This window comes from Solanum dulcamara, chromosome 12 (assembly GCF_947179165.1).
Source record: "Solanum dulcamara chromosome 12, daSolDulc1.2, whole genome shotgun sequence".
In the NCBI taxonomy this organism is placed as follows: domain Eukaryota; kingdom Viridiplantae; phylum Streptophyta; class Magnoliopsida; order Solanales; family Solanaceae; genus Solanum; species Solanum dulcamara.
Genome location: NC_077248.1, coordinates 43,251,565 through 43,395,743, shown reverse-complemented (window position 1 = coordinate 43,395,743; position 144,179 = coordinate 43,251,565).

Below are 144,179 nucleotides of genomic sequence, written 5' to 3'. Positions count from 1 at the left end.
CGTCTTTTTCCCTTCCTCGCGGGTTTGTAATTTCGTCTCACTTTAAGAGCCTATGTAATCCGTACTATGTAAGCTTGATATATCCTTAAGCAACTTAATTGTATAAGACTCTTAACTTAGTGGCTTACGTAGGTAAATTGAGTCCTACGACTCGTTTCTTAACCTCCAACTCTTTCCGGATTCTTATGACTCTATCTCCAACCTCCCTTCTCGCGAGGTATCACAATCTTCTTTCCTTAGAGTTGTTTGATAGTGTCGTAGCTTATCCGTCTCACATGATAGTGTCTAAGGAAATTAAGAAGACGTTCCGAGCTCAAGAGTGCGGGGAGCATGATTCTCAAGACTGATCTTGGAATGACTTTTGATAAGCTTGTATTGTCATACATTAGAGATACACTATTGTTCTTCAATTCAAAATAAAATAAAAAAAGATTATGATGTCAAAATCTTGCGCCCTTATTTTTTCAACTCCTGACATGACCAATCTTATCATGTCCTATGTCAGTAGCTCTGCCATCTCCATCTTGATCAATGGAGAAAAATCTAGCTCATTCCACCCATGTAGAAGCATTAGTCAAGGGGACCTATATCCCCATACCTTTTCATCCTGTGCATGCAGAGGTTGTCTAGGAAGATTGAATTAGAGGTAGATAATAAGTCTTGAACTCTTGTCAAGATCACTATAATAGGACCCCAAACTCTTCCACATTTTTCTTGCTGACAACTTTACTCTCTTTGCTAAAGCTAATGGCCCTAATTGTAACTTCATCTTAACCACCCTTAGAGAGTTCTTCTCTAAGCCTAGCCAAAGAATCAACAATGGGAATTCCAAAGTCATCTTCTCCTCTGACTGTTCCAATAATTGTCATGACCCAATCCCGCAGGCCGCGACTCGTGCCTTAGTTGAACACCCATATGTACCCTTAGCCCAAATTACCATATTAGCAGAATAAACAAATATAGAAATTAATTAAGGTCACTAGATAGCGCATGAAAATAGATGCAGCTCACGAAAGCCGATAAGGCCATCACGAAACACAAAAGCCCAAAACATATACAGAACCCATAAATACATATCTACAGACCTTTACAGAATCATAGCATAATCATATGAAGGGAAAGGGCCCCGTCGTACCCCTGACCAACGTATACATATAGGCTACGGAAAGGTTAGTACCAAAATATGGGCTCCGGACAAAGGAGCACCGTCAAACAGCAGAGTGGATGTCCTAAGAAAGCAAATCGGCAACTCAAATGTCTGTACCTGCGGGCATGTAATGCAGCTCCCGAGAAAAGGTGGTCAGTATGGATAATGTAAAGCATGGACTGTAATAAATAAATTCATAACCAGAACAGAATGTGCAGAAAATGAGTTAAATATCTAGAATGTCAAAATACTTATCACAAACACAGATAATGCATGCAGAAAAATATATGTCATATTTGGCCCCATTAGGGAACTCGGTGAATAAAAAGTGGTCTCCCTCTCATCACTGGCTCCACAGCACAACATACTCTAGAGTAGGGAACATTTCCATAACAGATCATATCATATCAGATGGCCATATCATATCACATCATCAGATATCAGTATATGTGTACATGACACAACATACACTACAACCCATATACATGTCATACCTATCTCCTCACGTTGGAGCACGATGAATAATGTAGAGAAGTACGCTTGATAATATATCATGGTCCGGGCTCAGTGGAAGAAGCATTGAGGCATCCACAAGTGGAGTAGTGAGAAACTAAATACAATTTAAAACATTGTCAAAGACTTAATGAAGTAATAAAGATGAATTGTCATTTGAAAATTAGGACGATAGTCACATCAATCACCCCTCAAATATCACTATTGATCATATCAAAAGAGCCTTAGAAATCGTAGGCATGAATCAAGACGATACAAATAACTTATAAAAGCCAAGGACATTAACTATCGAAGAATCTCTAAGAACAGAAATCATGAATCACCCTCGAGACTTATGAATGAAATTACCCCCAAAACTCATATTAATCCTTACTTAATTCTAAGACATTCCAAAAGAAATAAGGGATGCTTTACATACCTATGCCAAAATTATGCCAAGAGAAAGAAGGTAGCTTCACATACCTTTTATGGATTACTCTTAACCACGTTTGCCTCGTCATCTTTTGAACCTATTTAACATGAAATCAATACTAAGTTTAATAACCTTTCACTTTCCAATTTCCAACTCTACAATCAAGTATCCATAGAAATCGTTTCCTTATCCATTTCCATCGACTAGTTTATTACTAGTTCCGAAGTTACCGAAAATCGGGTAGTATCTCTCCTATAACTTGCCCTATCTAAAATTATAACTACATCCTTAATTACCATAGACAACCAACAAAAACAACCAGAAGTATATATACAACTAAAATCACTTCAACATTACACAATATAAACTCCAACCAACTCGCTCAAAACTACGATACCCAAATAGAGTTTTTAACCTTTGTTTCATAAAACCTTTAATTATACAAAATGGAAGGTCATGTGGATGAAACTAAAGCACCCACACCCTTATTAGAAACTTTCTATCCCTGAAACATACAATCAAACAAGCTGCAACCACAGCACCACAATCACAATACACTACTCGACTTCGATTTAACTCTAACGACTTCAATTTAGTTTGTTTTTAACGTCAAGCATCCATTTGCAATATTTCCAATTCTAGAATCATTTAATATATGTAATATAACTCATAAAAACATCATAAACTCTAATTTATATGGGAAAGCCTTACCTTGTCCGAAACTCACCAAAACTCACCTCGAAAGTGTTACACCCCACACTCTTGAGCTCGGAATGTCTCTTAAGCTTCTTAGAAGTTACTATGTGAGCTGGATAGTCTAAAACGCTATTAAAAAACTCCAAGGAAGGGAGAATGAGACACCCCATGAGAGGAAAGGTTGGAAATAGAGCGTGAGAATCCGAAAAGAGTTGGAGGCCAGGAAATGAGTCGTAGGACTCGGTCTACCTATGTAAGCTACTAATTTAGAAGTTTTATACACTTGAGATACTTAAGGATATACCAAATATACATAGAAAGGATTACACGGGTTCTTAAAATAAGACGAGATTATGAATCCACGGGGAAGAGGAGAAGACGACATGTGGCAGTAAGAGGAGGTGCTATGTGGCAGCCTAGGAAGGTACCACATGGCAGCAGGTGATCTACCTGCTTGGGGTCAAGTAGGTGACCCACCTACTTGGGGGTGGGCCCCACCAAGGATATGTGGTAGCCCCTAATTGGTTGCCTAGCTATATTGGTCCAATAAGGGTTGGACACATGTCACCCTTAGGGGATGACATGTGTCACCTCCTAAGCCCACCTATATATTCTTAATATGTGACTAAGGAGTTCATTCCTTATTCAAAATTTCATCCAAGATCTGAACAAAAGGAAAAAAGGGAAACCTAAGCCTAAGAGAGAGTACTATGGAGGCAACAAGAAAACTAAGGTAAGTCTCCAATTTTTCTCCGTGAATTAATTATCTAAGGTGTTCCTCAGATATGTGGAGGTGTATATATGTGTATTAGGATGAATAATAAGTCGTTACTTCAGCCTTACACTTGGAAACGTGAGAGAAAGTTGAAAGAACAAAGAGAGAAAATGTTAAGAGCTAGTTAACAAACCCGTTTTTGAATGGGACTGTTGTTAGTAATATTAGTATAAATTCTTGTGTACAGCTTCATTTTGAGTGATTCAATATGTTTTGGAAAGATATTTCATAGGTATATAACTTTCAATTAGCCTTTAAAATCCATTTTTGCTTTTATTTACTCGAAAAAGGGTGATGAAGTATAGAGGAGGTACTGCCCAGATTTTGGTTTTGGACATCTTACACGGACTGTTGTTTGTATTTTGGGCATATCTTTTTGTACAAAATTGATGTAGGGGTGATTCAAAATTGTATGCGACCCTAAGACACATGTATATAAATTTCATGAGTAAAGAAAGCCTTTTTCCCTCAATTACCCCTTCGAAATGAAGCGACAATACAAGACAGTAAGCTGTCCAGAATTCACATTTTGATAGTTTTGAGTGAGTTGTTTGGGATTTGTATTGTGTAATGTTGGTGTGAATTGCTTGTATATATGTTGTAGGTTGTTTTTGTTGGTTGGCTGTAGTATTTAGGGATCTAATTGGAAATTTGGATAGGGCACGTTATAGGGGAGGTGCTGCCCAATTTTCATTAACGCCTTAACTAATTAAAGAACTAATCGAGGAAACGAACAAGGAAATAGATTCCATGAATACTAAGGTGCAACTGAAGGTGCTGGAAAGTCAAGAGTGGTTGATATTCGTATTACTTCCATGTTGAATAGGTTCAAAGGACGACGAGGCAAATGTGATAAAGAGTGACTCGTACGAGGTATGTAAAGCTTTCTCTTGGCATATTTTGGTATAAGTACATACAACTATCTTTCTTTCCTTTTGGCAAGTCTTAGACTTAAGTGAATTGTATGTGGAATGTGGGGATAATTCTATTCCCAGAACTCCAGGTACGCCTCATAATCCCTAACTATAGTTAGCTGTTGACACCCCTACAAGAATTGAGCATTGCCTGTTAAGACTGCTACGTGCTAAGGAGTAGTGTATGGGAAACTATCTTTCCTTTCTCTTGATATGTACTTGGTATGAAAATGAGATTATGATGCTATAGTTGTTCACCGAGCCTCAAGATGGGCCGGGTATGAGATATATATATAATGACCACCTAAAGGAAAGTACAGACTATATAGAGTTTACTCTCTTTCTTTTCTAGCATGTCTTAGTTGTAAGTTAAATATGATGTGAGCTCCGGAGTAACTCCATTCTTAACATCTCCTATTTACCTTTAAATATCGAACTCTGATAGTAGTTGAACTATTTTCCTGGAAACTTCTATATGTTAAAGAGGTACCAAATGTACAGGCTACAAGTCTTAAAGACTATACGAGACTAAGTGTTTTTGATTCCATAAATGATTTGGCCCTATGTTAATACATGTCTAGAGTCCCTGAGATTACTTTTGAGGCAGCCCATAATGGCATTTAGAGGACACTCGAGATGACTACACTGTTACTCGGGTCCTCAAACAAAAGCTTAACTTTCTTATTTTGTCGAGTCGTTGATAATGATTTAAATTGCATATAGTTACTCACTACTCTACTCGTGTATACTGTAACCCTTATTTTACCGAGTCCCGGGCTGGGTACATTATTATGCATAATTCACTGCATTATCCATCGAGCCCCTCACTAGAGGGCCGGGTACGTATGTATATGTATGATGATGTGTTGTAATAAGGTGGTGATGGAACTAGTGCCATAATGGTTTTACAGAGGTGATTCATCGGACCCCCAAAAGGGCCAGCTATATGATATGATTCGAACATGCATGCTTTTTTAATTCATAAAGTACAGGTATAGGTTTTTGACTTGATAACTTATTCCCCTACTTCTCTATTTTGGATATACCTCCAGTTGTATTATGTTACGTTTTACATACTCAGTACATATGTCGTACTGATCCCCTTTCTTTAGGGGGCTGTATTTCATGCCCGTAGGTACATGTACAAGTTTTGGGAGTCCTTCAGCTTAGGATTCAACTCAGCTCAGCTGGAGGAGGCTCCATTGTATCAGAGCCTAGTTTTTGATACTGACCATTGATGTATAAAATTGTTTTATCTATTCAGGGGTATGGTGGGGGCCCTGTCTCGCCATATATTATCATTAATATTTTTAGAGGTCTGCAGACATGTATATATGGGTTGTGTATGTCAGTTTGATTCAGCTGGGTCTACATGATATATGATATATGTTATTATGTTATGGCAGCCTTGTTGGCTTGCATGCCCTTTCATGTTATGATACATGGGGGTTCTCATGTACGTATCATGTTGTTGTAGTCCGGTTTGAATACACTTGATTTATATGCATTGTATGTTTATAATTTGATATGAACACAATTGATAGATATGTATATAGGGGGTCCAGGTCGGACCCCAGTCGCAGCCTACGGGGTTGGATTGTGACAGAATGCTCTTCTAGCGCCGCTGAAACTTCGTGGCTGTTTGCTATCCTTTTGGGGATGCTTGAAACCTTAAATTTACATTAATAATACCTTCATATCCTCGTGGTATACCTTATATAATTAATTCATGAAACGTAATCGAAGAACTTATATTTTTCTCCTCCCAAAATCGTGGCTCTCTCCCTCTCTAGCTAGAGTTTCTCTTCTCCTTTTTTTCTAGAATTTTTCTTGGGATAAGAATGACTAAAGGATAAAGATGAAACTAATGAGTCATAAAACATATATATATAGGCCACCTTAGGGGGTGACATGTTTCATCCCCTAAGTGGTGACACGTGTCAAGCCCTTAGTTGTCCAATGCATCACCTCCTCCACTTAGGGACTACCACGTGGCATATGGGGGCCCACCCCCTTGCTTCAGCTACTGCCACATGGCACTTCCAGCTACTGCCATGTGGCACTCCCTCTTGCTGCCACATATCACTTTTTTTCCTCCTCATGGGTTCGTAATCTCGTCTTACTTTACAAAGTTATGTAATCCTTGCTACGTAAGCTTAGTATGAACTCAAGTAGCTTAAGAATGTAAGATTTTTAAGTTGGTAGCTTACGTATGAAATCCGGATTCTTATAACCATATTTCCAATCTTCCCTACTATGGGGTGTCACATTCTCCCTTCTTTAGAGTTGTTTGGTAGCGTTATAGATTATCTATCTCACATGGTTACTTCTAAGAAGCTTAAGAACCTTTCAAGGTACAAAAGTACAATTCTTTGTTCAAATCTTCTCAACATTAAAGCTAGTTCCACTTTTGGGTAATACATTGGATTCCCATTGTTCCATAAAAGATCCGTCAATAGTGATTTTTAGTTCATCATTGACAACATGAATAGCAATTTTGCTGGATGGAAAGCTAATATGCTTAATATGACTGGACGAACTGTCCTGGCCAAAGCGTCACTTAAAAGTATTCCCTCCCACATCATGCAGTACATCAAAGTTCCTAGCAAGGTGAACAACATTATTAATCAAATTCAAAGGACCTTCATCTAGGATACAAATAATGAGAAAAGGTAGATTCACTTGTTGAACTGGATGTTGTTACTAGACCTAAGAGAAGTGAGGGCTTGGGCATCCAAAAGAGTGAAATGAAAAATAGATCCCTCCATACGAGTCTGGCTTGGAGGCTTTACCATAACAAAAATACCCTTTGGGGCAAAGTTTATTATCAAGTAACACAAACAAGATCTTAATCGGAGAAAGAGCCCTGCCTCTAGAATTTAGAGATGTGTCGTAGATGGATGGAGAGACAGTAGCATGGGCAAAATATGGATTGTTTTTAAGGGAAACAAGGTGGACTTATTTAAAGAAAAATGTCTCCCAAACCAGGACACCATTAGAAGTATGATACATGGCCCTCTAAAAGAGGAGAAGGACACCGTAAAAATCAATAACTCATAGAGAAATACCCATGGGGTACTAGAGAAGACAATCTTGTTTAGGACCAAACCAGTAATGGATAGTTTAAAACTGGGAGTGCCTATAATCTCATTCAGGAATCCCTTCCATATGAAAGTTATCTTGACAATGATAAAAGTTTTGACTAGATCTGGAAATTCATTACCCCTAACAAAATCAAAACTCTCATTTGGCTCATGTATCATGAAAGACTCCAAAACTGCTTAGTATCTTCATAGGATAGGAATTGGTGTAAAACAAGGTTGCAATATGTGTAACCACATCTCTGAAGACATTAACCATATTTTCTTTAGACATACAATTGCTAAAACATTCTGAAGAACTGTGACTACAAAAAACCATGCAAAAAACATTACCATCGATCAACGCATCACCATGGAGAATTGGAATCAACTCTAGAAGAATAAAAAAGGAAAAACTTTTAATGCAATCTTACCCTGGGATGTGATGCTTCATTTTTTCCTCTGAAACATATGGCATCAACAAAATGATAATCTCTTCAATGGAGAAAAAGATATATCACCTTCAATAGCATGTTAGCAAATCCACTGAATACAACTTGATCATTAGAAACCATATCACTACGACCAAATATTCCACTATCATCCCCGTTAAGTGGATGTCATTACCCGAGAAGGAACCCTAGTTATGGCCGGCACTCAAAGATCATTGATGACCCTAAGTGAATCACTTGGTCCGATAACTCAGCGAAAGACATAAAATAACTCAAAGAAGACACTCAAGTGGGATAACAAATCAATACTCACTGAAGGAATAGTTTTAAATAAACAATATTAAAAGTCAACTAAATCTCATAATAAATAGTTTTTACAAAAACAGACTCAAAAAGGACATTAACTCCAATCTACTCAGTCTATATCTATGAAGCCTCTATCAACTACCAAGCAGGTGCCGAGACAATCCCACGACTACCTCAAAAAAGAACTACTCATAAGCAATGAATGAAATAAATATGATTCCTCTAAAATCAAGGAGGTTTCACTAGTATTAGAAAGGAAATAGATCTTCAACGGAGTGTCTATTGATAATCTCTACCACTTGTATCTACATCTTAACACAACGCTAGTCAAATGGCGTTAGTACATAGAATGCACGAGTATGTAAAATAACTGAAAGGAAATACGATCATCCATACTCAACATCATACAACTCAACTCAAAGGACTCAACATTGAAATCAACTAAACTCAATAAGCATGCAGTTTAAAAATAAACAGTTCTTTGAAACTAGACTCTATAATATACAATCTCAACTAAATCAAACTAGTCAATTTTAGGGAGTTTCTCTAACTGACAGGCATGACTTATGAGCTAGTAATGACACAACGCTTTGCACTTTCATTACCATAGCCTTCCAATACCTTACTGAAGTAAGGAACGATCAACCTCATTAGATCCATAATCAATCAAAATCCTCCTTTTGGGACTAGATAGACATAACCTCTATCCTACGTTGCCTATGTAGTCTATGGGATTTGATTTGTTGTTTACTCTTACCCAAATCGGTGCTCAATACTACTCCCAAAAGACTCAATGTACTCATATGCTCAACCAGATTAATTTAATAAAATCATTTCATCTAGACTTATTGAACTCTCATCAAACTCAATCTCATCTCAATCATCAAATCTTTCATTTAAAACATGCTTTTAAACTCATTCATACCTTCTCAAAACTCTATCTTAAATAATTATTTATACTCATATTCAAAATAATACAAGTTTAAGAACTACTCAGACTCAACCCATATTCGATTATATATTTCAAAAGAACATGTCTTAATTCTCAACTCTTTCATGCTCAAAATGGTAGTTACGAGGCTCCTCAAAACTCAACTCATTCTCATTCAAAAATGGTCACAAATCATGTTTTAAAAACTCTATCAATGCATAAAAAAAATAAAATCTCAATTAGGGTTCATGTGAATGAATGCGTGAATGTATACCTCAAATACTCAACTCAAAGGCATCATTAATACATATGAATTTATATATAAAAACACAATAGAAATTATAGATAAATCAAGAACTCAATTCATAGAATCTCATAACTCACTCAACTCGACTCAATGAAGATGTAGAGCACGTGGATGAAATCAATACACATTTTGAGTAGCCTTACATACCTATAAATACAAAAACAATCAAACTCAAAGAATAGAGGTTGAACACTTAAACCATAGCCCTTTTTCTCCTTTCCAATCCTTGCGCTCAATTGTTGTAAGTATTTAGTGAGAGGAAATACCCCTAGGGTACTGATAAGGGACATATTTTTATCCCAAAACATCATGGGTTAAGTTGGGGAAAGGTGGAAATGCCCCTCATTCAAATAGCTAACGGGCGAAAAATCCACACCTGGTTTACGCGATGCAGACCTATTCCTCAGATGTGAGTTTTTTGAAATATTTCTTCTCCATTACGCAGTGACATCGTTTACTATACAGTCTCAAAATTTTACTCGGACTAAAATAGAGGTCCAAGTCCGCGATGCGAACTTGCTCCCCAGACTCATTTTTACAAAAGTTTCTCTTGTTTCTATGGAAAGTCTAAGTTTGAATGGTATACGGTGTTACAATATCACCCCTTGGGATCATTCATCCTCTAATAATGGCCAAGTAAAGAATTTACATCAAGCATGGATATAATGCTAGAATTTCAAACATCAAGCTCAAGGTTAACTCACTCAATTCATCAAATTCAAGAAGGTACTAACTCATAGCTAAGAATAGGAATAGGAATGGTACCTTCAACATTAATACTAGGAGGAATGAATAGATTCAGGGTACTTAGCCTCCAAATATTCCTCAGCTTCTCATGTAGCCTTTTCGATAAACTGATTCCTTTAAAAGACCTTAATGGATGCAACCTCTTTGGTCCTCAACTTACCAACTTGACAATCAAGAATTTAAACCGGAATCTCCTCATAAGTTAAACTCTCTTTCACCCCAATTCTCTTAGTAGGAGCAACAAGCAAAGGATCTCCCAAATACTTCTTAAGCATAGAAATATGAAACACCGGATAAATAGTTGCTAACTTTGATAGTAGCTCCAACTCATAGGCTACATTACCCAATCTCTTCACAATATGATAAGGACCAATGTAGAGGGGACTCAACTTTCTTTTCTTGCAAAACCTCATAACACCTCAAACTTTCCTTTCTTGCAAAACCTCAAACTCTATATCTCTCCTCCTCACATCAGTATGAGACTTCTGTCAACTTTGCATAATCTTTAGCCTTTCTTGAATCACATTCACCTTCTTCATAGCTTGGTGAAATAAATTTAGCCCTATCAATTTAGCTTCACTAATTTTGAACCATCCAATCGGCAATCTACATCTCTTCCCACAAAGAGCCTTATATGGAGCTATTTGGATACTAGAATGATAAGTTTTTATTATAAGAAAACTCAATAATAGGAAAATAGTTATCCCAATTACCCTTGAAATCAATAACATAGGCTCTCAACATATCCTCAAGAGTCTGGATCATACGCTTTAAATGACCATTCATCTGCGGGTGGAAAATTGTACTAAGATTCACCTTAAAACCCAAACCTTTCTGGAATAACTTCCAAAACTGCATAGTGAATTGAGTACCTCTATCAGAGATGATGGACTAGGGAACTCTGTTCAATCTGACTATTTATAGAATATACAATCTTGCATAATCCTCTACTGAGTCTGTAGTCTTAACAGGCAGGAAGTGGGTGATTTGGTCATCCTATCCACAATTACCCAAATTGAATCATATTGTCTGCAAGATTGAGGTAAACCCTTACTGAAGTCCATATTGAGCATCTCCCACTTCCATTCTGGAATCTCAATGTTCCAAGCCACAGCACAAGGCCTTTGATGCTCAACTTTGACTTGTTGGCAGTTGGAGCACTTGGACAAAATCTCTACTATATGTATCTTCATTCTATTTTACCAATATACTTCTCTTATGTTGTGGTATATTTTCATCGAGCGGGATGATTGAATATATGGAGCTATCTGCCTCTACCATGATCCTTTCTTGAATGCCACCAATATTTGGAACACACAATCTTTCTTGATATATTAACACTCCATCTACCCCTTTGGAAAAAGCCATGAATTTGTGCTTATGAACATCGTCCTTCAACTAAAGTAGAATGGGATTTTGGTCTTCTTTGTCTATCATGACCCAACCCCGTAGGCCATGACTGGTTCCCGAATTGGACACTCATATACAGATCTATTATCTAAAATCAATCAACACTCACATGATATGAAATTTATACCGATGGAGGCATCATCTCAAAACTATCATATATATAGATATACCAAAACCACCTGTCTCCTAGGAAGTCACAATTGTCAAGATAAGATACATAATACGTAAGTCGACAAGGATATTACTACATGTAGGAACATCCTACTATATATATACATAAATGTAAGCCGATAAGGCTGCCACAACACACCATATTCTAAAATAAACATTTACATCTACAAGCTAACAAAGCTGCCACTACGAAAGAGAATGTTCCAAAACATAAGTCATACTAGTACAACCGGACAACATCTATATACAACCCACACATGTGTCTATAGACCTCTAAGAGTATTAACAAATAGAATATGATGGGACAAGGCCTCGCCATACTCCTGAGTAAATAAATATATACATTATAGGGATTGATACCAAAAGTCTAGGCTCTGGGAAAATGGAGCACTTTAAAACTGCTGAGTGGAAATCCTAAACTGATGGATCCCCAAAGAGAGTATATATACCTGTAAACATGAAATATAGCCCCCCCTCCTCGAAGAGAAGGGGTCAGTACGACATATGTACTGAGTATATAAGCATAAAATACAATAAGAAAGATCATAAGTAAAGTAGAGGTTTCAGGAGACAAGCATGATACTCAAGAAGTCACTGTACTTGTGCCTTATGAAGTAAAACATGCATAATCATATCATATATCATATCCGGCCCACTATGGACTCGGTGAATCTATCAAATACATGTATACTATATTCGGCCCATTATGGGGCTCAGCGCCATCATCACATTATCATGTCATCATATAATATCATCATGTACATATATACCGTACCCGACCCTCTATGAGGGACTTGGTGAATAATACAGTAAAACTGTGCATGAATACATACCCAACTCGGGACTCGGTGAAAAATATAATAATAGTATGTACGAGAAGAGTAGTGAGTAACCATATACATTTAAATTATCATTTGAGACTTAATGGAATAATCAAAATGAACCATTGTTTAAAAATCAAGACGGTAGTCATTTCAAGTAACCTTCGATTGCCATTATAAATTATATCGGAGTATGAATTGTACGAAAATATGACTATACCAACTAAGATGGATGGATTCATACATATGAGTCAAGACATAACGATATAAATTATGGAAATTAAGAACATTATCCACCTTAGTATATGTAAGAATAAGAGCTTCATTGGAATTTTATACATTCGTCGTCCATTTGTTTAATAAGATCATGCCAAAAGAAAGAAAGGTTAGCTTTACATACCTTTAGCATTTACTTACACTCACTATATATATGCTTCCCAATATTGTTTCAACCTATATTAAAATATTAAGCACTACAATTAAGCTATGAAAAGGCATAAAATGTACTTTATCGTAGTAGGTTATTTCTAAAAAAATTGGACAGAACCTCTCCTATACCGCTCACTTTCCCCACTTCCAAATCAACCATACAATCACCAAGCAACATCAATAATTACATATTCAAATGCCATGTCAGGACAAGCCAAGACGATATTCGAAAATACTCCAAACAACCCACATAACATTTAACTTCTATTGATTATCAACATGATGGCTACAATGCTATCAAATTATTTCTAATAGGTTGCAGCCAACACACCTTATTGAGATGATTTATAATAGCACAACAATTAACCATACAGTGCATAATCATATCTACACTTAATCCTTCAATTTATCACAAGCATCCCACACTATAAGCAACCTTTATATCAATTACAACTCCAACTTGACATGTCGAATGCTTTCATTTTTGTTTTGTAATAAGCCACAATAAAAACCATCATATTAATCGATATTAATCCACCACTTTTAGTTTAGAATGGCCCCAATACATCCCAAACAGAGATTTAACATTAACATATACAATCTCTTCACTTTTAACACATAATCCATGACAATAATAACAGCAACGACAATCAACCCAATCTAATTCAAGCAACTCCAAATCTGTCCATTTCAATACCAACACTAATCATGGAGTTTTCTTACTTCCAATTCAATTTAATACAAGTTAATCTCTTCATTATCACATTATTTATAAGTAAGGAAGCCCACATTCATAATATTCAACAACAATTCAAATCCACATACAACTACTACATCTTCATGTTATCTTTAATGATCCACAGTCTTAACATTTTATCGAAACATTGCTACAACAACCCAACCAACATATAATTTTGACTATCATTAATCTTCCAAGCTCAACAAGAATGACAACAACATACCAAAATAACCCCTAATTAACCACATAAAGATGCTTAAAACTCTTATAAACACCTACAATACACCAAGCAAACCACCTCCAATATTTATACGTAAAATCTTTTCATCTATTTTAATGGCATATAGCAGCAGCCCCATGGAAACAACATCACTCATTTAAATGTAAGAAACCTATACTAATGTTACACCAAGTTCTACAACAGCCCACAAACAATTACAACTTCAACTTTGACCTTTTATTTCCTTCATCCTCCTCACATAATCCATGATAACAACAACCAAATACTAAATAAAATCAATTCATCATTTTTACACCAAACATCCCCCTACGTCTCCCACCATGCCTCAACATCAACACCCATGATTTCATACATTCATCACTCATTTATCAACTCACACAAGTTTAAATCACCTTCAAGATGAGAAAAATGAGGAAAAAGAGATGAAATCTTACCTTAGATTATAGTGACACAACTTGCTTAGAACTTGAGGGTTGGTTCATCAATGTTTTTTCTGCCCTAAAGACTCCCTCCTTAATTCCATAATCTTGAAGAATTACCACACTTAACCCCTTAATTTCTCCCTCAAACCCTCTCTTGGCTGAGAGTTTCCCTCTCTATATTCCTCACTTCTCTCTCTAAATTGATTTGGTCAAAATGGAAATGAAAATGTATTTTCAGCTAGGCATTAAGGCATAGACTTTATATGCTCTATATACTTCCCTATAGCCTCCCACGTGCCCCCTCTATATATATCATCTATCTATCTTATTAATTAACTAGAATCTATCCATCCTTTATTAACTAACTAGCTTAGGTGGGGACCACACAAGTACCTAGGTTAATTAGTTTAATCAATCACTAATTTTACTTAGTCATCTAATCCCAATTAAATGAATTCCTAGTCTCTAAAATATATTCTAATTAGAATTGGGAATTAAAGACTTCTACTTCGTGTACGAAAATAAACCCATCTTTAACTTGAGTCGATTCTCTTGCGATAACATAACGTATGAAAATAAGGACTATAATATTTTCTCCCCTTTAGAATATTCATCCTCGAATGTCAAACTGGTCCCATAAAGTTCTATTATAATTTTGGGGAAGTTTCCTTTATTGTCATAACATATAGTTTCCTTTGACAATCAATATAATCAAGTGAAGAGTTTAAATTACCTGTAGGTGTAGGGAAAAAGTAAGAGTACTTGTTCTACATCTCCTCTTCGGCTTTCCAGGTCATCTCTTCTAGATTATTATTTCGCCATAATACTTTGACGGAAGCCACATCCTTAGTTTGCAACCTTCTAATTTATCAATCCAGGATGGCGCTAGGTTGGTCCTCATAGGATAACTCTTCTGTTACCTAGATATCATCTACGGTAAATATTTTAGATAGGTCACCTATACATTTATAAAGTATTGACACGTGAAAAATTGGATGCACTGCTTCCAAATCAGAAGGTAGGTCCAACTCATAGGCAACCTTGCCTATTCTACGAATAATCTGATCAGGGCCAATGTATCTTCGGTCTATGCTTCCCTTTCTTATCAAATCTCATTATCCTCTTCATGGGTGAAACCTTCAAAAACACCCAATTACTAACCTGAAACTCTAAGGGTCGACGTTATTTATCTACATATGATTTCTGTCGACTCTAGGCTGCTAATAGTCATTCCTGAATGAGCTTCACCTTATCCATAGCTTGCTGAATCATATCTGGCCTATTAGTTTAGTCTCACTAATGTCAAACCAACGAATAGGTGACCTACACTTTCTGCCATACAAAGACTCATACGGGGCCATTTGGATACTAGAATGATAGCTATTATTATAAGCAAACTCAATACATGGAAAATGATCATCTTAACTACCTTTGAAGTGAATAATACACTTTTGTAACATATCTTGTAGCATCAGAATAGTACGTTCAGCCTGTCCATCAGTCTGAGGGTGAAATATTGTATTAAGATTTACTTATGTTCCCAATCCCTTCTGGAATGATCTCCAGAAGCTAGCTGTAAATTGAGCCCCTCTGTCTGAGATAATAGATGTGGGAATCCCATAAAGTCTTACTATCTCTTTAATATATAGCCTCGCATAGTCCTTAGCTGAATATATGATTTTAACTTAAAGAAAACTAGCTGATTTTGTCAATCTATCTACAATAACCCATATAGAATCATACTTCCTTAGAATGTGAGGTAATCCTATAATAAAATCTATATTAATTACTTCTCATTTCCACGTTAGGATTTCCATCTCCTGTAACAGTCCATCAGGCTTCTGATGCTCAATTTTAACCTTTGGCAATTTGGGCACTAGGCTACGAACTATGCTATGTCCTTTTTCATACCATTCTGCCAGTATAAATATCTAAGGTCATGATACATATTTGTTGACCCTAGATGAACAGAATATCAGGCATAGTGTGCCTCTCCCATAACCTATTATCATATCCCATCAATCTCAGATACACATAATCTTCCCTTATATCTTAGCACTTCATCAGGTGTGACCTCGAATGGGGTCTTTTCCTTATGAAGGGATTCATCCCTGTACTGTGCCAGAATAGGATCTTCATACTGGCATTTTTTTAACTCTTCCATGATAGAAGATTCAGCAACTCCTCGAATAGAAACTCTACCATTACTAAAATCAGCCAAATGGACTCCAAGGTTAGATAATTGGCAAATATCACGTACTATATTTTCCCATTCTAGTTGTAAATCTATTAAGCTACCCATGTATTTATGGCTGAGTGCATCTGCTATAACATTTGCTTTCCTTGGGTGGTATAGAGTATCAACATCATAATCTTTCAACAACTCTAGCTACCTTCTCTACCACAAATTCAGATCCTTCTACTTAAATATATATTGGAGACTTTTGTGATCCGTATAGATATCAACATGTATCCCATATAAAAAATGCCTCCATAGTTTCAAAGCATGAATTACTGTTGCTAACTCTAGATCATAAGTTAGATAATTTCTTTTATGCTTTCTTAGCTGTCTGGAGACATAGGCCATGCTACATCAATACACAACCTGGCCAAACACCGGAAGAATCACAAGAAATAATATAGTCGTCTGGTCCTTTAAGAAGAGTTAGAACTGGGGCTGTAGTCAATTTGTCATTCAGCAACTGGAAGCTTCGTTCGCAAGCATCGATCAATTGGAACTTACCTACCTTCTGAGTTAACTTTGTTAAAGGCATTGAGTTCAAAGCAAACTTCTCTATAAATTTCTTATAATATCCTGCTAGCCCTAGAAAACTACACACCTTTGTGGGTGTCGTATGTCTAGGCAAAATCTTTATGGCCTTAATCTTTTATGCATCTAGTTGAATACCATCAGCTCCAATAATATTCCCTAAGAATGCTACTGAAGTCAAACAAAATTCACATTTAGAGAACTTAGCATACAACTTTTGGTGCTAGAGCACCCTTAGTATCGTCCTCAAATGATCAGCATGCTCCCCTTCCGATCATTAGTAGACCAGAATATCATCAATAAATACAATCACAAACAGGTCTAGGAATGACTTGAACACTCAGTTCATAAGATCCATAAACACTGCTCTCAAAAGACATCACCCTAAACTCATAATACCCATATCGGGTCCTGAACATAGTCTTTGGAACATCTGCCTCTTTTACCCCTACCTGGTGATAGCCCGACTACAAGTCTATCTTCGAAAAATACGTAGCACCCTGCAATTGGTCAAATAAATCATCTATGTTGGGGAGGGTATATCTATTCTTTATTGTCACCTTATTCAACTGCCTATAGTCAATACACATTTGTAGTGACCCATCTTTTTTTCTCACAAACAATACCTGTGCTCCCCAAGGTGATGTTCTGGGCCTAATGAAGCTTTTTCCTAATAAGTCTCGCAATTTCTCCTTCAACTCTGCAGGTGCCATTCTATAAGGGGGAATATAGATAGGCTGAGTATCTGGCAATACACCTATAGTGAAATCTATCTCCCGCTTAGAAGGAAGACCTGGAAGTTCATCTGAAATACATTTGGAAATTCTTTAACTATAGGAACTGAATGAAGAGTCGGTACATCTGATTCTAAGTTATGTACATGAACCAGATGATAAATATAACCCTTTATAACCATCTTCCTTGCCTTGAGGTATGAAATAAACTTACCCCTCGGTGATGCTATATTGCCCATCCATTCTGTGATTATCTCTCCTGGAAATTGAAATCGAACTACTTTTCCTCTATAATCAACATTAGCATAACAAGAAGCTAACCAATCCATGCCCACAATAACATCAAATTCTGTTATATCTAACTCTATCAAATTGGCCTTGGTAGAATAATCTTTATATACTTTCTTGGCTATAACAAAATCTCCTACTAGTGTAGCTACCTCGAATAGTTCTATTAATTCAGGTTTTATTGTGATTCTATTAGGAACAAAGGGAGATATATATGATAAGGTGGAGCCCGGATCTATCAATACATATACATCCTGAGAGAAGATCGATAGTATACCTGTAACCACATTTGGTGACGCCTCTTGGTGCTTTCTACTAGACAATGCATATATGCGATTCTAAGTACCTCTAGCACTGGAAGCTCTGCTGTGGCTCTTCCATGGCCTGTTGATGTCTGAATACCCTTCCTCATAGGGCGCATAGCTACAAAAGATGATGAACCAGCAACTGACCCAGTAGGATGAGCTGTACCACTTAGATTACCCCTGAATAGACAATCCTTTATGATATGGCCCTAACAACCACAAGAAAAACAATCACCAGTAGCGATACGACACTCCCAGAATGGGGCCTACCATACTGAGAACACCAAGGCAAAGGTGGCCTCAACTGAACCAAACCCCTAGGCATCTGTGAACCTGAAGCCCTAGAGATTTGATCAGCTCCTAAATACCCTGTGCTATCAAATCTCTTACCTGTGAATAGTGAGGGTGCACTCCGAGCTAGCTGGGAAGGATATCTACAATACCGTTGAGACTTCCCACCTCAAAACTCACCAGAATAACAAGACGATCAAGCTCTCTTATGCTGGCCTCAGTCATGATCTCTATCAGGCTGACACCCTCTATGCTGATCCTTTACCCTGTGCATATGCCTGTACTTGAGCAATATCCATATGTGAATGAGAATCCATTGCCATATAGTTATAAATCAAATAATGATTTAGTCCCATCATATAACGGTGCACTCTATCAGCTATATCCGCTATAATAGTAGGTGCATGTCTCGCCAACAAATTAAAATCAAGACTATAATCTGTAACACTCCTACTATTCTGCCTCAAGTGTAAGAATCTATCTACTCTAGCTTTTCTTATCTATGGAGGTAGAAAGTGGCCAAGAAAGGCCTCTACAAACTCATCCCACACCGCTGGAGGAGCACCCTCTCCCCTAAACAACTCTTAGGACTCATACCAATTAATAGCTATATCACACAGTTGATATGAAGATAACTCAACAAACTCAGTCTCAGAAGCCTTAATTATCCTCAATGTATGTTGCACCTGTCGGATAAACTCTTGCGGATCCTCCATGGGCTTTAACCTGTAGAACTCTGGGATTACAAGTTAACAAGTCACGAACCCTTAAATTATCATGCCTATCTGCATAGTCAACCCCTAATCCATGCCTGCGATCCTGCCCTACTGCTATTTTGGTTAGTAATTGAACTGCATCTCTTATAGCCCTATCTCTACCTCTAACTGAGGAGTTGGAGCCTCTGGAACTGGAGGTGAAGCCGCCCCCTGATCGATAGTTTCATCTACTACTGCTCCAAGCTCTTCTGGTAGTGGCGGTGTAGTAGAGCTTATCGACTGTAACATAACATCAGGCCTAGACTAGCATGAGCCCTAGTAACTATCGGGGTCTGGCTAGTCTCTCCTGCTACTAACTTGCCCTTCTAGGCCGCTGTCGCTTTCCTTGGAGGCATCACTGTAAACATTATAATCATAATAGGGAGAAACTATCCAAATAATACAGATCTATCATAGATTTAAAGTAAAAAGAAAAGATAACATCCTAAATGTCCTATAGCCTCATGTTTATAGATGTGGTGTACAACACACAAATAAACAAGACTCTACTAGAAATGGTTTGTAGATACTCTGAGGATGAACTGCTCTGATATGACTTTTGTCACGACCCAACCCCGTAGGCCATGACTGGTGCCTGAATTGGACACTCGTATACACATCTGTTATCTAAAATAAATCAACACTCACATGACATGAAATTTATATGGATGGAGCATTGTCTGAAAACTTTCAGATATATAGATATACCAAAATCACCTGTCTCCTAGGGAGTCACAATTGTCATGATAAGATACATAATACGTAAGCCGATAAGGCTATCACTATATGTAGGAATGTCCCACTATATATAGACATAAATACAAGCCGATAAGCCTTCCACAATACACCATATTCTAAAATAAATATTTACATCCACAAGACGATAAGGCTTCCACTACAAATGGGAACGTTCCCAAACATAAGTCATATTAGTACAATCGGACAATATCTATTTACAACCCACACATGTGTCTACAGACCTCTAGAAGTATTAACAAATAGCATATGATGGTATAGGGCCCTGCTATACCCCTGAATAAACAAATGTATAAATTATAGGGATTGGTACCAAAGGTCTAGGCTTTGGGACAATGGAGCACTTCAAAACCACTGAGTAGAAATTCTAAGCTGACGGATCCCCAAAACGAGTATTTGTACCTGTGGGCATGAAACACAGCCCCCCCCCCCAAAAAAAAAAGGGGGTCAGTATGACATATGTACTGAGTATATAAGCATAAAATACAATAAGAAAGATCATAACTAAAGTAGAGGCTTCAGGAGACAAGCATGATACTCAATACGTTACTGTACCTGTGCCTTATAAAGTAAAACATGCATAATCATATCATATATCATATCTGGCTCACTATGGACTTGGTGAATCTTTCATATACATGTATATCATATTCATCCCTTCATGGGGCTCAGTGCCATCATCACATCATCATGTCATCATATCATATCATCATGTACATATATATCGTACCCAGCCTTCTAGTGAGGGACTAGGTGAATAAGATAGTAAAGCTGTGCAGAAATACATACCCGGCCCGGGCCTGGGTGAAAGATATAATAATAGTATGCATGAACAGAGTAGTGAGTAACCATATACATTTAAATCATCATTTGAGACTTAATGGAATAATCAAAATGAACCATTGTTTGAAAATCAAGACGGTAGTCATTTTAAGTTACCTTCAATTTCTATTATAATTTATGCCAAATATGAATTATACTGGAGTATGAATTGTACTAAAATATGACTCATACAAACTAGGATGGCTGGAATCATACATATGAGTCCAAACATAATGATATAAATTTTGGAAATTAAGAAAATTAGCCACCCTAGTATATCTAAGAATAAGAGCTTTATCAGAATTTTATACATTCGTCATCCATTTATTTCATAAGATCATGCCAAAAGAAAGAAAGGTTAGCTTTACATACCTTTAGCATTTACTTGCACCCACTACGTATATGCTGTCCAATATTGTCTCAACCTATTGTTATACCCCATACTTTTGTACCTTGAAAAGTTCTTAAGTTAGAAGTCACCATGTAAGCTGGATAATCTATAACGCTACCAAACAACTCTAAGGAAGGAAAAATGTGACACCCCATAGTATGAAAGATTGGAAATATGGTTATAATAATTCAGAAGAAATTGGAGGCCAAGTAATGAGTCGTAGGACTCGACTTACGTACATAAGCTACCAACTTGAAAATCTTACATTCTTAAGCTACTTGAGTTCATACCAAGCTTACGTATCAAGGATTACATAAGTTCGTAAAGTAAGATGAGATTATGAACCCACAAAGAGAGGGAAAAAAAGGTGACACGTGGTAGGAAGAGGGAGTGCTGCATGGCAGCAGCTGGAAGTGCCACATGGAAGCAGCTGAAGCAAGAGAGTGGGCCCCACATGACATGTGGCATCCCCTAAGTGGAGGAGGTGATGCATTGGCCCACTAAGGGATTGACACATATCACTACTTAGGGGATGACACTTGTCACCCCCCTAAGGTGGCATATATGTATATATGTTTTATAACATTTCAACTCATCCTTATCCCATAAGTTACATCTTCATCTAAAAATTCAAGGAAAGAAGAAAGAAGAAACTCTAGCTAGAGAGAAAGAGAGAGCCTCGTATTGGGGAGAAATAAAAAGCCCAAAAGGATAGCAAACATCCCTGAAGTTTCATCCACTCTAGAAGAGCTTCTGAGGTGAGTTTTGGCGAGTTTCGAACAAGGTTCAAAAGTCGATGAGGCGAAAGTGGTTAAGAGGAATCCATAAAAGGTATGTGAAGCTACCTTCTTTCTTTTGGCATGTCTTAGAATTAAGTAAGGATTAATATGATCTTTGGTGGTAATTCCATTCATAGGTATCGAGGGTGATTCATGATTCCTGTTCTTAGAGATTCCCCTATAGTTAATGTCCTTGACTTTTATAAGATATTTTGTATCGTCTTGATGCATGCCTATGATTTCTAAGCCTCTTTTGATATGATCAATAGTGATATTTGAGGGATGATTGATATGAATATCATCCGGATTTTCGAATGACAATTTGTCTTTACTACTTTATTGAGTCTTTAACTATGTTTTAAATTGCATTTAGTTTCTCACTTCTCCACTCGTGGATGCCTCAATGTTTCTTCCGCTGAGCTCGAGACAGGATATGTTATCAAGTGTACTTCTCTGCATTATTCGTCGTGCCCCGATATGAGGGGGAAGGTATTATATGTACATGGGTTGTGGTGTATGTTGTGTCATGTACACATATGCTGATATCTGATGATATGGTATGATATGGCCATTTGATATGATATGATCTGTTATGGAGATCTTCCCTACTCTAGAGTATGTTGTATTGTGGATCCAGTGATGGGAGGGCGACCACGTTTTGTTCACCGAGTCCCCTAATAGGGCCGGAAATGACATATGTTTTTCTGCATGTATTATCGGTGTTTGTGATAAGTATTTTGACATTCTAGATATTTCGCTCACTTTCTGTACATTCTGTACTGGTTATGATTTTATTTATTGCAGTCCATGCTTTACATATTTAGTACATTTTTCGTACTAACCCTTTTTCCTCGGGAGCTGCATTACATGCTCACAGGTATAGACATTTGAGTTGTCGATTAGCTTTCTTAGGATATCCACTTTGCTGTTTGACAATGCTCCTTTGTTCGAAGCCCACATTTTGGTACTGACCTTTATATAGCCTATATGAATATGGTGGTTAGGGGTACGACAAGGCCCTGTCCCATCATATGATTATGCTATCATTCTGTAGAGGTCTATAGATATGTATTTGTGGGTTCTGTATATATTTTAGGCTTTTGTGTTCTGTGACGGTCTTATCAACTTTCATGAGCTGCATTTATTTTCGTGCGCTATCTAGTGACCTTAGTTAATTTCTATATTTGTTTATTCTGCTAATATGCTAATTTAGGCTAAGGGTAAATATGGGTGTCCAACTCGGGCATGAGTCACGCCCTATGGAATTAGGTTATGACAAAAGTGGTATCAGAGCGATCCTTCTACATACCGTGTCTAGTAAAGTCTTGTTTATTAGTGTGTTGCACGCCACATCTATAAATAGGAGGCTACAAGACATTTAAGATGTTACCTTTCTTTCATATCTAAGTCGTGCAATAGATCCGAATCATAGGAAAACTCCTTATATTAACCTTGGATATTAACAGAAGGATGACAGCAACGGAAGGAAGTGACTGATGATATTGGAAGTCACAAGGCATGCACGTAAGCAAAGGCATGAAAGATATCTGTTGGATAAGGTATTGAAGTAGAACTGAAATGTAAAGTACTAAATTGAAAGGAAGAGTGGACAAGAAAGTGTAATAGGGGAATTTGCAGTAAACGTACATGGTAAGTCCATTTTTATACTGTTGATTATGGGCTCCCTATATGGCTACGATATGATGTAATATGATACATATATATGTAACTTTATACATGTTGGACCTGTGAGGCACTATTGGTATTTTCTGCGTGCAGGTTTGAGATAGTAAGAAATACAGAGGAAACTCTACCAAAATTTTCCTAGAAATAAAAAAAAGAATGAGATACAGGGCTGTAGTATGTCTTGAAAGGTTGTGCCCACAATAATGATGATATTTGGCTAAACCACGAGTATAGCTGACCTTGAGAAATAAGTTAATTATTGAATTAATGGCAATAGAAACTAGAATGTAGATATTGATATGGTAAACCGAAGTTGGAAATAATTGTGACCCTAGGGAGATGATTTAGAGAAGACTAGTAGTTCTGGATAGAATGATATATTAAGGCACCAACGAAATTGATACACATGAATAAACTGTGACGAACTTTAATTAAAAGGAGTAACAGTATGATTAATAAAAGAGTGCAAGGGAAACAAAATTGTGACAGATATAAAGTATTAATAGGATAGCTTGGGAGATATTAAGGATATGACTAACTAAGAAGGGTAAGTAACCCATAGTAAGAATCGTGAAAAAGGTTAAGAAGTGTTATACTATAGGATGAAATACGAATAGGATATGATGTGAATATAATGAGGATCATTATGAAAATAAGTAAAGCCTAGTGAGAAAGTGGCTAGTGATAGGACATTGTCCGTGTAATAAGAATATAAGGCTAAGTGTGAAAAGGAAAAGTGGGTTATGGAACAAATAAGAAAGACTTATCAAGTTTTGTAGGGAAAGCTACAAATAAAGATTATGTGATAACGGAAATGATAGCGAGCACAAGGAAAGAAAGAGTAACTGAAAGGAGTAAGCAAGAAGAAAGTGAGATGACAGTTTAACAATAGGTCATGACCTGTGTAGCCGAAGATATGAATGCTAAAAATGATAGAACTACAAAAGACCAAGCTGTAGAAGGATGAGCAATGAGATAGAATGGGTGTTAAGGAATGATTGGTATGATATGAATAAAGATGGATGGACAGAATACGTTTTGGAAATGATAAAAAGGATTATGTGGAAGTAATGCATTCCAAATAATAGAGAGGTAGTATAAGGTCCCTCTTGTGTGGAATAAGAGATAGACATAGATGGGATAAATGATAAGAGAAATCTACGGAAGCACCCAACATAGATATGATTGAATGAATATAGATACGAAACGAAAGGGGAACGTACAATAAGAACTTAGAAGTGCAATATGACTACATGGTTATAAGGTAAGTCCCTGATTGAGGCGAACTTGGTATGTTGTTGAGAAATTTAAAAGTCGGTGTTGGGTACACAGTAAGGGCAAGAGGTATACGGTATAAAGGGGTGGTACGTGCACATAACGTTGCCCCGACAATAGTAGAATCCTTAAGAGACAAAGACGGTAAACTTAAGGAATAAATGGTGCAATATACATTCATCCCAAGAAATAAAGGATATAGGTTGTGATAAAGCTACTCCTGTAAGAGAACCTTGGTCAATTATCGTCGGAATACAAGTATTGCCTAATTGAAATTGGAACGACTAAAAATGCTAATTAACTTTTGATAAAGATAAGTGGAGTATGGCCTTGGATGAGTTGTTCCATGGGTCACATTACACAAGTACAAATTAATAGATGAGATATAGTACTATGTATGGAAAGGTTCTCATCGCTTCGTGACTTAGTCAAGGTTTCGTACGTATAGAATCAAGTTATAAAGGATGAAGAAAGAGATGGACATGATACGGTACCAAGTAGATTGGGAAAATATATTGGATGAGTTTTGAAATTGGACAAAGGTATAAGTACCCCCCCTTAAGGGGGGAAGCGGGTGAGAAGAATGCAAGGGCAATATGGAAATAATAGTTACTAAAATATATAGGACATGGATGTTTAAAATTCAAGAAGATCCCATGCTGAAGCAAGTTAGAAGGGCTGAAAGACAACAATAATGGGATAGAAGTATGTATGGTATTTAAGGTAGTGTCAAGAAGATTTTGGCAAAACCCTGCACGACATAACATTAGAAGATGGGTGTGTATAAAAAAATGGTATGACTAGGGAAGGGTATCGAATAACTCAAGAAATCATGTGAAGGATAACGATACCATGTGGGGTCAAAAGCCAAGATGTTGGCTATAGCGTTGGTCGCAAATAATGCTACAATAGATAAATAACCAAGGAAATAGGACATCAAGCCTCCTATGATTGGAAGTGAGAAGAGCAAGGAGTGAATAAAAGAAAAGAAAGAAGTATGATAAGATGGGACAAGTGAGTTTCAATGTGAATGTGATAGGTGAAGCAGAATGAACTCGAAGACGAAAAGACTACGTCTACCTCATACAAGTTATACCGGCAGGGTTATGCAACCTATGAATATGTATGTGTTACGTATAAGGCCAAGTGAGTAAGTATGTGGTAAAAGAAATAAGGGTTCAATAAGGACAATACAGTTATAATATTTATGATATGTTATAGAGAGGTAGAGAAGAGATATCCATACTTGTTCCCTATATCCGAAGGTAGTCTAAACTCTTAAAAGGATTGGAAGACAACAATTATAGAGAACTCCCAAAAATCCTCATAAAACCCTATAAGACAAGTTAACATTTGAGAACGAATGTTCTAAAGGGGGAAAGAATGTTATACCCCATACATTTGTACCTTGAAAGGTTCTTAAACTTCTTAGAAGTTACCATGTGAGCCTGATAATCTATAACGTTACCAAACAACTCTAAGGAAAGGAGAATGTGACACCCCATAGTAGGGAAGATTGGAAATATAGTTATAAGAATTCAGAAGAAGTTGGATGTCAAGTAATGAGTCGTAGGACTAGACTTACGTACGTAAGCTACCAACTTGAAAATCTTACATTCTTAAGCTACTTGAGTTCATACCAAGCTTATGTAGCAAGGATTACATAAATTTGTAAAGTAAGATGAGATTACGAACCCATAAAGAAGAAAAGAAGGTGACACATGGCAGCAAAAGGGAGTGCCACATGGTAGTAGTTGAAGCAAGGGGGTGGGGCCCACATGCCACATGGCATCCCCTAATTGGAGGAGGTGATACATTGGCCCACTAAGGGCTTGACACGTATCACCACTTAGGGGATAACACATGTCAGCCCCCCTAAGGTGTCATATATATATATATATATATGTTTTATGACTTTTCAGCTCATCCTTATCCCATAAGTTACATCTTCATCTAAAAATTCAAGGAAAAAAGAGAGAAGAAACTCTAGCTAGAGAGAAAGATAGAGCCTCAGATTGGGGAGAAAGAAAAAGCCCCAAAAGGATAGCAAATAGCCATAAAGATTCAGCCGCGCTAGAAGAGCTTCTGAGGTGAGCTTTGGCGAGTTTTGGACAAGGTTCAAAAGGCGACGAGACGAACGTGGTTAAGAGTAATCTATAAAAGGTATGTGAAGCTACCTTCTTTCTTTTGGCATGTCTTAGAATTAAGTAAGAATTAATATGATCTTTGGTGGTAATTCCATTCATAAGTATCGAGGGTGATTCATGATTCCTGTTCTTAGAGATTCCCCAGTAGTTAATTCCCTTGACTTTTATAAGTTATTTTGTATCATCTTGATGCATGCCTATGATTTCTAAGCCTCTTTTGATATGATCAATAGTGATATTTTAGGTATGATTGATATGACTATCGTCCAGATTTTCAAATGACAATTCATCTTTACTACTTTATTGAGTCTTTGACTATGTTTTAAATTGCATTTAGTTTCTCACTACTCCATTCATGGATGCCTCAATGCTTCTTCCACTAAGCCCAAGCCAGGATATATTATCAAGCGTACTTCTCTACATTGTTCGTCGTGCCCCAATGTGAAATGGGAGGTATTACATGTACATGGGTTGTGGTGTATGTTGTGTCATGTACACATATGCTGATATCTGATGATATGGTATGATATGGCCATCTGATATGATATGATCTGTTATGGAGATCTTCCCTACTCTAGAGTATGTTGTATTGTGGATCCAGTGATGGGAGGGCGACCACGTTTTGTTCACCGAGTCCCCTAATGGGGCCTACTATGACATATGTTTTTTTGCATGCATTATCTGTGTTTGTGATAAGTAGTTTGATATTCTAGATACTTCGCTCATTTTCTGTACATTTTGTTCTAGTTATGATTTTATTTATTACATTCCATGCTTTACATATTCAGTATATTTTTCATACCGACCCTCTTTCCTCGGGGGATGCATTATATGCCCACAGGTACAAATGTTTGAGTTGCTGATCCGCTTGCTTAGGACATCCACTCTGCTGTTTGACAGTGCTCCTTTGTCCGGAGCCCATATTTTGGTACTAACCTTTCTGTAGCCTATTTATATACGTTGGTCACGGACAATGGGGCCCTATCCCATCATATTATTATGTTATCATTCTGTAGAGGTTTGTAGATATGTATTTGTGGGTTCTAAATATGTTTTGGGCTTTTGTGTTCCGTGACGGCCTTATCGGCTTTCGTGAGCTGCATCTGTTTTCGTACGCTATCTAGTGACCTTAATTAATTTCTATATATGTTTATTCTGCTAATTTGCTAATTTGGGCTAAGGGTATGTATGGGTATCCAACTCGGGCATGAGTCGCGAGCTACAGGATTAGATCGTGACACCTATATTAAAATGTTAAGCACTACGGTTAAGCTATGGAAAGGTATAAAACGTATTTTATCATTAGTAGTTTATTTCTAAAAAAAGGACAACACCTCCCCTATACCGCTCACTTTCCCCACTTCCAAATTAGCCAAACAATCACCAAACAACATCAATAATCACACATTCAAATGCCATGTCAAGACAAGCCAAGACGATATTCGGAAATACTCCAAACAACCCATATAATATTTAACTTCCGTTGATTATCAACATGACGGCTACGATGCTTTCAAAATACTTCTAATAGATTGCAGCCACCACACCTTATCGAGATGATTTATAATAGCCAAACAATTAACCATACAATGCATAATCATAACTACACTTAATCCTTCAATTTAGCACAAGCAGCCCCACACTATAAGCAGCCCTTATAACAATTACAAGTCCAACTTAACATGTCGAATGCTTTCATTTTCATTTTGTAATAAGCCACAATAACAACCATCACATTAATAGATATTAATCCACCATTTTTAGTTTAAAACAGCCCCAATACCGCCCAAACAGAGATTTAATATTAACATATATAATCCCTTCACTTTTAACACATAATCCATGATAATAATAGAAACAACGTCAATCAACCCAATCTAATTCAAGCAACTCCAAATCTGTCCATTTCAATACCAACACTAATCATGGAGTTTTATTGCTTTTAACTCCATTTAATACATTAATCTCTTCATTATCACATTATTTGTAAGTAAGGCAGCCCACATTCATAACATTCAACAATAATTCAAATCCACATACAACTACTACATCTTCATGTTATCTTTAATGATCCATAGTCTTATCATTTTATCGAAACATTGCTACAACAACCTAACCAACATATAATCTTAACTATCATTAATCTTCCAAGCTCAACAACAATGACAACAACATACCAAAACAGCCACTAATTAACCACATAAATATGCTCAAAAACATTGTGAACACCTACAATATGCCAAGCAAACCACCTCCAATTTTTATACGTTATTTCATATAATCTTTTCATCTATTTTAATAACATATAGCAGCAGCCCCATGGAAGAAACATCACTCATTTAAATGTAAGAAAACTATATTAATATTACACCAAGTTCTACAATAGCCCACAAACAATAATAACTTCAACTTTGACCATTTAATTCCTTTATCCTCCTCACATAATCCATGATAACAACAACCAAATACTAAATAAAATTAATTCATTATTTTTACACCAAATAGCCCCCTACGTCTCCCACCATGCCTCAACATCAACACCCATGATTTCATACTTTCATCACTCACTTATCAACTCACACAAGTTTAAATCACCTTCAAGATGAGGAAAATGAGGAAAAAGAGATGAAATCTTACCTTAGATTATAGTGACACACTTGCTTGGAACATGAGGGTTGGTTCATCAATGTTTTTTCTGCCCTAAAGAATCCCTCCTTGCTTCCATAATCTTGAAGAATTACCACACTTGACCCCTTAATTTCTCCCTCAAACCCTCTCTTGGCCGAGAGTTTCCCTTTCTATATTTCTCACTTCTCTCTCCAAATTGATTTGGTCAAAATGGAAATGAAAATGTGTTTTAAGCTTTAGTCATTAAGGCATAGACTTTATATGCTCTATATGCTTTCCTATAGCCTCCCACGTGGCCCCTCTATATATATCACCTATCTATCTTATTAATTAACTAAAATCTATCCATCATTTATTAACTAACTAGCTTAGGTGGAGACCACACAAGTACCTAGGTTAATTAGTTTAATCAATCACTAATTTTACTTACTCATCTAATGCCAATTAAATAAATTCCTAGTCTCCAAAATACATTCTAATTAGAATTGAGAATTAAAGAGTTCTACTTCTTGTCCGAAAAGGATCTCATATTTAACTTGAGTTGATTCTCTTATGAATAACTCAACGTATGAATATACGGAATATAACAGTTTCCTTCACCTCAATGACTAGAGATGATTCTGTCCCATTCTGAATAATAGCACCACTTTCACTAGAGTCAATGAGCTGAACTCCTAAACATGCAAGTCTATGCACCTCTTTAGCCATCTCTATTTTTCCTTTCTCCACATGGGAAGTGCTCCCCATGGATATCCTACTTAGAGAATCAACAACCACATTAGCTTTACATTAGTAGTAGTGAATACTCATGTCAGAATCCTTAAGAGACTCAAACTATCTCCTCTGCCTCAGGTTCAACTCTTTTTGACTAAACACCTATTATAGGCTCTTTTGATCAGTAAACACATCAATATTATTATACTCCATACTTTTGTACATCGGAACAATTTTTTAAGCTTCTCTAAAGTTGTCATGTGATCTATGTTATCCATGACGTTACCAAATAATCCAAAGGAGGGGAGGATGTAATGCCCCATATTTTGCATAGACTAATTCTATGTGAGTAGTGATGGTTGAAAATAGGTTTTGGAAGGATTTGAAAGGAGTTTGAGGTTAAATAATATGTCATGGTAATCGACCTACTTGCTTAAGCTACCGATTTGGATGTCTTACATAATTAAGCTACTTGAGTACATGTTGAGCTTAAGTAGCAAGGATCACACAGGTTCTTAAGGTAAGATGAGATTACGAACCTACTAAAAGGAGTAAGTAGGTGATGCAACTACTTCAAGTAGGTGATGCACCTACTTAGAATGTATGGGCTGCATTTTATGAAAAGGGTAAGTAGGTGTTGCAACTACTAATAAACTTGTGGCATGAATTAAGTGGGGATTAGTAATTAATTATGATTAATTTAGTTAATTAAACTAAACTACAAAGTGGGACCCAATAAGATATGTAGAAACAGCAGGTTGGTGCATGGATGGGATGAACACGTGTAGGATTTGGACACGTGCCCATCTTAGGGAATGGACACGTGTAGGGGCTAGAAACATGTCACCCTTGGGGGATGGACACGTGCTACTCTTAATGGCTGTGTATATAAGCCTAAATTAATGACTAAGAGCTCATTTTTAGCTCATTCTTCTTTTTCCTAACTTAGAGAAAAATAGAGAAAGAGAGGGTGAGAGCTTCTGTCATGGCTACAACAAATAAGCTCCTAAATTCTGGTCCCTCAATTAATTATCTAAGGTAATTTCAACCCATTGGGAGGTGATTAGCAATGTGGGATTCATCATTAGGGCAACAAGGAGGTTCAATATGAACCTACAACTTTTAGCAAGTTCAAGAATCCCACTTATTAAGATAAGGTTTGAATCCCCTTTTCACACATTTTAGTAAGGATTTAAATATGTTGTGGATGTGTAAATGTGGACTGGAAATATAAAATTATACACACTACTGTTGAATGGTGTTAAAGCTGTGTATAGGCTATTTTGAAGTAAAAAAGGTGAATCAATTTTAACTAACCTCGTGGTTGTTGTTGTTATATAAGGATGAAGGAATTAAATGAAATTGAAAGTGAGAAAACCCCATAATTAAGTATTGGTGTTGAAATGGGCAAAATTGAAATTGCGTAAACTAAATTGGGTTGATTGTTGTTTTGCTATTATGGTTATGGATTATGTGTTAAAAGTAAAGGGAATTGTAATGTTAACTTTCCATTTGGGCCATGTTGGGGACCGTTTTGGTACAAAGTTATTCTTGTTGAGCTCGAAAGATTAATAATAGCTAATGTTACACGTTTTGTTGCATGTTGGCCGAGCTATTGTGTTAAAGGATTATGATCAAATGTCATGTGTGGGCTAATTTGGTATATCATGCGGGATGTTCGGTGTGTTTTCGAGACTTATATCAAATAGCCTCGATATGATATAGTACATGAATGTGTGGGATTAATATTGGCTTAGTTTTTACGAAGTTGATTTGAATATAAGGAAAACGTCGCCTAATTTTCTAGAAATGAGTTACTGACATTAGAATACATTTTGGACCTTCACATAACTTAAGCATAGTTCTTGACATCTTAATATAGCTTGAAATGCTTCGGGCAGTGTATACGTATCGTGTTGCGAATAAGCGCTAAAGGTATGTAAAACTATACCTTCTTTCTTTTGACATGTCTTAGATATAAGTGATATATGATATGAGCTTTGGGGGTAATTCCATTCTTAAGCTCCGAGTATTATTCATGACTATTATTCACTTCTTGGTGGTAAAACTCTTAAAGTAGTTGAGCTATTGCCCTCGAGACTTCTATATGTTGAATAGTAAATAGATGTATAAGCTCTTATTCCTAAGAACTCTATAATGACAAATGTCTCTGATTCCATAAGTTGTTTAGCATTATCTTGATACATGTCTATGATTCCTAAGGCTCCCTTTGATATAGTTCATAGTGATATTCAAAGGGTATTTAATATGATTATCGCCTTTAATACTCAAGTGCGAGTTTATTCTACTTCTTCTATTGAGTCTTAGATGATGATTTAATTTATATATGGTTACTCACTACTCTGCTCGTGCATACTGTTATTACTTCTTTCACTGAATCTCAGGCCGGGTATGTTATCATGTGCAATTTACTATATTATCCACTGAGTCCCTCACTAGAGGGATGGTTATGCTATAAGATGATATGATGATGCAATTGTATGGTTATAGCATCGAGTCCCATGATGGGTCGGGTACGACATACGTGTACACAACTTTATTCACTGAGTCCTTTACTATAGGGTCGGATACGGTATATGTATATGATGATATGATAATATAATGAAACAATTATGGAACCAAGTCCTATAATGGGTCGGGTACGATATATGATAATGATATGCATGATTTGTTTCATAAGGCACTGGTGTAGTGAGTTCTTAATTATCATATTTGTCTCCTGGACTCTCTACTTTAGTTTTGATCTCTCCTATTGTATTTCATGCTTTACATACTCAGTAAATATTGTGTAATGACCCCCTTCCTTAGGGGGAAGGGGGAATGCTGCGTTTCATGCCGCAAGTACAGGTACTAGCTTTGGTGATCCTCTAGCCTAGGATTCCTACTCAGCTATCTTGGGGTGATCCTTTGTGTTATAGCCTAGACTTGTGGTATAACCCCCTTTTTGATATATTTATATGTTTATTCAAGGGTACGATGGGTCCTTGTCCTGCCATATGATACTGTTAGTACTCTTAGAGGTCTGTAGACATATGTGTGGGTTGTATATAGATGATGTTCAGCTGTGCTAGTATGATATATATTTTGGGACATTCTCTTTCGTAGTGGTAGCCTTGTCGACTCGTGGATATGTATATAACGGGACAACCCCACATGCTATGACAGCCTCATCGGCTTATGTATTGTGTTACCTATTGATAAGTTGTAAATCCTCAAGAGAAGGTTGTGTTAATATATGAATATGTGATAGTTTTGAGATAACATTCTGTTTCCTCAAGTTCTAAATTATGCATGGTTTGGGTATAGTTAACAGGGGTATACGCGAGTGTCCAGTTTGGACACCAGTCATGGCCTATGGTGTTAGGTTGTGACAAAAGATGTATCAGAGCAGTTCATCCTTAGAGTGTCTACAGACTGTATCTAGTAGAGTATTGTTTATCGTTGTGATGTGCACCACATCTACAAATAAGAGGCTACAAGATATTTAGGATGTTATCTTTCATTTTTATTTTAAATCATGCAATAGAGCTTAATAATCAGGACAATTCCTCCCTAACGGATTATTATGTTTACAACAGTGCCTCTAAGGAAAGCAAAAATTGCCCAGAAGGACAAGTTAGTAGAGGGAGAAACTAGCTAGACCCTAAGAGTTACTAAGGCCCATGGCCAGTCTGTGCCTGAGGTTGTGCTCCTATCGGTAAGTTCTACTATGCCACCACTACCAGAGGAGCTTAGAGCAGCAGCAACTACAACTACAGATCGGGGGAGGCTTCATCACCAGCTCCAGAGGCTCCAGTTCCTGAGCCTCCACCTCTCCGTCCAGGGGCGGAGGATAGGGTAATGAGATACGAAGTTTAGTTAAAAATAAGATTAATGGTAGGGCAGCCTCATAGGCATGGTCTAGGAGTAGATTATATGGATAAACATGATAGTTTGAGGGCTCGTAACTTTTTGATTTATAACCCCCAGAGTTCTATAGGTCGAGGCTTGTGGATGACCTGCAGGAGTTTATCTGATAGGTGCAGCATACGTTAAGGATAATTGGGGCTTCTAAGACTGAGTCTGTTAAGTTAGCTTCATATCGGTTACATGATGTATCTATTAAATTTGTATGAATCCTGGGAGTTGTCTAGGGGTGAGGGTGCTCCTCCAGCGGTATGGGATGAGTTTGTGGAGGCCTTCCTTGGTCACTTTTAACCTCCGGAGATGAGACGAGCCAAAGTTGATAGATTCTTACATTTGAGGTAGAATGGTAGGAGTGTTCAAGATTATAGTCTTAAGTTTGACTCATTGGCGAGATATGCACCCACTATTGTAGCTGATATAGCTGATAAAGTGCATCATTATGTGATGAGGTTGGATCGTTATTTGATTGATGGCTGTATGGAAATGGCTTATCATCCAGATATGGATATTGCTCAAGTACAGGCATATGCACAGGGGGTAGAGGACCGGCACAGAAGGCGTCAACCCGATAGAAATCATGAAAAAGGCCAACATAAGAGGGCTAGATCGACTGGTTATTCAGGTGAGTTTTAAGGTGGTCAGCCTCAATAGTATAGTAGATATCCTTCTCATCCAACTCGGAGTGCACCCCCACAGTTCACAGGTAGGAGATTTGATAGAATAGGATATGCAGGAGTCGGTCAGAGCTCTAGGGTTTTGAGTTCACAGATGAGCAGGGGTTTGTGCTAGTCGAGGCCACTTTTGCCTTGATGTTTCTATTGTGGTAGGCCCCATTTTAGGGAATGCCATTTTATTACAGGTGCTTGTTTTACTTGTGGCCATCAAGGCCATTTTATGAGGAAGTGTCCATTTGGGGGTAGTCTACAAGGTGCAGTTCAACCTACTAGGTCAGATGCTAGTTCATCTTCTTTTGTGGCTATGCGCCCTATGGGGGAGGGTATTTAGACACCAAAAGATCGTGGTAGAGGCCGTAATGGATTTTCCATCTCTAGCAGCCCTTCGAATCATATATATGCCTTGGCTAGTAGACAGGACTAGGAGGCGTCACCAAATGTGGTTATAAGTATATTATCGATTTTCTCTCAAGACATATATCAATTGATAGATCCAGTGTAACATCCCCTAAAAACGTTGTATATGATATTTCAATTTTCGCCTAAACATGATACAACCTCTGTATTTTGGGCATAACTTTTCATTGGAATATCCAAATTGAGTGATTCAAATTTCTGAGTAACCACAAGATCATTACCTACAACTTTTATGAAGACCATATTTTAAGATTTGGAGGTTAAGTAGGTCAAATAAATTAATTTTTGTAAGGTAGGATGCTGTGACAAAAATGAGTTTTTATAGAATCAAAATCATATCTCACTGTAGGTTTATCCAAATTGGTTGATTCTTGAACGATATGAAACTAGACTTCCATATCTACAATTCTTATGAAGACACCAAATCCTAATAAGGAATTTATCTTATTCAAACGTAGCTCCCAAAAAGAGTATTCTGTCAAAAATAACCCATTTCACCTACCATAGAAAGATCTAGATATATTTGACATCACCCATGACATAAATTGTCCTCCATTTAACATCATCTATGACATCAATATATTCCACTAAATTTTCAGATTTTTTTTATAATTATTTTATTTATTGTTAGGTCCCTCTTTCCCACCTATAAATACCCAACTTATTTCCTCATTTTATTCATCAAGCTTTCTCAAGCAAATCTTCTCTCTATACACTTCTTTACACATTCTCAAATATAGTTTTAGTTCTTAATAGTGAAGAAATACTATTCCGGTGATTCATATACTCCGGGTAGTACACAAAACATTCCAGCAAGGAGAGAAGCTAGGACCCAAGAGTATTCATTAAGTCTTTCGGTACCAACTAAAGCTTCGGTTTCCAGGTATGTAAGGCTTCAATGAGAGTATTTCTTCCACTCTCATGTCTAAATTATTTTGATTATATGATAAATTATGTTTATTTTCTTTAAGCTTTACTATAAGTTATGTGGGTGTTTATCCATAGGTTCTTCCACCCATATAGTCCAAAAACTCTTTCAATTAAGTCTCAAATTTCAAGTAATATTTTCTTATGTTAATTCTTAATATTACTTAATAGTATGAATCATGGTTAAACTAATGATTATTTCTCTATTTTGATGCAACATAATTTCATATGTATGAATTGATGGTTTACAAGTAATTCTTTTATTTATCTATTTAAAGGTTCTTGAAATTCATGGTGGGTTGTTTAAAGTATGATTTTTAATTAATGGATTTTAAAGTATTTATGTTTATTTATTTACATACATATTTGCAAGTTGAAGTGATTTGAACCCACCTAGTTTTACTATATTTTTAATAAAGTTTGACTTGAAAGCTTTGACTCCAAATAAATATTTATGAAAGTAATATCTATGATCAAAAAGGGAGTCTTATGAAATGAAAGAATGATGAAATGATATGAATCATAGATTCTTTATGCAATAAGGACAATTCTTGCATATTTGAATTATCAAATATTTTAATAAGCTATTCTACCGAATATGATGTTTGAATTCTCAAGTTATATGCTATAAATATTTTGAAGTATTAAACTATTCCGTGGGATTGACTTAGAACCAAAAGAGGCATTGAGGTGGGATTCGGTAAGGGAATCCTAGTAGCAACCCCTTGTCTCATTAACTATGTGCCAACATAGGATCCCTTGTAGGCTTAGGCTAATGGATCCATAAATAGCCCTTAAAGTTAAAGTTAAAGAAATGAATGAAGTTGACGGAGTTCTACCCGGCAAGTAGTCTCCCCGGCCAACGTAGGGGGTTATGTTGGATTCCATGTAATAGCTCGCATGGTCTTAAATATTGGTTATGGTTAATTTCCCACAAAATGAATGTTTTAAAGGATATCTATATGATTTATTATGCATACATTAAATTATGTTCCATATTACATAAATGTTTTAATGTTTCCTCAATGTTCATGCATCCTTACATACTTAGTACATTCAAAGTACTAACGCATACTCTTTTGCCTACATGATATCACCATGTAGGGATCGGTGCTCCTCCTCGTTCTCCTCCACGTGGCTAGTTGATATTCCATTGGAGACTACTTTTGGTGAGTTCCCTTGTTCCGGGAACAATACTCCTTTATCTTTCTAGTTTATGATATGTTAAGATATTTTACTATGACATTTCTTCTATTATGATTGAGGGTGAGCTAGGGACTTGTCTTAGTCCCGTTAAATCTAATAGTTAGAGGTAATGTTGGACATATATAAGTTGAAGATTTACTATTATGATTTCCGCTTGTTTATCATCATTACCTATGAAAGGCTAAAAGAATGCCAAAAGGCTTGATTGAGGTACTTTCGGGTACCTCATTCGCCATGTCACGTCTAGGCCCTAGGCTTGGGTCATGACAAAACTTGGTATCAGAGCCTGAGGTTTTGATTGATCCTTGGAAGTCCAACATGCCGCGTCGAATAGGTTCTTGTTCATGGTTGTGAAGCGCACCACAATTATGAATAAGAGACTATGAGGCGTTTAGGAAAATTTTCACTTCTTTCAAATTCATGTCGTGCCTTAGAGTGTCCTAATCTTTCCTTTAACTAACAACCCATTTTGTGTTCTCTAGATAATGACTCATGGAAGACCACCTCGAAGAGTAAGGGTTGACGATGAGGACCAAACTCCTCTGATTCCTAATGCCCCACATCATGAGGACGGGGTAACCAATGCCGAGTTTCGCAGTATTATTACTTTGTTAGCTCAAGTCGTAGCTAACCAAGGGAATCTAGGTGTTCCTCCTCCCCAAATGCAAAATCCAGCCTCTAGAATTCAGGATTTCCAATGGATGAATCCACCCAAGTTTGATGGTTCTAAACTAGATGAGGACCCTATAGAGTTCATTAATGAGGTGTACCGGATTGTGGCTATCATGGGTGTGCCACTAAATGAGAAGGCCGAGCTAGTGGCCTATCAACTCAAAGGTGTATCTCGAGTGTGGTACGAACAATGGGTTGTTGAGAGGGATGAATAAATAGGATCGATAGGATGGGAAGAGTTCAAAGGTGCCTTCCTAGACCGCTTCTTCCCATTAGAGCTAAGGGAGGCCAAAATCCAAGAGTTCATCAACCTCCGCCAAGGGAATATGAGTGTGAGGGAGTATGCTCTCAAATTCACTAAGGCTTCAAAGTATGCTCCTTTTATGGTCTCCGATCCAAGAGCTAGGATAAGCAAGTTTATTTCCGGTGTCTCAAGCTTGGTATCCAAGGAGTGCAAAACGGCCATGTTGGTCAAGGAGATGGACATCTCTCGATTAATGACTTACGCAGAACAAATCAAAGAAGAGAAGCTTAGAGAGAGATCAAGGGGGTTCAAAAAGGCTAGAATGGATGGTGGAGGGTTTAACCCACAAAGATCCAATCATGGTAACAATGGCAAAGGCCAAGGTGGGCAAAGATTTGTGGGACAAGGTTCCACCAATACTCCTCCTCAAAAATTCAACAAGGACAAGAGTGGTAAACCAATGATTCCAAGAGAGAATATTGCTACTCAAACTTTCCCCACTTGCAAAAAGTGTGGAAGGACTCACAAAAGGGAATGCTTAGCCAGCTCTAATGCATGCTTTAAGTGTGGCAAGCTGGGCCACCATGCTAAGGATTGTAGAGATGGTGGTAGTAGGACTCAAGGAAAAATTGCTCATGGTCAACAAGTCTAAGGAGGTGTCCAATGCACCAACCGCTTTTACGCCTTGCATGGGAGACAAGAGGTTGAGGATGCACCCAATGTCATTACCGGTATGTTAAAGGTCTTTTCTTTTGATGTGTATGCACTATTAGATCCGGGTGCAAATTTATCTTTCGTTACTCCATTCCTTGCTAATAGATTTGATGTTTTACCTGAAATGTTATTAGAGCCTTATTTGGTGTCTACCTCTGTTGGTTAGTTAGTTATTGCTAGAAAGGTCTGTAGGGGTTGCCTTGTGTCTATCTTGCATAAAGTTATTCCTTGTGATCTTATTGAGCTTAATATGATAGATTTCGATGTCATTCTTGGGATGGATTGGTTACATGCATCTTATGCTTCCATAGATTGTAGGAATCGTCGAGTCAAGTTCCAATTTCCAAATGAGCCTGTTATTGAATGGCAAGGTCGTGATTCGGTGGTTAAGGGTCAGTTTATTTCTTATCTTAAGGCTCGCAAAATGATTTCTAAGGGATGTATTTACCATATTGTGAGGGTTAGGGATGTCAACTCCAAAAGTCTTTCTCTTGAGTCAGTTCTTATAGTCAATGAATTCCCTAATATCTTTCCTGATGACCTTTCCGGTATCCCTCCCGAAAGGGAAGTTGATTTTGGTATTGATCTCCTCCCCGATACCCAACCTATCTCTATTCCTCCTTACCGCATGGCCCCAGCAGAATTGAAAGAGTTGAAGGAACAATTAAAGGACTTGTTAGAGAAGGGGTTCATAAGACCAAGTATTTCGCCATGGGGTGCTCCCGTTCTATTTGTAAGAAAGAAGGATGGGTCACTTAGAATGTGCATAGACTACCGACAATTAAATAAGATAACCATTAAGAACAAGTACCCACTCCCTAGAATAGATGACTTGTTTGATCAATTACAAGGGGTAAGTCACTTCTCCAAGATCGACCTTCGGTCCGGCTACCACTAACTATGGGTAAGGGAGTGTGACATTCCCAAAATAGCCTTCCGAACAAGGTATGGTCACTATGAGTTTGTAGTGATGAGTTTTGGGTTGACGAATGCACTGGCGGTGTTTATGGACTTGATGAATAGGGTGTTCAAACCTTACCTTGATACCTTTGTAGTAGTCTTCATTGATGATATTTTAATTTACTCTCGGGGTGAGGAAGAACATAAAAATCACTTGAGAGTTGTGCTTCAAACATTGAGGGATAAACAATTATTTGCAAAATTTAGTAAGTGTGAATTTTGGTTAAAGGAGGTAACATTTCTTGGTCACGTAGTGTCCGGTGATTGAATCAAGGTTGATCCTAAGAAAATAGAGGCAGTCAAAAATTGGCCTAGACCATTATCTCCTTCAGACATTAGGAGCTTCTTAGGTCTAGCCGGGTACTATAGACGGTTCGTCAAAGGCTTTTCTTCCATATCATCTCCTATGACAAAATTGACCCAAAAGAAATCCAAATTCATATGGACAGATGAGTGTGAGAAGAGTTTCCAGACCTTAAAAGATCGACTTACCTCTGCTCCTATTTTGACTCTCCCAAAAGGATTAGAGGGGTTTGTAGTTTATTGTGATGCTTCAAAGATTGGTTTAGGTTGTGTCTTAATGCAAAACGGCAAGGTCATAGCCTATGCTTCTAGGCAATTAAAGGTGCATGAGCATAACTACCCTACCCATGACCTTGAATTGGCGGCCGTTATTTTTGCTCTGAAGATTTGGAGGCATTACCTTTATGGGGTGCATGTGGATGTGTATACTGATCATAAGAGTCTTTAGTATGTGTTCACCCAAAAGGACCTTAACCTAAGGCAAAGGAGGTGGCTAGAACTCCTTAAGGACTATGACATGAGTGTGCACTATCATCCGAGTAAAGCTAATGTGGTTGCTGATGCACTTAGTAGAGTGTCTATGGGAAGTATGGCCCATGTGGATGAAAGTAAGAGGGAGTTGGTGAAAGATGTTCACCGATTGGCTAGATTAGGGGTGAAGTTGGGTAGTACTAATGATGGGGGTATGGTTGTTCAAAATAGGTCTGAATCCTCTTTGGTGGTGGATGTTAAATCAAAGCAAGATCTTGACCCAAAGTTTATTGAGTTAAAGAAGTTGGTAAAGGAAAAGAAGATAGAGGTCTTTTCCCAAGGGGGAGATGGGGTTCTATACTACCAAGGTCGGATATGTGTTCCAGATGTTGATGGCCTAAGGAGTTTGATCTTGATGGAGGCTCACAATTCTAGATACTCCATTCATCCCGGCTCAACGAAAATGTACCAAGACATAAAGGAGTTGTATTGGTGGGGTGGCATGAAGAAAGACATAGCAAGGTTTGTGTCCGAATGTACAAATTGCCAACAAGTGAAGGCCGAACATCAAAGGCCGGGTGGACTAGCTCAAGATATTGAAATCCCTACTTGGAAGTGGGAAGATGTGAATATGGATTTTGTAGTGGGTTTGCCTCATACCCGGAAGCGTCATGACTCGATTTGGGTAATTTTTGATAGAATGACTAAGTCAGCTCACTTCATACCGATTAAAACTTCTTATAGTGCCGAAGACTATGCCAAGTTGTATATTCGGGAGTTGGTGAGGTTGCATGGTGTGCCATTATCCATTATTTTGGATCGTGGTACCCAATTCACTTCACATTTCTGGAGATCATTTCAAAAAGGCCTTGGTACTAAGGTAAAGTTGAGCACAGCATTCCATCCTCAAACGGATGGGCAAGCCGAAAGGACGATTCAAATACTAAAGGATATATTAAGGGCTTGTGTGTTGGAGTTTAAAGGGAATTAGGATGATCACCTACCTCTTATCTAGTTTGCCTATAATAATAGTTACCACTCAAGTATTGAGATGGTGCCGTTTGAGGCTTTATATGGGAGACGATATAGATCACCAGTTGGTTGGATCGAAGTAGGCGAGATGACCTTGTTGGGCCCCGATTTGGTACTTGATACTTTAGAGAAGGTGAAGATCATTAGAGAAAGGTTGTAGACGGCTCAAAGTCGTCAAAAGTCCTATTCTGATACTAGAAGAAGGGATCTTGAGTTTAATGTGAATGATTGGGTGTATCTAAAGGTTTCACCCATGAAAGGTGTGGTTCGATTTGGTAAGAAAGGGAAATTGAGCCCTAGATATGTAGGGCCTTATAGAATCGTGAGATGTGTTGGTAAGGTTGCATATGAGTTGGAATTACCATTGGAAATGGCCATGGTTCATCCGGTGTTTCACGTGTCTATGTTGAAAAAACGTGTGGGTGATCCTAGTTCCATTATACCTATGGAAGTAGTGAATATTGAAGAAAACTTGACCTATGAAGAAGTTCCTGTGGAAATTTTGGACCGGTAAGTTAAGAGATTGAGGAACAAAGAAGTTGCATCAGTTAAAGTCCTTTGGAGGAATCAACAAATAGAAAGTGCAACATGGGAAGCGGAAGCGGATATGATTAAGAGATACCCTCATCTTTTCCCCTCTACCCAAACCTAAGGTATTAAGTTGTCCTTGCTCAATTACTTGAAATCTTTTCATCTCAACTTTTCTTGTCATATGCTTAAAAAATTATGAAATATGTTTTAAACGATATTTTAAATTACACTGTTGCATTAATAATAGGTTGTTTGTTAACACTCTACTCTACTCAAGCTAACACTTTTCTCATTCGAGGATGAATGTTCCCAAGGGGGAGATAATGTAACATCCCCAAAAAACGTTGTATATGATATTTCAATTTTCGCCTAAACATGATACAACCTCTGTATTTTGGGCATAACTTTTCATAGGAATATCCACATTGAGTGATTCAAATTTCTGAGTAACCACAAGATCATTACCTACAACCTTTATGAAGACCATATTTTAAGATTTGGAGGTTAAGTAGGTCAAATAAATTAATTTTTGTAAGGTAGGATGCTGTGACAGAAATGAGTGTTTGTAGAATCAAAATCATATCTCACTGTAGGTTTATCCAAATTGGTTGATTCTTGAACGATATGAAACTAGACTTCCATATATACAATTCTTATGAAGACACCAAATCCTAATAAGGAATTTATCTTATTCAAACGTAGCTCCCAAAAAGAGTATTCTGTCAAAAATAACTCATTTCACCTACCATAGAAAGATCTAGATACATTTGACATCACCCATGACATAAATTGTCCTCCATTTAATATCATCCATGACATCAATATATTCCACTAAATTTTCAGATTTTTTTTATAATTATTTTATTTATTGTTAGGTTCCTCTTTCCCACCTATAAATACCCACCTTATTTCCTCATTTTATTCATCAAGCTTTCTCAAGCAAATCTAATCTCTATACACTTCTTTACACATTCTCAAATATAGTTTTAGTTCTTAGTAATGAAGAAATACTATTCCGGTGATTCATATACTCTGGGTAGTACACAAAACATTCTGGCAAGGAGAGAAGCTAGGACTCAAGAGTGTTCATTAAGTCTTTCGGTACCAACTAAAGCTTCGGTTTCCAGGTATGTAAGGCTTCAATGAGAGTATTTCTTCCACTCCCATGTCTAAATTATTTTGATTATATGATAAATTATGTTTATTTTCTTTAAGCTTTACTCTAAGTTATGTGGGTGTTTATCCATAGGTTCTTCCACCCATGTAGTCCAAAAACTCTTTCAATTAAATCTCTTAATTTCAAGTAATATTTTCTTATGTTAATTCTTAATATTACTTAATAGTATGAATCATGGTTAAACTAATGATTATTGCTCTATTTTGATGCAACATAATTTCATATGTATGAATTGATGGTTTACAAGTAATTCTTTTATTTATCTATTTAAAGGTTCTTGAAATTCATGGTGGGTTGTTTAAAGTATGATTTTTAATTAATGGATTTCAAAGTATTTATGTATATTTATTTACATACATATTTGCAAGTTGAAGTGATTTGAACCCACCTAGTTTTACTATATTTTTAATAAAGTTTGACTTGAAAGCTTTGACTCCAAATAAATATTTATGAAAGTAATATCTATGATCAAAAAGGGAGTCTTATGAAATGAAAGAATGATGAAATGATATGAATCATAGATTCTTTATGCAATAAGGACAATTCTTGCATATTTGAATTATCAAATGTTTTAATAAGCTATTCTACCGAATATGATGTTTGAATTCTCAAGTTATATGCTATAAATATTTTGAAGTATTAAACTATTTCGTGGGATTGACTTAGCACCGAATGAGGTATTGAGGTGGGATTCGGTAAGGGAATCCTAGTAGCAACCCCTTGTCTCATTAACTATGTGCCAACATAGGAGCCCTTGTAGGCTTAGGCTAATGGATCCATAAATAGCCCTTAAAGTTAAAGTTAAAGAAATGAATGAAGTTGACAGAGTTCTACCCGGCAAGTAGTCTCCCCGGCCAATGTAGGGGGTTATGTTGGATTCCATGTAATAGCTCGCATGGTCTTAAATGTCGGTTATGGTTAATTTCCAACAAAATGAATATTTTAAAGGATATCTATATGATTTATTATGCATACATTAAATTATGTTCAATATTACATAAATGTTTTAATGTTTCCTCAATGTTCATGCATCCTTACATACTTAGTACATTTAAAGTACTAACGCATACTCTTTTGCCTACATGATATCACCATGTAGGGATGGGTGCTCCTCCTCGTTCTCCTCCACGTGGCTAGTTGATATTTCATTGGAGACTACTTTTGGTGAGTTCCCATGTTCCGGGAACAATACTCCTTTATCTTTCTAGTTTATGATATGTTAAGATATTTTACTATGACATTTCTTCTATTATGATTGAGGGTGAGCTAGGGACTTGTCTTAGCCCCGTTAAATCTAATAGTTAGAGGTATTGTTGGACATATGTAAGTTGAAGATTTACTATTATGATTTCCGCTTGTTTATCATCATTACCTATGAAAGGCTAAAAGAATGCTAAGAGGCTTGATTGAGGTACTTTCGGGTACCTCATTTGCCATGTCACGTCTAGGCCCTAGGCTTGGGTCGTGACATCCAGGCTCTACCTTATCATATATATCTCCCTTTGTTGCTAGTAGGATCGAAATAAAACCTGAGTTAATAGAACCATTTGAGGTAGCAACATCAGTAGGAGACTCTTTTATAGTAAAGCAAATTTATAGAAATTTCTCAGTAGATGTATATAGTCGTCATACCTTGGCTGATTTAATATAGTTAGATATAATAGAGTTTGATGTTATTATGGGTATGGACTGGTTAGATTCTTGTTATGCTAATATTTACTCTACAAATAAAATAGTTTGGTTCTAGTTCCCAGATGAGCCACTTCCCGAATGGTTGGGGAATACGGCATCACCGAGGGGTAAATTTATTTCATATCTCAAGGAAAGAAAGATGGTTAGAAAAAGTTATATTTATCTTCTGGTTCATGTGCATAACTTGGACGCAGAGGTACCGACTCTTCAGTCAGTTCCAGTAGTCAATGAATATCCAGATGTATTCCCGAATGAACTCCCAGGTCTTCTTCCTGAATGGGAGATAAAGTTCACTATATATGTGTTACAAGATACTCAGCCTATATTTATACCTCCTTAGAGAATGACACTCATAGAGCTGAAAGAGTTGAAGGAGCAACTGAGAAATCTATTAGAAAAGGGCTTCATTAGGCCCAAAATATCACCATGGTGAGCACCAGTACTATTTGTGAGAAAGAAAAATGGGTCACTGCGAATGTGTATTGATTATAGGCAGCTGAATAATATAACAATAAATAATAAATATCTCCTCCCCAAGATTGATGATTTATTTGACCAGTTACAGGGTGCTAAGTGTTTCTCAAAGATAGACCTGCGGTCAGGCTATTATCAAGTACGGGTAAAGTAAGCAGATATTCCAAGGACTACGCTCAGAACCCGATACGGACATTATGAGTTTAGAGTAATGTATTTTGGGTTGACCAATGCTCCAATAGTGTTTATAGTCCTAATGAACTGGGTGTTCAAGCCATTCCTAGACCTGTTCATGATTGTATTTATTGATGATATTCTAGTCAATTCACAATCAGAGAAAGAGCATACAGATCATTTGAGGATGGTACTCGGGGTGCTCCAACACTAGAAGTTGTTTGCTAAGTTCTCTAAATATGAATTCTGGTGACTTTAGTAGCATCTTGGGGCATGTTATTGGAGCTGATGGTATTCGAGTATGTTACACCCCACATTCTTGAACTCGAAAGGTTCCTAAAGCTACTTAGAATCTATCATGTGATCCGCCTAAGTTACGACACTATTAAACAATTCTAAGAAGGGAGAATGTGACACCCCATAGTAGGGAAGATTGGAGATAAGGTCAAGAGAAGTCGGAGGAAGTTGGAGGCCAAGCGATGAGTCGTAGGACTTGATTTGCTTACGTACGCCTCTAACTTAGAAGTTTACTTACCTAAAGCTATTTGAGTACACCCCAAGCTTCCATAGCATGAATGACATAGGCTCTTAAACTAAGACGAGATTACGAACCCACGAGGAAGAAAAAAAAATTCGTGGGGCAGCCAATAGGAGAGTGACACGTGGCAGCCCTAAGCAAGCAGGTGACCCACCTACTTGGGGTCAAGTAGGTGACCCACCTGCTTGGGGGAGGTGGACCCCGCTGCCATGTGGCAGCACCCCATTGGCCGCATGGTTGAGGTGGCCCAATGATGGCCTGACACGTGTCACCCTTAGGGGCTGACATGTGTCACCTTATATATATATTAATAGGTGATGCTTCAGCTGTTAACATATCCTAAAACAGAACCTAGTCTTAGAAAAAAATACGTAGAAGAGAGAAAAAGAGGCAGCTTTGGTTCTTGAAATTTTAAGGTAAGTTTCTCAACTTTCTTCTGTGAATTAATTATATACGGTGTATATTAAGTACGTGGATACGTATATATGTGTTTTAAGACGTTTATGGAACTGAAACTCCAGCGTTGCAACTGAAATTTGGAAGGAAAAAAAAAGAGAAAACGTGAAAAGGGACAAGGGAGAGGGTTACGGATTTGACCCTTGTTAGGTAAGCTTCCGGGTTTCGTTCCGTGAATTAATTATTTGACGTGTCCCTAAATTGTATATTAGTGTTTTATAACCTAAAAAATTTAATTCGGGGCAGCGACGAAGTACCACAAGCAGCCCGCTCAATTTCAGCAAATTGAAGAAGTTCCGAGGCACAATTTCGGCTAGTTTTAACCAATTTCGGGAAAGGTAAGTCCTTCCCCTTTAATTTGAAGTTTATGATGTTAAATTGGAGTGTATTATACACCTTATTATCTGCTGTAAGTTGGGTAAAAGGCTTCAAAAGTTCGACGTTCGAAATAAGCGAAATTGGAATCGCTATAGTTAATTGTAATCGAATAATGCCTCGTACTTGTGGTATGTGACTGCTGGTCGTGTGATGAGTTGTTAGGGTGATGGAATGTGTGTTGCTAAGGGCGTGGGTGGCTGCTGGTTTCAGCCACACGACCCTCCGCTTTGCAATTAAAAATTTCGTGAAAGAAAGATTAAAAACTCTAGTTTTGGTATTTTAGTGTGGAGTGAATTGTTGGGAATTTATATGGTGTAATGTTGTCGTAATATGTATATGTATGGGCTGCTGGTTATGTTGTTGGTTAGCTGCAGGTGTTAAGGACATGGTTTTGGATTTGGATAGGGCACGTTATAGGGGAGGTGCTTCCCGATTTTTTGTTAACTTCTTAAACTGGTTAAGGAACTAGTCGAGGGTGCGAGCGAGGGGACGAGCTCTATGAATACTCGTAGGTAATCTAAGTTGCTGAAAAGTCTAAGGTTGTTAATACTTGCCTTACTTCCATGTTAAATAGGTTTCGAAGACAACGACGTGGACACGATTACGGGAAATCCATAAGAGGTAGGTAAAGCCTATTCTTTCTCTTCTTTTGGCATGTCGTAGAGGTAAGTAAAGAATGATGTGATCTCTGAAGTAATTCCATTTCTAAGTGTCTTTTATTCACTTCTGGGTAATGAACTTTTATAACAGTTAAGCTACTTTCCTTGAGCCTTACCTATACTAAGGATTTAATGAATATACGGGCTCCTAGTTGTAAGGACTATATAAAAACATGTATTCTGGAGTCCTTAAGCAGTTAGCATTATCTTAGTACGTGTCTAAGGACCCCAAAACACTAACTAGTATAGCCCCTAATGTCATTTAAAGGGTATTTAAGGTGATTACATTACAATCCTGATTCTCAGACAATAGCTTAATTTTCTTCTACGATTGAGTCTTCGATAATGATTTAAATTGCATATAGTTGCTCATTAATCTACTCGTGTATACTGTGACCCATCTTTCCCTGAGTCCCGGGCCAGGATATGTTCTCGTGCGCAACTCACTGCATTATTCCTCGAGTCCCTCACTAGAGGGCCGGGATACGTGTATATATATATATGATGATATGTGGTAATAAGGTGGTGATGGCATTGGGCTGTGATGATATTATAGAGGTATCCACCGGACCCCTGATAGGGCCGGCTATACGATATAATTTGAACATGCATATTTTGATACTTCACAGGTTACAGGTATAAGTTTTCATATGATATGTTATCCCCTGCTTCGCTGTTTCAGATATGTGTTCAGTTATTCCATATTATGTTTTACATACTCAGTACATATGTCATACTGACCCCCTTCTCTGGGGGGCTGCGTTCATGCCCGCAGGTACAGGTACACAGTTTGGGGATCCGCCAGCATAGGAGTCCCACTCAGCAGTCCAGAAGTGCTCTATTGTGCTGGAGCCTGATTTTGGTACTAAACGTGGTGTATATATTTGTTTGGTTATAGGTACGGTGGGGGCCCTGTCCCGCCTTATGTCACTTCTTTCTTACTCTTAGAGGTCTGTGGATACGTATGTGGGTTGTGCCTGTATATGAGTGGGATCTGAGTTATATATATATATGTATGTACAGCTGTACTGATATGACCTATGATTTTGGGCGTTCCCTGTATTGTGGCAGCCTTGTCGGCTTGCGTATATGTGTGTTATGGAACGACCCTATATATAGTAATACAGCCTTGTCGGCTTGTATGTTTTCATATACATTGATGCATTTTGGGTATAAACAGGAGACAGGTTATGTATAGGTAGTAGGGGTACGCGTGTGTGCCCGGTTGGGCACCCGTCACGGCCTACGGGGTTGGGTCGTGACAGAGTAGATACATAGAAAATTGAGGCCGTAAAGACGTGGCGTAGACCTACGATACCTACTGAGGTACGTAGTTTCCTGAGGCTAGCAGAATATTATGGGAGATTCATAGAGAAGTTTTCTTCTATTTCATCTCCTTTAACAAGGCTAACTCAGAAGGCGGCTAAGTTCTAGTGGACCAATGTTTGTGAATGAATCTTTTAGTTGCTCAAAGATAAGTTGACTACGGCCCCTGTTCTAACTCTTACTTAAGGATCAGATGGCTACGTTATTTATTGTGATGCTTCTGGTGTTGGGTTGGGTTGTGTACTAATGCAACATGGTAGAGTCATAGCCTATGCCTCCCGGCAACTCAGGAAGCATGAAAGAAATTATCCTACTCATGATCTGGAGTTAGCAGCAATAATTCATACCTTGAAAATATGGAGACATTATATATATGGCGTGCATGTTGATATTTACATGGACCACAAAAGTATCTAATAATTTTCAAGCAAAAAGAACTGAATTTACGACAAAAAAGGTGGCTAGAGTTGCTGAAAGATTATGATGTTGACATCCTATACCACCCAGGGAAAGAAGATTTTGTAGCAGATGCACAAACCCGTAAATTGATGGGTAGCTTGGCAGATGTACAGCTAGAACAGAAAGAGATAGTCCGTGAAATTTGCCAGTTAGCTAACCTTGAAATTTGTTTGGTTGGTTCTGATGGTAATGGAATTTCTATTCGAGGAATTGCTGAATCCTCTATCATAGGAGAAGTAAAGCAAGACCAATATGAGGACCCTTTTCTGGCACAGTACAGGGATGTAACCTTTCAAAAAGAAAAGACCTCATTCGAGGTCACACCTGATGAAGTGTTGAGGTATAGGGGCAGGTTATGTATACTTGAGATTGTAGGGCTGCGACAATAGGTTATGGGAGAGGCACACTGTGCCTGTTATTCTATTCTCCCGGGGTCAAAAAAGATGTATCATGACCTCAAATATTTATATTGGTGGGATGGCATGAAGAAGGACATAACAGAGTTCGTAGCCCAGTGCCTGAATTGGCAATAGGTCAAGATTGAGCATGAGAAGCCTGATGGACTATTATAGGAGATGGAAATCCCGACTTAGAAATGAGAAGCAATTAATATGGATTTTATTACTGGCTTACCTCGCACTCTACAGAAGTATGATTCCATATGGGTTATTGTAGATAGGCTGACAAAATCAGCCCATTTCCTTCTAATTAGGAATACATATTCAGCAAAGGAATATGCATGATTATATATCAAGAAAATAGTAAGACTTCATGGGGTTCCCACATCTATTATCTCAGACAAAGGAGCCCAATTTACAACTAACTTCTAGAGATTATTCCAAAAGGGATTGGGAACACAGATGAATCTTAGTACGATATTTCACCCTCAGATTGATGGAAAGGCCGAGCGCACTATTAAGATGCTAGAAGATATATTGTGGGCCTGTATTATTAACTTCATAGGTAGCTGGGATGATCATTTTCTACTTATTGAGTTTGCCTATAATAATAGCCATCATTCTAGCATCCAAATGGCCCCATATAAAGCTCTATATGGCAGAAAGTGCAGATCACCTATTGGTTGGTTTGAGGTTCGTAAGACTAAACTAGTAGGACCATGCATGATTCAGCAAGCTATTGATAAATTAAAGTTCACTCAGGAGAAACTGTTAGCAGCCCATAGTCGATAGAAGTCATATGTAGATAACCGACGCCGACACTTAGAGTTTAAAGTTGGGGATTATCACCGATAAAAGGTGTAATGAGATTCAGCAAGAAAGAGAAACTTAGCCTGAGGTACATTGGCCCTTATTAGATCAATCGTAGTGTAGGCAAGGTTGCCTATGAGTTGGACCTACCATATAATTTGGAAGTAGTACATCTAGTTTTTCACGTGTCATTGCTCCGCAAATGTATAGGCGACCCATCCAGAAAATTTCCCTTAGATGATGTCCAGGTAACAGAGGAGCTATCCTACGAGGAGAAACCTATCGCTATCCTGGATCGGCAGATTAGAAGGTTGTGAACTAAGGACATGGCTTCCATCAAGGTATGGTGAAGAAATAATAATCGAGAAGAGATGACCTGGGAATCCAAAGAAGAGATGAAAAATAAATATTTGTACTTATTCCCAATATCTACAGGTAATCTAAACTCCTAAAATTATTACATTGATTGATAGGTGAAACTATATGTTGTAGCAATAAAAGAGATTTCCTTGAAATCTGTATAAGATCTTGGGGGTTTGTTTAACATTTGAGGACGAATGTTCTAAAGGGAGGAAGGATGTTATACCTCATACTTTTGTACATCGGAATGTTTTTTTAAGCTCCTCTAAAGTTGCCATGTGATCCATGTTATCCATGACGTTATGAAATGATCCGAAGGAGGGGAGGATGTAATGCCCCATATTTTGCATAGACTAGTTCTATGTGAGTAGTGATGGTTGAAAATAGGTTTGGAAGGATTTGTAAGGAGTTTGAAGCCAAATAATGTATCATGGTAATTGACCTACTTGCTTAAGCTATCAGTTTGGATGTCTTACATAATTAAGCTACATGAGTACATATCGAGCTTAAGTAGAAAGGATTACACAGGTTCATAAGGTAAGACAAGATTACGAACCTACTAAAAAGAGTAAGTAGGTGATGCACCTACTTAGAATAAATGGGCTGCATTTTATGAAAAGGGCAAGTAGGTGATGGAACTATTTACAAACTTGTGGTATGAATTAAGTGGGGATTAGTAATTAATTATGATTAGTTCAGTTAATTAAACTAAACTACTAAGTGGGCCCCACCAAGACACGTAGCAGCAGCTAATTGGTGCATGGAGGGGATGGATATATGTAGGAGCTGGACACATGCCCGCCTTGGGGGATGGACACATGTGTAGGGGCTGAAAATATGTCACCCTTAAGGGATGGACACATGTTACTCTTAAGGGTTGTGTACATAAGCCTAAATTATTGATAAGAGCTCATTTTTAGCTCATTCTTCTTCTTCCTAACTTAGAAAAAAATAGAGAAAGATAGGGTGAGAGCTTCTGCCATGGCTGCAGCAAATAAGCTCCTAAATTATGGTCCCTAAATTAATTCTCTAAGGTAATTTTGACCCATTGGGAGGTGATTAGCAATGTAGGATTCATTGTTAGGGCAGCAAAGAGGTTTAACGTGAACCTACAAATTTCAGCAAGTCCAAGAAGCCCACTTGTTACGGTAAGGTTTGATCCCTTTTTTACACGTTTTAGTAAGGATTTAAACATGTTGTGGATGTGTAAATGTGGACTGGAAATATGAAAATACACATGCTATTGTTGAAGGGTATTAAAGCTGTGTAGGGGCTATTTTGAAGTAAAAAGGGTAAATCAATTTTAACTAACGTCGTGGTTGTTGTTTTTATATGAGGATGAAGGAATTAAATGAAATTGAAAGTGAGAAACCCCATAATTAAGTGTTGGTGTTGAAACAAGCAGAATTGGAATTACGTAAACTAAATTGGGTTGATTGTTGTTTTGCTATTATGGTTATGGATTATGTATTAAAAGTAAAGGTAATTGTATATGTTAATGTTAACTTTCCATTTGGGCCATGTTGGGGATTGTTTTGGACGTTTTTATTCTTGTTGAGCTCGAAAGATTAATAATAGCTAAAGTTACATATTGTGTTGCATGTTGGCCTAGCTGTTGTGTTAAAGGATTATGATAAAAATGTCATGTGTGGGCTGATTCGGCATATCATACGGGATGTACAGTGAGTTTTTGAGTCTTGTCTCGAATAGCCTCGATATGATATAGTACATGAATGTATGGGTATTAAAGTTGGCTTAGTTGTTACGAAGTTGATTACAATATAAGGGAAACGTCGCCTAATTTTCTAGAAAGGAGTTACTGACATTAGAATACATTTTGGACCTTTACATAACTTAAGCATAGTTCTTGACATCCTAATAGAGGTTGAAACGCTTCGGGCAACGTATACGTGTCATCTTGTGAATAAGCGCTAAAGGTATGTAAAACTATACCTTCTTTCTTTTGGCATGTCTTAGATATAAGTGATATATGATATGAGCTTTGGGGGTAATTCCATTTTTAAGCTCCGAGTATGATTCATGACTATTATTCACTTCTTGATGGTAAAACTCTTAAAGTAGTTGAGTTATTGCCCTCGAGACTTCTATATGTTGAGTAGTAAATAGATGTATAAGCTCTTATTCCTAAGGACTCTATGATGACAAATATCTCTGATTCCATAAGCTATTTAGCATTATCTTGATACATGTCTATGATTCCTGAGGCTCTCTTTGATATGGTTCATAGTGACATTCAAAGGGTATTTAATATGATTATCACCTTTAATACTTAAGTGCTAGTTTATTCTACTTATTCTCTTAAGTCTCAGATGATGATTTAATTTGCATATGATTACTCACTACTCTGCTCGTGCATACTATTATTACTTCTTTCATCGAGTCCCAGGCTGGGTATGTTATCATGCACAATTTACTACATTATCCACTAAGTCCCTTACTAGAGGGCCGGGTACGCTATAAGATTTATATGACGATGCAATGATATGGTTATGGTATCGAGTCCCATGATGGGTCGGGTACGACATATGTGTACACAACTTTATTCATCGAGTCCCTTACTAGAGGGCCAGGTATGGTATATGTATATGATAATATGATAATATAATGAAACGATTATGGAACCGAGTCCCATAATGGTCCGGATACGGTATATGATAATGATATGCATGATTTGTTTTGTAAGGCACTGGTGCAGTGAGTTCTTAATTATCATATTTGTCTCCTCGACTCTCTACTTCAGTTATGATCTCTCCTATTGTATTTCATACTTTACATACTCAGTACATATCGTGTACTGACCTCCTTCCTCGGAAGGGGGCTGCGTTTCATGCCACAGGTACAGGTACTAGCTTCGGTGATCCACCAGCCTAGGATTCCTACTAAGCTATCTTGGGGTGCTCTTTTGTGTCGGAGCCTAGACTTATGGTATAAACCCCTTTTTGATGTACTCATATATTTATTCAGGGATACGACAGGGCCCTGTCCCATCTTATGATACTGTTGGTACTTTTAAAGGTCTATAGACATATGTGTGGGTTGTATATAGATGATGTTCAGCTGTGCTAGTATGAATTATGTTTTGGGACATTCTCTTTCGTAGTGGAAGCCTTGTCGGCTCACGTATATGAATATAATGGGATGACTCCACATGCTATGAAAGCTTCATCGGCTTATGTACTGTGTTACCTATTGATAAGTTGTAACTCCTTAGGAGACAGATTGTGTTAATATATGAATATGTGACACTTTTGAGATAACATTATATTTCCTTAAGTTCTAAATTATGCATGGTTTGAGTATAGTTAATAGGGGTGTACGCGAGTGTCAAGTTTGGACACCGGTCATGGCCTACGGGGTTGGGTCGTGAAAAATATGCACTCCATACAAATAATGACGCCATATTTTTAATGCGAACACTACTATTGCCAATTTGAGGTCGTGAGTCAGATAATTCCTTTCACGAATTTTAAGTTGCTTGGAAGTATAAGCTATGAGTTTGTTTTTTTACATCAAAACACAACATAACCCAACTCTTGATGTATCACAATAAATAACAAAATTATTTTTTCCATTGGGTAGGGACAAAAATAGAGTGGTAGTCAATCAGATCTTCATCTCTTGAAAAGTTTTCTCACAAGTATTTGACTATTGGAATGTAGCCTTCTTCTGAGTCAACTTTTTCAATGGTGATGATATAAACGATAGCCTGATTTTAGGTCTATCTTTGAGAAATAAGTGGCATCCTGAAATTGGTCAAATAAATCATCTATTCTGGGAAGTTGATTCTTATTTTTAATGGTGACCTTGTTCAACTAACGATAGTCAATACACATCTTGAGGGAACCATCTTTATTTTGCATGAATAAGATAAGAGCACCCCATAGTAAGATAGTCGGCCTAATGAATCCTTTAACTAAGAGAACTTTCGACCGCTCTTTCTACTGTTTCAATTCAGCAGGACACATTCTATATGGAGGGATAAAGATAGGAAACATATCAGGAAAAACATTAATCCTAAAGTCGATCTATCTATCAAGAGAGACTCCGAGCAGATCATCAGGGAATACTTTGGGAAACTCATTAACAACGGGGAACAGACTCAAGGGATGGAGCCTTCATACTATCTTCTCTAACTCAAATTATGTGGTAGGTACAACCCTTGGAGATTAACTTTCTTTACCTAAGGTATGAAATAAACTTACCCTTTGGAATTGCTTGACTACCCTTCCACTCTATGACAGGTTCATTCGAAAATTGAAACTTGACAATTCGAGTTCTACAATCAACTAAGGCATAACAGGCATAAAGTCAGTCCATGCCATAAATAACATCAAAATCAATCATGTCTAAATCAACTAAGTCAACCATGGTACCTCTATGATAGATTGACATAATACAATCTCTATAGACTGTCTCAGCTAGAATAGACTCACCAATAGGAGTAGAAACACTAAAAGGCTCAAGAAGATGTTCGGGAAGAATTTCAATCGTATAAGTCACATATGGGGCCACAAAAGACAAAATGGCACCTGGATCATGCAAATAATAGACATCAAAAAAAAATACTCAAAGCATACAAGTGATAACATCTGGTGAGTTCTCCTGATCCTGGTGACTATCCATAGTATACAATTGGTTTGAACCTCCGCCTATACTTGAAGTAGTACATCTCTGATTACCTTGACCTGGTGTTGCCATAGTAGAAGATTGGACTCTTTTTCCCCATATCAGACACTCTCTTTGAAAATGACCCATCTTACCACATTTATAGCAACCATGGGCACATTTTCTACACTCTACTAAATAGAGCTTACCACACTTGCCACAAGGCGACTTCCATTTCAAACTTTGAGACACACTTCCTTGGGATTGAGAACCCTGAGCTCTAAAATTCTTGTGACTCTAATATTTCTGATCATACATGTAGTTAGGTGCAGGTGCACTCGCTGATGATGGAACATTCCCAGAAGACCTCTTCTAGAATATTTCTGGAAAAAGGACCTGTTGCCCTTACCTATTTCTGATCATTCTCATGCCCAACTGATTTGGTTTTCTTGCTCAAATATTCCTCTCTATCCTTCTTATATCATCCTCTACCTATTTTTCATACATCATAAGTCTTGAAATATCCATGTCAGAGATCAACAATGATGCCTTGCACTCATTCTTCACATGTTTTACCAACCCAGAAACAAACTTCCTTATCTTATATATCTCATATATGGAACCATCTTTGGAGCATATCTATACAGCTGAATGAACTTAAGCCTATACTCTGTCACTGTCATCCGATCTTGCTTTAGATTCACAAACTCTTCAACTTTAGATTCTCTTAATTCTCTGGGAAAGAAGAGATCGAGGAATGCACCCTCAAACTCACCCCAAATAGTAGGCTTAGAATCCTCTCCATGACTCTCCTCCCATTAGTTGTACCAAACATTCGCAATAACCTTTAGCTGATAGAAAACTAACTCAAGTCCCTCAATCTCAGTAGCATGCATTGCCTTCAGAATTTTCCACATCTTATCAATGATGTTTTAGGGTCTTCCTCGACCTTAGTCCCTGTAAAGACTAGCGGACTCTTTATTAGAAAATATCTAATCCTCATAGCGGAAGATGACTCCTAAGAACTAGAGTTAGGAGATGGTGAACTCTGGCTATCACTCTAGGTAGCTACCAACTGAGTGAGCATTGCAATAGCTCCTCTGAAATCTGCTTTTAAAGTAGAAGTAAGCTGAGTAGTAGGCATTTGATGCACCTTAGTAGGTTGAGAAGGTCCATCCTTATCTTTTATCCAAAAGGGTAGGGGCATCTCGGACTGCGAAACCTTAGTTACTAGTGGTATTTTTGTGGCTAGCGATACATTTAGGAGATATGATGTACAATGTGTAAGCGCACAAATTAGGTGGACCTATAGGCATAGTGACTGGCCTAATAGGTGAGCCCAACTTGGTTTTGTACAATAGGTTATCCAAATCCTTTATTAGTGTCACATTTGTGGACTTTGTCAATGTGATGCACCTGTCAAAGTGGCAATTTACCGTGGTACCCATGAACTCCCATAACCTCTTGATCAAACATGGAAAAGGAATTCTTGGCCGCTCATTAAATGCTCGGTCCCTAATTTTGGTCGTAATTAGCCAACCGTTGTGTATTCCAAAACAATCCATTACATAGGCTACTAGTGACGCTTGTGTGGGGTTGAGGGTGTGGTCGTTTTTTGTCAGTTGGAGATGAGCACGAGCAATGGCCCACCAAAACTTATCCCAAAAATTAAGAAAATCCTTATTAATTAATTGCCTGGGATTAGTGACCCATAGTGCATTTACTCCCTCAATAGCAATATTTCCTATAATCCATCCCATAAATTGTCGTCGCACCTCATGATCGCTCATTTTTTCCTCATCACTAACATCATGGTGTCGATGCTCACAGAGATCTATTCGAATATCGATCTGAAATTCCAGACCATATAAGAACCTATTGATTGTAGTCTTTGAGATATCCACTACCTTTCCATAAACTGTGATTGCATACAATAGTGGTTTCTCAAATGCTAAGGCCTTTTTCTTCTTTTTCGAGATTTCCTCGAGAATAACATTCATCATCGTAGCAGCATAGACAAAATAGAACTCTCGAACTAGATTTTTATCATAATACCCTAGGTCGTTCGTTATTCACCCAAAATGATGCTTCTAGAAGAGATCTTTGAGCCCAGGTAGGGTAGAGATATTATCAGGGACCACCCAAACCTCTGGCACAATAGCTCGTTTACTCAGGTCTTTTTACCCTTTAGTTAGACCATTTGCAAAGATATCACGTTGTCTAGAACAAGCCACCATTTTTTCAAAAAATCAATAACTTTATGGCGTACAACTAGGTCACTACCTTTTTTGTAGGCAAACTACTCGATAGCATCTAGGACTTTATCCTCATTAATAGTTGCACTTTTTTCACTACCCTTCTTATAGGATTTTGTCGAATCCCTACTTGTCTCATTAGTTGAGATCGTTTCCTCCTCTTTAGACTGGGAAGTAGCGGCATCGGCCTCAGTAACTTTCTTGGACCTCATATTGGGAGGTGCATGAGGCGAGATAGTGGTGGCAACCTATACTTCAGATCCACTAGATTCATTGATTTTCGACCCCTGCTCTAACTCATGCTGTGATTCATGCTTTGCTTCTTTGGATCTAGAGTCATGGTGTTGGTATTGGTAAGCATTATTGGTGCATGATTTTAGCCAGAGTACCCATTCAGAAAATAGTACCAACCTCTGCCTGCCAACCTATCTATTATTTGGTCCATGAAGGGCATTGGAAAATAGTCCTTCAATGCCTATTTGTTAAGCTTTCTATAGTCCATACAGACTCGCCATCCAGAATCAGCTCATTCTTATCATTTTTTATGACAGTCATACTTCCCTTCTTTGGGACACATTGAACATGGATAACACACTATTATTGGATATGGGATATACCACACGTGCATCTAACCACTTAATGATTTCCTTCTTTACCACTTCTTGGATAGGCGTATTTAGTCTTCTCTAGTGTTCGATACTGGGAATGCAATCCTCCTCCAACTATATTTTGTTAGTGCAAATGCCAGGAGAAATACCTATTATATCATTAATAGTCCAACCAATTGCCTTTTTGTACCTTTGTAATACCTCAACTATTGTTGTAACCTGACCTTCACTCAAATCTACAGCAACAATCACTGCAAGAAATACATACATCAAATGGACTGTCCATTCTTTGAGCTCAAGTACAGGCAGCTCCTTAATGGATGCTTTTACGGCTGGAGTCGGCTTATTCTTCAAGTCAAGATCTAGCTTCTTGGGAGCATAGGGGTGTGATCCTATACACTTGAAATCATTCATAGACTTGTCATACCCCTCAGTACCATCACCTTCAAAATTTATAATTACAGTTCTTATAGTTCAACAACAAGCCTCTACACAATGGGAACATCAATGGTACTCTCTACCTCGACATCGAACACAAACATCACTGTTATATCCTTTAGTTGCTTTATGGAGGCACATACATTGAACTTGACTTCATAATTATTTAGTTTGAATGTAAGTTCTCCACGCTCTACATCCATAAATGCTGAAAGTCGACAAAAATATTCTCCCTAAAATGATGAGGACCTCAAAATCAACCAGACAATCTAGTATGAAAAAATCAGTAGGGAAGATGAATCATACCACTTTCACTAACATATCACACAAAATTCCTACTGGCTGTTTCATAAATCTATCTGCCATTAGTAGCCGCATAGAAGTGGATTTGGGTTTTTGAAGCCTAACTGTCTATAGATATCTAGCAGCATTAAGTTGATGCTAGCTCCCAAATCACATAGAGCCCTTGTAAAATTGAAAGCACATATGGTGCAAGGTATGGTGAATGCACCTGAATCTTCCTTCTTTTCAAGCAAGGACCTTGTAATAATGGCGCTATAGTGATGTAAATTTTTGGTTGTCTTAAAAGAAACTGTTCTCATCTTTGTTACCAAATCCTTCATGAACTTGGCATAACCTGGAATTTGCTCTAGTGCTTCTACCAATGGGATGTTGACTGATATCTCCTTGAGCATAGAGATAAATTTTAGAAACTTTTCATCCTCAGCCTTTTTCTTTAGTTATGGAGTAACAGAGGTGGCGGCTTGTGAAGAGGTGGCAATGGGTGGTCTACCTCTGTCTCAACTTTCTTGGTACCATTTTGGTTATCATTCTGTTTCTACTCTAATACCAATTCCTCTACTTTGTAATCATCATCAAATACCACCACCTTATCAGGATGTCTCTGGGCTTGTTTATTAATCTTAAAAACTGCATCCTTCATCTCTCTCTGCCTGCACTAATAGGTCTAGAAAATGCCTTACCACTTCTCTTGTCACTGCCATGCATTACCCATCTTTCTTAGGATTTTGCACCATGTCACTAGGTAAGGTACCATTGTTTCTATGATTAAATGTTGCTGACAATTATCCCATCTAATGCTCCAAATACTTAATTGAAGTAGAGTATGAATCAACCAAATGGCTGATATTAGTCATGTCACCTTGCATGTACATAAATCCAGACATAGTTACCTCAACCTTTTGTAGGACCTTTGCCATAATTTCTTCCAGCTTAGAGTTACCATTATTGTTACCGGCTCGATCTCTATTCTTAGGTGACACATACACTCTATTTCTATCATTCTTGAATGTGTTTGTTCTGTTAACTTCCTTGATCACGATTCCAGTTCATTCATAGTATTTATCTCTTTGAAAGTTCCAATCTTGGTTCTCGGAATTGTATGTCTGGAAACCCCCTGGATATTTAGAAACTTAGCTTCCTCCTCATAATCAAAGTCTAACCCATCATATCGACTTCGAGTATCCACAACCTTCACCTTCTCCAGACCTTTACCTAACAAGCGCTTGGTCAAAAAATCCATTTGAATCCTCATGTGAACCATGTCTTGATCACTCACCTCATTTTCTCGCTTTTGCTCTACTGACATCTAATCCCAAATAGTCTACGTCTCTAGTATACCAAGCCCTATTGTTCTTTGCGAGCTGATCCAAAATTATTGTGGCTTCCTGAAATTTCATAGCCATAAATAAACCACCATAAGCTGCATCTATCACTAGCTTGGTCACAAAGTTGCAAGACCTGTAGGTTACCTCCTTGAAGTTCTTGTCAGTCAAATTGTGATTAGGACACTGCTTTAACTTCTGCTTGAATCTCTCCCAAGTCCCATGCACTACTTTATTAGGTCGCTTCTTGTGAGCATTAATCTTATCCTTAATTTATACCTTCTTAGATGGTGGGACAAACCTTTCCATAAATGCTTCCCTCATCTCCCTCCAAGTTGTGATGGAGTCATGTGGAAGCTCATTCAGCCACTTCATTGCCTCCTAATATAGATACAATAAGAATAGGCACAGTCGCATGGATGATTGGCTAACCCCAGGGATTTCAGATGACTTACATGTGGCGATAAAGTTCATCAAGTGGTTGTTGTCATTATCACTAGCTGCTGCGCTAAATAGTCCTTTCAAGTTCAACATTTATAGCATAGTACTAGTGCTAGTGAACTTCACCCCTTGAGGTAGTGGTGGGAGGTCTATAGCTCCAGTAGCTCCCACACCATCTTTATCACCATCTTCCTCAAGTAGGACATAATTCACAGGTCTCTCACCTCTACCCAATGGTTCATTAAGTTTATCCCTGTTGCCCGTATTATCCCTGACTTGATTTTCAGCAAGCTCCCTCAGCCTTAGCGCCTTACACTCTTGCACATTTATTTTTCAAATTAACCTTTGCAGTTCGAGATCATAGGGAAGTAGTGGTTCACTCTTACTGTTGGTGTTTGGCATACAAAACCAGTTCCCATTAAAAGAAACAAAAACAAGAAACAAAAGTAAAACTAGGAAATAGAACTACAAACTAAAATAGCAACTACTAGAATATTTCTAAGTCATATTTTTCGGCAACGAAGCCATTTTGATAACATTCAATTATACCCCTCAAAAGAAATATAGACGGTGGTTAGCAATATATTTTACCCAACTAAGAGTCGGGGTCAAACCAATAGAGAATAGGTTGACATAATTCTATTAGCTATCACTATCCAATTGTAGTTGCTACTTTCCAAAACTAAACTTGGATAAAGTAAAATGTGGGTTTTGTTGATTGATTTAGTGATACTAAATGATGCAATAACAAAGTAACTAATAATTATGTTGTGAATGGTATGTAAATGATGAAATAACAAAGTAACTAATAATTAGGTTGTGAACGGTATGAGAATTTGGCTAGAATTGTGTAGCCCATGACTTTTAACTCAGCAGACTAATCGTATTAGTGGTAACGTTTCACTAAGTTGCATGTAAAATCTAGCGAGTTATGTAACATCTAATTTACCTTCTGGTCCTTCTTAGATGCATATCATTCATCTCTCCCAGTCTTAAAATGTGTGCTTTATTAACCCTGGCTCTAGATTTCAGAGTACTATCTCCTCTCGGTCTCAAATAACTTAGATGAAGTTTATCCCTTCTTTCGAATTCAAACTCTTCAAATTTCTGTTGTGATATTCTTTTATTAATCATTACCTCCCTCCCAGACAAGCAATGAATATAGTCAAGTTCTTAATACATTCACTCACTAAGAAAGACTTTTGAATGAAGAAATCACAATACATGCAGGACAAATCATGACAATCACTTTACACGTTATCTACTCATAATTGTAAATAAAAGAATAAGAATTTGTGTAGAATTCATAAGTCAATACATATGTGAATGAAGTAAACCTTGAATCATATACATGAACCACGAATCAAGAATGAAAACCAGAATGACATTTCAAGAATCAATCTCAAAAAGTAGTAGAATGTATCTTCAATGTGTTCTCAAGAATAATGAAAAACTGATAATAAAATGTGGAAACCTAAAAATAAAATAAATTTAGGTATTTATAGAAATATAAAAACTAAATCCTAAACCAGCATGGAAAACTTAAGTCGGCATGTTTCACACTCGATGTCTACGGACAATATTGGGAATGACAGTTTGTGGTTTTGCTTCCATGGTGTTTAACTTGGCTTCAACACTCTGTGGACCTTCTCTTCTTCAAAGTCAATCATTACTCCCCGTGGTGTTCACTACGACCCATATTGGGGTCTGTAATAATTCCCTTTGAAATATTTCCATCTTCCATCAACAGCCTTCATGATCCAACTTCACGATCTGTAGTGGAATCCACATCCCATGAAGGGTACCGTGGAGCTTCACTTGGAAAAACTTCAATTTACTTTTAGCTTCACACCTTCAGTATTACGGCAACTACCGTGACCCGTGCTGTGCTCCACGGCCCGTAAAGGGCTCCATGGAGTTATATTTCATCACAATTTTGTCATGACCTAACCTCGTGGGCCGTGACTAGTGTCCGAGCTAGACACTCGTGTACATACCTGTTATCTATAATTATTTCGCAACAAAAATATGATATGGGACTTAAGGAAATAAAATGTCATCTCGAAACTGTCCCATATTTATATACTAACACAACCTGTCTCTTGAGGAGTTATAACATCAAAGATAATATAATATGTAAGCCAACAAGGTTGTCATTACATGAAGGACCATCCCACAATATACATATACGCAAGACGACAAGGCTTTCTATACAAATTGGAAATCCCCAAAACATAAGTCATACTAGCACAAGTGGATAACATCTATATACAACCCATATATATGTCTACAGACCTCTAAAAATATCGACAGTAACATATGAAGAGACAGGGCCCCTTCATACCCCTAGATAAACAAATATATACATCAAAAGAACTATACCAAAAGTCTAGGCTTTGGGACAATGGAGCACTATAAAATAGCTGAGTGGAAATTCTAAGCTGCCGGATTCTCCAAAATGAATATCTGTACCTGCGGGCATGAAATGCAGCCCCTCGAAGAGAGGGGATCAGTACGACATATGTACTGAGTATATAAACTGTAAGAACATTATGTATAGATGAATCATGAAAATAGTATCAATAATTGAATGCATTTGTGGCCATCATGTGATAATATCTACATAACTCTATATGACTTAATTTGACTTTACGGCATATGGCAGGCATAGATTATAGTATAACTATTAGGTCTGTGGAAAGTACAGTCTGATCCATACATAATATAATAGTGCTGAGGAACTTTTGGCCTAATCGATAAATATAACATGTTAGTGCCAAGAAACGTATGGCCCGATCCATATATAATTTAATAGTGACGAGGAACGTACGACTCGATCCATAAATAATATAATAGTGTCGAAGAACGTACGGCCCAATCCATATATAATATAATATGTTAGTGCCAAAGAATGTCTGGCTCGACCCATATATAATATAATAAATGTACGTGCATGTAAAACTTAAAAATATATCAGACATCCCTCGAATATCATCATAAAGTATGTCAACGAGCCTTAAGAATCATAGTCATATGTCACTATAGTATGAAACATCTTATAGAAGTCCGAACATTAGTTATCATAGAGTCCCTAAGGATAGAAATGGGTATATATCGACTATTATCCAACATACAGAAAACTGGAGGGGGAGGCTCAATCATTTGAGAATTGTAATATCAAGAAGTGAATAAGAATCATGAAGAACACTCAAATCTTATGAATGGAATTACCTCAAATTTCATATACGTATCATTTGTCTCATATATCTAAGACATGCCCAAAAGAAAGAAGGGATATGCTTTATATACTTACTACTTTCCATCATATAGAAGACTTGAGAGGCAATAACTCAATTATTGTAAGAATTCTAACATCAAGAAGTGAATAAGAATCATGAGTCGTGCTCGAAGCTTTTGAATAGAATTACCCCAAATTTCATATACATATCATTCGTTACTTATATCTAAGACATGCCAAAACAAAGGAGGTATAACTTTATATACCGTTAGCATTTATCCACACACAACATATATATGCTTCCCCATAGGGTCTCAACCTATATTAATACGTTAAGCACTATGGTTAGGCTATAGAGAGGCATAAAACGTACTTCATCGCTAGTAGGTTATTTCTATAAAAAAATTAGACAACACCTCCCCTGTAACGCTCACTTTCCTTAACTCCAAATCAGCCATACAATCACCAAGCAACATCAACAATCACATATTCAAATACCATGTGAAGACTAGCCTAAATGAAATTCAAGAATACTCCGAATAGCCCACATAACATTCGACTTTCGTTAATTATCAACATGAAGACTATGATGCTATTGAATATCTCTGAATAGGTTGCAACCATCATTCCTTACGGAAATGGTTTATAATAGCCCAATAATTATAACCATACAATTTATAATCGTAACTACACTTAATCCTTCAATTCAACACAAGCATCCACACATTACAACCAGCCCTTAAAGCAATTACAACTCCAACTTGACATATCAAATTCCTTTATTTTTATTATGTAATCAGCAACAATAACCACCACAACATTAATCAAAATTAATTTACCATTTTTAGATTAGAACAGCCCCAATACGGCCGAAATAGAGATTTAACATTTACATACATAATTTCTTCACTTTTAACATATAATCCATCACAATAACAACAACAACAACAACTTTCAACCCAATCTAATTCAAGCAACTTCAATTTTATCCATTTTAACACCAACACTAACCATGGAGTTTTCTTACTTCCAATTCCATTTAATACAAATTAATCTCTTTATTATAACACCATTTCTAGATTAAGGAAGCCCATATTCAATACATTCAACAATAATTCCAATTCATATACAACTACTACATCTTCAAGTTATCTTTAATGATCCATAGTCTTAACATTTTCATCGGAGTAATCCTACAACAACCCAACCAACATACAACACAACATATAATCTTAATTATCATTAATCTTTCAAGGTCAATAATAACAATAACAACATATCAAAATAGCCTCTACCTACAATATAAAGATGCTCAAAAACTTTGTGAATACTTGTGAACACACCAAGGAAACTACATACAATTTTTACACCGTATTTCATACAATCTTTTTATCAAATTTAATGACATATAGCAGGAGCCATAAGACAATTATATCACCTTATTAATATGCAAGTAAACTACATTATTATCACTAAAATCCTTACAACAACCCACAACAAGTTTATCTTCAACTTTAATCACTAAATACCATCATTCTTATCATAAAATCCATAACAATAACAATTAAAATACTAAGCAAAATTAATTCATCATTTCCTACACCAAACAACCCCCCAACGTCCTCCACCATATTACAACATCAACACCCATAATTTCATACATTCATCACATATTTATCAACTTACACAAGTTCAAATTACCTCCAAAATATGTAGAAAGATTGAATTTTACCTTGATAACTTAGCTCCTTAGTTTGCTGAAATTTGAGGACTGAAATGGTAAGTGTTCTTACTGCTCCAATGGTCAAAGTCACATTTCTAAGGACCTTCTAAAGGGTTGAATTAACTTGTAATATTACTTGTTTTTATCACCAAAATATGATACCTTCCAAGGTTAGCCATGGCCGAACTTCACCCCTCTCTTGGTGAAGATGAGAGCTCCTTTGTTCTTGAAGAATTTTTTGAAGTTAGGAGTAATTTTTGCTGCAGATTTTGGGTCAACAAGTAGACAACCTTGAAGAATCACGTCCCTTGACCCCTTAATTTCTCCTTCAAAGCTTATCTTGACCGATTTCTCTCTCTCTACACTTCTCATTTTTGTTTCTCTAAAGAATGGTCTAGAGTTGGAGAATAATGAGGGTTGTAGATTTCTTTATGTTTTCTGTAGATTTTTATGGTCAACTTAAAGATCATTTTTCTTTCCAAGGAGTCTTATTGTCCCCTACTAAAACATGGATCAATCGGAATTATCCATGTGGCAGTAGGGCCACTTTTTATCCCACTATTAGCTTAATTTATCTAAATAAATTTCAAATTCCCACCTACTAATCCAATCGTGGTTAATTAATCCCTAATCTCAACTAATATTTCCATATTGATTAAAATTTACAAACAAGTCAAGCCATTTTAAAATTCAAAATTAAAAGTTGTTGAATTTATGTCCATTAGATCATGAATAGTCCGATGCAAAAAAAATACAGAATATAGCACCGTCTTTAATTTAAGTTGACTTGCTTGTAAATTATTTGACATATAAATATACGGGGTATAACATCCTTTCCCCTTTTAGAATATTCATCCTCGAATGTTGAATTGATTCTGAATTCCCAATATTTTCTTAAGTGTTTTCTTAGTTAATTATGCTCTTCACTTACCTCCTTCGTTTGTCAACTCGCTTTAGTTCATTATAATGCATTCCAGGTCTTTACATAATCATTCTTGTAACACTTCCTTTTTTTGTTTCTTTCTGAGGTAATAACTTTATGTCATTGTCTTTACTCTTTTCTTTACTTCGCAGTCCATTGTCAGATGTATTGCTCTTCCGTTGAAATCTTACTTTATTCTTGTGCTTCTCTTATAGTTATCCCCTCAAGGTATCATTTCTTTTATTTTACCTCTCAATCTTTAAATAAGCTTTTAATAATGCGTTGACGTCCCTCGTCGGTTAACATTAATATCCCTATAGTATCACATACCTCTAGTAACCTATGAATCCTTCATAGGTTCTATGAGTAGAATGAAATTTTACAAGAATTAACATTTTTGTACTCTAATATTCTTGATTTATTCCACTGTGACGGTCCGTATTCTGAAATCTTCAGCAACATATATCATTTTCTGGCTTTCTCTTAAAGGTTTTAACCAATGATTTGCTTTTACTTCTTCATCTCGGTTTATGGGTTGGCTACCAATAAGCGCTAGGGTTCTCTCATATTATGACGTTACCGTCATCCAATAACCAGTAACCCTTGTTCTGATTGTCTCGGTTAAGTTATTGCGTAGTTTTCTTTACCTTAACTGTTAATCTTTAGGCATATTACCTTGAGTCGTTTATCTATTTTCGACTCAAACTTTTCTATTGCCCCTTTACTCAATTTTTCTCGTAGTTTTCCTGCCACGCATCCTATTGCAATCTTTACACGAATATGTGTAGGTACTTAAATCAGCCCAGAAGATACCTTAACGTCGCCACACTAGTTTTTATGCAGACCCTATATTTTCTTAAACCTCTTTCAGTTGATATCAGGGCTCAACTATGGCTTTTTCCCTTATTACTAATTATATCTCTATAGTTTTGCCTCAAACCATCTTATACTTTTCTTTAATATATTTGAAATATTGCAATCACATTGTTGTTACTGAATTCTTATTATTTTTATCAAGTAATCACTTGATCTCACCCTTAGCATACCAATACTCGTATGTTGCATAACTATTCATATACAATTTATACATAGTGTATTCAATTCTAATCATAGTCTTTCCTTCTTCTGGATTATTCTGCTCTACATATTTCATTTTACTAACACTCATTTGCTGTCTATTTTCTCATACTTGTTTCACTTCCCTTACTTACCATTCAATTTTCTCATATTCTACCATAGGAGAGATTTCCTATCCTTTCTCCTTTTCTAATTATATGTCACAATATCATTAGTCAATAACTCTGTTCCAATATCTTAGACTCTAATCCAGTATAGCCTTGCTATCCTTTATAATATGTTAAAGTTACTCGTTACTACTCTCTTGTCATTCATCCTTTTTTTAAGCATCCATCTTTTTATGTCATACTATCCAAGATCTTTACTAATAATTCTCAGCACTGTCTCAAATATTATCTTGGCTTCTATCCGTTTATTGTTGGCTTTCAGATCTTACTAATTTGTCCTAGCATAGGATCTCACTTAAAGTTTTGGTGTTCATATTAACGTATTGCAATGGCAGTTGAATTCATCTTATACTTGTATTTCTCTCATCCTGTTCCCCCCTTTAGGGTGTACCCATATCATTATCTGTTTATGTTCTACTTTATTCTCCCATTTCCAATTTTCAAATTCATATGATTCTTTTCTAATACATTTGGTATACTGCACCATATCCATGCCTTTTTTTATATCACCAGTAACTTAGATATATGAACCTTAACACAATCACGAGTTGATGAGAATTCCCGATATATAGTACAAAATCTAATATGATGATTGGTACTCGAGTAATATAATTAATGTAGAAATTTATCCAAGGCCACATTCCATTCATTCCCATCAATAATTAGCTAGTACTTATAATCATTTCAAAATTTTTATTCGGTGGAAGTAATATTCTAGTGATAAGTGTTTCAAGCTTTCTTATAACACTATCTTTATCTCAACGGATATCACTTGTTACTCTAATAGGTTCACAATGCATCAGTTGTTTCGCAAATCTACAATCTTTGTCCTTTAAGGATCTCACTAGTTTTCTGAGGTGAAGTCATATATACACAATACTCCTTTATGCTTCATGCGCTTTTACCCTTGTTGTGTATCCAATACTAACTTCTAATCTTAGTTAAAATCATATCAATTTTTTTAATAGTGGTTTTATCTATCACCTTTTTGTCGTACTACACCTTCAATTCGTAGCTATCTATTTCTCTTTTTGTCCCATACTCATACTTAATTAATTAGATCTATCTTGAGTGCTTTCTTTAACATTCTTTTCATCTCTCCATTCTATGTTCATCTTTTATTTTGTGCACGAGGAATTTCATGCTACCTATATATCCCTTGGGAAACACTACTTTTACATAACCCCTTTCTCATTTTCAAAACATATTCTGTTTATCTCTATTTGTTCTTATCATACCAGTCATTCCTTGTATTTATTCTTTCTTGCTCATCTTCACTTTCGTTACTACTTGACATTTTATTCCGAACTTTCCCTATAAAACTTTGTAAGTCTTTCTTATTCGTTCTCTATTTGCTTTCCCGTTTCCCACAATTCACATCATATCCTTTAGTTACTTCCTTGCTAGGCTTTACTCATTTCTATAACAATTCTTATGGTATTCATATTACATTCTGTTCGTAATCTATCCTATAACCTAACACTTCTTAACCTTATTCACGATTCTTACTATGTTTTAATTGCACTCCCTAGACTAGGAGTACTCAACCCTTCACCCCTTCTGATCAATCTTATCCTTAATAGCTCACAAATTTATGTTTTCCTTCCACAAATTCCATCTCCAATTAGTTGGTTAAAAACTAATAAAATGTTATCATAAGACATTCTCCAACCACCACCAGAAGGAAACTAAAATCCGATAAGCACCACAGGATTTCTTAGTGCTTGATTCACATGATTTACCTCCAGGTTTATTCTTGAGTCGTGAATGAATTATTTAGTTCATAAATTACTTGTTGCACGCTTTGTACTTTTCAATAAAAGTTAAACTTAATCGCTGGACATTCTTCCCTTCAACATGAGCTTTTTCTAAGGCAAAAATACGTCTAGAAAAATATCTTGGTCTGTTCAAATGAATTCTGAACGTTGTTGCTCATAGAGGCTTTTTCTGAAATAAAACTTCCCAAGTAACAATGGTGCCCCTTATGGATGACATGGAGGGTATCTCTTAAAGCTTTAGTACAACATAATAAATTTACCCTATCAGTATCAACTTTCAAGATATATTATGAACTTATATCTCATTCTTTTTTTCTATTTCTGGGAAACTTTGGGCAGAGTTTCCTCTGTATTTCTTATTATCTCAAACCCTATACGCAGTAAATACCAACAATGCCTCACAGGAACAACATATATATATTTATGTCATATCATATCACATCCATATAAGGCGCCCAATATCAACAACAGTATAAAATGATGGACTTACCTCGTATGTCCAACTCGAACTGCACCTATTACACCTTTCTGTCTACTTTTCCTTTCAATTTTCAACTTTATATTTCCATCGTACTTCAATACCTTACCTGACATATATCTTTTGTGTCTTTGCTTACCTACGTGCTTTGTAACTTCCAATATCATTAGTCACTTCCTTCTATCGAGGTCGTTCTTTGGCTGAAATTAAAGGTTAGTATGAGGAATTTCATTTCCTATGACTCAGCTCTATCGCACAATCTTAGATATGAAAGTGTCACAACCCAAGCCTAGGGCCTAGACGTGACATGGCGAATGAGGTACCCGAAAGTACCTCAATCAAGCCTCTTAGCATTCTTTTAGCCTTTCATAGGTAATGATGATAAACAAGCGGAAATCATAATAGTAAATCTTCAACTTACATATGTCCAACAATACCTCTAACTATTAGATTTAATGGGGCTAAGACAAGTCCCTAGCTCACCCTCAATCATAATAGAAGAAATTTCATAGTAAAATATCTTAACATATCATAAACTATAAAGATAAAGGAGTATTGTTCTCGGAATATGGGAACTCACCAAAAGTAGACTTTAATGGAATATCAACTAGCCACATGGAGGAGAACGAGGAAGAGCACCGATCCCTACATGGTGATATCATGTAGGCAAAAGAGTATGCGTTAGTACTTTAAATGTACTAAGTATGTAAGGATGCATGAATATTGAGGAAACATTAAAAACATAATTTAATGTATGCATAATAAATCATATAGATATCCTTTAAAATATTCATTTTGTGGGAAATTAACCATAACCGACATTTAAGACCATGCGAGCTATTACATGGAATCCAACATAACCCCCTACGTTGGCCGGGGAGACTACTTGCCAGGTAGAACTCCGTCAACTTCATTCATTTCTTTAACTTTAACTTTAAGGGCTATTTATGGATCCATTAGCCTAAGCCTACAAGGGCTCCTATGTTGGCACATAGTTAATGAGACAAGGGGTTGCTACTAGGATTCCCTTACCGAATCCCACCTCAATTCCTCATTCGGTGCTAAGTCAATCCCATGGAATAGTTTAATACTTCAAAATATTCATAGCATATAACTTGAGAATTCAAACATCATATTCGGTAAAATAGCTCATTAAAACATTTGATAATTCAAATATGCAAGAATTGTCCTTATTGCATAAAGAATCTATGATTCATATCATTTCATCATTCTTTCATTTCATAAGACTCCCTTTTTTTTATCATAGATATTGCTTTCATAAACTTTTATTTGGAGTCAAAGCTTTCAAGTCAAACTTTATTAAAAACATAGTAAAATTAGGTGGGTTCAAATCACTTCAACTTGCAAATATGTATGTAAATAAATATACATAAATACTTTGAAATCCATTAATTAAAAATCATGCTTTAAACAACCCACCATGAATTTCAAGAACTTTTAAATAGATAAATAGAGGAATTACTTGTAAATCATCAATTCATAATATGAAATTATGTTGCATCAAAATAGATCAATAATCATTAGTTTAACCATGATTCATACTATTAAGTAAAAATAAGAATTTACCATAAGAAAATATTACTTGAAATCAAGATATTTAATTGAAAGAGTTTTTTTGGACAACATGGGCGGAAGAACCCATGGATAAATACACACATAACTTAGAGTAAAGCTTAAAGAAAATAAATATAATTTATCATATAATCAAAATAATTTAGACATGAGAGTGGAAGGAATACTCTCATTAAAGCCTTACATACCTGGAAACCGAAGCTTTAGTTGGTACCGAAAGACTTAATGAACACTCTTGAGTCCTAGCTTCTCTCCTTGTCGGAACGTTTTGTGTACTATCCGGAGTATATGAATCACCGGAATAGTATTTCTTCACTACTAAGAACTAAAACTATATTTAAGAATGTGTAAAGAAGTGTATAGAGAGAAGATTTGCTTGAGAAAGCTTGATGATTAAAATGAGGAAATAAGATGGGTATTTATAGGTGGGAAAGAGGGACCTAACAATAAATAAAATAATTATAAAAAATCTGAAAATTTAGTGGAATATATTGATGTAATGGATGATGTTAAATGGAGGACAATTTATGTCATGAGTGATGTCAAATGTATCTAGATCTTTTTATGGTAGGTGAAATGAGTTATTTTTGACAGAATACTCTTTTTAGGAGCTGCGTTTGAATAAGATAAATTCCTTATTAGGATTTGGTGTCTTCATAAGAATTGTAGATATGGAAGTCTAGTTTTATATCGTTCAAGAATCAACCAATTGGGATAAACCTACAGTGAGATATGAGTTTTCTTATATAAACACTCATTTCCATCACAACATCCTACCTTACGAAAATTAATTTATTTGACCTACTTAACCTTCGAATCTTAAAATATGGTCTTCATAAACGTTATAGGTAATGATCATGTGGTTACTCAGAAATTTGAATCACTCAATTTGGATATTCCTATGAAAAGTTATGACCAAAATACAGAGGTTGTATCATGTTTAGGCAAAAATTGAAACATCGTATACAACGTTTTTAGGGGATGTTACATTATCTCCCCCTTGGGAACATTCGTCCTCGAATGAGAAAAGACTTAGCTTGAGTAGAGTAGAGTATTAACAAACAACCTATCATTAATGCAACACTGTAATATCATTTAAAATATATTTCATAATTTTGCAAGCATATGACAAGAAAAGTTGAGATGTAAAGATTTCAAGTAATTGAGCAAGGGCAACTTAATACCTTAGGTTTGGGTAGAGGGGAAAAGATGAGGGTATCTCTTAATCATATCCACTTCCGCTTCCCATGTTGCACTTTTTATTTGTTGATTCCTCCAAAGGACTTTAACAGATGCAACTTCTTTGTTCCTCAATCTCTTAACTTGCCGGTCTAAAATTTCCACAGGAACTTCTTCATAGGTCAAGTTTTCTTCAATATTCACTACTCTCATAGGTACAATGGAACTAGGATCACCCACACATTTTTTCAACATAGACATGTGAAACACCGGATGAACCATGGCCATTTCTAATGGTAATTCCAACTCATATGCAACCTTACCAACACGTCTCATGATTCTATAAGGCCCTACATATCTAGGGCTCAATTTCCCTTTCTTGCCAAATCGAACCACACCTTTCATGGGTGAAACCTTTAGATACACCTAATCGTCCACATTAAACTCAAGATCCCTTCTTCTAGTGTCAGAATAGGACTTTTGACGACTTTGAGCCGCCTTCAACCTTTCTCTAATAATCTTCACCTTCTCTAAAGTATCAAGTACCAAATCGGGGCCCAACAAGGTCATTTCACCTACTTCGAACCAACCAACTGGTGATCTACATCGTCTCCCATACAAAGCCTCAAATGGCGCCATCTCAATACTTGAGTGGTAACTATTATTATAGGCAAACTCGATGAGAGGTAGATGCTCATCCCAATTCCCTTTAAACTCCAACACACAAGCCCTTAACATATCCTCTAGTGTTTGGATCGTCCTTTCGGCTTGCCCATCCATTTGAGGATGGAATGCTGTGCTCAATTTTACCTTAGTACCGAGGCTTTTTTGAAATGATCTCCAGAAGTGAGAAATGAATTGGGTACCACGATCCGAAATAATGGATAATGGCACACCATGCAACCTCACCAACTCCCAAATATACAACTTGGCATAGTCTTCGGCACTATAGGAAGTTTTAACCGGTAGGAAGTGAGCTGACTTAGTCATTTTATCAATAATTACCCAAATTGAGTCATGACACTTCCGGGTATGAGGCAAACCCACTATAAAATCCATATTCACATCTTCCCACTTCCAAGTTGGGATTTTAATGTCTTGGGCTAGGCCACCCGGCCTTTGATGTTCGGCCTTCACTTGTTGGCAATTCATATATTCGGACACAAGTCTTGCTATGTCCTTCTTCATGCCACCCCACCAATACAACTCCTTTAAGTCTCGGTACATTTTCGTTGAACCGGGATGAATGGAGTATGTAGAATTATGAGCCTCCATCATGATCAAACTCCTTAAGCCATTAATATTTGGAACACATATCCAACCTTGATAGTATAGTACCCCATATCCCCCTTGGGAAAAGACCTCTATCTTCTTTTCCTTTACCAACCTCTTTAACTCGATAAACTTTGGGTCAAGATCTTGCTTGGATTTAACATCCACCACCAAAGAGGATTCAGACCTATTTTGAACAACCATACCCCCATCATTAGTACCACACAACTTCACCCCTAATCTAGCCAATCGGTGAACATCTTTCACCAACTCCCTCTTACTTTCATCCACATGGGCCACACTCCCCATAGACACTCTACTAAGTGCATCAGCAACTACATTAGCTTTACCCGGATGATAGTGCACACTCATATCATAGTCCTTAAGGAGTTCTAGCCACCTCATTTGCCTTAGATTAAGGTCCTTTTGGGTGAACACATACTGAAGACTCTTATGATCAGTATACACATCCACATGCACCCCATAGAGGTAATGCCTTCAAATCTTCAAAGCAAAAACAACGGCCGCCAATTCAAGGTCATGGGTAGGGTAGTTACGCTCATGCACCTTTAATTGCCTAGAAGTATAGGCTATGACCTTGCCGTTTTGCATTAAGACACAACCTAAACCAATCTTTGAAGCATCACAATAAACTACAAACCCCTCTAATCCTTCTAGGAGAGTTAAAATAGGAGCAGAGGTGAGTCGATCTTTTAAGGTCTGGAAACTCTTTTCACACTCATCTGTCCATATGAATTTGGATTTCTTTTGGGTCAATTTTGTCATAGGAGATGAGATGGAAGAAAAGCCTTTGACGAACCTTCTATAGTACCCGACTAGACCTAAGAAGCTCCTAATTTCTGAAGAAGATAATGGTCTAGGGCAATTTTTGACTGCCTCTATTTTCTTAGGATCAACCTTGATTCCATCACCGGAAACTACGTGACCAAGAAATGCTACCTCCTTTAACCAAAATTCACACTTACTAAATTTTGCAAATAATTGCCTATCCCTCAATGTTTGAAGCACAACTCTCAAGTGATTTTTATGTTCTTCCTCACCCCGAGAATAAATTAAAATATCATCAATGAAGACTACTACAAAGGTATCAAGGTAAGGTTTGAAAACCCTATTCATCAAGTCCATAAACACCGCCGGTGCATTCGCCAACCCAAAACTCATCACCACAAACTCATAGTGACCATACCTTATTCGGAAGGCTGTTTTGGGAATGTCACACTCCCTTACGCGTAGTTGGTGATAGCCGGACCGAAGGTCGATCTTGGATAAGTGACTTGCCCCTTGCAATTGATCAAACAAGTCATCTATTCTAGGGAGTAGGTACTTGTTCTTAATGGTCATTTTATTTAATTGTCGGTAGTCTATGCACATTCGAAGTGACCCATCCTTCTTTCTTACAAATAGAATGGGAGCACCCCATGGAGAAATACTTGGTCTTATGAACCCCTTCTCTAATAAGTCCTTTAACTGTTTCTTCAACTCTTTTAATTCTGCCGGGGCCATACGGTAAGGAGGAATAGAGATAGGTTGGGTATCAGGGAGGAGATCGATACCAAAATCAACTTCCCTTTCGGGAGGGACACCAGGAAGGTCATCGGGAAAGACATCGGGGAATTCATTGACTATAGGAACTGACTCAAGAGAAGGACTTTTAGAGTTGACATCCCTAACCCTCACAATGTGGTAAATACATCTCTTAGAAATCATTTTGCGGGCCTTAAGATAAGAAATAAACTGACCCTTCACCATCGAATCATGACCCTGCTATTCAATAACAGGCTCATTTGGAAATTGGAATTTGACTCGACGATTCCTACAATCTATGGAAGCATAAGATGCATGTAACCAATCCATCCCAAGAATGACATCGAAATCTATCATGTCAAGCTCAATGAGATCACAAGGAATAACTTTACGTAAGATAGACACAAGGCAACCCCTATAGACCTTTCTAGCAATAACTGACTCACCAACAGGGGTAGACACCAAATAAGGTTCTAATAACATTTCAGGTAAAACATTAAATCTATTAGTAAGGAATGGAGTAACAAAAGATAAATTTGCACCCGGATCTAATAGTGCATACACATCAAAAGAAAAGACCTTTAACATACCGGTACTGACATTGGGTGCATCCTCAACCTCATGTCTCCCATGCAAGGCATAAAAGCGGTTGGTGCGTTGGACACCTCCTTGGACTTGTTGACCATGAGAAATTTATCCTTGAGTCCTACGACCACCATCTCTAAAATCCTTAGCATGGTGGCCCATCTTGCCACACTTAAAGCATGCATTGGATCCGGCTAAGCATTCTCCTTTGTGAGTCCTTCCATACTTCTTGCAAGTGGGGAAAGTTTGAGTAGCAACATTCTCTCTTGGAATCATTGGTTTACCACTCTTGTCCTTGTTGAACTTTGGAGAAGGAGTATTGGTGGAACCTTGTCCCATAAATCATTGCCCACCTTGGCCTTTGCCATTGTTACCATGATCGGACCTTTGAGGGTTAAACCCTCCACCATCCATTCTAGCCTTTTTGAACCCCCTTGATCTCTCTCTAAGCTTCTCTTCTTTGATTTGTTCTGCGTAAGTCATTAACCGAGAGATGTCCATCTCCTTGACCAACATGGCCGTTTTGCACTCCTTAGACACCAAGCTTGAGACACCGGAAATAAACTTATTCATCGTAGCTCTTGGGTCGGAGACCATAAAGGGAGCATACTTTGACAACTTAGTAAATTTGAGAGCATACTCCCTCACGCTCATACTTCCTTGACGGGGGTTGATGAACTCTTGAATTTTGGCCTCCCTTAGCTCCAATGGGAAGAAGCGGTCTAGGAAGGCACCTTTGAACTCTTCCCATCCTATCGACCTTATTTCTTCATCCCTCTCAACAATCCATTATTCGTACCAAACTCGAGCCACACCTTTGAGTTGATAGGCCACTAGCTCGGTCTTCTTATTTGGTGGCACACCCATGATAGCCACAATTCGATATACCTCATTAATGAACTCCATAGGGTCCTTATCTAGTTTAGAACCATCGAACTCGGGCGGATTCATCCTTTGGAAATCTTGAATCCTAGAGGCTGGATTTTGCATTTGGAGAGGAGGAACACCTAAATTCCCTTGGTTGGCTACGACTTGAGCTAACAAAGTAATAACACTATGAAACTCAGCATAGGTTACCTCATCCTCATGATGTTGGGCATTGGGAACCGGAGGAGTTTGGTCCTTATCGTCAACCCTTGCTCTTCGAGGTGGTCTTCCATGAGTCATTATCTAAAGAACACAAAATGGGTCGTTAGTTAAAAGAAAGCTTAGGATGCTCTAAGGCACGATATGAATTTGAAAAAAGTGAAAATTTTCCTAAATGCTTCATAGTCTCTTATTCATAATTGTGGCGCACTTCACAACCATGAATAAGACCCTATTCGACGCGGTATGTTGGAATCCAAGGATCATTCAAAACTCTCGGGCTCTGATACCAAGTTTGTCATGACCCAAGCCTAGGGCCTAGACGTGACATGGCGAATGAGGTACCCGAAAGTACCTCAATCAAGCCTCTTAGCATTCTTTTAGCCTTTCATAGGTAATGATGATAAAAAGCGGAAATCATAATAGTAAATCTTCAACTTACATATGTCCAACAATACCTCTAACTATTAGATTTAATGGGGCTAAGACAAGTCCCTAGCTCACCCTCAATCATAATAGAAAAAATTCCATAGTAAAATATCTTAACATATCATAAACTAGAAAGATAAAGGAGTATTGTTCTCGGAATATGGGAACTCACCAAAAGTAGACTTTAATGGAATATCAACTAGCCACGTGGAGGAGAACGAGGAAGAGCACCGATCCCTACATGGTGATATCATGTAGGCAAAAGAGTATGCGTTAGTACTTTAAATGTACTAAGTATGTAAGGATGCATGAATATTGAGGAAACATTAAAAACATAATTTAATGTATGCATAATAAATCATATAGATATCCTTTAAAATATTCATTTTGTGGGAAATTAACCATAACCGACATTTAAGACCATGCAAGCTATTACATGGAATCCAACATAACCCCCTACGTTGGCCGGGGAGACTACTTGCCAGGTAGAACTCCGTCAACTTCATTCATTTCTTTAACTTTAACTTTAAGGGCTATTTATGGATCCATTAGCCTAAGCCTACAAGGGCTCATATGTTGGCACATAGTTAATGAGACAAGGGGTTGCTACTAGGATTCCCTTACCGAATCCCACCTCAATTCCTCATTCGGTGCTAAGTCAATCCCATGGAATAGTTTAATACTTCAAAATATTCATAGCATATAACTTGAGAATTCAAACATCATATTCGGTAAAATAGCTCATTAAAACATTTGATAATTCAAATATGCAAGAATTGTCCTTATTGCATAAAGAATCTATGATTCATATCATTTCATCATTCTTTCATTTCATAAGACTCCCTTTTTTTATCATAGATATTGCTTTCATAAACTTTTATTTGGAGTCAAAGCTTTCAAGTCAAACTTTATTAAAAACATAGTAAAATTAGGTGGGTTCAAATCACTTCAACTTGCAAATATATATGTAAATAAATATACATAAATACTTTGAAATCCATTAATTAAAAATCATGCTTTAAACAACCCACCATGAATTTCAAGAACTTTTAAATAGATAAATAGAGGAATTACTTGTAAATCATCAATTCATAATATGAAATTATGTTGCATCAAAATAGATCAATAATCATTAGTTTAACCATGATTCATACTATTAAGTAAAAATAAGAATTTACCATAAGAAAATATTACTTGAAATCAAGATATTTAATTGAAAGAGTTTTTTTGGACAACATGGGCGGAAGAACCCATGGATAAATACACACATAACTTAGAGTAAAGCTTAAAGAAAATAAATATAATTTATCATATAATCAAAATAATTTAGACATGAGAGTGGAAGGAATACTCTCATTAAAGCCTTACATACCTGGAAACTGAAGCTTTAGTTGGTACCGAAAGACTTAATGAACACTCTTGAGTCCTAGCTTCTCTCCTTGTCGGAACGTTTTGTGTACTATCCGGAGTATATGAATCACCGGAATAGTATTTCTTCACTACTAAGAACTAAAACTATATTTGAGAATGTGTAAAGAAGTGTATAGAGAGAAGATTTGCTTGAGAAAGCTTGATGATTAAAATGAGGAAATAAGATGGGTATTTATAGGTGGGAAAGAGGGACCTAACAATAAATAAAATAATTATAAAAAATCTGAAAATTTAGTGGAATATATTGATGTAATGGATGATGTTAAATGGAGGACAATTTATGTCATGAGTGATGTCAAATGTATCTAGATCTTTTTATGGTAGGTGAAATGAGTTATTTTTGACAGAATACTCTTTTTAGGAGCTGCGTTTGAATAAGATAAATTCCTTATTAGGATTTGGTGTCTTCATAAGAATTGTAGATATGGAAGTCTAGTTTTATATCGTTCAAGAATCAACCAATTGGGATAAACCTACAGTGAGATATGAGTTTTCTTATATAAACACTCATTTCCATCACAACATCCTACCTTACAAAAATTAATTTATTTGACCTACTTAACCTTCGAATCTTAAAATATGGTCTTCATAAACGTTATAGGTAATGATCATGTGGTTACTTAGAAATTTGAATCACTCAATTTGGATATTCCTATGAAAAGTTATGACCAAAATACAGAGGTTGTATCATGTTTAGGCAAAAATTGAAACATCGTATACAACGTTTTTAGGGGATGTTACAGAAAGAAAGGTAGTATCCTAAATGTCCTTTAGCCTCCTGTTTATAGATAGGGCGCACGGCACAATGATAAACAAAACTCTACTAGACATGGTCTGTAGACACTCTGAGGATGAACTTCTCTGATACAACTTCTGTCAAAACCCACCCCTGTGGGCCATGACTAGTGTTCGAACTAGACACTAGTGTAGATACCTCTTATTTATAATCATTTCATAACAAAAACATGATATGGGACTTAAGGAAATAGAATGTCATCTCAAAACTGTTCCATGTTTATATATTAACGCAATCTGTCTCCTAAGGCGTTATAAAATCAAAGATAATATAGTACATAAGCCAACAAGGTTGTCATTACATGTTGGAATGTCCCACAATATACATATATGCAAGCCGATAAGGTTGTCACTACGAATGGGATCATCCCAAAATATAAGTCATACTAGCACAACTCGATAACATCTATATACAACTCACATGTATGTCTATAGACCTCTAAGAATATCGACAGTAACATATGATGAAACAAGGGTCTGCCGTACCCCTGGATAATAAAATATATACATTAAAATATCTATATCAAAAGTCTAGGCTTCGGACAATGGAGCACTTCCAAAATAACTGAGTGAAAATCCTAAACTGGGGAATTCTCTGAAATGAATATATGTACCTGCGGGCATGAAATGTAGCCCCTCGAAGAGAGGGGGTCAGTATGACATATGTACTGATTATATAAAGCATAAGAACATTATGTATAGATGAATCATGAAAACAGTATCAATAATTGAATGCATTTGTGTCCATCATGTGATAATATCTACATAACTCTATATGACTGAATTTGACTTTACGGCGTATGGCAGGCATAGATTATAGTATAACTATTAGGTCTGTGGAACGTACAGCCCGATCCATACATAATATAATAGTGCCGAGGAACTTCCGGCCTAATCCATAAATATAACATGTTAGTGCCAAGGAACGTATAGCCCGATCCATATATAATATAATAGTGATGAGGAACGTACGACCCAATCCATAAATAATATAATATTTTAGTGCCAAAGAACGTACGGCCTGATCCATATATAATATAATACATATACGTGCATGTAAAACTCAGAAACATATCAGACATCCCTCGAATATTATCATAAAGTATGTCAAAGAGCCTTAAGAATCATAGTGATATATCACTATAGTATGAAACATCTTATAGAAGTCCGAACATTAGTTATCATAGAGTCCCTAAGAATAGAATCAGGTATATATCGACTATTATCCAACATATAGAAAACTGAAGGGGAGGCTCAATCACTTGAGCATTATAATATCAATAAGTGAATAAGAATCATGAATCACACTCAAAGCTTATGAATGAAATTACCCCAAATTTCATATACATATCATTTGTCTCTTATATCTAAGACATGCCCAAAATAAAAAAGGAGTAGGCTTTACATACTTACTGCATTCCATCATATAGAAATTTGAGAGGCAATAACTCAATTATTGTAAGAGTTCTGACATCAAAAAGTGAATAAGAATCATGACTCGTGCTCGAAGCTTATGAATAGAATTACCCCAAATTTCATATACATATCATTCGTTACTTATATCTAAGACATGTCAAAATAAAGGAGGAATAACTTTACATACCTTTAGCGTTTATCGGCACAACATGTATATGCTACCCCATAGGGTCTCAACCTATATTCATACATTAAGCACTATGGTTAGGCTATGGAGAGGCATAAAACGTACTTCTTCGCTAGTAGGTTATTTCTAGAAAAAAATGGACAACACTTCCCCTATAACACTCACTTTTCTTACCTCCAAATAAACCATACAACACCAAGCAACATCAACAACCACACATTCAACAACCATGTTAAGACTAGCCAAAACGAAATTTACGAATACTCTAAATAGCCCACATAACATTCTACTTTCGTTAATTATCAATATGACGACTATGATGCTATCAAATAACTCCGAATAGGTTGCATCCATCATTCCCTACCGAAATGGTTTATAACAGACCAACAATTATAACCATACAATGCATAATCGTAACTACACTTAATCCTTCAATTCAACACAAGCCCTTAACCATACAATGCATAATCGTAACTACACTTAATCCTTACAACCAACCCTTAAAACAATTACAACTCCAACTTGACATATCAAATTTCTTCATTTTCATTATGTAATCATCCACAATAACAACCACAACATTAATAAAAATTAGTTTACCATTTTTAGATTAGAACAGCTCCAACACGGACCAAACAGAGATTTAATATTTACATACACAATCCTTTCACTTTTAACATATAATCCATCACAATAATAACAACAACAACATTCAACCCAATCTAATTCAAGCAACTCCAATTCTATCTATTTCAACACCAACACTAATTATGGAGTTTTCTTACTTCCAATTCCATTTAATACAAATTAATCTCTTCATTATAACATCATTTCTATATTAAGTCATTCCACATTCAATACATTCAACAATAATTCCAATTCACATACAACTACTACATCTTCAAGTTATCTTTAATGATCCATAGTCTTAACGTTTTCATCAGAATAATCCTACAATAACCCAACTAACATACAACACAATATATAATCTTAATTATCATTAATCTTTCAAGGTCAACAATAACAACAACAATATATCAAAACAGCCTCTACCTACAACATAAAGATGCTCGAAAATTTTGCGAATACTTGTGAACACACCAAGGAAACTACATATGATTTTTACACCGTATTTCATACAATCTTTTCATCAAATTTAATGACATATAGCAGCAGCCATAAGACCATTATATCACTTTATTCATATGCAAGTAAACTACATTATTATCACTAAAATCCTTACAACATCCCACAACAAGATTAGCTTCAACTTTAACGACTAAATACCATCATTCTTATCATAAAATCCATAACAATAACAATCAAAATACTATGCAAAATTAATTTATCATTTCCTACACCAAAATAACCCCCCAACGTCCTCCACCATATTACAACATCAACACCCATAATTTCATACATTCATCACATAGTTACCAACTTACACAAGTTCAAATTACCTCCAAAATATGTAGAAAGATTGAATCTTAGCTTGATAACTTAGCTCCTTAGTTTGCTGAAATTTGAGAACTGAAATGGTAAGTGTTCTTGCTGCTCCAATGGTCAAAGTCATGTTTCTAAGGACCTTATAAAGGGTTGAATTACCTTTTAATATTACTTGGTTTGATCACCAAAACATGAGACCTTCCAAGGTTAGCCATGGCCGAACTTCACCCCTCTCTTGGTGAAGATGAGAACTCCTTTGTTCTTGAAGAATTTTTTGAAGTTAGGAGTAATTTTTGCTGTAGATTTTAGGTCAACAAGTAGACAAGTGTGCTTCCATAACCTTGAAGAATCACCTCCCTTGACCCCTTAATTTCTCCTTCAAAGCCTAGCTTGGCCGATTTCTCTCTCTCTCTACACTTCTCATTTTTGTTTCTCTAAAAAATGGTCTAGAGTTGGAGAATAATGAGGGATGTAGATTTTTTTTATGTTTTTCTGTAGATTTTTATGGTCAACTTAAAGACCATTTTGCTGCCCAAGGAGTTTTATTGTCCCCTACTAAAACACGGACCAATCGAAATTGGCCAAGTGGAAGTGGGGCCACTTTTCATCCCACTATTAGCTTAATTGAGCTAAATAAATCCCAAATTTCCACCTAATAATCCAATAATGGTTAATTAATCCCTAATCTCAACTAATATTTCCACATTGATTAAAATTTACAAATAAGTTGAGCCATTTTAAAATTTAAAATTAAAAGTCCTTGAATTTATGTCTATTAGCTCACGAATAGTCTGATGCAAAAAAATGCGGAATATAACACCGCCTTTAATTTAAGTTGACTTGCTTGTGAATAATTTGACATATAAATATATGGGGTATAACAAGTTTCAGCACCAACTTCTTTCTATCATCAGCAATAAGCCAACCACTACAACCTGTGCAAGGTACTACGGTCTTTGATGTGGCTCATATTCCTCAGTCCTCAACAAAACAACAACTCAGACCTACAAAATAAGACAAACTCGTGTTGTGCGACTTAATTTTCCTGTAACATAAACAAGAAAACACATAATATCTACAAAAACATGTTTGCAATGCATACAAATTCACTATTTTGAGCATCGAAAGTGTCATAAATACACAACACATCAGGCACCTTAGTAGGCCGGGCAGGTCCACCCCTAGCTCTCATCCTAGATGGTGGGGGTATCTCGGATTGTGGAACCTTAGTGCTGGTTGTGTTCCTCTGGATGGCGATACATTTAGGAGGTATGATCTCTAATGTGTAAGCGCACAAATTAGAAAAGAGCTTCTATAGAGTTAAACTCTATTGCACGAACTCAGAATATAGAAGAAGTTAGACGATTTCTGATGTTCTATAGCCTCCTGATTATAAATGTGGTGCACGACACACCTATGATCATGGATCTACTAGACACGACTTCACAAACACCCTAAGACTCTTGAACTTGTGATATGATACCAAGTTTGTCACGCTCCAAGAGGGTACCCTAGAAGAATAATCAAACTCGATGAATGGAGGTTGAATGCTTAAAACCTAGCCTTTTCCTCCTACCCAATCCTTTCTCTCAATTATTTTAAGTGTTTAATAAGAGGAAATACCCCTAGGATACTAATAAGGGATGAATTTTGGCCCCAAAATGTTGTGGGTTAAGTTAGGAAAAAGGTAAGGAAAAGACTAAAACACTAACCAGGGTAAGGACAGTAGGAGGGGACTCAAAGCACTTCCCAGTCGGGATGGGTTACATCAAGGATCAGCTCTCAGTCTATTTTTATTTGCCTTGGTGATGGATGGATTAACGCGATAAATTCAAGGTCAGGTGGCATGGTATATGCTTTTCACAGACGACATAGTCCTGATCGATGAGACTCGTAGTGGAGTTAACGCTAAGATGGAGGATTGTAGACATATATTGGAGTCTAAAGCATTTAAGCTGAGTAGGACCAAGATAGAGTACTTAGAGTGGAAGTTCAGTGTGACACCACAGGATGTTGGCACGGATGTTAGGCTTGGTGACCAGACCATCTAAAAGAAAAGTAGTTTCAAGTACCTTGGGTCAATCATGAAAAGTAGTGGGGAGATTGATGATGATGTCACACACCATATTGGGGCAGGGTGGATGAAATGGAAGTTCTCTTCCAGTGTGTTATGTGACAAAAAGGTGCCACCACAACTTAAGGGCAAGTCCTACAAAGTGGTGGTTGGACCGGCTATGTTATATGGGGCGAAGTGTTGGTTAGTTAAGGTCTCTCACATTCAAAAAATAAAAGTTGCCAAGATGAGAATAGTGAGATAGATCTGTGGGCATACCAGGAGCGACAGGATTAGAAATGAAGCTATTTGGAACAAGGTAGGAGTGGCCTCGGTGGAAGATAAGATGTTGGAAATGCGATTGAGATGGTTTGGCCATGTGAAGAGGAGAGACACAGATACTCTAGTGCGGAGGTGTGAGAGGTTGTCCATGGATGGTTTCAAGAGAGGTAGGGGTAGGCAGAAGAAATATTAGGGAGAGGTGATTAGACAAGACATGGCACAATTACAGCTTACCGAAGACATGACCTTAGATAGGAGGGGGTGGAAGACCCACATTAGGGTAAAAGGCTAGTTAATAGTCTCATTATTCTTCCTTATTAGTAGGCACGATAATTTCTTATGCTCTGATTTCTATTATTATCTATTACTTTCATTACTTTCTGTACTTTGATTACTATATTTTATCCATGTCGTTCTTATTATTTGCTTTTTCATATATGCCTTATCTAACCTCTTTTTATGCTTTTATGCTTTTATTGAGCCGAGGATCTTTCGAAAACAGCCATTCTACCTTGGTACGTGTCCGGTCTGCGTACACTTTACCCTCTCCAGACCCCACATTATGGGATTTTAATGGGTGGTTGTTGTTGTTGTTGTTGTTGTACTCTCATTAAAATAGTCGATGGGCAAAAATCCACACCCAGGTCCGAGACGTGGACATGTTACTTAGATGAGATTTTTTTGAAAAATTTCATCTCCGTGATGCGGAGACATCGTGTACTCTATTGTCTCAAAATTTTACCTGAATGAAAATACAGATCCAAGTTCGTGATGCAAACTTGCTCCCCCATACCCACTTTTCGCAAATTTTCTCTTGTTTCCATGAAAAGTCTAAGTTAGAACGATATGGGGTATTATAGAGGAACCCCCTTCCTTAAGAGCTTCAAACTCAACACTGACGGAGCCATCGATAACAATCATGATAATGGGGGTAGGGCGGTGTCATTAGGAACCATAAAGGCGACTGGATTCTTGATTTGCAATGCAAAATTCAGCATACCAATCCAGTCATGGTAGAACTACCGGCCCTTAGATTGGGCCTCCAAATGGCCTACGATCATAATCTCACTCCGCTGGAAATTAACTTAGACGCGATGAAAGTTATAGACATGCTAAAACACAATAATTTTTTATATGCTATCATTATTCTTTAGTGTAAATTCTTGATCTAGAAGATGAGGAATGCACCAGTGACGCACATCTTCAAGGAGTAGAATAAAGCAGCAAACCTCCTAAGCAAGGAAGGAACAAAATGTGCACATTTTGGAGCACCTATGTTTTCGACAGTTCCACTAATGTATGTAGCTAAAGTATTTTGTCCAGACATTCTTGGAACTATATGCTTAAGAAAACATCTATTTGTATTAATTAGCTAATTAAGTGGCCATACCATAGCCCAAACTGATATTTTATTTGTTGCTCGCAACAGACTACCCTGGCTTTAATATATATATATATATATATATATATATATATATATATATATATATATATATATATATATTATATCCTCTTCACCAAAAAAAAAAGAATTACTATTTGGAGAGTTAAAGAATACTTTTCATCTTGATATTTTAAATATTTTGAAATTGTTAATTATAGTAACTTATAGCATTTTATGTAGTTTCTAAATATATTAAATTTATTAAATATTTAAAAATTGTCTAAATTCATATAAAAAATATTTAGCTTAATCCTTATACTCCGAATCAGATCACATAGAATGAAACAGAGGAATAGTATAAGTTTTTATGGTCACTATTTTATGACATAAAAAAAAGTTAACCTATACGTCACGACACCAAATTATAAAGAAACTTCTTATATCACAAGAATTATATGCAATCACATATATTCATATTTTGCTTGATTTATAATTTGATGTACAGTTGGAATTACTTAACTAACTTTAGTTATAACTTACAACAATGCATTCTCCATTCACAATAATGCATTCTCCATTAGCATTCTTGAATTATTATATTTTTGATAAATTTTATTTGCACCAAAAAAGTATAATATTTTCTAAAATGACACATTATTTAATACTAAATATAGGAGTTCAATGAAATTTTAATCTTATAGAATTTTACGCAATAAATTTAATTAATTAAAGTTTAAACGCAACTACATAAAGAACGTTTGTGTTGATATTTTTAAGGATTGAAGTTTATATATGGGATGTAGGTGATAGTAGTTTGATATTATTATTAATTTTCATTTAGAGTTTAACAAAAAAAACAAGGAAAGTTAGATTTCAAAATTTCAAATAAATGTTTACGGTTTATCATTAGAATTAGGGATGGACACAAAAATAAAAAAACCAGAAAAACTGACCGAATAAAAAAAATTAATTTCAGTTTCGATTTTCCAGTTTGTTCGGTTGGTTCAGTTTATGTGTTTTATAATTTTGATTTTTGGTTCGATTTTCCTAATTTGGTTATTCGGCTAACCGAAAATCAAACCTGGTAAGAAGTGTTAGGAGCTTCGGTAACTCCTCTTCCTGATGGGGCTTCAATAATTTTAACATTGCTTAATGTCGAAATGTAGCTATATTTGTTATTCGTTTAAGTTCCCAAATGTATTATGAAGTCTCCACTAGAATGCTAATTTTTAAAATTTAGTTTTATGTCATTTTATTTGAATGTTGTGTTTTATTTAGAAATAAATTTTAATTTAGATTAAATTATACTCTTATAGTTAATACTTTAAAGAATATTTGTATTAAAATATTTTGGTTGAGTTACGAAAAATGGGATAGCTCGAAGAGACAGATTATTCGTAGTATTCCTTCAACATGTCACTTAATTTTATTCATAATATTACTTAGGGGTGTCAAATAGGCGAGTTGAATTGGAATTGGAGATATTAAAATGGGCTAAAATATAAATTGAGCTGGGTCATAAAAATTCCATGCTTCACATCTTTTTTTTTCCCAATTGGATGAACTTGTAAAACTCTCTTGAACCTCTTCGACAGATGCTTCAATATTATGATCCATAACAAGTGCTAAAGCCTACAAAAGACACAAAATCAACACCTTTTCAACCCAATACTAAACTTTATACCCATTAAAAAATAACCAAAACCCAATTGAAATCAACAAAAATACAACAGTAAACAAAGCTCTAATTAGCATAGAAGTGATAAAATCAGTTAAAATTGATTAAAACGTGAATTTGGAAAGAAATTGAAGCCCAGAAGGAAAAAAAAATCTTGTTAGGGAGAGAGATTGTTAACCTGGGAAGAGCTAATTATGGTAGGAGCTTCTTCTTTCGAGGCGAATTGCAGATTGTTTAATGAACAACTTGAAATTTTAGCAAAATCTGAGAACGCCATGAAATCTCGTAGTTCAATTTCAGCCGCGATGTTTTGTGAAGAGAAGCGGGTTACTTTAGAATATAGGTATAGAGAAGCGGGTTCAAGTAGAGAATGTATTGGGCTCAACTCAGAATTATCTTAAACGGGTTAGATTTGATTGTACTGAAAACTGAACCAATTCTGAAGTATGTTGTACCCAACCCATAATATTATGGGCAAGTTATTTAAGTTTGGGCTCATTTTTGACACCCCTAGTATTACTTCAACATGTCATTTAATTGGTTAATTCTGAAATACATTTGGACATCAAACTAAACATACTAATTCATTCAATCAGAATGGAATGGTAGATTACCTCTAATTCAAATAATTTTATCACAATTTGAGTCTACATTTTGGATATACTCGGCATTCTGACAGGCTATAAAACCAAGTACTAAATAATGCGGAAGTTGTGAATAACAATGACAGACTAAACTGTTGAAAGCCGAAATAAACTTTTATATTAAAAGAAAACTAAATTATTTAGACAATTGTCAATAACTAAAAATAATTGACTTTTAAAGTCGATGTCTAACAATTATGTTTAATGAAGCTTCTAAATAGCTAAACTAAATGAGTCTATTGGGAGAAGCCCCCGAATGCCTGAAAGCTGAAATAGTTGAATTGATCTAAAATATTTAAATCAAAACTGAAGTTCTCTGAATGCGAGGAGGACTAACCACAAACTGAGAGTGGAGTAACTCAATGAAACGTATGCCCGCGAGCCTGAATCTGAGCATTGAAAACTAAATCATAAAATGATGCATCACAAAGTAGTGTCAATATATGAAATGTTGTAATGACCTATTGCCTTCGTAATGGATAACCCAATGGAAAAGGAAATCGGACGAGAAAACATTAGGGTAGTGACTTGAAAATATTGAACCTAGACCAGACTTAGACAAAATCTGAGTGAGGTGAGGTCTAGGGTAATCCGGTAATGGATGAGGGATTGAATTATTTGAGTTGATAGACAAGACGATACAGAGTCTGTACGGCTTTACGAAATCATATTTGGGCGAGTAAAACTCTCAAAATTGAACTTGGCGTGAAGTATAGATTTTAGAACGTCATGAGATGAGGGTGTTCTGCAAAATGAGAAGCTTGGGATTCAAATATGGATATTTTTTATTCGTGCATCAGGCCAAAGCGGGATTATTCCTTCCAGGGTGGGGCCGCTATAGTGAAATGATCACGCTATGACGATATAGTTGGGAATTAATACGAGAAAAAGTATCAAAATCATTTTTAATCATCCTACTTCATTTCTTAAGAGACCAGAAGCGACCTAGGACGAATTCTTGCAGTTTTCAGCAAATTTCATGCTAAAGGTAAGTTAATCACTCCCATAACTTGTATTTTGATTGTTAGTACCTAGAATCAATGAGGGATAACTTAGGGGAGGGCTTTTGACATGGATTACCGGTGGGAAATAGCCCGTTGTGCATTAGGATAATGGGTTTGGCCATGAGTTGGAATTTTGTTATAATTTAGAAATATTAGATCATTTTATTGATCCTTTGCATATGTGTGACTATTTTTGGACCAAGAATAAGCCGAAAGACTTTGAAAAGGGAAAGCTCCAGTAGTTTAGAGTTTTCAATTCTTGGTTTTGAGGTAGGTGATTGTTTTATCTTTGGCTCTGTTTCATATGTGCTTGATAGTTGTTTCATTTGTATGAATATGTGTATGTGAATAGGGAAGGATTAAATTATTTATTTTCAATGACATGCAACAAACATGTTCTTGGTAATTATGACTGTTGAAACTATTCATTATATTTTTGATTGTGCTGTGGTTGCTTGGATCAGTTATCACATTTCGATACATAACTGGATCGGGTGTCACACTCCAATATATAAATGGATTAGGTTTCATGTTTCGACACTACCTTAGACCGGTGTCACACTTCGACATAATAATAGGTGAAGTGTAGGTTCCATGAGAGAACAATTCTTGAATATGTATTAAAATTGAGAGTGTTAGCTTGTGTATATGTATATGTACTTTTTATGAGGTGATAAGTTGTAAGGTATTATATACATGTGTGTTTACTGTGTCATAGTTTCTTGTTCATATTTCCTTTACAGGAATACTTACATGACCCTACCAGTACACCATTGTTTTATGTACTGATACTGCACTTGCTCTTTCTTATTGAGTATAGGACATCTTCAGGTAGCTGTTGAGAGATCTCGCATAGGAGATCGCTGATTAATGAACTCACAACCATGAAACAGGCAAAGATCTAAGGCTTTCTTTTCTCTGCCTCTGGGCTCGAGAGAGAGGTCCAATGATCCTCTTTTCAATCTCTTACTTACTCTCTTGTTGTACACTAGTAAATTGTGCAGAGTTGATGAAACCTGAAAAATTCACCTGTTCAAGGAGATATCCTCTCTGTCTTGATTCCTCCTTCCTGAACATAGACTTCCATACATTATACTTGTTATTTTATTAGAGTTTTAGTATAATGACTTTCAGATTCTAGGGATATTTTTCATATGTTTAGTTGAATTAGCTGAGTTTATCGGTACTCAACACATTTTTCTATATATGATCAATTACCACATCTTAAATTACTTATCTCTTTTTATTGTTGCTAAGTCTGGATTGTAGAAGTGGTTTTCCCACCGGAGGGTTAGTGTGGGTTTCAATTATGATAGGTTAGGATTGTAACAAAATTTATATTAGATCCCTAGGTTTCGTTGATCTCATTGTATCGAAAAGTGTCTAGTAGTGTTTTGCGGAATGGTACAGAAATATTTGTACTTTTCTTCAAGAGGCTACATGACCTAAGGAAAAAATCTCTATCTTCTTTCTTGTCGTGCTATAACTTGATTCCAATTGGTATCTGGTGATCCAAATTTCGGTGATCTATATATATCTCACAATGGACTCCGTATAAGTAGTGCATCCACATCTTGAGTACGAAAACTACCACTGCCAGCTCTAGGTCATGGGTAGGGTAGTTGTGCTCGTGCACTCTCAATTATCTAAAAGCATAAGTAATAACTCGGCCATGCTACATCAGTACACACCCAAGACCTACACCAGAAGCGTCACAATATACCAAAAAGATCTCTACCTCAACTGTAGAGTCAGAACAGTAGCAGTGGTAAGAAACTCCTTAAGCTTCTGAAAGCTTGACTCATACTCCTCGGACCACACAAAGGGAACATCCTGGCGGGTCAAATGGGTCAAGAGGGATGCAATGGTAGAGAAACCCTCAATGAATCGTCTATAATACCCAGCCAATCTAATGAAACTCTGAATCTCCGTAATAGATATGGTCCTAGACCAACCACGAATAGCCTCAATCTTTGTCGAATCCATACTAATACCCTCTCTGGACACCACGTGTCCCAAAAATGCCACAATCTCCAACCAAAACTCGCACTTTGAGAATTTAGCTTAAAGTTGCTGATCTCTCAAAGTCTGGAGCATAACCCTCAAGTGCTACGCATGCTCCTCCCTACTCCGTGAGTATACCAGCATGCCATCAATGAATACAATCACGAAGGAGTCAAGATAAGGCCTAAATACTCGAGTCATAAAGTCCATAAAAGTTGTGGGGACATTGGTAAGCCCAAAAGATATCACAAGGAACTCATAATAGCCATAGCGAGTCCAAAAAGCAGTCTTAGGAATGTCGGTTGCTCTAATCCGCAATTGGTGGTAGCCAGACCTCAAGTCAATCTTAGAAAACACGGTCACACCCTGAAGATGATCGAATAGATCATTGATATGAGGCATGGGGTAACGGTTTTTCACTGTCACCTTGTTCAGCTGCTTATAATCAACACACATCCGCATAGTTCCATCCTTCTTCTTAACAAACAAGACGGGTGTACCCCACAGCGACACACTCGGGTGAATAAATCCCTTACCTAGAAGATCCTCAAGCTGCACGCTGAGCTCCTTGAGCTCTGCAGGGGCCATATGATAAGGTGGTATAGAAATAGGCTTAGTTCCCAGCTCTAAATCTATAGCAAAGTCAATATCTCTCTATGGGGGTAGACCAGGTAGGTCAGTGGGGAAGACATCAGTATACTCCCTAACCACAGGGATTGAATCAATAGTAAGGGCCGCGTTGGACACATCACAGACATATGTTAAGTACGCCAAGCACCCGGAAGCAACTAGCCATTGGGCCCGCATAAAGGATATGATCCTAGTCGGTGAGCGACTATAAACACCCTGCCACAAGATCGGGGGAATACCAAGCATAGTTAATGTAATAGTTTTGGCATAACAGTCCAAAACCGCATGATGAGGGGATAGACAATCCATGCCTGAAATAATATCAAAGTCCACCATATCAAGTAAAGTAAGATCTGCCTGAGTCTTATGCCTTGAATAGTCACCGCACAGGATATACAAACCTAATCCATTACTAAAAAATCCCCTACCGGGGTAGAAACATGTAACGGGACCTCAAGTGACTCATAAGGAATACCCAGACGTGGAGAAAAATATATAGACACATAGAAATACATGGAACCTGGATCAAATAAATCTGAAGCAGTCTGCTGATAAATAAGGATAGTACCTGCGATAACATTATCTGATGCCTCAACCTTTTCCCTCGCCGAAGCAGCATAGAAGTGACCTTGTCGACCTCCCCCATGAACATTTACCCTACCACCTGACCTGTCTCCCCGAAAACCTCCCTGAATACCCTACTAACCATCGTCTTAGCTATGACCCCGATATATACCTCCTAGTGAAGATGGTGCTACTACCAATAGTTTAGCCCAGACGGGACACTCCCTAGCCCAGTGCTCCAGTGAGACACAATCAAAGCATCCTGAAGTTAAGAGACTCATGATAACTCATCTGCAGTAGGAAGGAAGTAGACCTGATCCCTTTGAGCTCTGCCCTGTGGTGGAACCCCCCGAACGGGGCTGACTACCTTCAACTGTTGGCAGGGCGGCTTGAATCGGTCGGCTGGACTTACCCTGCTGGTACCTATCCTGCAAGAACCGCTAATGGGGCCTGTCATAACTATCATGGCCTCTAGAATGGGACCCACTATAGCTACCCTAATGCATGGGTCTCTTATCACTGCCCCTTTGGGCCTGAAGATGAATAATCTTGATCGTGCGGGCATGATCCACCACATCTAGAAAAGAGCGGCCCGTAGACCTCAGGTAAGATCTCAATCCGCGCAAAAACATTATACTCGCTTCTCTTCAGTAGGTAGAATCATAGTGGCATGTCAACAAAGCTAATGAAATCTAGCCTCATACTCTACAATCATTATGTGGCCCTGCTCCAATCGAGTAAACTGATCCCAAAGTCGGTCCCAAACACTCCTAGGGATGTATCGAGCCAAGTAAGCCTCTGAGAACTGGACCATGTCAATGGTGGTGACCCAGCTGGTCTAGACTGCAAATAAGAGTGCCACCATAGTCTGGCTTCCCCTCTGAACTAGTGAGCAGTGAAGTCGGCGCCTCTGGACTCCACAAGACCCAAGGAATAGAGATGCTCTTGATAGTTAGTCAAGAACTCCATGGCATCCTCGCCAATGGCTCCAGAAAATATCGGGGGTGACAGCCTCTAAAATACCCCTAACATCTTCTGATCCTGCAATGACATCATACCCTTCGAAACTACTGGCGGGGTGCAACAAATGGTGGAGGCAGTTGAACCTCAGGTGCTGGCAAGATGGGCGGATCCTACAGTGCTGGTATGCCCACCACTAGGGTCGAGGCCTGTGGTATAACCCTAATAGCCGTGAGGAGCTACACAATTGCTGCTTGTAGTGTTGGGGTCATAACTGGTGCAGCTGGAGGCTGTGCTGGTGGTGGTGGTCCTTTTGGCTGAGTAGGAATAGGAGCATCCTAATGCTCCTCTACCAGCTCTGGCTCTATCTCTGGGTCGGGAACTAGTGTTGCTCCTCTACCTATCCTACGAAGACGAACTCTAGGAATGCCAGGCCTTGATGCGTTATCACGCCCAGTGGTACCACGCGTACGAACCATCCTTGTGAAAGAGTGGAACAAATGAAATTTCACAAAATCAATAAGACACAACACTGTACGAAATGATACAACATAGAGAATGTTCCTAATGACATCCTGTAGCCTCTTGAAGATAAGTTACGGACGTATCCACACCTATCTGTGAGACTCTACTAGATGTTAGCTCTATACAAGTGAGATCAACGAACCTGGGGCTCTAATACCAACTTATCATGACTCAATTCCTTAGGTTATGATAACACCTACTATAACCCACCAGTAGGTAAGCTAACCCGTCAACCCGGAACTTCAAGTAATGGGTTGAGGGAAGAAACTAAACACAAGTGACAAATTATAAAGATAAGCAGAAATAATAAGCGGAAGTAAACCAAAACATGATATAAACAACTAAAGATACCTCCCAAAACTTGGAAGTCACAAGTACAGAGCTGCTACAAAATAAAAGATGAGTACAAGTCCCGAAAGTAGACCAAAAATATATATAAAAACTGACTAGTCTCAAAAGGCAAAAGACGGGTCATCTATACTGAAGGAAGCAAGAATGATCCAAAAACTCCAAGTGCTCATCCTAGTCTCCGTAGCTGAGTGCAACAGGCTCGATCTATCAACGATGGTAGATGGTGCTCGGTCCTACATTACGAAAGTAGATGCAGGGTATAGTATGAGTACCAAGATAACAAGTACCCAGTAGGCATTATACGCTGAATGAGTAGAAACGGTAAAAACAATATGAAAAAGAGGAATAGCTTAAATAGGAGTCAAAATAAGAATCAAAAAGGGAAAAGAATACTACCTATGAGAACTACAGCTAACTATACCCAACTGGGCCCCCATAAGCCCAGTCAGGACACTCGTGCGCAAGTTAAAGATAAACCCGAACGAACCCTCATAAGCTCACCGAGTACACAAACTAGTTACAACTACCAAGGCTAGGAACCAAGAATTTGTGATGTTAGGAACCAAAGTACTATATCATTTCCAAACCCAGAATCTCCAAGAGTTAATTGATCTAGTGGTGAGTTAGGGGTCAAGGCTGGGACTGGGACCCAGATGCTCACCCGAATATTCAAAGTGGCCAAGGCCGGGACTAGGTACCCGGATCCTTGCCATAATACATAAGTGCAGTCGAGGCCGGCAATGGGTACCCGAATACTCACCGTAATACATTGGTATAATCGAGGCCGAGATTGGGTACCCGGATGCTCATCATACCAGCAAACCAGTAGAGGCCGAGCTGAGTACCCGGATGCTCCCCGATAATTCAAAATGGAGGCCGGGACTTGGTACCCGGATTCTCAAAGATAATTTATCCATGATGCCAAACATTCTACTTCCCAACTAGAATACAACAGTATCAAAAATCTTTTCCCAAATGAGTCAACTGATAGACCACCAAAATTGGAACCAAAGTCAAAGTCAACGATCACGAAATCTAGTATGGACTATGCATCACGAAAGTCACGATTAAACTAATTTATGGATGAGGATATTTTTAAGAGCAAGGGTAATTCCTAACTAAGGTCAAACTACCAGGCACTAGCCCGCTACACCATTCTACAAGGATCTAAGTCCACCGGAGCGACGCCGGGGCATCGAAAGCAAGTTTATATTCTATAATAAGGCCAACATACTCCACAGTAACAAAAACATGCTCATTCAACTCTTCTTATAATACTGACAAATAACGACAAGATACACATACTTCTAAATATCCAGAAAAAACCCGATAACAAGCCTAAAGCATGATTTCTAAAACCTAAAATATACAATCAAACAACCCAACCCAAATTCCAACTATTTCAACATGCTTTCACATATTCCATCTCAATCTAAAAAAAGGTAAAACCGTAGCCTACCTGTAGGCTAAACATGCGAGCTTCAAATCACTGTGCAGGAGTTTTTCCCTTTTGAACGGCCTTGGAACACTGACAATCTATTAAAAATAGAACCATAACATCGATACGGTCGTTTAGACACTAATTTCATAATTTTTGAATGACTGACCAATTTCGGGGTCTAGAACGGGAATTATGGGATCCGCATATAAAATTCTAGATTTGACTCCCAAAATAGGTTCCAAACGTCAATCCATGCTCAAAATTCAAATTTTATAACACAATTTGGGTGGAAAAATAACGTAAGACGATAAAACAATCAATTCCCATATTTTCAAACTAAGAAAACAAAAAAAGCAGCCTCTTTACGCGTCAATTTCTCAAAAAAGAAAATCTCCCAATCGAAAAAAATTATACCATGATGTTCCTTGCAAAAAACCCAAAATTTTTCCTCAAGAATCACTCTAAATGGAGTTATATTGACCAAGATACACTCTTCCAAAATTCAACAAAATTTGATTCCAAAAAATACTAAATCTGCAGCTAAAAATCAATTTATTACCTCGAACGATGTGCCAAAAGTAGATTCTGAAACTAACATAATGTTCTCCTCAAAATTCCACGCAAGATAGCCTCTGGAATCACCCAAATCAGATATATATAGGTCAAGAAATAACTTGTCAAAGTTCTTCAAAAAATACATTCCGAAAATAGACACTGCTGCAAATAATATCATGATTTTTACCTGAATCAAATGCTCCAAATCAGTTTTCAAGCTCTCCAATGCATTCTCCACAAAAACTCTCACAAGTTTGCCTTTTAAATCACCAAATTTGGAGCTATATAACTCAAGTTACGGAGTTTTAAAGTTGGAAAAAAAACCCCAAAAAAAGGAAAGTTGTTGTAGTTTTTTTTTACAGATTTTGGAAAAATCCAAAATCTACGACGGGGTGCTCGGGATTCATTCGGAATCCGATAAAAATAAACCAGATATGTTACCCCACTAAATTCGATATTCCGGACTCAATGGAGCATTCATAATTCCATATGAGATCATTTTAATAAAAAGTGAGTCACACACCCAAGAGCCCTTTTAAACCACATTCTACAACGGGTCTCGAGATTAGACCGTAAGCATCGGAAAGCGAAAGAAGGGTTGTTTTATACCAAAATTGACATTCTGGAACTAACCACGCTGCCAGAATTTTTATTCGAGCGTGTTTTCCAAGAATGTTGACCAAAGTCAAGCATAGGCTAACTTTCAAAGTCAAAAGCGCCAAATGGCCCCAAACTCGTATCAATGGCCTCGATAGTCATTCCAACAGTGCTACTAGCCTAATTTTGCTCATTCAGGAGCTGATGGAACCATCGGAATTTAAATTCGAGATGTCGATGACCCAAAGCTCGAAAAGTCGCAACTAAACCAACTTAGGCTTTCAAAATATCAAAACGGACTCGGGACCTCTAAAAATTCAATCAACACTTCCGAGTATCGGAACTCCAAAAGTTGACCAAAGTCAAACCTTGGCTTAAAGTTCCTCAAATTCTCAACTCAAGGCCTCAAATTTTTGTTACAACTCCAAAACTAATTCCGTAAAGTCTCCTAAGATGATTTTGATATTTCGAAGCTACTGGAATCGACAGAATTCCGTTCTGAGACCCGTAGCTCTGATTGACCCCAAATACCACTTTTTAATTTTAAAGCTTATGAAACTCAAAATTTCCAAGGACTTAACTTTTCATAAGATTTTCTAAAAATCAACACCCGGTAACAATCAGAAATGACTCAGGGCATCTAAAGGGAGGGGTAAATTGGTCATTTTACAAAAATTCTAAAAATGACCTTCAAGGTCATTACAGAAAGACCCTAGAAGGACAGCACCCACTAGGGATAAAGCTTTATTTTTGGAGATACTAAGAGAAGAGGCCCCTCCCGCACCCTAGAATGAGGTAGATCGGAATGTAAAGGTTGAGGAAGAAGGAGCTGCTTAACAGGTGGAGGACGCCTAAGCTGGGTTGCAGGTCTTCCCCTTTTGGACAAGATATTAGCTCAGCAGAGCATGGCCTTCTTGAGTGGGTTGGCTAGTACTGAAGCCATTCCCATAATTCCCGTAGCACCAACTCTAGTTGCTCACCCATTTGTTGCTACAGCTTCTCAGACAAATGGAGTGCTAGGCACTGATGCTTTCTTTCGTCCACTTATGGGCCCAGTGATAAAAAACATTGAGCATGATATGCTGACCAAGTTTCTAAAGCTTAATCCTTCAATCTTCCACGGTTGTGAAAGTGAGGATGCCTATGAGTTCATCCTTAATTGTTATTAGAGGTTGCATAAGTTGGGTATAGTCCACCAGCAAGGAGTTGAGTTTGTGACCTTCCAACTGCAAGGTAAAGCCAGGCAGTGGTAGAAGACCTATGTGGAGTGTTTCTTGCCAGTTTTCCCCCACTCACTTAAGTTCAGTTCCATGCTCTATTCCTAGAGGATTTTGTACCCAATACCTTAAGGGATCACAAGAAGGATGAGTTCATGATCTTAGAACAGGATGGTATGACCATTTCTACATATGAGGCTACGTTCCATCCACTATCCAGTATGCTACTTAACTAGTGACTACCGAAGAAGAGAGAATTTGGCTATTTGTGAAGGGATGAAATCTCAAATTACAAGTGTTTTCTATCTATATGACCTCTTCGGGTAAGAACTTTAATTAAGTGACAGACTTTGTGAAAATAATAGAAAAAAGTGTGATGGGAGGGGCAGGCCAAGGCTTTCTCTAAGAAGCCCATAAACACAAGTAACTTTTGGGGATCTTATTCTAGAGGATCAAGTAGCCCGATAGTTGCAGCCCGGCTACTTCAGTCAACTATGCCTACTTCTATGGGTAGTTTCTCAGGTACTTTATAGCAAAATCCTTTCTAAGAGGGCCAGTAAGCTTCTTTCATGCCAGTCAGCAGGCTGTCCTTTGAGTGCAACTATTTTAATTATGGAAAGCCAAGACATATGAGGAGAGAGTGTCTCTACCCTTGCGGGACTGATGCCGCGCCACAGTTGACAAGAGCAGTAGTAGTAATGGTAGAGAGCATCCACAAGGTGGGAAAAGAGGAAATTAGAAAGACCGTGAAGGCTGAGGTAATGTAATGCAGGTCGAGGAGCAGTGCAACTAGGAAAGGAGGTGGCCCATCATAATGACAGAGCTCAGTTTTATCCTTTTCGAGCAAATCTGAGGCTGAGACATCTAGTGTAGTGATCATATGTACTATTCTTGTCTATAACAAGATAGCTACCAATTTGTTTGATCTAGGTTCTACTTATTCATATGTGTCAGTACAATTTACCTTGGGGTTTGATGCAATTTGTGATGTACTTGATGTCCCCATCCATGTTTCTACCTCTGTTGGAGAGTCTGTTATAGTCACCCATGTCTACCGTTCTTGTTCTATTATATTTATGGGTTTCAAAACATAGGATGACTTGGTAATTCTAGATATGTGTAAGACCCCATAAGATAAAGAGATGAACAAATGGGAAAATTTCAAGAAAAGACCATTGGCCCCAAGTTTATGAGTGGGTCTATGACCCGTAGGGACCTTAACAGACCTAGAAGAAGGTCATGAGACAAGGGTTCAAGGATGAAAATATGGATAAGGAAAGTTTGGGGTTGAAGAGGTCTTGGACTACCCATAGAGAAAACGACGATCCGTAGAGATGAGTCGTCATGGCAAAGAATGTTTGGCTTGCAGGCATCACCCACAGGATTTCAGCTACAACTTAGCAAGATGAGTCATAGAGAATTTTAGAGCTTGTAGGAAATGGTCGTAACAAAAATTTAGAGACTCCTCAACTTACAGGTTTTTGTACCTGCAGGACGAACCCATTTGACGACTCATAGGTGTAACAACAAGCCGTAAATAAGGTCCATAGAAAAAGATCAGAGTATCAATTTTTTTGGTCTTTCTTAGGACCTACATGACGAGCCATGAGGACAACATGTTATAATGTCTATGACCCATAGACCCAAGTCGTAAGGTCGTCCGAATTAGATTTTAAGAAGGGGTAGTTTAGTATTTTTCCTACAACAATCCTTGCTTTTAACCTCAGAAAATTATCTCCTCTCGGGATCAAGTTATTATATGAAAGTTTGTAGCTTTGAATCTCTATTATAGTTATGTTTTCTTAATCACTACTCCTTTATCGAGAAAGTAATGAATACATGCAAGTTTTAACACGTGCATTCGTTAAAAAAAAGATGAAGATAACAATAATACATGCTTGAAAATTAATCGATAATCACCTATATGTTTCCCTACTTTGATACTCCATCATGGTTCCCACAATCCTAGTTATGGGATTTAGCTACTCTTATTCATAACAAAAGCATTAAGAAGTTGTGCAAAATTCATAGAACAATACTTACGTTTATGAAGTAGTTAATCTTGAATCAATGGATAAAAAATAAATCAAGAAAAGAATGAGAATCAATAATCATATTTTATCTTCAAAAGTTGTTCGAAAATATATCTCACATATCGTTCAAGGCTAAAAAGCTGGAAATATTGCGTAACCTCAACATAAACCCTATGTAGAGTATTTATGGAATACAAAACTATATCCTAAACAAAGTAGGAAAAGTTAAGTTGGCACCGGTTCACGTTAACTCTTCATGGCCCATACTGCATTTCACACTCCATAGAGATACATCATGGTGTTTGACCTAGGCTCCACACTTTCCTCAGAATCCACCTTTTCATGGTTGACCTTAATGGATAACATAGATCTTAACAGGTCATGTAAGGTATCGTATGACATTTCTTAGACATTTTCCTGGGCATTCTCAGTATCCTCTCCATGAGAAAAGTTGACGGCCCATATAGGCTTCCACAACACATGGTGGGTTTTATGAATATCCCCTTAGAAATTTTCTAGATTCTTTTTAGTTCAGCTTTAATAGCGGGGTCCCCAACCCATGGTGACTCCTACAGCTTGTGAAGGGTCTCGTGGTGATGTGCTTGGGAAATTTCTTGCACCTCTTCTTCAGTAGCATTTTGACAACCAAGTCCATAGGCCGTACATGTCTTCATAGCTCATGGTGGTACTCGTGGACCATCACTATCACGACCCAACTCCATAGGTCGTGATGGGTGCCCAAACTGGGCACTCGTGTATATCCCTGCTATCTGTAAGTAAATCTTTCCCCAGTTTAAGTTATATCACATCAACAGGCAGGATAACATATAAGACGGCAGGCTTATCATAGGCACCACTGTACATACATACAAACATAACCCATATACAACCCATATATATGTCCACAAACCTCTAAAAGTAACAACAGTAACATAAGGCGGGACAAGGCCCCCGCCGTACCTGTGAACAAAATAAATATATTCATCGAGGGTTAATACCAAAACTAGGCTCCAGCACAATGGAACGCTTCTAAACTACTGAGTGGAACTCCTACATTGATGGATCCCCAAAGTGTGTATCTGTACCTGCGGGCATAAATCCAGCCCCCCAAGAAAGGGGGTCAATATGACATATGTACTGTGTATATAAAGCATAGACATCATAAGAAAATTACAGTTGGCATAGGGATGCAGAGGAAAAGTATAACATTTAACCATTTACCATATTCGCATCATATAAAAGAAAGTCATACATTTTACCATCACGTATTGTGCTCGGCCTATTTTGGGGACTCGGTGTACCATCTACATCATTCTGTCATCATATGCACATATATATTATTAGCGCTATGGAACGTATAGCCCGATCCATGTATATAGTAAGTATATGCCAAGTAACGTACGGCCTAATCCGCACATCGTATAATAAAACCGAGAAATGATGGCCTGATTAACATATCATATAGTAATGTCGAGAATCATTCAGTCCAATCCACGTATCATATAGTAATGCCGAAGAATGATTGGTCCGATCCACATATCATATAGTAATGCCGAAGAACGTTCGGTCTGATCCACATATCATATAGTAATGCCAAGGAATGTTCGATCTGATCCACATATGATATAGTAATGCTGAGGAATGTTCGGTCCAATCCACATATCATATAGTAATACCGAGGAACGTTCGGTCTGATCCACATATCATATAATAATAATTATATTATAGTCGGCCCAAGACTCGGTGAAAGATATATTACAGTATACACAAATCAAGTAGAACCATATACCATCTAAATCATTATCAGAGACTCGACAATGTAAGAAGATTAAGCTATCATCCGAGGACCAGGATAGTAATGTAGCCATCTCGAGTGCATTCTAAATGCCATTAAGGCCTATATCACTTAGGATCTCGGGAACCCTAGACACAACTAAAGTAATACTAACAGTTCATAGAATCAAGGATACCCGTCGTCACATAGTCCTTAGGACTAGGAGCTTATGCATCCAATAGTTCTCAACCTATGGAGTTCAAGGAAAGTAGTTCAACTTACTACAAGAGTTTGACATTCAGAAGTGAATAAGAGATACGGATTACATTCAGGACTTAAAAGTGGAGTTACCTCAGATCTCGTATCACATTTTACTTACAATTAGGAAATGTCAAAGGAAGAGAAAGAATAAGATTTACCTAGTCTCTACTTTTCCTTAAGGAGTCATCATTACATATATCGTACCCGGCCCATCATGGACTCGGTATCATAACCTTATTATTGTATTACCTTACTATCACAGCACCACACTTATGTCTAAGACATATCAAGAGGAAAAAAGGGTATCTCTACGTACTTATGCCAAAACATGCCAAGAGAAAGGAGATAACTTCACATACTTACTACTCTCCATCATATAGAAGCCTTAAGAGGCAATAACTCAACTAGTATAGGAATTCTACCATCGAGAAGTGAATAAGACTTATGAGTCATATTTGGGGTTATATGAATGCAATTATCCCCACATTTCGTATATCAATCACTTAAGTCTAAGATATGCCAAAAGAAAAGAAGCATAGCTTCACATACTTATGCTAAAGACATGCCAAGAGAAATCTTCACATACCTCTTACGGATTACACTTACACGTTCGCCTCGTCCTCTGTTGAACCTATTTAACATAAAAATAATACTAAGGTTAATGGCCTTTCACTTTCCAATTTCCAACTCTACACCCAAGTACTCATAGGATTTATTTCCTTATTCATTACCCTCGACTAGTTTGTTATAAGTTCCGAATCTACCGAAAATCAGGCAGCATCTCCCCTATAACTTCAATATCCCCGAGATTTCAACTCGGACACAATATACACAACCATACCACCAAAAATAACCAGAAGAATATTTACAAGTAAATCACTTCAACCTTACACAATACAAGCTCCAAATAACTAGCTCCAAACTACGATACGAAAATAGAGATTTTTTAATCTTTATTTCACAAAATCTTTAACCCTACCAAATGGAGGGTCGTGTGGATACAACCAGAAGCACCCACACCCTTTTTAAAATAATTTAAATCCCTGTAACACGCAACCCAACCAGCTACACCCGTAGCACCACAACGACAACCCACTACTGGACTTCGATTTAACTATAACCACTTCAATTTAGTTTTTTTTCTAACGTCAATCATCCTTATGTAATTTTTTTACTTACAACCTTATTTAAGACATGTAATATACCTCATAACAACATCATAAACTCTAATTTGAAAGGGAAGCCCTTACCTTACCCAAAACTCATCAAACTCGTCAAAACTTGCCTCGGAAGTTCCTTTAGCGCGCCTACAACTTTGTGTCTGCTTGCTAAAGCTTTGGTGCTGCTCCAAACCATATATTTTCATTAATAATACCTTCATAACATCATGGTACACCCTAGATAATTAATTCACGAAGAAAAATTAAAGAACTCACCTTTTTTTCCTTCCAAAACTGTGGCTCTCTCCCTCTCTAGTTTCTTCTCTTCTCTTCTTTCTTTTTCTTGAATTCTCTAGAGTAATATAAAACTTAATGAGTCATAAGATATGTATATATATATTGGCTACTCTAGGGGAGGATACATGTCATCCCTTATGTGGTGACACATGTCAAGCCCTAAGTGGTAACACGTGTCAAACCCTCATTGGGCCAACACATTCCTTCCTCTAATCATGGGCTGACACATGGCATGTAGGGGGGACCTCCTTTGCTCTAGCTTTTGCCATGTGGCACTCCCAGCTGCTGCCACATGGCACTCTCCCATGCTTCTACGTGGTACTTTCTTTTCCCTCTCGTGGGTTCGTAATTTCGTCTTCTTTTACGAACCTATGTAATCCTTGATACGTAAGCTTGGTGTGTATTCCAGTAGTTTAAGTATGTAAGATTTCCAATTTGGAAGCTTACGTAAATAAGTCGTCTCCTACAACTCATTATTCGGTCTCCAACTTCTTTCTGATTCTTGTAACTCTATTTCCAATCTTCTCTACTATGGGGTATCACATTCTCATTATCTTCGAGTATTTGATAGCGTTATAGATTACCCGGCTCACATGGTAACTCTTAACTCTTAAGAAGCTTAAGAGTTCTTAAGAAGGCTTAAGAAGCTTTAAGAAACTTAAGAGGCTTATGATCCTTCCAAGAACTTAACAGCCTTTCAAGAGACTTAAGGACACGTTCCAAAGTACAAAAGTATGGGGTGTAACAATCACTTACAGTGAACTTCAGCAAAAACTCATCAATTCAGCCTGACCTTGTGCACGACTTAATTTTACTGCAAAATATGCACAACATACATCATATTTACAAAAGCATGCTTGGAACCCACGCTAATTTAACATTTTGAGTGTCGAAAGTGTCGTAAATTTATGACACATCAACACCCTAAGCTTAAATCCATTGTATGTCCTCAAGCAATAAAAACTAAACAAAAAACAATAACGCACAAATACAAACAACTCTAGAAGATATATAGCAGTACACACAAAATCTTACTCATGACCATTTTTCATTTTTTAACCAAATAGGCTATGCAATGCACCAACCATTCCAACTAACTCACAAAGATCAATTTATGACATTTTACTACTCACAAACAACCAAACAACGCAAACAACAATGCCATAGTCAAATTAGCAACCAAACAACGCAGTCATGGTGCCCTCACCAAAAAGAAGTCTCTTTCACAAAGTGTGTAGGAAAAATAGAGATAGAAATGATTTCACTCACACTCTCAAATGTAGTTCAATTAATGCACATATACAAACCATAGGCTTGCCCTTATTTTCTACACTTTAAATTTTGAACAACTCATTTAGGATCACAATATGACTTTCTTAGCTTGTAACATAGGCTCAAGCTTGGGTAGGATATATTTAGGATATGAGTGATTGTTTGCCCTCCAAGATGCTACAATGACTTAGATACATGTTTTACAACCCAAACTTGTGTCACCCCTACTTTCTTCATTTATTTATGCCTGGGTGTGTCTTTCGCTCTTTTTCTTTTGTTTTCTATATGTTCTCTCATTGCGTTTGTTTTTGTACTTATTTACTCTTATTTCTTTTTTCATTTTCCTTGCGGTCACAACCCATTTATTTTTTTTCCTCTCGTTGCATACTTCTTTTCATACTCCAACTTTTTATACTTTCATTTATAGTTGCCATCCTCAACTTAGGATTTTAGCCTGAGTTGAGGTACATATTTTCCTAGAAGGGACCAGGGCCAAGATAAAAATCTACTTTCAAATGGAGTAGGGAATTCTGTTAGTAGAGCCTGAAAGTAGCACTTGGCTCAATTCCTACTGTGGACAGGGAAAGCAGGAGATTGATTACCTATAGTCAAATTTCGCGATGGTGATCAAAGAGTGAATTGTGTTATTTCAAAGAAAAGATCTTTTTCAGGCTCAAACTTTTGGTTCAAAGAAAATAATTTTATTTGGTTAGTTATTTTGGGCTAATTGGACTATTTTCAACAACATTCTATGATCCTTTCCTAATCAAGCTATTTGATCAATTCAATATGGCTAACTAGGCAAGTTCTAGCTTACATATGCAAAGTTTGAACTAGGGAATTCAACTTACACACACGTGATACATAACCTAAAATATTCAACACCTATCAACATATTCATGTTCTAGCTAGTATTTGATCATCACTTAAGTAAGTAGATTGTCCTATAAATATCCTAGCAAGTCAATTTTTGTAGTCTAGGTACAAACGCATATCACTAGTTTTTCCCCAGAGTATTCAAGCCATGGTTATTTTATGCAAATCAAAGCATATTTATAAGACTCGCAAGCTAATTGTACAATTCTAGGCTCTTTATATTTACACAACCTAAAAAGACCTAAACATGCTAGTTCTGCTAGATAATACACTTGGGGGAAAAACTATGGCAAGAAAAACTCCCAAATGGTCAAGATGCCCACCCCCATCAAAAAGTTGTGCATTGTCCCAAATACATGTCAACACTCTCAAACAATAAATAAAAGGAAGGTGATCATACCTGTGATGCCTTAGATATTAGTCGATGTCATAGAATTGGCACCAACAACGACTGATGCACTCAATGATATGGCCTCACGAAGGGTAATCGCCTATAGTAGGAATGGGCGTGTCTAAAGGAACCCTACCGATGGTCTGAACAATAAGAGTGTTTGAAGTTTGGGCTAGAGCGACTCCACTCACCGAAGCTCCAACACATACAGCTTCAATCTTCTATCACTCTATTTCCTTATTCTCTCTATCTTCTCTCTTTGTAGCCCTTTGCTCTCTACACAACCATTTTTCCTCAGCCTCAGATGTGTCTTTAGGAGAACTCGATCTATGATGATGTTTCTTACCTTTTCCTTTTTATCGGGCTCAAACACTGGCACAATGTCCCATGCCTCATCTAATCTAGTGGTCTCCAAAGAGGGAAAAATCACATACATCAATGAGTCAATGACTAGGGGAGGAGAAATAATTGCATATTTTTCTTTTAGTTTATTGAAATCACCTCTCATTTGTAACACCCCAAAATTTGTTAAGCTAAGACCTGAGCCATCCTTCATATTCCTATAGGGTCATATCGAGTAATTATTTATAGTGTATAGGTGTTAAGGTCATCTCTTTAGTGTTGGAATATATTTGGAGATTTTTTTAAGTCACAAGAAACCTCTACCACAAAGTTGAGTTGAAAGCTTCCTTACCGATTGAGTTTCGATATAAGATTTTATTTGGGTCCACTTCAAGCGATCATATCTCCTAGAATAATAAATTAGGTAGTTCATGACCTATCAAATTAAAGATATTTGAGTCTTATTTTCAACATCACCGAGTTTACCTCATTTAGAATTTAGAGTAAAAGGTTATGCCCATTTTAGTGAAGCCCTATCAGACAGTTAAATTATTACGGACAGGTTATATGTCTAGTAGAAGTTGATGAACAGTGAAGCCATCTGTGAAAGCTTGCTGCATTATTTTTCCTGAAATTTCTTACATGTCTTCTAGGTTTATTTTGGTCTTTCCAGAGTGTTTTAACTCCATACTTAGTCATTTATGGCTTTTTAAAATGAATATATCATTCAACTAACTAATTTTTCTTTCATAATCATCAATCTAAACATCCAAGTCTAAAAAAATGTTTTCTCAAAACTCACCTAGGGTTCCTCTTCTCCATCAAGAACCCTAAATATTTCAAGTCAAAAAAATCAAGAATCAAAAGAAGCCTTCCATCCAAGGTTTTTCCAAGTTTTTCTACTCTAAGAACTCCCGAAAAAGAGTTTATTTTCTCAAGACCAAGCACGAAGATTGCAAGATCAAAGATTTCCTCTAAGAAAGCTAGTGTTCTTCAATGTTCTTCAAGAATATAATTCTTCCAGATATGTAAGGTTAGTCATAGTGTTGGATTGAGTTCTCCCACATACCCTACATATAAATTCATTGTTAAAAAGTTTAAGATGAGTTTTAACCCTAATTCCGTTGAGTTTTGAATGAATTAATTCATCCTTCATTGAGTTCCATGTAAATATTTTGAGATTAGAATTAATCCTATATAATTCAATTGTCGAATTTATTGTTCATGCTTACATTCACATGAACCCTTATTTAATTGATGTTCATTACTTTCAATATGCATTGTTTGGAGTTAAGACGACGAATTTCATGCATTGAGTAAAAGATGAGTTTTTACGGAACATTAGCATCCCAAATGTATATATTATATTAGTCATAAATATTGATATTTTTGAGTTTAAGCATAATTTTACTAAAATTAACGAGTTTGCAGTTTTACGAATAATCATATTTGAGAAAGAAATTTTGATCATGATTTATCACTTTATTTTTGAGGTCTCTTACTACTAATTTTGAACATGAGTTTTACCAAGTCTACATGAGTCTAAGAGTTTATGCATTTATGTATTTCAAGATTGAGTTGAGAAATCAAGAGTTGTATTTTATATATTTACTGAGTTGAGAGATATAACTATTTTAAAGTGGATATAATGATGTTTGTGAATAGTTGATGTTAAACTGAGTAAAGTCCAATTAGACTAGACAAGATGTATTTTGAGTATTTTACTCACTTGATGTAGATGAGAATTATATTGCATATATTTTGGGAGTAGTATTAAGCACTAATTTGGGTAAGAGTTCAAATAACTCAAACTCCATAAACTACTTAGGCAGCATATGATAGGATCATGTTGTTAGTTTGGGCGACTACTCAGTTCGTCACAAAAGAGGACTTTTTAGATGGATCAAGTGATGTAACATCCCTTACTCTGATAAGGTATTGGACAACTGTGGCAGTGAAAATGCTTCATTGTATCATCACTAACTCATAAGTGATGGCTTCTAGTTAGAAAAATTCCCCAAAAAGAAAATATTACTTTTAAATCAAGTTGCATTCACTTATTTGTATTTTATAAAGTATTATCTTCTTCTTACTTTTTCATGCTTTATTGAGTTGAGTTATTTGAGTATTGAGTTTATTGCTCATTCTTTGAGTTTCTTTCCTTCTTCTATTTTACATACGGTATATTAGATATACTGACGTTATTCGACACTGCATCATTTCATGATGCAGATTCAGGTATTCATGAATGCAGAATATTCAGTAAGACTTTTGTCCTTCATCAGTTGGTGAGACCTCCTTACTTTCGAGGGACTCTAGTTTAGTTAGAGAAGTGAATCTACTTTTGATTTATGTTTAGTTGAGTAGTTAGGTAACCATGAGTTTTGTCTCGGCGCCTATTACAATTTAGTAGAGGTATCATTTACAGAGTTAGTGAGTTAATTTAGTCTATTCATTTAGATGTTTTTAAATATTCTTTGTTATTTATATTAATAACTATTTTCTAGCTTTTGAGTAAAGTATGATTGAGATATTTTGAGTTATGCATAAATGTTTTAAAGGTTCACTTATTCAAGATTCTGCATGTATGTTGTGTCTTCAATTTAGTAGTAAGCCAGGCCAAGAATTTGCTTGGGACCAACAATGGTTTTTGAGTACCGGCCACGTTCAGGGTGTAGGCTCGGGGTGTGACAAACTTGGTAGTGGAGTACAAAGTTTAGGTGTCCTAGGGTGTCTATAAATCTATGTTAGTAGGAGCTTATTATTGTTGTGAGGTCTCCATTTTGTATAAATAAGGGACTATGGACAATTAAGAAAAGTTTCCCTTCTTTAAAATTCTAGATTGTGCAATAGAGTTGTAATCTAAGAAACTTATTTAGATTTGTGCATTGCTCAAATTCGTTCAGCTACTTCTCATACTCAAGTTGGTTGAAATAGTAAAGCTCTAATCCTTATTTATAAGTGATTCTCAAATTAAGTCTTCAAAAGGTAAAGAGACTACACAAGGTCCTACGAGGATCCCATTAGTGCGCTTAAGTCTATGTATTCAAAAATATGCATCCTTATTCATATGAATCATGTGTTTGAGCTGAAACAAGATGTGCTCCCAAACACTATTCTCTAAACCTTTCTCCAGATGTTATCCTTGAGGAGGAAAATATGTGTAACGACCCATTAGGTCATTTTGAGTACTAAAGCCTTTTTATTTCATGAAAGACTCACCCCATGAATTTTTAATGGGTATTTTGGACTATTCGATAACTATAATTATTTAGTTGAGGGATAAATTTAAATAATTAATTTAATTAGTGAGATAAGTTGATAATTTATTTAATACTCTATACCAATTATTAAAATAAGAGGATAGGGTTTATGAAGTGTAGTAAAAAAAACAGATTAGAAAAGAAAAGGAAAAGGGAAAGGAACTCGGCGGGCGGCGAACAAAAGAGAACAACGATCCAGAGCTATAAGGACTGTTCTGCACTGAAGGTATGTTAGATATATGATTTATTATTATATTATTATTGGATAGTAAAGAAATTAACTTGCAATTGAATTGTCAAAACAAATAAAATACTAATTAAAAAAAAGGAATGCTGGGGGTTGTTAATGCATAATAGTGATCATAATGAAACTTAGGAAAGTAATAGTTAGAGATTATATAGTATCATATACATATAGGTACTTACAGGAAGCATAATGTTGAATTCTAGAGATTATATATTATTATATACATATAAGGACTTACGGGAAGCATAATGTTGAATTCTAATTAAAGTAGCTATTGGGCAATCATTGGTTCATGCCAACAAGATAATTGGAAAATCTTGCACCCATGTACATATTATTTAGGTAATTGGATCAAGCTGCAACCTGTTTTTCTTGTACAGTAACACTACAGCCAATTGTAAAATGTGGCTTCGATTTTTATTTCCACATAATTATTGCACTATAATTCAAGTTTTGGTGTATTGAGATAGATAATTAAATATTAGGTGTATTATATTGCCTAAATACCATTAAAGTTATGATATTGGAGGAATTAAGACTTGACACTAGGCTTGGAATTTAGAAAATTGATTAAAGAGTTGTGAGAGTTTTTGGGTCTAGCCTAGACATATAGTATGGATGTCTACGAACTCGTTTACTTATAAATATTATATATTTGATAGATTGGAAATGTTTTGAGGCATCGAAAAAAGGAAAGACATTAGTGAATTAACTTGCTTGGATTCGATTCTTCGGTTGAGGTAGGTTATAGTTTTTATTCTATATCATAGATAGACTCTTAATAGTGATTGATATTCATTGGGTAATATGTGTGAAGTTTATTACGCATTTAATTGTTGTGGTTTGGATGGTTGATATGTTGTTGTGATTGGTCTAAAATCCCGAGGCCATGAAATCCATAATTTTGATCTTGCCCTATCAAAAATGGTGCCTTGAATAAAGAAGGCTTGATGAAATATTGTTAATGAAGTGGAATGTAATCATGAAGAATGATAAATTAATTATATTTGGATCGGGTGTCACGTTCCGACACGGTATATTTGGATCGGGTGTCACGTTCCGACACGATATATTTGGATCGGGTGTCATATTCCAACATGGTATATTTGGATTGGGTGTCACATTCCGGCATGGTAATATTAAAGAAAAATAAATTAAAATGACTTAATACTACCCAATCTCCATAACTCATCTTCCAAAAGAGTGTGATGTGAAGGCTTGAGTCCTCATGTGTGATCTTGATATTGTTGACTGGGTATGTAATTGTTCATTGGTTGCCTCCTATTAAATGTTATGGTTGATTTTTCACTATTATTTTATGTATATTAATTTCTATTTTGAGTCGGCCGATGATATCTACTCAGTACATGTTGTCTTGTACTGACCCCTACTTTTATCTTTTCTTATTTTATTTTGTGGAGTGCAGCGAGTGTTCCACCGACTTCGACTCGACCTCAGCTCTAGTCAGTCTCAAGATCATCGAATTTTAGGGTGAGCTATCCTTCTAGCTCATGATAGATTTTCTCGGTTACGGCATGGTGTCTTCAGTTTCAGACACATTTTGTTATTTGTTTATTTTAGTGTTTGATACTTTCAGACTTAGCGTTAGAAATTAGATGTCCTTAATGTGATGACTTTCAGGTTTTGGGAAAACCTATTTAATTGAGCTTCCGCGTTATTATCATATTTATTAGTTAGGGTTTGTATCGTTGGTTCTCTCACCTAGGAGGTTAAGTGTGGGTGCCACTCACTGCCCATTTTGGGTCATGACAAACTTGGTATTAGAGCCTTAGGTTCGATGATCTTATCACACAAGGACAGGTCTAGTAGAGTCTTACAGAACGGTATGAGGACGCCTTTACTTTTCTTCGAGAGGCTACGGGACTTTAGGAAAACTCTATTCCTTCTTTCTTTCATGCTATTACTTGAATCTATTTGGTATCTAGGTGATACAAATTGGTATCTGACCTTTTTCACTTTACTTTCGCAGATGGTTAGAACTAGAGCAACAAGAGCACCTGAGCCTGCTGTTGGGGCTGTAGGCAGAGGAAGAGTAGCAATGAGAGGCCGCAGGAGAGGTCGCGGGAGAAAGCCCACCAAGGGCAGGGTCCAGACAGCTGGGCCAGCCAGGGAGAGAGCAGCGACCCCTCCACCGGTTGATGAGGTAGTTAGATATGATGTTGAGGTGGAGGAGAAGCAGGTTCATGAGAGAGAAGCACCACCCCAGCCTACTCCAGAGATGATCCACCAGGTTCTCACTTATCTCAGTGGGTTATCCGATTAGGGATAAGCTCCCCCAACACCTCATACCCCAGAAGTTCAACATGCAGCTGTTGTGGCTCCCCGTATGACTGCTTCATTGGGAACAAGCATGTTTCCTCGATTGACTACAGGGTCAGTAATAACTAGTGACTAGCATGATCTCTTTGTTAAGTTCTTGAAGTTGAAACCCCCAGTCTTTAGGGGTACTGAATCTGAGGATGCCTATGATTTCCTTGTTGATTGTCATGAGCTACTTCATAAAATGGATATAGTAGAGCGATTTGGTGTTGAGTTTGTGATATACCAGTTTCAAGGAGACGCCAAAATATAGTGGTGGTCTCATGTAGAGTGCCGACCAGCAGAGGCACCACCTATGACCTGGGTAACCTTTTCTGAATGTTTTATAGAGAAGTATATTCCTCAGACCTTGAGGGATAGGAGGAGAGACGAGTTCCTGAATATAGAGCAGGGGAGGATGTCTGTTGCCGCTTATGAGGCCAAGTTTCGTTCCTTATCCAGATATGCTACTCAGCTTTGCTTCAGTCCAGAGGAGCAAATTCGCCGCTTTGTGAAGGGATTGAGGTCAGATTTACGGATTCCAGCTTTACAGGTTGCTGCTTCTACAAAATCTTTTTAGGAAGTAGTTGATTTTGTGATAAAAGTGGAGGGGGTGAAGCTAGATAAATTCTTTAAGGAGACAACGTTCAAGAAGTTTCGTAAGGGAGGTGAGTTTAGTGGTTCTTACTCTAGAGGACAGAGTTCTAGAGATTATTCAACCTGTCCTATCCAGTCTTCATTGCAGATTTCAGATGGAGGTCCATTAAAGACTAGTCAGCCTTTTTCTAATTTTGGGGGTTATCTTCAGTCTTCTTCGTCTTCATAAAGACCCACCCTTGACCCTAAGACTTGTTACGGATGTGGTGAGCCTGGACATATCAAAATATATTGTCCAAGGTAGAGTCAGGCTTGGTATGATCAGGGTTATAGACCCCCAGTGGCTAGAGGTAGAGGCGAAGGCTATGTTAAGGGCCGTCATTCTGGAGGACGTGGTGGCCAAGGTTGTGGTGGTCGCCAATCCGGCCAGGGTGGCGGGCAGGTTAGAACTAATGGAGTACAGTTCGGCAAGGTAAATGGTCAGACAGGAGACAGAGCCCATTGTTATGCTTTCCCCGGGAGGTCAGAGGCAGAGACGTCCGATGCTGTTATCACCGGTACTCTTCTGGTCTGCGATAGCTTGGCTTTCGTATTATTTAATCCTGGCTCCACATTTTCTTATGTATCTTCCACATTTACTGATGGACTTGATTTACATTGTGACTTACTTGACATGTCTATTCGTGTTTCTACACTTGTTGGTGAGTCTGTGCTAGTTGAGAAAGTGTATAGGTCTTGTCTTGTGACATTTTTGGGGAGTAGAACTTTTGTAGATTTGATTATTCTGGAGATGGTTGACTTTGATGTAATCTTGGGTATGACTTGGCTCTCTCCAAATTTTGCTATCTTAGATTGCAATGCTAAGACTGTGACATTAGCCAAGCCTGGGATGGATCAGTTAGTGTGGGAGGGTGACTACCTTCCCACCCCAGTTCAGATTATCTCTTTTCTTCGTGCTAAAAGGTTGGTGAGTAAGGGTTGTTTAGCCTTTCTAGCACATCTCAAGGATGATAGTTCTGAAGTGCCATCGATTGAGTCTATTTTGATAGTGCGTGAGTTCATAGATGTTTTCCCTGTAGATTTACCAGGTATCCCACCTGATAGGGATATAGATTTTTATATCGATCTGTAGCCCGGTACTCGCCCTATTTCTATTCCACCTTATAGAATGGCCCCAGCTGAGTTGAGAGAGTTGAAGGCCCAACTTCAGGAGTTGTTGGGTAAAAGTTTTATTAGACCGAGTGCCTCTCCTTGGGTTGCTCCAATCTTATTTGTAAAGAAGAAGGATGGTAGCCTTCGTATGTGCATAGACTATAGGCAGCTGAACAAGGAGACTATTAAAAATAGGTATCGTCTTCCTCGCATTGATGACTTATTCAATCAGTTGGAGGGTGCTTGTGTTTTCTCAAAAATTAATTTGAGGTCTGGTTACCATCAGCTGAAAATACGGGCGACAGATGTATCGAAGATGGCTTTTCGAACCAGGTATGGACACTATGAATTCTTGGTAATGTCTTTTGGGCTTACAAATGCGCCTGCTGCTTTCATGAGTCTGATGAATGGAATCTTTAAGACATATTTGGATCTCTTTGTTATTGTTTTTATTGATGATATATTGATCTACTCAAAGAGCAGAAAAGAACATGAAGAACATCTGAGAATTGTTTTGGGATTGTTAAGGGAGAGAAGGTTATATGCCAAATTCTCCAAGCGTGAGTTCTGGCTTAATTCAGTGTCCTTCTTAGGGCATGTGGTTTCTAAAGATGGAGTGATGGTGGATCCCCAGAAGATTGAAGTAGTGAAGAGTTGGTCAAGGCCCACTAATGTCTCAGAGGTAAGGAGCTTTATTGGTTGGCTAGCTATTATCGCCGGTCGGACGAGTGTGAAAAGAGCTTTCTGAAACTCAAAACCTTATTAACTACTGCACCAATTCTTGCCCTGCCAGTAGAAGGTAAGAATTTCATTGTTTATTGTGATGCATCATATTCTGGTTTAGGTGCAGTTCTAATGCAGGAGAAGAAGGTAATTGCATATGCTTCAAGGCAATTGAAGGTGCATGAACGTAATTACCCCACTAATGATTTAGAGTTAGCTGCAGTTGTATTTGCATTAAAGCAGTGGAGACATTATCTATATGGGGTAAAGTGTAAAGTGTATACAGATCATCGCAGCTTACAACATATGTTTACTCAAAAAGACTTGAATTTGAGGCAGAGGAGGTGGATGGAATTGCTAAAGGACTATGATATCACTATTCTTTATCACCCAGGAAAAGCTAATGTAGTGGCCGATGCCTTGAGCAGAAAAGCAGGGAGCATGGGAAGTTTAGCTCATTTGCAGGTTTTCAAACGCCCATTGGCTAGAGAGGTTCAAACTCTGGCTAATGACTTTATGAGGCTGGAAGTAATGGAGAAAGGAGGATTCTTGGCCTGTGTGGAGGCAAGATCTTCATTTCTTGACAAAATTAAAGAAAAGCAATTTGAGGATGAGAAGCTGAGCCGGATTTGTGATATAGTCGTGAAGGGAGAGGCTAAAGAGGCTGTGATCGATGAGGAAAGCGTCTTGAGGATTAAGGGGTGAGTATGTGTACCCCGTATTGATAATTTAATTCAGACTATTCTTGTAGAGGCTCATAGTTTGAGGTACTCTATACATCCTGGTGCAACCAAGATGTATCGCGATCTGAGACAACATTATTGGTGGAGCAGAATAAAGCGTGACATTATTGATTTTGTTTCCCATTGCCCTAATTGTCAGCAGGTAAAATATGAGCACCAAAGGCCTGGAGGGACACTTCAAAGAATGCCCATTCCTGAATAGAAGTGGGAAAGGATTGCAATGGATTTTGTGGTCGGGCTTCCAAAGACATTGGGTAAGTTTGATTCGATATGGGTGATTGTTGATAGGTTAATTAAGTCTTCTCACTTTATTCCAATCAAGGTGACTTATGATGCAGAGAGGTTAGTCAAACTCTATATTCGCGAGGTTGTTCGATTACATGGAGTTCCGATTTCTATCATATCAGATAGAGGTACGCAATTTACTTCTAACTTTTGGAGGACCTTGCATGTTGAGTTAGGTACTATATTGGATCTTAGTACTGCATTTCACCCTCAGACCGATGGGCAGTCCGAGAGGACAATTCAAGTGCTGGAGGATATGCTTCGTGCGTGCGTAATAGATTTTGGTGGTCATTGGGATCAGTTCCTACCCTTGGTAGAGTTTTTGTATAATAATAGCTATCATTCAAGTATTGATATGTCTCCGTTTGAGGCATTGTATGGGAGGATATGTAGGTCTCCTATTGGTTGGTTCGATACATTTGAGGTGAGACCTTGGGGAACTGATCTTTTGAGGGAATCACTAGAGAAGGTGAAATTTATTCAGGAGAAGCTTTTAGCAGCTCAAAGCAGGCAGAAGGAGTATGCAGACCGAAAGGTCAGGGACATGGAGTTTATGGAGGGATAGCAAGTGTTGTTGAAGGTTTCACCCATGAAGGGTGTGGTAAGATTCAGTAAGCGAGGTAAGCTCAGTCCGAGGTATATTGGGCCATTTAAAGTTCTTAAGTGTATTGGAGAGGTGGCCTATGAATTGAATCTACCTCTAGGTTTATCTGGAGTGCACCCAGTGTTTCATGTATCTATGCTAAAGAAATATCATGGAGATGGGAACTATATTATTCACTGGGATTCGGTCTTGCTTGATGAGAATTTGTCTTATGAAGAGGAGCCTGTAGCTATTCTTGATAGGGAGGTCCGCAAGTTGAGGTCAAGAGAGATTGCGTCTGTGAAGGTCCAGTGGAAGAATCGTCCGGTTGAGGAGTCCACTTGGGAGATTGAGGCTGACATGCATGGAAAATATCCATATTTGTTCGTCGAGTCAGGTACCATTTTCTATTCTTACTCTTCTTTTGACTGTTCGGGGACGAACGGTGGGTAAATTGGTATCTGTTGTAACGACCCATTAGGTCAGTACTAAGGCCTTTTTATTTCATGAAAGACTCACCCCATGAATATTTAATGGGTATTTTGGACTATTCGATAACTATAATTATTTAGTTGAGGGATAAATTTAAATAATTAATTTAATTAGTGGGATAAGTTGATAATTTATTTAATACTCTATACCAATTATTAAAATAAGAGGATAGGGTTTATGAAGTGTAGTAAAAAAAACAGATTAGAAAAGAAAAGGAAAAGGAAAAGGAAAAGGAACTCGGCGGGCGGCGAACAATAGAGAACAACGATCCAGAGCTATAAGGACTGTTCTGCACTGAAGGTATGTTAGATACATGATTTATTATTATATTATTATTTGGATAGTAAAGAAATTAACTTGCAATTGAATTGTCAAAACAAATAAAATACTAATTAAAAAAAAAGGAATGCTGCGGGTAGTTAATGCATAATAGTGATAATAATGAAACTTAGGAAAGTAATAGTTAGAGATTATATAGTATTATATACATATAGGGACTTACAGGAAGAATAATGTTGAATTCTAGAGATTATATATTATTATATACATATAAGGACTTACGGGAAGCATAATGTTGAATTCTAATTAAAGTAGCTATTGGGCAATCATTGGTTCATGCCAATAAGATAATTGGAAAATCTTGCACCCATGTACATTGCACGTTAGGTAATTGGATCAAGCTGCAACCTGTCTTTCTTGTACAGTAACACTACGGCCAATTGTAAAACGTGGCTTCGGTTTTTATTTTCACATAATTATTGCACTATAATTCAAGTTTTGGTGTATTGAGATAGATAATTAAATATTAGGTGTATTATATTGCCTAAATACCATTAAAGTTATGATATTGGAGGAATTAAGACTTGACACTAGGCTTGGAATTTAGAAAATTGATTAAAGAGTTGTGAGAGTTTTTGGGTCTAGCCTAGACATATAGTATGGATGTCTACGAACTCGTTTACTTATAAATATTATATATTTGATAGATTAGAAATGTTTTGAGGCATCGAAAAAAGGAAAGACATTAGTGAATTAACTTGCTTGGATTCGGTTCTTCGGTTGAGGTAGGTTATAGTTTTTATTCTATATCATAGATAGACTCTTAATAGTGATTGATATTCATTGGGTAATATGTGTGAAGTTTACTACACATTTAATTATTGTGGTTTGGATGGTTGATATGTTGTTGTGATTGGTCTAAAATCTCGAGGCCATGAAATCCATAATTTTGATCTTGCCCTATCAAAAATGGTGCCTTGAATAAAGAAGGCTTGATGAAATATTGTTAATGAAGTGGAATGTAATCATGAAGAATGATAAATTAATTATATTTGGATCGGGTGTCACGTTCCGACACGGTATATTTGGATCGGATGTCACGTTCCGGCATGGTAATATTAAAGAAAAATAAATTAAAATGACTTAATACTACCCAATCTCCATAACTCATTTTTCAAAAGAGTGTGAGGTGAAGGCTTGAGTCCTCATGTGTGATCTTGATATTGTTGACTGGGTATGTAATTGTTCATTGGTTGCCTCCTGTGAAATGTTATGGTTGATTTTTCACTATTATTTTATGTATATTAATTCCTATTTTGAGTCGGCCGATGATATCTACTCAGTACATGTTGTCCTGTACTGACCCCTACTTGTATCTTTTCTTATTTTATTTTGTGGAGTGCAGCGAGTGTTCCACCGACTTCGACTCGACCTCAGCTCTAGTCAGTCTCAAGATAATCAGATTTCAGGGTGAGCTATCCTTCTAGCTCGTGATAGATTTTCTCGGTTACGGCATGGTGTCTTCAGTTTCGGACACATTTTGTTATTTGTTTATTTTAGTGTTTGATACTTCCAGACTTAGTTTTAGAAATTAGATGTCCTTAATGTGATGACTTTCAGGTTTTGGGAAAACATATTTAATTGAGCTTCCACGTTATTATCATATTTATTAGTTGGGGTTTGTATCGTTGGTTCTCTCACCTAGGAGATTAAGTGTGGGTGCTACTCACGGCCCATTTTGGGTCGTGACAATATGTTTTAGGATGCTTTGATAGTATTGACACCCAAAGATTAGTGTGATATACGATGTTATGAGCTAGTAATAGTAGAAGATCCAGAGTTAGAAGTATACACTTAGAAGTGTGGCAACCTAAAGAGTGGGGATGGTTTTTGAGTATAGTATATAGTTACAATCATGTACCTAGTAAGACACTAGTGAGGTAATATTATTCCCTTATGTGTTGGTTAAGGAGTAATGAGTTTTTTGTGTGGATTCCATGAAAAAATAAATAACAAGAATTGTTGATTAGGATGGGTCATAGTATACTTGAACCAGGAAAGCAATTTATGATGAGGTATAACGAATAGGTAGATAGTACTTAGGTGGTAAAAGGAAGAGTGACGATAGACTATAATTATACAGACTATGAGATAAAGATTGATTTCTTTTAATGAGGTTTTAGTAGTTTAATATTTTTCAATCTTATCTAGTAGTCATAATTCAGTCTAATATGAGAGAAATGTGTTGATGTAAATGTTAGTACTAGTCCCTAAGCTTGAATTTTGATGTGCATTTTGAAAAAAAAGGGATATCATTTTGAGTGTGATAGTGTTAGTTTTGAGATTTGCTTTAGTAGGCTTGACATAGCGTATGCAAGAAGCAAAGATATTAACTTGCAAGAAGCGTGATATCCCAAATGTGGGGTCTGTGACCCTTAGATGAAAACTGTGAATTGTGGCTAAATCATTTGGTAAGAAGAGGCTTAAGATGTGTATTTGAGATAGTATATAAGTTACGACCTGACCTAGGCCCTAGTCGTAATACTACAATCAAAACCCTGAAGGGATTCAACCAAGCCTCTTGTACATATCATAAGCATACATAAGGTAAAATATAAAAGAGGAAAAATCATAAGAGAGTCTAAAACGTGAATAAAAATCTGAAAATGTCTTATGACAACATAGACTCAAACATATGTCCAACTACATGCCTCTAAACAAGAGTATGGGCGGAGGCTAAGACATGTCCCTAGCTCACCCTCAATGTACAATATAAACAAAAGTCTTTTGAAAAGAAAACAATAACAAACTTGAAACTAGTCCCTAATCAATGAGGACTCACCACAACACAGTCGGATAGAGAACGCCTACTAGTTACGTGGACGATTAGGATCTTCAACCTCAACCCCTACATTATGAGATAATGTAGACAAAAAGTATGCATTAGTCCATTGGAATGTACTAAGTATGAGGACGTCACATGCAGCATAAATCACGGAATACAAAGGTCAAGTAAATCACATGATAAGATAGAATACATAAAGTCATGAGAAAATTATATTGACCAAAGCATTTAAAAGCATAAATTGAAAATCATAACATACTTAAGAGATCATATATATATGGGATAGGAACCATAACCGACAATAAGACCATGCGATCTATAACATGGAATCCTGTTGTCTCCCCATACAATGAAGAAAAGGAGAATCTACCTGCCAAGGTAGACTCTACCCCGCTAGGCAGGTCATACATACGCTATATATAGAACCAATAGCTAAGCCATGAAGGCAACCTACGGTGACAAATAGTTTATAGGACATGAGACTGCTACTAAGGCTTTTGGTAGGGACCCCACCTTAAGTACACTCGGTGCTAAGTCAAATTCCATAGAATACATAGATAACATAAGATCATAATTTTATATATCATAGTCATGATCATAGGTTTGAAATCATAGAGTAGCTCATTTTTATAACATACTTGTAATGTGAGAATTGTCCTTTCATCATTATAATCATATTTGCATAATTCATATTGTTAGGGATTAGGTAACCACATAGGGCCCTAAGTCACCTTACTTCACAACTTGCATGAAATTCATACCTTGAACTTAGAGTAAAACTCAATTGCATAATCAACTGACTTTGAAAATCATGTAATTCACTTGAAAACATGCATGATCATCAACTTTATATCAGCCCATACATAATTCATATAGATAATATCCTTTGGAAGTATAATTCAAAATATTCATACTTTACATCATGAACCCTAAAGATCAAAATAGGAGAAATCATGGGAAAACTCTTCAATTCAATGTAATAACCATCAATTTATATCAAAATAGACCAATGATCATACTTTAAATCATAATTCATGCAATAGAATAGAAATCATAAAACCCTTAAAATACCATACTTTAATTTGATAGAAAATCTTGAGAAATTGATTGAGCTACATGGATGAAAGAATCCATGAATCAATACCCATATATCTTGAGTGAAAACACCAAATAATTGGAAGAATTTGAGAGTTTGATGGAGAAATTGAGTAAATTACTTGAATTCTTCAATGAAAACTCTTGAAAGCCTTTTTGTAGAGAGAGAAATATTTGATAGATGAATTATAGGAGAATGAATAGAATTAGGGGCTTAGGTGAATTTATAGAGTCGTATTAGGCCCTAAAAACATTTAGGTTCATTGATTAATAATTTGGAAAAGGTCTAAAACGACCTTTAAAAAAACTCAACTCGGCTACAAAACTCTCCCAGGTCCGCAACGCGGACCTTACTATTTCGTGAATTCTTCAAAAATCTATCTTCTGATATACGGGGTCCTAAAAATCCATCGAGACTATTTTTCCACAGGTTTTGACCCCCTGATCAATATTTCAAACTCGGATTTTCAAAGAGATTAAGGATAATGCATTACATAAACGGCCTATTCCCAAGACATTCTTAAGGTATTTGTGACCATTTTTTAGGGATGTTATAGGTGTAGTATTAAAAAAGAAGAGCTTAGTGGAGAAGAGTTTCTATTATCAAAAGCTATCAGTCGTATCGAATAATTCATAATAGTTCTATTCTTATATCATGCCCGTAAATCTCTTCCAAAAAGTTATGAGAAAATTTTGATGAAAGCTTTTGAGGAAATACTCCTCTCCATGTTTCAAATTCAATATCTATTCATGAGTGAATATTTTGGTTCCAACATTACATTTATAACTTGTGTATTTTCCTAACTTGGTCATCATTCGAGAACAAATAATCCCAAGGGAGAGATATTGTAACACCTTAAAAAGTTTTAAGCTAAGACTTGAGCCATTCTTCATATTCCTCTAGGGTCACACCTGGTGATTCTTAATTGGGTATAGGTGTTAAAGTCAACTCTTTAGTATGGTAATAGATTTGGAAATGTTTTACGGCTAGAAGAATCCTCTAACACAAACTTGAGTTGAAAGCTTCCTTACCGATTGAATTTCGATATAGAATTTTACTTGGGTATACTTCAAATAATCATATATCCTAGTTTATAATGAATTAGGTAGACCATGACTTATCACATTAAAGGTATTTTAGTCCTCTTTCCAATGTCACTAAGTTTGCCTCATTTGGAGTTCGGAGTAAATAGTTATTTCCATTTTAGTGAAGCTCTGTCAGAGTGTCAAATTCTTACGAACAGGTTATACGACTAGAGGAAGTTTTGATGGACGGTGAAGCCAACTGTGAAAGCTTGTTGTGTTTTGTTTTCTAGAAACTTCTTGCACGTTTTCTATGGTTATTTTGGTCCTTTCTAAAGATATTTAACCTAATGTTCAGTCATGTTTAGGTGTTTTAAAGGAATATATCATTCAACTAACTAGTTGTCCTCTCATAATAATCAATCTAAACATTCAAGTCCCAAAATATTATTCAAAACTCACCTAAAGTTCCTATTCTCCATCAAGAACCCTAAAGATTTCAAATAAAAAAATTCAAGAATCAAGAGAAGCCTTCCATATAAGGTTTTACCAAGTTTTTCCATTATAAGATCTCCCTAAAAGGAGTTTCTTTTCTCAAGACCAAGCACCATTATTTTAAGATCAAAGATTTCTTCAAAGAAAGCTAGTATTCTTCAAAGTTCTTCAAGAATTTAATTCTTCCAGGCATGTAAGGCTATTCATAGTGTGGATTGAGTTCGTCCACGCACCCTACATCTAAATTTCATCCTTAAAAAGTTCAAGTTGAGTTTTAGCCCTAATTTCATTGAGTTTCGAATAAATTAATTCTTCCTTTATCGAGTTCCATGTAAATGTTTTGAGATTAGAATTGTTCCTATATAATTCACTTGTTGAATTTATTGTTCATGCTTACAATCACATGAACCCTTATTGAATTGATACTCATTGCTATCAATATGCACTATTTTGAATTAAAGACAAAGAATTTCATGCATTTAGTAAAATATGAGTGTTTAGGGAACATGAGCATCCCAAATGTATATATTTTTGAGTCATATATATTGTTATTTTTGAGTTTAAGTGTGATTTTACTAAACTTGTTGAGTTAGTATTTTTACGAATAATCATATTTGAGAAAGGAGTTTTGAGCTTGATTTATCACTTGAGTTTTGAGGTCTCTTTCACAATCCAATTTCTCAAGCCGTGATGGCACTTGCTAACACCCTCCAGTAAATAGGCCTAACCCTTAACCCTTAGCCCAAAACCAAAGGTAATGGGTTATCAAGCGGAAGATGACAAACAAAGTGGAAAGTAAGTGCTAATGACAAGAGAAAGAAAAACTAAAACAAACACAAGAAAGCACCCCGACATCTGTTAGTAATCGAGCATCTAAACCAAAATAGAAGTACAAGGCTTTTACAAATACAATATGAGTACAAACAATCTTCGGAAGCAAGTAAAGACTAGTCCTAATCTGGCATGTATAGAAATCGACAACTCCGAATGCCAGGAGCTCTCTAAATATCCGAATTAGAAGCTTTTCTCATTAGTCCAAATCAACCGCGATAACCCGTACTATGATCTTCAGGGGGCAAAAGTGTAGTATGAGTACCAAATAAATGGTACTCTGTAGACATAGGCCAACTGAGATCCACAGATAAAGTAAGTGTAATTAATATATAATCAGGTAAATACTACACATATAACTAATAAGGAATTATCACAATAATAACAGGAAATAAAAAAGGAGACAAGGAGACATAGATTAGGGAGTAGAGTCAAAGAATGCACCTGAAACGCAATCCAACAACCTATTAACAGGAAAAATATATCATAGGAGTCTCTAATGAAAGTGCAGTGCTAGTTGGCAACTCTAACAACAAAATCACCTAGGGAGCTATTATGACTGAGCCTAGCAGGAAGGACCAACAACCATCCAAATCAAATACCACGTAGACCAACTACAAATACAACCCAAAGGTACCGACTACAAGTACAACAAAAGATAAAAACAAGTATAATTAGACAATAACCGACTGGATGCCCATATCCTCAGAAGGTACAAACAAGGATAAAAATACCTCTTGCCCCCACAAAATCGAGGGACCACACTATACAAATATACTGGCGATAGGCGATGCAAGTCTATAGTAAAAACCAGTGACATCATGGTGGCTCTCAGAGATTAATAACAACAAGTGTGCAGACCCACCTCGGCCCCCGGCCTGCTAGGTAGGACCCATGCGACTCCCTCTTCCAATTCAATGGTGCACTGGCCAAAAGGGCCTATAGGGGATGCAGAAAGTCTGTATATACTTCTTGGGCCTGAACTAGGTCTTACATAGACAAATAGTATCCCGTAGTGGTATTGAAAAGTGAGCAGCCAAGCCGATGTAGAAAGGGAGACGCCACGCTGAATATTAGTAAACTAGTAACATCAAACCTTGAGCACCCTAAAAACAGGCCACTTACCCAGCCAATAAACTCCCAAGGGCATGGCCCAGCTAGCAAGAGTAAACTCGAGGGGCATCGGTAAGCTAAGAAAGGGCATCGAAGCACCGAATAGCCAAGTAAAGCTAAGCCCATCCCAGATGCCTCTAAAGCCTCAAGTAGAAAAAAGAGCACTCCCTCGATGCCTCAAACGTTTCCAAAACCAGTGATCAAGTATCCAGGTGGTACGATTCCCATTAAAACTAGTTTAAAATAGTAAAAATGAGATAAAGACTTCTCAAAAGTCTAGTGAAAATTCTAATGTCAATATCAGGGACGTACCATAAAATATCTGCATATGCTTAAACAATACAACCATGCCATTATCAGCATCAAAAAAAGATAGATGCAGCCATAAGGAAATATCAGGTTCTAGCACACAAACAAGTCAAGGGACTAACCTGGGATCCGATCACTCCTCAAATACGGTCTCAGGCACAACAACATATAACAGGTGAGATGAAATCATAAACCTATCACTAAAAAAGTGAGAAAATAGAGACATGAATCAAAATTAGATAGGGGGAGAAATATCTCTAGGCCCGATGCCTTACCCCAAAATATGTCACCTCAGCTCCCAACTAGCTTAGGTAAGCCAAACTTACGTCTACGATGAGCCCCAAAGGCCACATGTACTAGATTAAAGAGTATCCCATCAATAATAAGCCCTACTAAAAGCTACGCCTAGCTAAGAGGGAAATCAACACCAATTAAAGCATCTAAGGCTCAAACCTAGACTAAGGCCATCAATAGCAATCCTAAACAGGATAATAATGTTAATCCAACACCACAGCCAAGGCCCACAATCTAATGTAGGGATATTACGGGATTATTCTAGCCTAAATCTCACCCGGAACAAGAAAGTGGAATCGGATGAAGGGAATTCTAATCTTAGAAAATACTCACCTAAGTCACATATAAAATATACAACACGATATCTAATAGAGTTTAGTTAAAAGAAGGAGATCGTAGCCTACCTCAAAGCTGATCACACGCGCTCTGAATCCACCACGATGAAGCTCTAGCCCTCCAAATCACCTCCAATGGATGTTATGCTAACAAAATATTAACCCCCTTATAAATACGATCATTTTGATGCTAAAATTATTAAATTTGGAGACGGGAAAATTTCAGAGTCCAAAATGAAAAATATGAGAACCGCATCTAAAATTTCAAAGTTGACCCCAAAAACTAGTCAAAAAATGTACCTTCAGCTCAAAAATTAACTTGATAAAGAGTAAGTGGTGGGGAAGGAAGTAACACTATCATGCAAAAAATTTGAACTAAAGATGTGAAAATGGCAGTAACATTGATCAACGATTCCTCAAAAATAGATCTCTTCCAATCCAATTGAATTATACCATGATGTTCCTTGTGAAAACCCCTCCAACTTAGCCTTAAAATTTACTAAACACGGGATTCATATGATCAAGATACAATCTCCCAAAGTTCAATAAAATTTTATTTCAAAAATTACCAAATCAGTAGCTAATTATGAAAACTTACCTCACATAAAGCTTCCCCTTGAGATTCATATCTCACCATCGGATTCTCCACGAAAATCTCTTGAGTTTAGACCTTTGGATCACCAAATTTGAGTAAGAAATGGAGGAGAAATCGAAGTTAAAAGTTTTAGAAGTAAGCTGAAATTGTCGTTGGTTTTTTATTAAAAGACTAGGAATTTGGCCTTCGCAAATGCGACTACAGTGGTCCGCAAACATGAAGAGAAATTTTGGCTGCACTAGTTATCAGCTAAAAAGCTGATATTCCTCAAGTTTAAATATTTTGACAAGGTGCTCAAAATTCGTTAGGAATCCCGTGTGCGCAAATGAGATATGCTACCCCCCTCAAATTCAACATTTTGGACTCAATAGAGTATTTCAAATTTCCATACGAGGTCATTTTAATTAAAAATGGGGGTCCCATAACATAGTGTCATTTTTAGCTTGTTTCCATAATGGGCCTCGAGATTAGATCAAAAGCCTCGGAAAGCAAACGAAGGGTCGTTCTAGACCAAACTTGACGTTTCAAAATGAACCGTGCTGTTAGAATTTTTATCTGAGCGTGTTTTCAAATAATGATGATCAAAGTCAACTATAGGCCAAATTGCAAAGGTAAAAGCACCAAATGGTCCCAAACTCATATCGATTGCCTCGATTTAATACAATAATCATCTATTTATATTAAAATAGATTCAGAACCATGAGTAGAATCATAATTCGTGCAATTTATTAAGAATCAAACAAAACCCATAATGAGATCATGAACCCTAAGTATCATGAAGAGGACTTATTGGAAAATCATTGAAATTATGCAATATCATAAAATTCATATATATTTGAGTAGAGAATTATGTAATTAAACTCAATTGATAAAATTGGAAGAAAATCCACAGAACCCATAAAATTCCATAATTGAATTTAATACAAAACTTGATAAATTGATTGAGCTTGATGGATGAAAGAATCCATGATTCAGTACCCACATACCTTGAGTGAGAAGACAAAAGAATTTGGAAGAATTTGAGAGTTTTGATGGAGAGCCTGAGTGAATTTCTTGGAGGTCTTCAATGGAGTCCTTGAGAGTCTGTTGTTGAGAGAAATATTTGAGCAGGTGAATTGTAGAAGAATGAATCAAATTAGAGGTGTAGGTTAGTTTATAGAGATTAATTTGGTCCTAAAACTTTCCAGATTCATTAAATAACAATTTGGAAATGTCTGAAGTACCCCCACTTAAAAATAAATTTACGTACATGTAAATCGCATTGGCCACATGCGTTTTATGTGAAAAAGGGTAAATCACATTCCTTGCGCACCCTCCTATTTTGCTCAATTCTTGAAAGATTCATCTTCCGATACACAAGTTCTAAAAATCCATTGAGATCATTGTTCTGCAGGTTTTGACCCCCTGATCGATATTCCATACTTTGATTCACCAAAAAGATAAGGATAATGTGTTATGCAAGCGACCTATACCCAAGGCATTTTTAAAGCACTTGTAAGCATTTTTGAGGAATGTTACAATATCTCCCCATTGGGAACATTCATCCTCGAATGCGAAAAGACTAGCTTGAGTAGAGAGAAAATATAACTACCAACCCAACCATGAATGCAATAATGCAACTTCTAAACATCAACATCATTTAAAAGTCATTTTATGGTATGCATGCCTATGTCATTACACAGAGAAGTCAAAACATAGGATTTAAGAGGATTTGAGTATAGATGTCTAAGTACCTTAGATGGATCAGAAGAAAAGAGATAGGGATATCATTTTATCATGTCCCCTTCCGCTTCCCTTGTAGCACTCTCAATTTCTTGATTCCTCCATAAAACCTTAATGGATGCAACTTTCTTGTTTCTCAATCTTTTCACTTGGAGATCCAAAATATCTACCGGAACCTCCTCATAAGTCAAATTCTCTTCATCATTTACTTCACCCAAAGTTACAATGACATTAGTATCACTAACACATTTCCTCAATATTGATATACGGAATACCGGATGAACCGAGTCTAACTCTAATTACAGTTCAAGTTCATAGGCCATTTCACCAATACGCCGTAGGACCCTCTATATCTATAGGAAATTCTATCCCAAGAGTACTACCCCTTACTACTATTTGCAATCGACCTCGAGTTCTAGTTGAGAAACACCCAATATATAGTACATTCACCTACATGCCATTTACACTACATTCAAGCCTACTACTATAACCACTCGAATCTATTCACTTAAAACTGTTAATAAGAAGTCATCAGTATCCTACTACAATCACTCATATATCTACAACCACACATTTAAACCTACCATTCTAACCACTTTATGGCTCCCTTGAAGTCAACATCACTTAAGAATTTTCATGTCTAACTTAAAATCTCTATATACTCATTGATATTAATTCCTACCAAAGGTCACACCAATATACTCTTACTGATCTATTGCACATAATAAGGTCTCATCAAGATGTTCCTTCACATCTATAAACTTAAATGGAATAAATATACTTCAATCATCACAATATGGAACACCTACTCTACCTCTAATTTTTTCTAACTCATCTATCAAGAACTATGAGTTCCACTCAATACCATTTCTCTTAGGCCATTTACATTTGAAACTCCTAAGAAATCTTGGTAAGGAAATACTCCATCTCCCCCTTACGAGAGAACCTCAATCTTTTCATGCACTACCAATCATAATTCTGAACCATTTCAAACAAGAACACCACCATTATTAGAGTCACTCAATCTTACCCACAAATGGGCAAATCAATGAACATCTTTAACTAACTCCTTCTCGTCATCTTTCACATAAGAAACACTATTCATGGATAACTGACTAAGAGCATAGAAATAACTTTTGCTTTACTCAGATGGTATAATAACCTCATATCATAATCTTTTAAGGGTTCAAGACACCTTATATGACTAAGTTTTAAATCCTTTTGGCTAAACACATATTGCAAACTCTCATAATTAATAAAAGCCATAGTTTATGGTTTTTGCAGATGACATAGTCCTGATCGATGAGACTCGTAGCAGAGTTAATGCTAAGCTGGAGGATTGGAGACATACCTTAGAGTCTAAAAGGTTTTAGCTGAGTAGGACCAAGATAGAGTACTTAGAGTGCAAATTTAGTGAGACACCTTAGGAGGTTAGCGCGGAAGTTAGGCTTGGTGTGTCATGACCCAACCCCATAGGTAGCGATCGGGTTTCGACCTGGACTCCCGTATACATACCTATCAAATATAAGAACTATATATAAGAACCCCAATGGGTCATAACATCTTCATATACCCATAGCCTCTTTCATTTGTATCATAACATGAAAGGGCACGCAAGCCGACAAGGCTGCCATAACATAACAACACTTACTACACGCCATATAGGCCCAATTGAAGCAAACTTACAAACAACCCATATACACATGTCTACAGACCTCTAAGAGTATTAACTATATTATATGACGGGACAAGGCCCCTGGCGTACCTCTGAATTAAACAAATATGTACATCAAATGACCAATATCAAAAGCTAGGCTCCGGGATAGTAGAGCGCTTCTAACATAGCTGAGTGGAAATCCTAAGCTAGCGGATCCCCAAAATGAACATCTGTACCTGCGGGCATAAAATACAGCCCCCCTCCTCGAAGAAAGAGGGTTAGTATAATACATGTACTAGTATATAAAACATAACACAATATAAGTGAGATTACAGCAGAATTAAGGGTGAGGGAAATAAGTATGACAATTACAAATTGTTGTACCTGCATCTTAAGAGATATAGTCATGTGCATCATGGTCACATACCCCATCCGACCCTCTAGTGGGGTTCGGTGCTACAAAGGTATCACTATATTTTCACATGGATGCCTATAGACTGTATTTGTCCCTTTAGTGAGGGACTCGATGAAGAGAGTAGTGTATATTCATATCATACCATTACCATCTCATACTATCATATCTTATCATCATACATATATTATACTATACTCGGCCCATTATAGGATTTGATTATATAATCATATCATCATATATCGTACCGAGCCTATTATGGGACTCGGTATCATAATCATCATATACCATATCTGGCCTATTATGGGACTCAGTGTCATAATTATATCTTTATATACCATACCTGGCCTATTATGGGTCTCGGTGTCATATTCATCATCATCTGAAACTCAATAAGGAAATCATACAGAACTATCATTCGTGGATCAGAATAATAATCATCTCAAGTGACCTTTAAGTGCTTTTAGGGCTACATTAAATGAAGTCTCAGGAGTTATAGACATATTTTAAGGTAATGCCAACCGTCTTAAGAAATCTGATACATTTGTCACCACAGAGTCCTTAGGAGTAGGAGCTTTACATCCCACTACTCATTGATATATAGACAGATCAGGGAAGGTAGCTCAACTACGATGAGAGTTTTCCCATCAATGTGTGAATAGGAGACATATAGCATATTTAGAGCTTAAGAATGGAATTATTCTAGAGCTCCGTATCATGTATCATCTATCCTTAAGATATGTCAAAAGAAAGAAGGTGTAGGCTTTACATATTTATCACTTCCCATCCTATAGGAGTTTGAGAGACAACAACTCAACTATTGTAGGAGATCTAGTAACCAAAAGTGGATAAGAATCAGGAGGTATGCTCGGGGATTTATGCACGGGATTATCCTTAACTTGCATATGCAGATATACACATTACACTTCTATCAAAGACATGCCAAGTAAAGGGTGATAACTCTACATACCCTCTACCTTTCATCATCTAGGAGACACTGAGAGGCGCTAACTTAATTAGCATAGGAGCTCTCACCTCAAGAAGTAGGTAAGAGTCATGAACCATATTCAGAGCTTTATGAGTAGATTTATCCCCATATTTCATATACACATCATACTTATATCAGAGACATGCTAAGAGAGAAGAAGGATAGCCTCACATACTCATCACTTCCTAAGGTATGCAAGGCTTGAGAAGCCCTAATTCAATTACTGTAACAGGGCTTTCATCAAGAAGTAAATAAGGACCATGGATTACGCTTGGAATTTATGATTAGATTTACCCTCAAGCTCATATAATTCATTACTTAACGTGAATACATGCCAAAAGAAAAGAAAGGGTAGCTTCACATACCTTTTATCGATTGTTTTTAACCCAGCTTGTCTCGTCATCCTCTAGACCTATTTAACACGAAGGTAATCCTAATATTAATAACCTTTAACTTTCCAGCTTCTAAATCCATAACTAAGAACCCATAGAAATTAATTCCTTATTCACCTTTATTGACTAGTCTCGACTAGTCTATTAGTTAGTTAGAAGTTAACAGAATTCGGGCAGCATTTCCTCTATAACTTGCCCTATACGAACTTCCCATTACATTTTCAATTAGTCCAGACAACCAACAACAACAAACAGCAGCCAATACACAATTATACCACCTCAACATCACACCAAACAAGTTTTAAACAGCCCGCTCAAAGCTACGACTACAAAATACAGTTTTTAATCTTTATTTCATAAAATCTTAACTACACTAAACGGGGTGTCATGTGGATGCAACCAGAAGCACTTATACCCATATTTAGACGTGTTTCCATCCATGAAACACCATAAAACAATTCCCAATATGACACTACAATAACAACATCACTAGTTACATTTTAAGCCACTAGAATACGTCAAAACAGTCCCTACACGACCTGCAACTTCCTTCAGCCATAATATCCATATTTTCACGTATCCAAATCATGTTTACACACCAATAACATGATTAAAAACTTGCCCAAACGTGGGAGGAGAGAATCAAACCTTACCTTTCTAAAAATTTCCCTTGAAAGCTCCTTAACGCGCTGAAAACTGATAGGCTGTTCGTCGCCCTATCTTGCTTCCCAAAAAATTTAATTTACACAATTAAACACCGTTATGTAACCATAGGATACCTTAAATAATTAAATCACATAATGAAATCGGAGGGCTTACCTTGTTCTCATGGCTGTCGTGACTCTCTCTTCTCTCCCTCAAGTTTTCTCTCAAATTTTCCAAGTCTAAAATGCTAAAAATGAAAGCTTAGTCATAAGACTAAGCATATATATATATATATATATATATATATATATATACTTTCTTTTGGTTTGACACGTGGAAGCCTCCTAGGGGTAACATGTGGCAGCCTCCTAGGTCGCCACCTCAACTATACAGCCAATCCAAAGCTGCCATGTGGCAGCATGGGGTCAACCCCAAGTAGGTGAGTCACCTACTAGGTCCAAGTAGGTACGTCACCTACTTTTCACCTACTTGTCACCTGCTTGTTTCATTTTCGTGGGTTCATAATCTCATCTTACTTTAAGAGCCTATATATTCCTTATTACTTAAGCTCGATGTGTACTCAAGTAACTTAATTACGTAGGACATCCAAGTTGGTAGTTTACGCAAGTAGATCGAGTCCTACGACCCATTACTTGGCCTCGAACTTCTTCCGGATTCTTATAGCCCTATTTCCAATCTTCCTTATTATGGGGTATCTCATTCTCCTTTCATTAGAGTTATTTGATAGCGTGGTAGACAGTCTAGGTCACGTGGAACTTTTAAGAAGCTTAAGAAAGAGTTTCGAAGTACAAAAGTATGGGGCATAACATCCTTCCCCACTTTAGAACATTCATCCTCGATTGTTAACTAAGCTCATTAGGTCATACGAGGATTTTAGGAATTCTTCATAATGTTTGTCATCCATAGACCTTTTACTCATTTATTCAACTAACCCAGGAGTTTAGACTACCTGTAGACATAGAGAGCACATACAGATATTTCTTTTCCATCTCTTCTTCGGCCTTCTAGGTCAACCCTTCATTATTCTTATTTCATCACAAGACTTAAACAGAACCCACGTCCCTAGTTTGCAACCTTCTAATCTGTCGATCCATGATGGTGATAGGTTGCTCCTCATAGGATAACTCCTTTTTATGTGTTCTTCCTATGAGAAACTATAAAAGACAAGCAATCAACAACAAGCTAGAGTGAGGTTTTATCATTATTAAGGCAATTATTGGGCAATGTACCTTGAAACAGTAGAAGTATGACTAAACTTAAATGATAGTCAAAAATGAGATAAGACTAAATGAACATAGATCAAACCTAAACAAAATAACATCTAAGACAAATTAAGTTAGATCTAAAACTTAGACTAATATGAAATTTTAAACAACCATGGACTTAAATCAAACTACAATCCAACGTTCATCCTTAAACTAGAGAAAAATCAGATTTTTCAACTCAATGAGACTAGGATTAGGCAGAGATCAAATAACACAAGCAAAAAGCATAAATCCAAACAAAGTAAGATCCCCAACATTCTTCATAATAGCAACACTATAAAGAATTCACAATAGACTAAATTAGTAAAAATAATATGTGTCACGCCCCAAGTCTACACCCAAGGTGTGGCTGGCACTCATAAATCATTGTTAGTTCATAAGCAAACCTTTGGCATGGTTGACTCACTAAGCGGAAGACTTTAACTTATAAAAGTACTCAGATAGGCACAATAAATGCATTAACTTAACTTCAAACTAAGTCTTAATACTTAATCATATAAATAAGAGATATAGCTGAATATTTTAAAACAACTCAATGATTAAACTAGACTCTGAATAACTGGTCTATGAAACCTCTAAGATTGACTTTGAAATAGATACTAGGACAGGCCCAAGGCTACCTCAAACTTATAAGTAATAACTAAAAAATAAAGACTCAAGAGCGCCTCTAAATAAAAAAGGTCTCACCAAAGTTGGGTAGAAAGTGGGATCTTCATCAATGCGTCGGTTAATGATCTCTATCACCTGTGTCTATGTCATATAGCATCAGTACATGGAATATACGATATGTAAAATAACTGAAAGGATACTTATTCACAATACTCAACTCAAGGAACTCAACTCTAAAAATAGCTCAACTCAATAAAGCGTGCAACAAAATAAAAACTATGGTTTAAAAGACATGAAATAGTGAATGTAACTTAGTATATGAAAATATAATATTTTACTCTTGGAGAGTTTCTCTAACCGATAATTATCATGTATGATCTGCGTGATGATACAACGAATAGATGTCATTGCCACAACTATCCAATACCTTGCCAGGGTAAGGGGCAGAAACTCATCTCTGAATCTAATAAAAGTCCTCTTTTGGGACAATGAGGAGTCGTCCGAATAAACCGTATGATCCTATCCTATGCTGACTACGTAGTTTAACGGGTTTGAGTTGTTCTATACTCTTACCCAAATCTTTACTTAATATTACTTCCAAAATATAGTTTATTAGACTCATAAATCAAGAGAGTATATTTAGTCAATTATCTCAATTAGTCTCTTTTGGACTTAGCTCAAACTCAAATCTTCTCAACTCATGTTTTCTCTTTTAAGGATATGATCTAAACTCAATGAATGAATTAAAACATGAATTTACTTCTCATCTCAATCTCAAAATAAATAAATAAAGGTATTTATACTCATGCACAAAATATAATCAAAAGACTTGTCAACTCAACTCATGCTCAAACTGTTTTTCAAGGAATTGATGAAAATGATCATTCTTTAACTCAAAACAATGCATAAAATAATTAAATGCAAGACTCAACTAGGGTTCATGTGAATGAAAATATGAATCCATAATCTCGAAACTATACTTAACAAAGTATAATAAAATATATTGCAACGCAATAAGAAATTATATAAATAACTCAAGAATTCACTTTATAGGAATTGAAACTCAGACCAAAACTCAACTTGACTGTAGGAACATGTAGGGAATGAGGATGAACTTAGTCTAACTTTTTGATAGCCTTACATATTTGGAACGAGGATTTATCTAAGAGAAATTCAAAGTCTTGGCTTGTAACTCTTCAACCTAAGCTCTTTTCCTTCTCTCCAATCCTTGCTCTCAAATGTTTCTAAGTGTTAATAAGAGAAAAAAAACTTGGGTTACTGATAAGGGACTAATTTTAGTCCCAAAGGGACTTGGGTTAAGTTTGGGAAGGGTGGAAAAAGACCAAATTAACCCTCATTAAAATTGAATCTGGCCCATCTACGGGACATTATATGGACCGTAGAGTCTTCTAAGGAATGTAGGAGGCTGGTTATAGAAGCCCAGGTCTAAATTTGGACCTTATCGTAAATTGCACAATTAGTCTTCTATAACCTTCCTACGGGTCATAGCCCCTTAGACGGGTTGTCTTGCTAACCGTAGGAAGGGTTCTAAGGCTTCTTCGGAAGGTGGAGTCTATAAACCACTTTCTATAGCTCATACAAGGACTTATGGGTCGCAGGACCCAATCATAGAACTCAGGTGTATTAGCCTAGGCTATTAGAATCATCACTGGGTCTACAAGCCCCTTCTATGGGTCATAGAACCTTTGACAAACCATCTTGGCAACTCGTCCTACATACCAAAACTTTGGGATCTCTGAACTATGCCTACGAGCCTCATCTATGGTCCATAGGAACTCCTACTTGCCATAGGAGCTACTTGTAAGGTGGGTTGAAGAAACTCATATTTTCTCTAAGTGTAAGGGTAACCTAAGAATGGCTACCTACCACTCATAGGTACTCCTACAGATAGTAGGTACCACTCGTGGGCACTAGGCAGTCTACTTTCTTTCTTCTAACTCAAGTTTTCTATTGGTTCTCAAACTTGATCTAGACCAGAATAGTATGGGGTATGACAATATCTCCCCCTTGGAATCATTCATCCTCGAATGATGACAAAGCTAAGGATTTACTTACGGCATGAATATAATGCAAGAACTCAAATCATCAAACTCAAGAATAACACACTTAAGGATAGGAGTAGGAATATTACCTTCAATATCAACACTAAGATGAATGAATAGATACGGGTACTTGGCTATCATATCCTCTTCGGATTTCCATGTAGCCTCCTTAATGAATTGGTTTTGCCATAAAACTTTGACTGAAGTGACCTCTTTGGTCCTAAATTTACAACCTGATGATCAAGAATTTGGACAGGAACCTCTTCATAGGAAAAGGTATCTTTCATTGCAATGTTTTTAGTAGGAACCATGAGTGAAGGATCTCCTAAGCATTTCTTAAGCATGGTGTTATGAAACATTAGATGAACGACATCTAACTATGGAGGAATCTCTAACTCATAGGCAACATTGCCAACTCTCTTTATAATTTAGTAAGGACCAATATATCGTGGACTGAACTTTCCTTTCTTCCCAAACCTCATAACTCCCTTCATGGACGAAACCTTCAAATAAACCTAATTATTTAACTCAAACTCCAAGTCTCTTCTCCTAACATTAGTATAGGATTTTTGACGACTTAGTGGTGAGTGTAGCCTCTCTTAGATAAACTTCCCCTTCTCCATATATTTATGAACCAAGTCTAGCCCTATCAATTCAGCTTCACCAACTTTGAACCAACCAATTTGTGATCTACATCTTTTTCCATAAAGAGCCTCATATGAAGCCATTTGAATGCTCGAATAAAAGTTGTTATTATAAACAAACTCAATAAGTTGCAAGTGATCATCCCAATTACCTTTGAATTCGATAACATAAGCTCCCAACATGTCTTAAAGAGTCTAAATTATACACTCTGCCTAACCATCTATCTGCCGATGGAAAGCGATACTAAGATTGACCATACAACCCAAACCTTTCTAAAATAACTTCCAAAATTATGCAGTAAATTGAGTACCTCTGTCGGAGATTATGGACAAGGAGACACCATGCAATCTGACTATCTCCCAAATGTAACACGTAATCCTCTGCTGAATCTGTATTCTTGATGGGCAAAAAGTGGGTTGATTTTATCATTCAATCCACAATCACCCAAATCAAATTGTGTTTTCTATGAGATTTGGCTAAACCTATAATGAAATCCATGTTGATCATCTCCCACTTCCATTCTGGAAACTCTATAGTCTGAGCTATACTGCATGACCTTTGATGCTCAAACTTGACTTATTGGCAATTCAAGCATTTGGATACAAACTCCATTATATCTCTCTTCATACCATTTTACCAACAGACTTCTCTCAAGTAATGGTACATTTTCATAGAACCTGGATGAATGGAATATCTGGAGCTATGGGCCTCGATCATAATTCTATGTCATAGACTATTAATACTCAGAACACAAAATCTACCTTGATACCTCAACACCCTATCTTCCCCTTTGGCAATAACCATCACTTTCTACTTATGAACATCTTCTTTTAATTGAAAGAGAATAAGATTTTGATCTTTCTTATCCTTTACTTCCACAACTAATGAAGACTCAGCCCCATTCTGGAAAATAATTCTACCTTTATCCAAGTCCATAAGATGGACTCCCAAATGTGCAAGTCTATTCACTTTTTGGACAACTCTTTCTTCTTCTCCTCAACATGAGTGGTACTTCTCATGGACAACGTGCTAAGAACATCAACAACAACATTAGCTTTACCTGGATAGTAGAGAATACTCATGTCGTAATCCTTAAGAAAATCAAGTCATCTCATCTGCCTCAGGTTTAACTCTTTTTAATTAATTACGTATTGTAGGCTCTTGCGATCTATGAACAATCCACATGTATGCCATAAAGATAATGACATCAAATCTTAAGAGAAAATCCTGCTGCTACCAATTCTAGATCACAAGTCGGATAATTCCTCTCGTGAATTTTAATTTTTATGGAATCATAAACTATGACTTTGTCTTCTACATCAACACACAACCCAAACCAGCTCTAGATACATCACAATAAATGATAAAGCAATCTCTTTCCTCGGGTAGGGACAAAACTAAAGCAGTAGTCAACCTCGTATTCAACTCTTGAAAAAACTCTTCTCACAATCATTGGACCATTGAAACTTAGTCTTATTCTGAGTCAACTTTGTCAATGGTGATGATATGGATGGAAATCCTTCAACGAATCTCCTATAGTAACTAGCCAAACTCAAGAAACTTCTTATATTAGTCAGAAATCTAGCTGGGCTAGTTCTTAACAAATTCAATTTTTTGTGAATACAATCAAATACCATCACCAGAAATAATGTGTTCTAATAATACCAAAGATGAAATCCAAAACTCACATTTCAAAAACTTAGGGTACAACTCCTTTTCCTTGGGTGTTTTGAGAACAATTTTGAGATAATTGGCATGCTCCTCCTCGTTCCTTGAATAGATCAGAATGTCATCGCTAAACATGATTAAAAACATGTCTAAGTACTATTTGAACACTCTATTCATGAGTTCTATAAATATTGCAGGAGCGTTAGTCAAACCAAAAGACATAACTAGAAACTCATAGTCTAAAACCCCAATTTTTTTTAAAATAAGACCGAGCCATCCTTCATATGTGTATGGGGATATACTGGATGATTCATAATTGTGTATAGGTGTAGAGGTTAATTATTTAGTGTGAGCATATATTTGGAGATGGATAAGGTCATAAGGATCCTCTAGCACAAAGTCTAGTTGAAAGCTTCCTTATTGATTGAGTTTTGGTAAAAGATTTTACTTAGTTCAATTTCAAACAATCATATCTCCTAAAATATAAAGAATTAGGTGGCTCATGACCTATCAAATTAAAGGTCTTTGAGCTATGACCCATAGGAAAAGCTACGAATTGTAGAAGTCTTTTTCTCAAAAAAAAATCTTGCATGTCTTCCAGGGCTATTTTTGTCCTTTCCCAAGCTTTTTAGCCCTATTATAAGTTATTTTTTAGTATTTTGACTGTGTATCTAATCCAACTAGTCTTCCTCTCTAAGTCATCAATCTAAACATTCAAGTATCTAGAAACTCTCTCAAAACTCACCTAGAGTTCCTCTTCTTCATCAAGAACCCTTAAGCTTCCATACCAAAAATTCAAGACACGAAGAGAAACTTTTCATACAAAGTTTTTTCAAGCTTTTCCACTCTAAGAACTTCATAAAAGAATTTTTTTTCCCTCAAGATCAAGCCCAAGATTTCAAGATCAAAGATTTCCTCTAAGAAAGTTTGTGTTCTTCAAAGTTTTTTAAAGTTTTGCTTAGATAATCTTATTTTCAGATATGTAAGACTATCAAAATATTGTACTAAGTTCATCCTCGTGCCCCACATCCTCATACATTCAAGTTAAGCTTTAAGTTTTAAATTTTAATTCCGATAAAGTGAATTCTTGAGTATCTACATTACTCCTCGTTAAATTTTAGTATGTATAATTGATTATACTTTGATGAGTTAAGTTCTTGAGATTATGGTATCATGTATTTATTCACATGAACCCTAGTTGAGTTTTTCTTTGAATATTTTATGAAAGAGTTTGAACAAGAGTTAAGATAAGTTGAAGAAGTCTCTTAATACCTATTTTGAGCATGAGTATTTTATGTATAATGAGTTGAGTTTATTACATTTAACATATATTTTTGAGATTAAATTATGAATTAAAGCATGCTTTTAAATGCACTATTGACGACAGGATTTTACCTATCTTAAAGAGAAAAGATCAATTAAGCAAAGTTAAGTTTGAGCTAAATCCAAAAGAGACTAAAAGAGCTAGTTTGAGTTAGTACACTCATTTCAGACATGAGCCGAGTAAATTTATTTTGAAAATAGTATCGAGCACCAATTAGGGTATGATTTTAGATAACTCCAACCCCATAACCTATACCACTAGTATAGATAGGATCGTACCATTCATTTGGATGATTCCTCAAGTCCCAAAAGAGGACTTTTCAGATGGATCTATAGTTCAGTTATTGTTCTATACTCTGGCAAGGTATAGGATGACTTTTGCAACGTGGACAGAACATTGTATCATCACAAGGCTCATAGTGATGGTTGTCAGTTAGAGAAACTCCCTAAGAATTAAAGTATTTTATATGATATATTGAGTTGCATTTATTGTTGCACATCTTTTAAAGTGTTGTTTTTATTATATTGTATGCCTTATTGAGTTGAGCTATTTTCAGAGTTGAGCCTCTTGAGAAGGTTCCTTTCCAGCTATTTTACATATTTGTACATTTCATATACTGACGTCATTTGACCTGCATCATTTTATGATGTAGACAAATGTATTAGAGATCATTAATAGGCATATCATTAAGAATCTATTTCTCCAATTTTGGTGGGAGCTCTTTGCATTCAGAGGAGCTTCTTTCTTTCCAGTCATTCCTTCTTTATTTAGTAGTTCTTTGAGGTAGCCGTGGACTTGTCTCGGCACCTTCTTATGAGTCAGTTAGAGGCTTCATAAACAAAGTAGAAATGAGTAGAAGGATTCTTTCAGAGTCTATTTTTAAACCATAATTTCATAATAGAGTTTATGACATTGAGTTACATTATACTTTGAGTATTTTTAATCTATTATTTATTTATTCATGATGATATTTCTAAATTTCCACTTGAGTTAATTATCTATTGATTTGAGTCTTTCGATGAGTGATTAAATGAGTGATAAGACCAAGTGGTTCGCTTAGGGCCAATAATAGTCTCCAGTAGCTACCACGCCTATGGTACCCTCTCAAGGCGTGACACATAGTGACCATATCTTGTTCTAAAAGTTGTCTTCGGAATGTCACTTTCCCTCACTTTCAACTAATGATAGGTTGATTTAAGGTCAATCTTTGAGAAATAAGTGGCACCTTGAAGTTAGTTGAAAAGATCATTGATTCTCGGAAGAAGATACTTATTTTTTATAGTAAGCATGTTCAACTGGCAGTAATTGATACACATTCTCAAGGAACTATCTTTCTTTCGTACGAATAGGACATGAGCGCCCCCAAGGTGAAACACTCAACCTAATGAACCCCTTATCTTGTCACGACCCAACCCCGTAGGCCGCGACTGGGGTCCGACCTGGACCCCCCGTACATATATCTATTAGCTGAGGTCACATTGAATCGTAAATAAGACAATATCATGTAACAGAGCCCCACTGGCGATAACATTTTCATAAACTGTAGCCCTTTTCATTTGTATCACAACATGACAGGGCACGCAAGCCGATAAGGCTGCCATAACATATAAATGACATACACAACCCACATATACATGTCTTCAGACCTCTAAACATATAAATGACAACATATGGCGGGACAGGGCCCCCGCCGTACCCCTGAATGGATAAAACAATTTATATACATCCGTGGATAGTATCAAAAACTAGGCCCCAATACAATGAAGCCTCTTCCAGCTGAGCTGCATGGAATCCTAAGCTGACGGACTCCTAAAATCTGTATCTGTACCTGCGGGCATGAACGCAGCCCCCCGAGAAAGAGGGTCAGTACGATATGTGTACTGAGTATGTAAAACATAATATAATACAACTGGAAACATATCTGAGATAGAGAATCAGGGGATAAGATATCAATTCAAAAATATGTACTTGTACTTTATGAGTTACAAAAACATGCATGTTCGAGTCATATCATATAGCCGGCCCTTTCGGGGGTCCGGTGAATCATCTCTGTAAAATCATCTCTGTAAAACCATCATGGCCCCAGTGCCATCACCACCTTATTACAACACATCATCATATATTTATACACGTATCCTGGCCCTCTATTGAGGGACTCAGTGAATAATGCAGTGAACTGTGCACGAGAACATATCCTGGCCCGGGACTCAAGGAAAGAAGTGTTACGGTATACACGAGTAGAGTAGTGAGTAACTATATGCAATTTAAATCGTTATCAGATACTCGACAGAATAAGAAAGTTAAGCTTTTATTTGAGAACCCGAGTAACGGTGTAGTCATCTCGAGTGTCCTCTAAATGCCATTATGGGTTGTCTCAATTATAATCTCGGGGCTCCTAGACATGTACTAAAGTAAAGCCAAATCGCTTATGGAACCAGAAACATTTGTTAACATATAGTCTGTAAGACTTGGAGCCTGTACATTTGTTACCTTTTTAACATATAAAAGTTTCCAGGGAAATAGTTTGATTATTATAAAAGTTCGATATTCAGACGTAAATAAGAGATGCTAAGAATGGAGTTACGCCGGAACTCATATGATGTTTAACCTACAACTAAGACATGCCAAAAGAAGAAAGAGAATAAACTATATATGGTCTGTACTTTTCTTTATGGGATCTGC